At 46.1% G+C, this 125,802-nt stretch overlaps 40 non-coding genes and 7 pseudogenes across 40 annotated transcripts; all 47 read left to right on the top strand.

Moving 5' to 3' along the window:
• Nucleotides 1-361: 361 nt before the first annotated feature.
• LOC142734419 (U2 spliceosomal RNA) lies at nt 362-552 on the top strand. The gene has a single exon (XR_012880378.1). It is a non-coding gene; the product is annotated as a U2 spliceosomal RNA (small nuclear RNA).
• Nucleotides 553-1,896: 1,344 nt separating this feature from the next.
• LOC142734418 (U2 spliceosomal RNA) lies at nt 1,897-2,087 on the top strand. The gene has a single exon (XR_012880377.1). It is a non-coding gene; the product is annotated as a U2 spliceosomal RNA (small nuclear RNA).
• A 6,798-nt stretch (nt 2,088-8,885) lies between these two features.
• Nucleotides 8,886-9,065, top strand: LOC142734422 (U2 spliceosomal RNA; annotated as a pseudogene).
• A 1,346-nt stretch (nt 9,066-10,411) lies between these two features.
• On the top strand, nt 10,412-10,602 carry LOC142734417 (U2 spliceosomal RNA). Its single transcript, XR_012880376.1, has one exon. It is a non-coding gene; the product is annotated as a U2 spliceosomal RNA (small nuclear RNA).
• A 6,666-nt stretch (nt 10,603-17,268) lies between these two features.
• Nucleotides 17,269-17,449, top strand: LOC142734429 (U2 spliceosomal RNA; annotated as a pseudogene).
• A 1,336-nt stretch (nt 17,450-18,785) lies between these two features.
• LOC142734416 (U2 spliceosomal RNA) lies at nt 18,786-18,976 on the top strand. Its single transcript, XR_012880375.1, has one exon. It is a non-coding gene; the product is annotated as a U2 spliceosomal RNA (small nuclear RNA).
• Nucleotides 18,977-20,320: 1,344 nt separating this feature from the next.
• Nucleotides 20,321-20,511, top strand: LOC142734415 (U2 spliceosomal RNA). Its single transcript, XR_012880374.1, has one exon. It is a non-coding gene; the product is annotated as a U2 spliceosomal RNA (small nuclear RNA).
• A 1,346-nt stretch (nt 20,512-21,857) lies between these two features.
• LOC142734414 (U2 spliceosomal RNA) lies at nt 21,858-22,048 on the top strand. Its single transcript, XR_012880373.1, has one exon. It is a non-coding gene; the product is annotated as a U2 spliceosomal RNA (small nuclear RNA).
• Nucleotides 22,049-23,398: 1,350 nt separating this feature from the next.
• On the top strand, nt 23,399-23,589 carry LOC142734413 (U2 spliceosomal RNA). Its single transcript, XR_012880372.1, has one exon. It is a non-coding gene; the product is annotated as a U2 spliceosomal RNA (small nuclear RNA).
• A 1,340-nt stretch (nt 23,590-24,929) lies between these two features.
• LOC142734411 (U2 spliceosomal RNA) lies at nt 24,930-25,120 on the top strand. Its single transcript, XR_012880371.1, has one exon. It is a non-coding gene; the product is annotated as a U2 spliceosomal RNA (small nuclear RNA).
• A 1,348-nt stretch (nt 25,121-26,468) lies between these two features.
• On the top strand, nt 26,469-26,659 carry LOC142734410 (U2 spliceosomal RNA). Its single transcript, XR_012880370.1, has one exon. It is a non-coding gene; the product is annotated as a U2 spliceosomal RNA (small nuclear RNA).
• Nucleotides 26,660-28,003: 1,344 nt separating this feature from the next.
• On the top strand, nt 28,004-28,194 carry LOC142734409 (U2 spliceosomal RNA). Its single transcript, XR_012880369.1, has one exon. It is a non-coding gene; the product is annotated as a U2 spliceosomal RNA (small nuclear RNA).
• A 1,346-nt stretch (nt 28,195-29,540) lies between these two features.
• LOC142734407 (U2 spliceosomal RNA) lies at nt 29,541-29,731 on the top strand. The gene has a single exon (XR_012880367.1). It is a non-coding gene; the product is annotated as a U2 spliceosomal RNA (small nuclear RNA).
• Nucleotides 29,732-31,051: 1,320 nt separating this feature from the next.
• On the top strand, nt 31,052-31,242 carry LOC142734406 (U2 spliceosomal RNA). Its single transcript, XR_012880366.1, has one exon. It is a non-coding gene; the product is annotated as a U2 spliceosomal RNA (small nuclear RNA).
• A 1,324-nt stretch (nt 31,243-32,566) lies between these two features.
• On the top strand, nt 32,567-32,757 carry LOC142734405 (U2 spliceosomal RNA). Its single transcript, XR_012880365.1, has one exon. It is a non-coding gene; the product is annotated as a U2 spliceosomal RNA (small nuclear RNA).
• A 1,328-nt stretch (nt 32,758-34,085) lies between these two features.
• LOC142734404 (U2 spliceosomal RNA) lies at nt 34,086-34,276 on the top strand. Its single transcript, XR_012880364.1, has one exon. It is a non-coding gene; the product is annotated as a U2 spliceosomal RNA (small nuclear RNA).
• A 6,368-nt stretch (nt 34,277-40,644) lies between these two features.
• LOC142734433 (U2 spliceosomal RNA) lies at nt 40,645-40,861 on the top strand (annotated as a pseudogene).
• Nucleotides 40,862-47,541: 6,680 nt separating this feature from the next.
• Nucleotides 47,542-47,738, top strand: LOC142734430 (U2 spliceosomal RNA). The gene has a single exon (XR_012880384.1). It is a non-coding gene; the product is annotated as a U2 spliceosomal RNA (small nuclear RNA).
• A 1,344-nt stretch (nt 47,739-49,082) lies between these two features.
• Nucleotides 49,083-49,273, top strand: LOC142734403 (U2 spliceosomal RNA). The gene has a single exon (XR_012880363.1). It is a non-coding gene; the product is annotated as a U2 spliceosomal RNA (small nuclear RNA).
• Nucleotides 49,274-50,613: 1,340 nt separating this feature from the next.
• Nucleotides 50,614-50,804, top strand: LOC142734402 (U2 spliceosomal RNA). The gene has a single exon (XR_012880362.1). It is a non-coding gene; the product is annotated as a U2 spliceosomal RNA (small nuclear RNA).
• Nucleotides 50,805-52,150: 1,346 nt separating this feature from the next.
• LOC142734400 (U2 spliceosomal RNA) lies at nt 52,151-52,341 on the top strand. The gene has a single exon (XR_012880361.1). It is a non-coding gene; the product is annotated as a U2 spliceosomal RNA (small nuclear RNA).
• A 1,328-nt stretch (nt 52,342-53,669) lies between these two features.
• LOC142734399 (U2 spliceosomal RNA) lies at nt 53,670-53,860 on the top strand. Its single transcript, XR_012880360.1, has one exon. It is a non-coding gene; the product is annotated as a U2 spliceosomal RNA (small nuclear RNA).
• Nucleotides 53,861-55,198: 1,338 nt separating this feature from the next.
• On the top strand, nt 55,199-55,389 carry LOC142734398 (U2 spliceosomal RNA). The gene has a single exon (XR_012880359.1). It is a non-coding gene; the product is annotated as a U2 spliceosomal RNA (small nuclear RNA).
• Nucleotides 55,390-62,300: 6,911 nt separating this feature from the next.
• LOC142734427 (U2 spliceosomal RNA) lies at nt 62,301-62,492 on the top strand. Its single transcript, XR_012880383.1, has one exon. It is a non-coding gene; the product is annotated as a U2 spliceosomal RNA (small nuclear RNA).
• A 6,353-nt stretch (nt 62,493-68,845) lies between these two features.
• LOC142734428 (U2 spliceosomal RNA) lies at nt 68,846-69,053 on the top strand (annotated as a pseudogene).
• A 1,348-nt stretch (nt 69,054-70,401) lies between these two features.
• LOC142734397 (U2 spliceosomal RNA) lies at nt 70,402-70,592 on the top strand. Its single transcript, XR_012880358.1, has one exon. It is a non-coding gene; the product is annotated as a U2 spliceosomal RNA (small nuclear RNA).
• A 1,344-nt stretch (nt 70,593-71,936) lies between these two features.
• LOC142734395 (U2 spliceosomal RNA) lies at nt 71,937-72,127 on the top strand. Its single transcript, XR_012880356.1, has one exon. It is a non-coding gene; the product is annotated as a U2 spliceosomal RNA (small nuclear RNA).
• Nucleotides 72,128-73,469: 1,342 nt separating this feature from the next.
• Nucleotides 73,470-73,660, top strand: LOC142734394 (U2 spliceosomal RNA). Its single transcript, XR_012880355.1, has one exon. It is a non-coding gene; the product is annotated as a U2 spliceosomal RNA (small nuclear RNA).
• Nucleotides 73,661-75,008: 1,348 nt separating this feature from the next.
• LOC142734421 (U2 spliceosomal RNA) lies at nt 75,009-75,200 on the top strand. The gene has a single exon (XR_012880380.1). It is a non-coding gene; the product is annotated as a U2 spliceosomal RNA (small nuclear RNA).
• Nucleotides 75,201-76,543: 1,343 nt separating this feature from the next.
• LOC142734393 (U2 spliceosomal RNA) lies at nt 76,544-76,734 on the top strand. Its single transcript, XR_012880354.1, has one exon. It is a non-coding gene; the product is annotated as a U2 spliceosomal RNA (small nuclear RNA).
• Nucleotides 76,735-78,076: 1,342 nt separating this feature from the next.
• LOC142734392 (U2 spliceosomal RNA) lies at nt 78,077-78,267 on the top strand. The gene has a single exon (XR_012880353.1). It is a non-coding gene; the product is annotated as a U2 spliceosomal RNA (small nuclear RNA).
• A 6,897-nt stretch (nt 78,268-85,164) lies between these two features.
• On the top strand, nt 85,165-85,356 carry LOC142734425 (U2 spliceosomal RNA). The gene has a single exon (XR_012880381.1). It is a non-coding gene; the product is annotated as a U2 spliceosomal RNA (small nuclear RNA).
• Nucleotides 85,357-86,698: 1,342 nt separating this feature from the next.
• LOC142734391 (U2 spliceosomal RNA) lies at nt 86,699-86,889 on the top strand. The gene has a single exon (XR_012880352.1). It is a non-coding gene; the product is annotated as a U2 spliceosomal RNA (small nuclear RNA).
• Nucleotides 86,890-93,267: 6,378 nt separating this feature from the next.
• On the top strand, nt 93,268-93,470 carry LOC142734431 (U2 spliceosomal RNA; annotated as a pseudogene).
• A 1,338-nt stretch (nt 93,471-94,808) lies between these two features.
• Nucleotides 94,809-94,999, top strand: LOC142734388 (U2 spliceosomal RNA). Its single transcript, XR_012880351.1, has one exon. It is a non-coding gene; the product is annotated as a U2 spliceosomal RNA (small nuclear RNA).
• Nucleotides 95,000-96,337: 1,338 nt separating this feature from the next.
• LOC142734387 (U2 spliceosomal RNA) lies at nt 96,338-96,528 on the top strand. Its single transcript, XR_012880350.1, has one exon. It is a non-coding gene; the product is annotated as a U2 spliceosomal RNA (small nuclear RNA).
• A 1,334-nt stretch (nt 96,529-97,862) lies between these two features.
• Nucleotides 97,863-97,964, top strand: LOC142734435 (U2 spliceosomal RNA; annotated as a pseudogene).
• A 5,559-nt stretch (nt 97,965-103,523) lies between these two features.
• LOC142734424 (U2 spliceosomal RNA) lies at nt 103,524-103,700 on the top strand (annotated as a pseudogene).
• A 1,340-nt stretch (nt 103,701-105,040) lies between these two features.
• Nucleotides 105,041-105,231, top strand: LOC142734386 (U2 spliceosomal RNA). Its single transcript, XR_012880349.1, has one exon. It is a non-coding gene; the product is annotated as a U2 spliceosomal RNA (small nuclear RNA).
• A 6,888-nt stretch (nt 105,232-112,119) lies between these two features.
• On the top strand, nt 112,120-112,311 carry LOC142734426 (U2 spliceosomal RNA). Its single transcript, XR_012880382.1, has one exon. It is a non-coding gene; the product is annotated as a U2 spliceosomal RNA (small nuclear RNA).
• Nucleotides 112,312-113,649: 1,338 nt separating this feature from the next.
• On the top strand, nt 113,650-113,840 carry LOC142734385 (U2 spliceosomal RNA). The gene has a single exon (XR_012880348.1). It is a non-coding gene; the product is annotated as a U2 spliceosomal RNA (small nuclear RNA).
• Nucleotides 113,841-115,182: 1,342 nt separating this feature from the next.
• Nucleotides 115,183-115,373, top strand: LOC142734384 (U2 spliceosomal RNA). The gene has a single exon (XR_012880347.1). It is a non-coding gene; the product is annotated as a U2 spliceosomal RNA (small nuclear RNA).
• Nucleotides 115,374-116,709: 1,336 nt separating this feature from the next.
• On the top strand, nt 116,710-116,900 carry LOC142734432 (U2 spliceosomal RNA). The gene has a single exon (XR_012880385.1). It is a non-coding gene; the product is annotated as a U2 spliceosomal RNA (small nuclear RNA).
• Nucleotides 116,901-118,240: 1,340 nt separating this feature from the next.
• On the top strand, nt 118,241-118,431 carry LOC142734420 (U2 spliceosomal RNA). The gene has a single exon (XR_012880379.1). It is a non-coding gene; the product is annotated as a U2 spliceosomal RNA (small nuclear RNA).
• Nucleotides 118,432-119,731: 1,300 nt separating this feature from the next.
• Nucleotides 119,732-119,922, top strand: LOC142734408 (U2 spliceosomal RNA). Its single transcript, XR_012880368.1, has one exon. It is a non-coding gene; the product is annotated as a U2 spliceosomal RNA (small nuclear RNA).
• A 1,310-nt stretch (nt 119,923-121,232) lies between these two features.
• Nucleotides 121,233-121,423, top strand: LOC142734396 (U2 spliceosomal RNA). The gene has a single exon (XR_012880357.1). It is a non-coding gene; the product is annotated as a U2 spliceosomal RNA (small nuclear RNA).
• A 1,342-nt stretch (nt 121,424-122,765) lies between these two features.
• On the top strand, nt 122,766-122,956 carry LOC142734383 (U2 spliceosomal RNA). Its single transcript, XR_012880346.1, has one exon. It is a non-coding gene; the product is annotated as a U2 spliceosomal RNA (small nuclear RNA).
• The last annotated feature ends 2,846 nt before the right edge of the window (nt 122,957-125,802 follow it).

The following is a 125,802-nucleotide window of genomic DNA, read 5'->3' as shown; positions in this document are numbered from 1 at the left end:
CTGGACTGGACTGGATTACAGCTGATACAAGGTGTGAAGGAACAAGGGGTGGCTGTGGGCATGCACTTGCTGCCGCTGCCAGTGTTTATCTGCATGGCAGGAGGGCATTTGGGCGTTGCCAGGAAGGCGTTTTTATGTAGATTCCTCCTCTTTCAGCACTGCATTGTGGTGCAAGCAAAAGAAGCAAATCCTGTGTAGCTTCCTCTCCGGCCTTTATTCACCTCCCTCCCGCTTAGTAGCTGTAAATGTGTGTGAGCCTGCAGGGCCCCATGGAATTGCCTAGGAGTAGGCTGAATCAATCGCTGCAAGGGGTGAACAGCAGTATGGGACAGGCTCGGGCAAGGCAAGGGCCGCTCGGGTTATCGCTTCTCGGCCTTTTGGCTAAGATCAAGTGTAGTATCTGTTCTTATCAGTTTAATATCTGATACGTCCCCTATCTGGGGACCATATATTAAATGGATTTTTAGAACAGGGAGATGGAAATAGAGCTTGCTCTGTCCACTCCACGCATTGACCTGGTATTGCAGTATTTCCAGGACCGGTGCACCCTTCCCTTATGTGTTGACTAAAATCAGATTCCAAAAGTGCTATTTGTGTTTGCTATTGTTTTTGTCTTTCTGATGGGATCTCCCCTTTTAATCCCATTATTTCAACACCTGTTGGACAATGCATTTGTACAGTCATGTGTGATAATGAGCTCATTTATTAAATGCAATTAATTAATACATTGCCACCTCTTGTTGTGTGTGTGTGTGTGTGTGTGTGTGTGTGTGTGTGTGTGTGTGTGTGTGTGTGTGTGTGTGTGTGTGTGTGTGTCTTCTGTGTTTCTGTGTTTCCGGCATTTCACATTGGAACAGCTCATTCACCTTCCTTGTCTTCTCTCCGCCCTCCCTTTTAGGTAGGTTAAAGAGCTGCACCTGAGCCAGCCACTGATTGATTGATGCAGCACCACAGTCAAATAGTGGAGTGGAGTAGGGGGAACAGCAAACAGCCATTAAAGCAGCCCGCCCGCCACAATGGACCTACCTGTGTACACTAGATGGATGTGATGGAATGTACTGTCGTCCCTACATTTCCAAGAAGAAGTAAGAATTGCAGTTGCAACAAACCCTTGCTTGCCTACAAAGAGAGCAGCAATTTGGATTTGTTACTATGTTACCTGGAAGAATAACAAACTGTGCAAGGATGGAGGTTGTAGGAGCAAAGAGAAGTTGTCTGTAAAGTTGGTGGATGCCTATTTTCCATTTTGCAGTCCCTTGTCTCCCTCTTGTGGCCTCCTGGAGGCAAATAAATGTGCAAAAAAAAGACAGCCTGGCGGCCGGCTGTTGCAGTGTTGCCCTCTCAGGCAACACTGAGTGACTGACTGAGCCGCACCGTCTTATATAAAGTTCAGACGGAACTTTGCACGTGTCATAGTGGAGCCCTCAGGATTCCAGAGCCAGCTTTCTGACATCATAATGGGGCCTGCCTCAGAGATAGATAAAAGCCTGGGCCCAGGCAGTGTTGGTCAGTGCTGCTCAGCAGGCAGCACTGGACTGGACTGGACTGGATTACAGCTGATACAAGGTGTGAAGGAACAAGGGGTGGCTGTGGGCATGCACTTGCTGCCGCTGCCAGTGTTTATCTGCATGGCAGGAGGGCATTTGGGCGTTGCCAGGAAGGCGTTTTTATGTAGATTCCTCCTCTTTCAGCACTGCATTGTGGTGCAAGCAAAAGAAGCAAATCCTGTGTAGCTTCCTCTCCGGCCTTTATTCACCTCCCTCCCGCTTAGTAGCTGTAAATGTGTGTGAGCCTGCAGGGCCCCATGGAATTGCCTAGGAGTAGGCTGAATCAATCGCTGCAAGGGGTGAACAGCAGTATGGGACAGGCTCGGGCAAGGCAAGGGCCGCTCGGGTTATCGCTTCTCGGCCTTTTGGCTAAGATCAAGTGTAGTATCTGTTCTTATCAGTTTAATATCTGATACGTCCCCTATCTGGGGACCATATATTAAATGGATTTTTAGAACAGGGAGATGGAAATAGAGCTTGCTCTGTCCACTCCACGCATTGACCTGGTATTGCAGTATTTCCAGGACCGGTGCACCCTTCCCTTATGTGTTGACTAAAATCAGATTCCAAAAGTGCTATTTGTGTTTGCTATTGTTTTTGTCTTTCTGATGGGATCTCCCCTTTTAATCCCATTATTTCAACACCTGTTGGACAATGCATTTGTACAGTCATGTGTGATAATGAGCTCATTTATTAAATGCAATTAATTAATACATTGCCACCTCTTGTGTGTGTGTGTGTGTGTGTGTGTGTGTGTGTGTGTGTGTGTGTGTGTGTGTGTGTGTGTGTGTGTGTGTGTGTGTGTCTTCTGTGTTTCTGTGTTTCCGGCATTTCACATTGGAACAGCTCATTCACCTTCCTTGTCTTCTCTCCGCCCTCCCTTTTAGGTAGGTTAAAGAGCTGCACCTGAGCCAGCCACTGATTGATTGATGCAGCACCACAGTCAAATAGTGGAGTGGAGTAGGGGGAACAGCAAACAGCCATTAAAGCAGCCCGCCCGCCACAATGGACCTACCTGTGTACACTAGATGGATGTGATGGAATGTACTGTCGTCCCTACATTTCCAAGAAGAAGTAAGAATTGCAGTTGCAACAAACCCTTGCTTGCCTACAAAGAGAGCAGCAATTTGGATTTGTTACTATGTTACCTGGAAGAATAACAAACTGTGCAAGGATGGAGGTTGTAGGAGCAAAGAGAAGTTGTCTGTAAAGTTGGTGGATGCCTATTTTCCATTTTGCAGTCCCTTGTCTCCCTCTTGTGGCCTCCTGGAGGCAAATAAATGTGCAAAAAAAAGACAGCCTGGCGGCCGGCTGTTGCAGTGTTGCCCTCTCAGGCAACACTGAGTGACTGACTGAGCCGCACCGTCTTATATAAAGTTCAGACGGAACTTTGCACGTGTCATAGTGGAGCCCTCAGGATTCCAGAGCCAGCTTTCTGACATCATAATGGGGCCTGCCTCAGAGATAGATAAAAGCCTGGGCCCAGGCAGTGTTGGTCAGTGCTGCTCAGCAGGCAGCACTGGACTGGACTGGACTGGATTACAGCTGATACAAGGTGTGAAGGAACAAGGGGTGGCTGTGGGCATGCACTTGCTGCCGCTGCCAGTGTTTATCTGCATGGCAGGAGGGCATTTGGGCGTTGCCAGGAAGGCGTTTTTATGTAGATTCCTCCTCTTTCAGCACTGCATTGTGGTGCAAGCAAAAGAAGCAAATCCTGTGTAGCTTCCTCTCCGGCCTTTATTCACCTCCCTCCCGCTTAGTAGCTGTAAATGTGTGTGAGCCTGCAGGGCCCCATGGAATTGCCTAGGAGTAGGCTGAATCAATCGCTGCAAGGGGTGAACAGCAGTATGGGACAGGCTCGGGCAAGGCAAGGGCCGCTCGGGTTATCGCTTCTCGGCCTTTTGGCAAGATCAGGTGTAGTATTTCTGCATCTGGTTTTGTTGGGAGGTGTCCGGGGTACCCTGCTCCTTGGCCTTGGGGGATCGTCTCTTTTCACAGAGAGACTTCACCCCCTTGCTGCTATTTGGGGAGTGGGCTTAGCCCCCGGACAACGAGTTGCGATCGCGCCTTACCCAAGAGGTCAACCGGCCTTGAGGCGTTTTTCTAAGAGCGTTCCGAGGGCGTTTATCGGGCTTCGTAGGTGTCTGGGGTACCCTAATCCTTGGCCTTGGGGGAGGGTTCCACTTAATTGTGGAATCTGAGCCCTTGCTGCTATAAGGGACAGGCTTAGCCCCCAGGCACTGAAAATGCCATTTACATTTGGATTTGCATCCGGGGACACCCGGTTGCGCCAGTCCGTCCGCATCGAGGTGGAAGAAGGCCATCGCCAGCGGAAGAACCTTCGCTTCATTGTGGAGGTGATTCTGCTGGACTTCCTGGGGCTCAAGCGGGCGGACATCCTGTGTCTCAATGACCAGGAAAGCCGCGGTCGGTACACCATATCCTTTACGGCCGCGGCATGTTGCGACAACATGCACAAAAGATTGTCTGATGCGGACCAGAGTGAGGAGCGGCTAAATGGACTGAACTTTTTATTCCTCTACGGGGAGGAAGAAGTCCCGCTCGTGATGTGCATGTTCAGTCCATTTGTCTCAGAGTGTGACATTGAAACCTTCCTCAGTCGTTACTGCAGGGAGGTCCGCTTCTCACACAAAATCTTGAACACCCAGAGCTTCTGGAACGGCAAAAGGAAATATTGGGTGAAGTTCCGCCAGGATCCCAATGGCATTGGAGGCTTACATCACCCACCCCAGAACTTTGCCATTGGGAAGAATCGAGGATTCTTATTTTACCCCCAGATGCCAATAGCCTGCCGGAACTGCTTGAGATATGGCCACACCAGAGAACATTGTGACCGGCCCCATGTGGTGCAGTGTAACAGGTGTGGCCAGGTTGGACACGTGGCGGCAAAATGCAGTTCCGAGGTGTTGTGCAATCTGTGCGGCATGACTGGGCATGCTTTTAAAGATTGCCCCCGCAGAGCGAAATCTGGGCCACCCAGACCAGGGCCAGAGCGGCAGTTTGCAACATGTGCAGACGCCGCTGGTAATGCCCCAAAACGAGCATTGACGACTGAGGGGTCCAGGCCAAAGTCCTTCACAGCTCCATCGGGGGGCCCACCGATGTCAGCCTCGAGGGACGGCCATAGGGATTCCACCGGGTCCAGGCAGAGCAGGAGGAATTCTGACTCTGCTGGACATAAGTTGACCGGCACCTCTGCAAACAGGTCCTCTGCTCCGCCTGCAGTGGACCCTGTTGAGGCAGTGGTTAGCGACAGGCGTCGTGGCTCCGTAGGTTCTGCAGTAGGACCTGACGCCTGTCCCAAGAGTGTGGGCATGGAGCGGAGACACTCTGTGTCAGACGAGGGCTCCATTAAGAAAACCCTAAAATATGCTGGATTGGAGCCTCGTTTTGACCATTACCGGTCAACGGGGGGGTCGGAGCAAAGTTCCTCCACTGCGGTTGTGGAGGGGCTTGCGATGAAGGCTCCCCGTAAGCAGGCAAAGGTTGCCAAGAGTGATGGGACCTCACAGGCCCCTGTGCAGCTGCCCAGTAAGGACATCAGCGATATCTTCAGCCAGGGGCCAGAGATGGGTGAGAGCGACTTCGAGGAGATGGATAGGAGCCATTCTGCAAAGAGACAGCGAGAGGAAGAGGAGTCCGGAGTTCGGAGGAAAGCTGCCTATCGGAGTTCGGATGAGAGCAGTGTGGGGGTTGGAGCCGCCCACGTATCTGGCTCTGACCCTACCAACATCCAAGATTTATTGACCCCTCAAAAAGGGGGTCCAGACTCGCAGCTGATCTCCGAGTACGACTCTTCTGGTTCGGACTCTGACCTCAACTAAGACTATGTTGGTTCCTATCAAAGTCGCCTCACTAAATGTGAGGTCCCTAAAGAGCCCTGTCCGCAGGACTGCTTTATTTTCATTTTTAGAGACTGTGGACTTTGACCTTTGCCTGCTTCAAGAATGTGGAATCCCTAATGACTTGGAATATCAAGATTTAAAGATGGACTGGAAACTAGGCCCCTCAGTCTGGTCTGGTGGAAATGACTGTCGCTCTGCGGGGGTTGGATTGCTCTGCCGAGGTCGTTTTATCTCCATCCAAACAGTGACTGAAATCATGCCCGGCAGAGCTATTTTAATACATTTGCTTTTTAATGGAATTTTAATTCGTGTTTTAAACGTTTATGCCCCTCCTACCAAACAGGAGAGGGCAGAACTATTAGAGATTTTACCATTGTTTTGTGTTGGGTCTACCCCCCTGCTGGTGGGTGGTGATTTTAACTGTGTACGTGATGGAGAACACCGGCAGGGTGGGGATTTTAATCGAAAAATTGACCGTACTTCTTACCTGCTCAAGAATTTTATTGGTGATTTTAAATTGAAAGATTGCTGGAGGGAACTCTTGCCTGCGGACCCAGGCCCCACCTGGTCCAATGGAAGAGTGAGCTCCAGAATTGATTTTATTTTCACTTCTAATAGTTTTATTCCCAAAAAATGTTTGCTTTTAACAAATATTTTATCTGATCACAAGCTCCTTTCGGTGCACCTGGAGCTAGAGGGAGAGCAAAAAGCTTGTAGGGGTCCCTGGAGACTAAACACCACACTCCTGGAGGACCCCATCATTAAAGAGGAGTTTGTGCGGACCTACCAGTGTTGGCAGTCCCATAGAGCGCCCAGTCAGCCTATGCTACACTGGTGGGAGGGCATTAAACCCAAAATCAGAGCTTTTTTTATTCGAGCAGGTAAGAAGAAAGCAAAAGAGAAAAAACAATGGTTTTATGTTCTTAATAAACGTTTACATGTACTTTTTAAATTGAAGGAGATTGGTATGGATGTTGATGATGATATTTTAAATCTTAAAGCTGAAATAAAACATGCCATAGAAGAGAAAGGGAAACAAATAATTTTTAATTCACATGTAAAGTACCTCGAGGATGGCGAGAAGTGTTCCCGGTTCTTCTTCAAAAAGGTAATGGATAAACGAGATGTCATTTTAAACCTTGAAGGAGAAACCACTATGGTCGGCATTTTAAATTCTGCTTTTAATTTCTACCAATCTCTTTTTAACAAGAAAAATATTGATCCTTCCTTTTTAGAACATGTTCTTAATTCCCTTGATGCCAAGCTAGATATTTTAGACCAGGAAGTTTTATCCCGTAATATTACCTTGGAGGAACTTTTATTTGCTTTTAAAAGTTTTTCTAATGGGAAAGCTCCTGGGGAAGATGGTCTGCCCATCGAATTTTATCATGCTTTTTGGGAAATTTTAAAGAATGACATGTTTTTATTGTATAAGGAAGTTTTTATTACTGAAGAGCTGCCCCCTTCCTGGAGGAGGGGGATTGTGTCCTTAATTTTTAAAAAAGGTGAGAAGGACCAGTTAAAAAACTGGCGCCCTATTACTCTTTTAAACGTTGATTGTAAAATTTTAGCTAAACTAATAACAATCCGTTTTAAACCTTTTATTCATAAATTAATCCATCCAAACCAGGTATGTGGGGTACCTGGGAGGTCAATTACTGAGTCCCTGAATATTTTACGTGACATCATTTGGTATTTTAAAGAAAGGGGTCAAAGCCTTGCTATTTTATCCTTAGATTTCGAGAAGGCTTTTGACCGGGTCTCCCATGAATATCTTTTTATGGTTCTTAAAAAGATGGCTGTTCCTGAAATTATTTTAACACGTATTAAGCTTTTATATCGATCCTGTTTTAGCCAAATTTCTATCAACGGATTTTTAACTAAAGGTGTTCCTCTTTTATCAGGGGTGAAACAGGGGTGCCCGTTGTCTCCGCTCCTTTTTATTTGTGCCATTGAACCTCTGTTCACCCTAATAAGAGATGATAAAGTCATCAGAGGCGTGCCCATACCTGGAGGAAGGGGGAACCAGGTAAAAATCCTAGGCTATATGGATGACGCCACCATCCTATGCCCAGACGCCGCTTCTATGAGAAGGGCATTGAGGAACACCGGCTTTTTTTGTGAAGCCTCTGGTTTTAAATTAAACGTTGATAAATGTGACTGTTTTTATACTGGTGTATGGGATTCCTCTGTGACACCAGGAGTTAACATGCAGCAGGATCAGATAAAAATTTTAGGAATTGTTTTTAATCAAGAAAACGATGGGAGACCCAATTGGGATTCAGTAATTGCCAAAATGGAAAAAAAGGTTTTAATGTGGAATTTGAGAAATCTCACCATGGAGGGAAAAGTTTTAATAATTAAATCTGTTTTATTACCCATAATGCTTTATGTAGCTATGGTTTTCCCTCCAACAATTTTATATATTAAAAAAGTGACCAGGATCTGTTTTATGTTTTTATGGGGTTCCAAAATGGAAAAACTAAAACGTGATTTTATGTACAGATGTAAGGACAATGGCGGGAGAGATGTTCCTAACCTTTTTAACTTCTTTTACATTAAATACTTTTGCTTCTGTTTTAAAATGTATAATTCTGATGGTATTTTTAGCTACTTTTTAAAGTACGCTACGGGCATGATTTTTAAACGATGGTTTCGTGTCCCTTTGAATTCTCCTGTGCTTCTGTGTCCCCCAAAACAATATGCGGTGCTCGAAAAAACTGTCAGGCTCCTAGGTCTCCAAGAATTGGAGCCTGACATATTGGGGGACCAGAAAAAAGTGTCACTCTCCTGTAGGCGGCAGGAGGATACACTGGCAGTTTCAAATTTCTCACAGGCAAGGTCCAAGGTGGTGTGGCGGAACGTTTTCGGGAAATTTATGGCAAATGTGCACAAGGACCTTGCCTGGGCAATCGTTCACCAGTGCCTCCCTACCCGTGAATTCCAGCATAGGCGAGGACTGGTGGCGAGAGCCAAGTGCCCGAGAGACAGGTGTGGTGACGACGAGACGGTAATGCACCTGTTTTGGAACTGCCCATATGCACAGGAGGTTTGGAGGAAGGTAGGCCCATTGTTGAAATGGGCCTGCGGTCTTAAAGATCTTAAATTTGAATACGTGTTTTATGGTCTTTTTAACTGCCCAAGTTTTAAACAGCAAATGGTCTGTTGGATCATTTTAAACTGTTTTAAGAATGCCATCTGGAAGGTTAGGAACATTCTGCTTTTTAAACATGATTTTATTGATGTTAAAAATTGTGTCAAATATGCCCTAAGTGAAATGTACATTTATTATCTTAGGGACAAAAAGCAGCTAGGGGTAAAAGAAGCAACATCCATGTGGTGTTTGCAAATGTGGAATACCATAACATTGTAAATAAAAATGGTTTTATTCTTTTATGTCTTTTATGCCCTGTATAAATTTTATCCTGCTATTGTTCTGTACTTTTATTATAACATCTGTATTACTGGTCTTATTATTATTACTTTTGTATTCAAAAAATCTGTTCTTATCAGTTTAATATCTGATACGTCCCCTATCTGGGGACCATATATTAAATGGATTTTTAGAACAGGGAGATGGAAATAGAGCTTGCTCTGTCCACTCCACGCATTGACCTGGTATTGCAGTATTTCCAGGACCGGTGCACCCTTCCCTTATGTGTTGACTAAAATCAGATTCCAAAAGTGCTATTTGTGTTTGCTATTGTTTTTGTCTTTCTGATGGGATCTCCCCTTTTAATCCCATTATTTCAACACCTGTTGGACAATGCATTTGTACAGTCATGTGTGATAATGAGCTCATTTATTAAATGCAATTAATTAATACATTGCCACCTCTTGTTGTGTGTGTGTGTGTGTGTGTGTGTGTGTGTGTGTGTGTGTGTGTGTGTGTGTGTGTGTGTGTGTGTGTGTGTGTGTCTTCTGTGTTTCTGTGTTTCCGGCATTTCACATTGGAACAGCTCATTCACCTTCCTTGTCTTCTCTCCGCCCTCCCTTTTAGGTAGGTTAAAGAGCTGCACCTGAGCCAGCCACTGATTGATTGATGCAGCACCACAGTCAAATAGTGGAGTGGAGTAGGGGGAACAGCAAACAGCCATTAAAGCAGCCCGCCCGCCACAATGGACCTACCTGTGTACACTAGATGGATGTGATGGAATGTACTGTCGTCCCTACATTTCCAAGAAGAAGTAAGAATTGCAGTTGCAACAAACCCTTGCTTGCCTACAAAGAGAGCAGCAATTTGGATTTGTTACTATGTTACCTGGAAGAATAACAAACTGTGCAAGGATGGAGGTTGTAGGAGCAAAGAGAAGTTGTCTGTAAAGTTGGTGGATGCCTATTTTCCATTTTGCAGTCCCTTGTCTCCCTCTTGTGGCCTCCTGGAGGCAAATAAATGTGCAAAAAAAAGACAGCCTGGCGGCCGGCTGTTGCAGTGTTGCCCTCTCAGGCAACACTGAGTGACTGACTGAGCCGCACCGTCTTATATAAAGTTCAGACGGAACTTTGCACGTGTCATAGTGGAGCCCTCAGGATTCCAGAGCCAGCTTTCTGACATCATAATGGGGCCTGCCTCAGAGATAGATAAAAGCCTGGGCCCAGGCAGTGTTGGTCAGTGCTGCTCAGCAGGCAGCACTGGACTGGACTGGACTGGATTACAGCTGATACAAGGTGTGAAGGAACAAGGGGTGGCTGTGGGCATGCACTTGCTGCCGCTGCCAGTGTTTATCTGCATGGCAGGAGGGCATTTGGGCGTTGCCAGGAAGGCGTTTTTATGTAGATTCCTCCTCTTTCAGCACTGCATTGTGGTGCAAGCAAAAGAAGCAAATCCTGTGTAGCTTCCTCTCCGGCCTTTATTCACCTCCCTCCCGCTTAGTAGCTGTAAATGTGTGTGAGCCTGCAGGGCCCCATGGAATTGCCTAGGAGTAGGCTGAATCAATCGCTGCAAGGGGTGAACAGCAGTATGGGACAGGCTCGGGCAAGGCAAGGGCCGCTCGGGTTATCGCTTCTCGGCCTTTTGGCTAAGATCAAGTGTAGTATCTGTTCTTATCAGTTTAATATCTGATACGTCCCCTATCTGGGGACCATATATTAAATGGATTTTTAGAACAGGGAGATGGAAATAGAGCTTGCTCTGTCCACTCCACGCATTGACCTGGTATTGCAGTATTTCCAGGACCGGTGCACCCTTCCCTTATGTGTTGACTAAAATCAGATTCCAAAAGTGCTATTTGTGTTTGCTATTGTTTTTGTCTTTCTGATGGGATCTCCCCTTTTAATCCCATTATTTCAACACCTGTTGGACAATGCATTTGTACAGTCATGTGTGATAATGAGCTCATTTATTAAATGCAATTAATTAATACATTGCCACCTCTTGTTGTGTGTGTGTGTGTGTGTGTGTGTGTGTGTGTGTGTGTGTGTGTGTGTGTGTGTGTGTGTGTGTGTGTGTGTGTGTCTTCTGTGTTTCTGTGTTTCCGGCATTTCACATTGGAACAGCTCATTCACCTTCCTTGTCTTCTCTCCGCCCTCCCTTTTAGGTAGGTTAAAGAGCTGCACCTGAGCCAGCCACTGATTGATTGATGCAGCACCACAGTCAAATAGTGGAGTGGAGTAGGGGGAACAGCAAACAGCCATTAAAGCAGCCCGCCCGCCACAATGGACCTACCTGTGTACACTAGATGGATGTGATGGAATGTACTGTCGTCCCTACATTTCCAAGAAGAAGTAAGAATTGCAGTTGCAACAAACCCTTGCTTGCCTACAAAGAGAGCAGCAATTTGGATTTGTTACTATGTTACCTGGAAGAATAACAAACTGTGCAAGGATGGAGGTTGTAGGAGCAAAGAGAAGTTGTCTGTAAAGTTGGTGGATGCCTATTTTCCATTTTGCAGTCCCTTGTCTCCCTCTTGTGGCCTCCTGGAGGCAAATAAATGTGCAAAAAAAAGACAGCCTGGCGGCCGGCTGTTGCAGTGTTGCCCTCTCAGGCAACACTGAGTGACTGACTGAGCCGCACCGTCTTATATAAAGTTCAGACGGAACTTTGCACGTGTCATAGTGGAGCCCTCAGGATTCCAGAGCCAGCTTTCTGACATCATAATGGGGCCTGCCTCAGAGATAGATAAAAGCCTGGGCCCAGGCAGTGTTGGTCAGTGCTGCTCAGCAGGCAGCACTGGACTGGACTGGACTGGATTACAGCTGATACAAGGTGTGAAGGAACAAGGGGTGGCTGTGGGCATGCACTTGCTGCCGCTGCCAGTGTTTATCTGCATGGCAGGAGGGCATTTGGGCGTTGCCAGGAAGGCGTTTTTATGTAGATTCCTCCTCTTTCAGCACTGCATTGTGGTGCAAGCAAAAGAAGCAAATCCTGTGTAGCTTCCTCTCCGGCCTTTATTCACCTCCCTCCCGCTTAGTAGCTGTAAATGTGTGTGAGCCTGCAGGGCCCCATGGAATTGCCTAGGAGTAGGCTGAATCAATCGCTGCAAGGGGTGAACAGCAGTATGGGACAGGCTCGGGCAAGGCAAGGGCCGCTCGGGTTATCGCTTCTCGGCCTTCTGGCTGAGATCAAGTGTAGTTCTGATTACTTGTAGTCAGTGCTGCCTGGTCTTGGTTAGGAGGTGCTCAGGTACCCTCTCTCTCGGCCTCGGGGGATCGTCCAGGTTCGCCTGGACTTCACCCCCGTGCTGCTATTTGGGAGAGAGGCTTAGTCCTGAGCAACGAGTTGCGATCCACATATCCCCCGTGTAGGCTTCGGCCGAAAAGGGGAAAAGCTGCGTAGACGTTACGTCACCAACGGGTGGCGTAACTTTCCTTGAAAACCCCTCACCATGGACGAAAGTCCTGGTGAGATACCGGCGTATGCCCGGATAAAGAATACAATCCGTGTAATTGTATCAGAAGAGAAGGCGACGACCTGCGGCCTGAAGTTCTTGGTGGAGACCGTGCTTGTTGGCATTTTCAACATTCAGAAGCGGGAGATATTGGCGGTACAAGACTATCCTAGGAGAAGAACATACGACATAACTTTTGTACAGAATGGAGTGTTCCAAGATCTGCTGGCGGCATACATGGTAAAAAACGATCCGAGACTGGACGGTATTGAATTTTACGAACATGTGTTGGACATCACTAAGATGATTGTGATAAAAATGTACTGCCCGTTTGCTGATTTAAAAGATGTGATGTCCTTTTTATCCCCCTATTTCAAAAGTGTAAAATGTATTGGCAAAATAATGAACGAAGTTGGAGTTTGGACGTCAAAGTGGAGATTTTTAGTAACTTGTTATAGAGATGCCAATACAGCAGGGGGGATAATGTTGCCGCCAGCACGCTTTAAATTAGGTGATATGGCAGGAGATCTTTTTTATACAGGAATGCCTCCATTCTGTAGAAAATGTCAAAAGTACGGTCACACCAAAGAGTTCTGCGAAAGCACCTGTAGGAACTGTGGCAGCTCTGAGCACGAGGCCAAAACTTGCCCTCTGGGGAAAAGGTGTCGTTTTTGCAGCCGAGTTGGTCATCTATATGCTACTTGTCCCCACAGATCGGAACAACCCGAGGTCCGGCCGAGGCGTCCAGAGCAGCCAGCAGGCCAGATCGCCCCCGCACAAGGAGAGGAACCAAGAGGTGAAGAGGCAGATGACATGGACACCTCCAGCAGACCCCCCCAAACAGGTGACCCAAAGGAGCAAAGGCGGTTTAAGAGAAGAGCCAGTGATCAGCGGACGAAAAAGCCCCCTCAGGAAACGGAGGAGATGGGTAGTTCGGATGAAGCTGATCCGCCTGGGCCGCAGGAGGTGCTGGGTCAGCCTGTACCTGAGGCAGAGGACCCGGGCGGAGCGGCAGCAAGGACTAAAAGGCGTAGGGCGTACTCAGAGGTGGCAGCGGGGGTGCCGATGGGAGTACCTGCTAGAGCGAAAGCAGGGAAACCAGTTGACGCGCCCCCGGAAGCACCAGCTGAAGGTCTCCCCCCTTCTCGCCAGTTGGGGGAGACAAGCATAGCTGCCTCTGAGGTGACAGAAGTCCCGGAAACGGCCGCGAGTGCGTTTCCTGCCCCTATCGTAGGGGAGGAGGCTGCCATACAATATGCTCCAGAAACCTTGCCCGTGGAGTCCATCTGGGACCCATTTGCGATAAGTGCCTCAGGTATGGCGGGGGGTCAGCTGTCTGACATGAGTTCCTCTCCAATCTCCTCAAGTTATACAGTCGGTTTGAAGTCGGAGGGCGATGAGAGCTCGAGTGAGGTCTCTGGTAACGCCGAGGACTGCTGAGGCCACCTCGGGTAAGATTACATAAGACTGTCTCTTTTCCCTTTTCCTCATGGCAGAGTTAGGTGGCATTTCCTTAAATGTTAGGAGCGTGCATTCCAAGACGAGAAGAGCTGCCCTGTTTGATTATCTTTCTATTTTTTCCGCCACCGTTTTTTTCCTACAGGAATGCTGTATCCCACATCGCACGAACTACAACAAATATAAGGAAGACTGGAGACTCGGACCTTCAGTGTGGTCCGGGTCTAACGATTCCAGAGCCGCAGGTGTCGCCATTTTATTTAAAGGGAACGTTTTAATTGACAGTTTTAATGAAATTTTACCAGGTAGAATTTTATTGGTCAAAGCTTTTATAGACGGTATTAGATGGCAGTTTTTAAATTTTTATGGGTCCTCGGACAAGAATGAAAGAGCTAGAATGCTAGAGATTTTACCCCTTTTTTTAAACGATTCAGAGCCACTTGTTTTAGCGGGTGATTTTAATTGTATTTTAAAGGGGGAACGCCGGTTCTCTAACTCAGTAAGCAGGAATTATGACAAAACCTCCTCATTATTAAAAGATATAGTTACTGATTTTAAACTTACTGATGTTTTTAAGAAATGTAACAGCAATTTATCTGCAGAGGCCGGCGTCACCTGGAGCAATGTGAACTGTAGCTCCAGGATCGATTTTATATTCTGCTCTTATCAAGTACTGCCTTTTAAATGTGATCTTAATCCCAATGTTTTATCTGATCATAAATTATTGTATTTTAAAGTTAAAAATGATATTGGGAAAAATACTGTCAAAAAAGCCTGGAAAATGAACGTTTCCCTTTTAGATGATCCGCAAATTTTATCTGATTTTATTACCTTTTATAAGGGCTGCAGACGGGTAAGACATCCAAATATGTCCATAGTCTCATGGTGGGAGAAAATAAAAATAAAAATAAGAGACTTTTTCATAAAAATCGGAAGGAGAAAAGCAAAAGAAAAACAGGATTTTTTTGCTAATTTGAATACCCGGCTGCAGACCCAATACAAGTTCAGAGAACAGGGTATGCAGGTGGAGGAGGAGATTATGGAGATTAGGAAGGAGATCTCCCAGTGCCTGGAGCAGAGAGGTAAGGAAATTGTCTTTCGCTCAAAAATGAAACACCTCGAGGAAAATGAGACCTGCTCCAGGTACTTTTTTAAGAAAATTAACGATAAGCATACCCTGTTAGACAATGTTGATGGAGATACAAACACTGACAATATTTTAAAAAAGGTACACAGATTTTATGCGGATCTTTTTAATATAAAGCTTGTTAATGTTGATTTGATGAACGACTCATTGAAGGAGGTTGACGCTGTTTTAAATCCTGTCTCCAAAGATTTTTTATTACAGGATATTACGGAACAGGAGATTTTAGATACCATCAAGAGTTTTAAAACAGGTAAAGTCCCTGGCCCTGATGGTATACCCATAGAGTTTTATGTCACATTTTATGGAGTTTTAAAAGAGGATCTTTATTCCCTTTTTACTCAAGTTTTTAGAACAAAAGCCCTCCCGGGGTCCTGGAAGAAAGGTGAGGTGTCCCTGCTTTATAAAAAGGGGGACAAAACAGATATTAAAAACTGGAGGCCTATCACCTTACTAAACGCAGACTATAAAATAATGGCCAAGATTTGCGCGAATAGACTAAAGGCTGTTATAGAGAAAATCGTCCACTCCAACCAAGTCTGTGGGATACCTGGGAGGAGCATATGGGACAATTTAAACCTTTTAAAAGATGCTATTGGTGATACGAAGGAGAGAAAAGGCAGATTGGCGGTTTTATCCATAGATTTCGAGAAAGCCTTTGATAGAGTATCACATTTTTATCTTTTTAAGGTTTTAGAAAAGATGGGTATACCAGAAGGTTTTTTACAGTCTCTGAAGGCCTTTTATGAAAATTGTACGAGCAAGATTTTAGTAAAGGGTTTTAAGACACAGGACGTCCTTTTAAACTCCGGAGTGAAGCAGGGGTGTCCCTTGTCCCCACTACTTTTTATATGTGCGATCGAGCCTCTACTCTGCAGATTGAGGAATGACAGGCAGATATGTGGAGTCCCCCTGCCGGGCGGGGGGGGACTAGAGGCAAAAGTGGTGGGGTACATGGATGATGTCGCGGTCCTGTGCAGGGACGCCCCGTCACTGCAAAAAGCATTACAACAGATATACCAATTTTGCTGCTCCTCCGGTTTTAAAGTCAATTTTAATAAAAGTAATATTTTAAATATTGGCAATATGATTTTACAGGACATTCCAGTCCCTGTGTCGGAGTCTGTACAGATTTTAGGGGTCTCCTTCAATGAGTCAAACAATGGTTTTATCAGTTGGGACTTGGTGGCACAAAAAGTTAATAAGAAAATTTGTTTATGGAATCTTAGAAAACTGACAATGGAGGGAAAAATTTTAATCACAAAAATGGTGATTTTACCAATTTTATTATATCTAAGTATGGTTTTCCCTCCCCCTGATATTTTATTAAAAAAGATTACCAAGGCATGTTTTACATTTTTATGGAATTCTAGGATGGAGAAGCTCAGGAGAGAAAAAGTGATGTTACCAAAGCTAATGGGTGGTAAAGATTTTCCAAATATAAAAGCATTTCTTTTAATCCATTTTTTTACACTGTGTCTTAATACTGTTTTTAAGGAACACTACTGGTCTTATTTTATCCGTTTTAACACTGGCTATTTTATGAGGAGGTACGGATGGTTCTCTACGGTTTTAAGCTCGCCATATGCTTTTAACCTGCCAGACCAGTATAAGATTTTAGAAAAAATAGTGAACCTTTTTAACCTAAAAGACAAAAGAATAGAAGATGTAAAAAATAGTAAATATGTTTTAAAGGAAATAAAAGAAAATGTTTTAATAGCCCCCATTAGCAATTTTAATGAAAACAAATGCAAAATTATCTGGAGCATGGTTAATGCTAAATTCATTTTTAATTCACAGAAGGATCTGGCCTGGAGCTGCGCCCACGAGTGTCTTCCATGCCGGGCATTCCAGCATCGAAGGGGACTGACCAACTCGGCTGCGTGTCCAAGGGGAGGATGCCGCGATGACGAGACAGTCTTACATCTCTTTTGGCAATGTTATTTTTCACAACTAATATGGACAAAAATCCTCCCCTTGATGAAGAAGATAACCGGAATAAAAAGAATTACAAGTGAAGGCGTATTTTACGGATGTCTGGAGTGCCCAACAAGGACTCAGAAAATTATGGCATGGAAGATTACTAACTGCGTTAAAGCAGCTCTGTGGGCGGCCAGGAATATTCTTTTATTCAAACATGAAATTTTATCTGTGAATGATATTTTAGGAATTTGTTTTTATGAAATGCACAAGTATTATCTTTTAGACAAAAAATTCTCTCCTGTTTTAAGTAGAAAATGGTTTTTTAGCGAATGGAATTCTATAATATGATGCCACCAAGTGCCCTTTTATAAATTGTATGATTTTAATCTGACAATTTGTATTTATTTTTTAACCATTGTTGTAAAATGTGAATCCCTGTAAAAATGTTGAAAAATGTTAATTTATTGTAAAACCTGAAAAATTTTAAATAAACGGTTACCCCCAAAGTTGGGGTAGTCAACTTAAAAAAAATCTGTTCTTATCAGTTTAATATCTGATACGTCCCCTATCTGGGGACCATATATTAAATGGATTTTTAGAACAGGGAGATGGAAATAGAGCTTGCTCTGTCCACTCCACGCATTGACCTGGTATTGCAGTATTTCCAGGACCGGTGCACCCTTCCCTTATGTGTTGACTAAAATCAGATTCCAAAAGTGCTATTTGTGTTTGCTATTGTTTTTGTCTTTCTGATGGGATCTCCCCTTTTAATCCCATTATTTCAACACCTGTTGGACAATGCATTTGTACAGTCATGTGTGATAATGAGCTCATTTATTAAATGCAATTAATTAATACATTGCCACCTCTTGTTGTGTGTGTGTGTGTGTGTGTGTGTGTGTGTGTGTGTGTGTGTGTGTGTGTGTGTGTGTGTGTGTGTGTGTGTGTGTCTTCTGTGTTTCTGTGTTTCCGGCATTTCACATTGGAACAGCTCATTCACCTTCCTTGTCTTCTCTCCGCCCTCCCTTTTAGGTAGGTTAAAGAGCTGCACCTGAGCCAGCCACTGATTGATTGATGCAGCACCACAGTCAAATAGTGGAGTGGAGTAGGGGGAACAGCAAACAGCCATTAAAGCAGCCCGCCCGCCACAATGGACCTACCTGTGTACACTAGATGGATGTGATGGAATGTACTGTCGTCCCTACATTTCCAAGAAGAAGTAAGAATTGCAGTTGCAACAAACCCTTGCTTGCCTACAAAGAGAGCAGCAATTTGGATTTGTTACTATGTTACCTGGAAGAATAACAAACTGTGCAAGGATGGAGCAAAGAGAAGTTGTCTGTAAAGTTGGTGGATGCCTATTTTCCATTTTGCAGTCCCTTGTCTCCCTCTTGTGGCCTCCTGGAGGCAAATAAATGTGCAAAAAAAAGACAGCCTGGCGGCCGGCTGTTGCAGTGTTGCCCTCTCAGGCAACACTGAGTGACTGACTGAGCCGCACCGTCTTATATAAAGTTCAGACGGAACTTTGCACGTGTCATAGTGGAGCCCTCAGGATTCCAGAGCCAGCTTTCTGACATCATAATGGGGCCTGCCTCAGAGATAGATAAAAGCCTGGGCCCAGGCAGTGTTGGTCAGTGCTGCTCAGCAGGCAGCACTGGACTGGACTGGACTGGATTACAGCTGATACAAGGTGTGAAGGAACAAGGGGTGGCTGTGGGCATGCACTTGCTGCCGCTGCCAGTGTTTATCTGCATGGCAGGAGGGCATTTGGGCGTTGCCAGGAAGGCGTTTTTATGTAGATTCCTCCTCTTTCAGCACTGCATTGTGGTGCAAGCAAAAGAAGCAAATCCTGTGTAGCTTCCTCTCCGGCCTTTATTCACCTCCCTCCCGCTTAGTAGCTGTAAATGTGTGTGAGCCTGCAGGGCCCCATGGAATTGCCTAGGAGTAGGCTGAATCAATCGCTGCAAGGGGTGAACAGCAGTATGGGACAGGCTCGGGCAAGGCAAGGGCCGCTCGGGTTATCGCTTCTCGGCCTTTTGGCTAAGATCAAGTGTAGTATCTGTTCTTATCAGTTTAATATCTGATACGTCCCCTATCTGGGGACCATATATTAAATGGATTTTTAGAACAGGGAGATGGAAATAGAGCTTGCTCTGTCCACTCCACGCATTGACCTGGTATTGCAGTATTTCCAGGACCGGTGCACCCTTCCCTTATGTGTTGACTAAAATCAGATTCCAAAAGTGCTATTTGTGTTTGCTATTGTTTTTGTCTTTCTGATGGGATCTCCCCTTTTAATCCCATTATTTCAACACCTGTTGGACAATGCATTTGTACAGTCATGTGTGATAATGAGCTCATTTATTAAATGCAATTAATTAATACATTGCCACCTCTTGTTGTGTGTGTGTGTGTGTGTGTGTGTGTGTGTGTGTGTGTGTGTGTGTGTGTGTGTGTGTGTGTGTGTGTGTGTGTCTTCTGTGTTTCTGTGTTTCCGGCATTTCACATTGGAACAGCTCATTCACCTTCCTTGTCTTCTCTCCGCCCTCCCTTTTAGGTAGGTTAAAGAGCTGCACCTGAGCCAGCCACTGATTGATTGATGCAGCACCACAGTCAAATAGTGGAGTGGAGTAGGGGGAACAGCAAACAGCCATTAAAGCAGCCCGCCCGCCACAATGGACCTACCTGTGTACACTAGATGGATGTGATGGAATGTACTGTCGTCCCTACATTTCCAAGAAGAAGTAAGAATTGCAGTTGCAACAAACCCTTGCTTGCCTACAAAGAGAGCAGCAATTTGGATTTGTTACTATGTTACCTGGAAGAATAACAAACTGTGCAAGGATGGAGGTTGTAGGAGCAAAGAGAAGTTGTCTGTAAAGTTGGTGGATGCCTATTTTCCATTTTGCAGTCCCTTGTCTCCCTCTTGTGGCCTCCTGGAGGCAAATAAATGTGCAAAAAAAAGACAGCCTGGCGGCCGGCTGTTGCAGTGTTGCCCTCTCAGGCAACACTGAGTGACTGACTGAGCCGCACCGTCTTATATAAAGTTCAGACGGAACTTTGCACGTGTCATAGTGGAGCCCTCAGGATTCCAGAGCCAGCTTTCTGACATCATAATGGGGCCTGCCTCAGAGATAGATAAAAGCCTGGGCCCAGGCAGTGTTGGTCAGTGCTGCTCAGCAGGCAGCACTGGACTGGACTGGACTGGATTACAGCTGATACAAGGTGTGAAGGAACAAGGGGTGGCTGTGGGCATGCACTTGCTGCCGCTGCCAGTGTTTATCTGCATGGCAGGAGGGCATTTGGGCGTTGCCAGGAAGGCGTTTTTATGTAGATTCCTCCTCTTTCAGCACTGCATTGTGGTGCAAGCAAAAGAAGCAAATCCTGTGTAGCTTCCTCTCCGGCCTTTATTCACCTCCCTCCCGCTTAGTAGCTGTAAATGTGTGTGAGCCTGCAGGGCCCCATGGAATTGCCTAGGAGTAGGCTGAATCAATCGCTGCAAGGGGTGAACAGCAGTATGGGACAGGCTCGGGCAAGGCAAGGGCCGCTCGGGTTATCGCTTCTCGGCCTTTTGGCTAAGATCAAGTGTAGTATCTGTTCTTATCAGTTTAATATCTGATACGTCCCCTATCTGGGGACCATATATTAAATGGATTTTTAGAACAGGGAGATGGAAATAGAGCTTGCTCTGTCCACTCCACGCATTGACCTGGTATTGCAGTATTTCCAGGACCGGTGCACCCTTCCCTTATGTGTTGACTAAAATCAGATTCCAAAAGTGCTATTTGTGTTTGCTATTGTTTTTGTCTTTCTGATGGGATCTCCCCTTTTAATCCCATTATTTCAACACCTGTTGGACAATGCATTTGTACAGTCATGTGTGATAATGAGCTCATTTATTAAATGCAATTAATTAATACATTGCCACCTCTTGTTGTGTGTGTGTGTGTGTGTGTGTGTGTGTGTGTGTGTGTGTGTGTGTGTGTGTGTGTGTGTGTGTGTGTGTGTGTGTCTTCTGTGTTTCTGTGTTTCCGGCATTTCACATTGGAACAGCTCATTCACCTTCCTTGTCTTCTCTCCGCCCTCCCTTTTAGGTAGGTTAAAGAGCTGCACCTGAGCCAGCCACTGATTGATTGATGCAGCACCACAGTCAAATAGTGGAGTGGAGTAGGGGGAACAGCAAACAGCCATTAAAGCAGCCCGCCCGCCACAATGGACCTACCTGTGTACACTAGATGGATGTGATGGAATGTACTGTCGTCCCTACATTTCCAAGAAGAAGTAAGAATTGCAGTTGCAACAAACCCTTGCTTGCCTACAAAGAGAGCAGCAATTTGGATTTGTTACTATGTTACCTGGAAGAATAACAAACTGTGCAAGGATGGAGGTTGTAGGAGCAAAGAGAAGTTGTCTGTAAAGTTGGTGGATGCCTATTTTCCATTTTGCAGTCCCTTGTCTCCCTCTTGTGGCCTCCTGGAGGCAAATAAATGTGCAAAAAAAAGACAGCCTGGCGGCCGGCTGTTGCAGTGTTGCCCTCTCAGGCAACACTGAGTGACTGACTGAGCCGCACCGTCTTATATAAAGTTCAGACGGAACTTTGCACGTGTCATAGTGGAGCCCTCAGGATTCCAGAGCCAGCTTTCTGACATCATAATGGGGCCTGCCTCAGAGATAGATAAAAGCCTGGGCCCAGGCAGTGTTGGTCAGTGCTGCTCAGCAGGCAGCACTGGACTGGACTGGACTGGATTACAGCTGATACAAGGTGTGAAGGAACAAGGGGTGGCTGTGGGCATGCACTTGCTGCCGCTGCCAGTGTTTATCTGCATGGCAGGAGGGCATTTGGGCGTTGCCAGGAAGGCGTTTTTATGTAGATTCCTCCTCTTTCAGCACTGCATTGTGGTGCAAGCAAAAGAAGCAAATCCTGTGTAGCTTCCTCTCCGGCCTTTATTCACCTCCCTCCCGCTTAGTAGCTGTAAATGTGTGTGAGCCTGCAGGGCCCCATGGAATTGCCTAGGAGTAGGCTGAATCAATCGCTGCAAGGGGTGAACAGCAGTATGGGACAGGCTCGGGCAAGGCAAGGGCCGCTCGGGTTATCGCTTCTCGGCCTTTTGGCTAAGATCAAGTGTAGTATCTGTTCTTATCAGTTTAATATCTGATACGTCCCCTATCTGGGGACCATATATTAAATGGATTTTTAGAACAGGGAGATGGAAATAGAGCTTGCTCTGTCCACTCCACGCATTGACCTGGTATTGCAGTATTTCCAGGACCGGTGCACCCTTCCCTTATGTGTTGACTAAAATCAGATTCCAAAAGTGCTATTTGTGTTTGCTATTGTTTTTGTCTTTCTGATGGGATCTCCCCTTTTAATCCCATTATTTCAACACCTGTTGGACAATGCATTTGTACAGTCATGTGTGATAATGAGCTCATTTATTAAATGCAATTAATTAATACATTGCCACCTCTTGTTGTGTGTGTGTGTGTGTGTGTGTGTGTGTGTGTGTGTGTGTGTGTGTGTGTGTGTGTGTGTGTGTGTGTGTGTGTGTGTGTCTTCTGTGTTTCTGTGTTTCCGGCATTTCACATTGGAACAGCTCATTCACCTTCCTTGTCTTCTCTCCGCCCTCCCTTTTAGGTAGGTTAAAGAGCTGCACCTGAGCCAGCCACTGATTGATTGATGCAGCACCACAGTCAAATAGTGGAGTGGAGTAGGGGGAACAGCAAACAGCCATTAAAGCAGCCCGCCCGCCACAATGGACCTACCTGTGTACACTAGATGGATGTGATGGAATGTACTGTCGTCCCTACATTTCCAAGAAGAAGTAAGAATTGCAGTTGCAACAAACCCTTGCTTGCCTACAAAGAGAGCAGCAATTTGGATTTGTTACTATGTTACCTGGAAGAATAACAAACTGTGCAAGGATGGAGGTTGTAGGAGCAAAGAGAAGTTGTCTGTAAAGTTGGTGGATGCCTATTTTCCATTTTGCAGTCCCTTGTCTCCCTCTTGTGGCCTCCTGGAGGCAAATAAATGTGCAAAAAAAAGACAGCCTGGCGGCCGGCTGTTGCAGTGTTGCCCTCTCAGGCAACACTGAGTGACTGACTGAGCCGCACCGTCTTATATAAAGTTCAGACGGAACTTTGCACGTGTCATAGTGGAGCCCTCAGGATTCCAGAGCCAGCTTTCTGACATCATAATGGGGCCTGCCTCAGAGATAGATAAAAGCCTGGGCCCAGGCAGTGTTGGTCAGTGCTGCTCAGCAGGCAGCACTGGACTGGACTGGACTGGATTACAGCTGATACAAGGTGTGAAGGAACAAGGGGTGGCTGTGGGCATGCACTTGCTGCCGCTGCCAGTGTTTATCTGCATGGCAGGAGGGCATTTGGGCGTTGCCAGGAAGGCGTTTTTATGTAGATTCCTCCTCTTTCAGCACTGCATTGTGGTGCAAGCAAAAGAAGCAAATCCTGTGTAGCTTCCTCTCCGGCCTTTATTCACCTCCCTCCCGCTTAGTAGCTGTAAATGTGTGTGAGCCTGCAGGGCCCCATGGAATTGCCTAGGAGTAGGCTGAATCAATCGCTGCAAGGGGTGAACAGCAGTATGGGACAGGCTCGGGCAAGGCAAGGGCCGCTCGGGTTATCGCTTCTCGGCCTTTTGGCTAAGATCAAGTGTAGTATCTGTTCTTATCAGTTTAATATCTGATACGTCCCCTATCTGGGGACCATATATTAAATGGATTTTTAGAACAGGGAGATGGAAATAGAGCTTGCTCTGTCCACTCCACGCATTGACCTGGTATTGCAGTATTTCCAGGACCGGTGCACCCTTCCCTTATGTGTTGACTAAAATCAGATTCCAAAAGTGCTATTTGTGTTTGCTATTGTTTTTGTCTTTCTGATGGGATCTCCCCTTTTAATCCCATTATTTCAACACCTGTTGGACAATGCATTTGTACAGTCATGTGTGATAATGAGCTCATTTATTAAATGCAATTAATTAATACATTGCCACCTCTTGTTGTGTGTGTGTGTGTGTGTGTGTGTGTGTGTGTGTGTGTGTGTGTGTGTGTGTGTGTGTGTGTGTGTGTGTCTTCTGTGTTTCTGTGTTTCCGGCATTTCACATTGGAACAGCTCATTCACCTTCCTTGTCTTCTCTCCGCCCTCCCTTTTAGGTAGGTTAAAGAGCTGCACCTGAGCCAGCCACTGATTGATTGATGCAGCACCACAGTCAAATAGTGGAGTGGAGTAGGGGGAACAGCAAACAGCCATTAAAGCAGCCCGCCCGCCACAATGGACCTACCTGTGTACACTAGATGGATGTGATGGAATGTACTGTCGTCCCTACATTTCCAAGAAGAAGTAAGAATTGCAGTTGCAACAAACCCTTGCTTGCCTACAAAGAGAGCAGCAATTTGGATTTGTTACTATGTTACCTGGAAGAATAACAAACTGTGCAAGGATGGAGGTTGTAGGAGCAAAGAGAAGTTGTCTGTAAAGTTGGTGGATGCCTATTTTCCATTTTGCAGTCCCTTGTCTCCCTCTTGTGGCCTCCTGGAGGCAAATAAATGTGCAAAAAAAAGACAGCCTGGCGGCCGGCTGTTGCAGTGTTGCCCTCTCAGGCAACACTGAGTGACTGACTGAGCCGCACCGTCTTATATAAAGTTCAGACGGAACTTTGCACGTGTCATAGTGGAGCCCTCAGGATTCCAGAGCCAGCTTTCTGACATCATAATGGGGCCTGCCTCAGAGATAGATAAAAGCCTGGGCCCAGGCAGTGTTGGTCAGTGCTGCTCAGCAGGCAGCACTGGACTGGACTGGACTGGATTACAGCTGATACAAGGTGTGAAGGAACAAGGGGTGGCTGTGGGCATGCACTTGCTGCCGCTGCCAGTGTTTATCTGCATGGCAGGAGGGCATTTGGGCGTTGCCAGGAAGGCGTTTTTATGTAGATTCCTCCTCTTTCAGCACTGCATTGTGGTGCAAGCAAAAGAAGCAAATCCTGTGTAGCTTCCTCTCCGGCCTTTATTCACCTCCCTCCCGCTTAGTAGCTGTAAATGTGTGTGAGCCTGCAGGGCCCCATGGAATTGCCTAGGAGTAGGCTGAATCAATCGCTGCAAGGGGTGAACAGCAGTATGGGACAGGCTCGGGCAAGGCAAGGGCCGCTCGGGTTATCGCTTCTCGGCCTTTTGGCTAAGATCAAGTGTAGTATCTGTTCTTATCAGTTTAATATCTGATACGTCCCCTATCTGGGGACCATATATTAAATGGATTTTTAGAACAGGGAGATGGAAATAGAGCTTGCTCTGTCCACTCCACGCATTGACCTGGTATTGCAGTATTTCCAGGACCGGTGCACCCTTCCCTTATGTGTTGACTAAAATCAGATTCCAAAAGTGCTATTTGTGTTTGCTATTGTTTTTGTCTTTCTGATGGGATCTCCCCTTTTAATCCCATTATTTCAACACCTGTTGGACAATGCATTTGTACAGTCATGTGTGATAATGAGCTCATTTATTAAATGCAATTAATTAATACATTGCCACCTCTTGTTGTGTGTGTGTGTGTGTGTGTGTGTGTGTGTGTGTGTGTGTGTGTGTGTGTGTGTGTGTGTGTGTGTGTGTGTGTGTGTCTTCTGTGTTTCTGTGTTTCCGGCATTTCACATTGGAACAGCTCATTCACCTTCCTTGTCTTCTCTCCGCCCTCCCTTTTAGGTAGGTTAAAGAGCTGCACCTGAGCCAGCCACTGATTGATTGATGCAGCACCACAGTCAAATAGTGGAGTGGAGTAGGGGGAACAGCAAACAGCCATTAAAGCAGCCCGCCCGCCACAATGGACCTACCTGTGTACACTAGATGGATGTGATGGAATGTACTGTCGTCCCTACATTTCCAAGAAGAAGTAAGAATTGCAGTTGCAACAAACCCTTGCTTGCCTACAAAGAGAGCAGCAATTTGGATTTGTTACTATGTTACCTGGAAGAATAACAAACTGTGCAAGGATGGAGGTTGTAGGAGCAAAGAGAAGTTGTCTGTAAAGTTGGTGGATGCCTATTTTCCATTTTGCAGTCCCTTGTCTCCCTCTTGTGGCCTCCTGGAGGCAAATAAATGTGCAAAAAAAAGACAGCCTGGCGGCCGGCTGTTGCAGTGTTGCCCTCTCAGGCAACACTGAGTGACTGACTGAGCCGCACCGTCTTATATAAAGTTCAGACGGAACTTTGCACGTGTCATAGTGGAGCCCTCAGGATTCCAGAGCCAGCTTTCTGACATCATAATGGGGCCTGCCTCAGAGATAGATAAAAGCCTGGGCCCAGGCAGTGTTGGTCAGTGCTGCTCAGCAGGCAGCACTGGACTGGACTGGACTGGATTACAGCTGATACAAGGTGTGAAGGAACAAGGGGTGGCTGTGGGCATGCACTTGCTGCCGCTGCCAGTGTTTATCTGCATGGCAGGAGGGCATTTGGGCGTTGCCAGGAAGGCGTTTTTATGTAGATTCCTCCTCTTTCAGCACTGCATTGTGGTGCAAGCAAAAGAAGCAAATCCTGTGTAGCTTCCTCTCCGGCCTTTATTCACCTCCCTCCCGCTTAGTAGCTGTAAATGTGTGTGAGCCTGCAGGGCCCCATGGAATTGCCTAGGAGTAGGCTGAATCAATCGCTGCAAGGGGTGAACAGCAGTATGGGACAGGCTCGGGCAAGGCAAGGGCCGCTCGGGTTATCGCTTCTCGGCCTTTTGGCTAAGATCAAGTGTAGTATCTGTTCTTATCAGTTTAATATCTGATACGTCCCCTATCTGGGGACCATATATTAAATGGATTTTTAGAACAGGGAGATGGAAATAGAGCTTGCTCTGTCCACTCCACGCATTGACCTGGTATTGCAGTATTTCCAGGACCGGTGCACCCTTCCCTTATGTGTTGACTAAAATCAGATTCCAAAAGTGCTATTTGTGTTTGCTATTGTTTTTGTCTTTCTGATGGGATCTCCCCTTTTAATCCCATTATTTCAACACCTGTTGGACAATGCATTTGTACAGTCATGTGTGATAATGAGCTCATTTATTAAATGCAATTAATTAATACATTGCCACCTCTTGTTGTGTGTGTGTGTGTGTGTGTGTGTGTGTGTGTGTGTGTGTGTGTGTGTGTGTGTGTGTGTGTGTGTGTGTGTGTCTTCTGTGTTTCTGTGTTTCCGGCATTTCACATTGGAACAGCTCATTCACCTTCCTTGTCTTCTCTCCGCCCTCCCTTTTAGGTAGGTTAAAGAGCTGCACCTGAGCCAGCCACTGATTGATTGATGCAGCACCACAGTCAAATAGTGGAGTGGAGTAGGGGGAACAGCAAACAGCCATTAAAGCAGCCCGCCCGCCACAATGGACCTACCTGTGTACACTAGATGGATGTGATGGAATGTACTGTCGTCCCTACATTTCCAAGAAGAAGTAAGAATTGCAGTTGCAACAAACCCTTGCTTGCCTACAAAGAGAGCAGCAATTTGGATTTGTTACTATGTTACCTGGAAGAATAACAAACTGTGCAAGGATGGAGGTTGTAGGAGCAAAGAGAAGTTGTCTGTAAAGTTGGTGGATGCCTATTTTCCATTTTGCAGTCCCTTGTCTCCCTCTTGTGGCCTCCTGGAGGCAAATAAATGTGCAAAAAAAAGACAGCCTGGCGGCCGGCTGTTGCAGTGTTGCCCTCTCAGGCAACACTGAGTGACTGACTGAGCCGCACCGTCTTATATAAAGTTCAGACGGAACTTTGCACGTGTCATAGTGGAGCCCTCAGGATTCCAGAGCCAGCTTTCTGACATCATAATGGGGCCTGCCTCAGAGATAGATAAAAGCCTGGGCCCAGGCAGTGTTGGTCAGTGCTGCTCAGCAGGCAGCACTGGACTGGACTGGACTGGATTACAGCTGATACAAGGTGTGAAGGAACAAGGGGTGGCTGTGGGCATGCACTTGCTGCCGCTGCCAGTGTTTATCTGCATGGCAGGAGGGCATTTGGGCGTTGCCAGGAAGGCGTTTTTATGTAGATTCCTCCTCTTTCAGCACTGCATTGTGGTGCAAGCAAAAGAAGCAAATCCTGTGTAGCTTCCTCTCCGGCCTTTATTCACCTCCCTCCCGCTTAGTAGCTGTAAATGTGTGTGAGCCTGCAGGGCCCCATGGAATTGCCTAGGAGTAGGCTGAATCAATCGCTGCAAGGGGTGAACAGCAGTATGGGACAGGCTCGGGCAAGGCAAGGGCCGCTCGGGTTATCGCTTCTCGGCCTTTTGGCTAAGATCAAGTGTAGTATCTGTTCTTATCAGTTTAATATCTGATACGTCCCCTATCTGGGGACCATATATTAAATGGATTTTTAGAACAGGGAGATGGAAATAGAGCTTGCTCTGTCCACTCCACGCATTGACCTGGTATTGCAGTATTTCCAGGACCGGTGCACCCTTCCCTTATGTGTTGACTAAAATCAGATTCCAAAAGTGCTATTTGTGTTTGCTATTGTTTTTGTCTTTCTGATGGGATCTCCCCTTTTAATCCCATTATTTCAACACCTGTTGGACAATGCATTTGTACAGTCATGTGTGATAATGAGCTCATTTATTAAATGCAATTAATTAATACATTGCCACCTCTTGTTGTGTGTGTGTGTGTGTGTGTGTGTGTGTGTGTGTGTGTGTGTGTGTGTGTGTGTGTGTGTGTGTGTGTGTGTGTGTCTTCTGTGTTTCTGTGTTTCCGGCATTTCACATTGGAACAGCTCATTCACCTTCCTTGTCTTCTCTCCGCCCTCCCTTTTAGGTAGGTTAAAGAGCTGCACCTGAGCCAGCCACTGATTGATTGATGCAGCACCACAGTCAAATAGTGGAGTGGAGTAGGGGGAACAGCAAACAGCCATTAAAGCAGCCCGCCCGCCACAATGGACCTACCTGTGTACACTAGATGGATGTGATGGAATGTACTGTCGTCCCTACATTTCCAAGAAGAAGTAAGAATTGCAGTTGCAACAAACCCTTGCTTGCCTACAAAGAGAGCAGCAATTTGGATTTGTTACTATGTTACCTGGAAGAATAACAAACTGTGCAAGGATGGAGGTTGTAGGAGCAAAGAGAAGTTGTCTGTAAAGTTGGTGGATGCCTATTTTCCATTTTGCAGTCCCTTGTCTCCCTCTTGTGGCCTCCTGGAGGCAAATAAATGTGCAAAAAAAAGACAGCCTGGCGGCCGGCTGTTGCAGTGTTGCCCTCTCAGGCAACACTGAGTGACTGACTGAGCCGCACCGTCTTATATAAAGTTCAGACGGAACTTTGCACGTGTCATAGTGGAGCCCTCAGGATTCCAGAGCCAGCTTTCTGACATCATAATGGGGCCTGCCTCAGAGATAGATAAAAGCCTGGGCCCAGGCAGTGTTGGTCAGTGCTGCTCAGCAGGCAGCACTGGACTGGACTGGACTGGATTACAGCTGATACAAGGTGTGAAGGAACAAGGGGTGGCTGTGGGCATGCACTTGCTGCCGCTGCCAGTGTTTATCTGCATGGCAGGAGGGCATTTGGGCGTTGCCAGGAAGGCGTTTTTATGTAGATTCCTCCTCTTTCAGCACTGCATTGTGGTGCAAGCAAAAGAAGCAAATCCTGTGTAGCTTCCTCTCCGGCCTTTATTCACCTCCCTCCCGCTTAGTAGCTGTAAATGTGTGTGAGCCTGCAGGGCCCCATGGAATTGCCTAGGAGTAGGCTGAATCAATCGCTGCAAGGGGTGAACAGCAGTATGGGACAGGCTCGGGCAAGGCAAGGGCCGCTCGGGTTATCGCTTCTCGGCCTTTTGGCTAAGATCAAGTGTAGTATCTGTTCTTATCAGTTTAATATCTGATACGTCCCCTATCTGGGGACCATATATTAAATGGATTTTTAGAACAGGGAGATGGAAATAGAGCTTGCTCTGTCCACTCCACGCATTGACCTGGTATTGCAGTATTTCCAGGACCGGTGCACCCTTCCCTTATGTGTTGACTAAAATCAGATTCCAAAAGTGCTATTTGTGTTTGCTATTGTTTTTGTCTTTCTGATGGGATCTCCCCTTTTAATCCCATTATTTCAACACCTGTTGGACAATGCATTTGTACAGTCATGTGTGATAATGAGCTCATTTATTAAATGCAATTAATTAATACATTGCCACCTCTTGTTGTGTGTGTGTGTGTGTGTGTGTGTGTGTGTGTGTGTGTGTGTGTGTGTGTCTTCTGTGTTTCTGTGTTTCCGGCATTTCACATTGGAACAGCTCATTCACCTTCCTTGTCTTCTCTCCGCCCTCCCTTTTAGGTAGGTTAAAGAGCTGCACCTGAGCCAGCCACTGATTGATTGATGCAGCACCACAGTCAAATAGTGGAGTGGAGTAGGGGGAACAGCAAACAGCCATTAAAGCAGCCCGCCCGCCACAATGGACCTACCTGTGTACACTAGATGGATGTGATGGAATGTACTGTCGTCCCTACATTTCCAAGAAGAAGTAAGAATTGCAGTTGCAACAAACCCTTGCTTGCCTACAAAGAGAGCAGCAATTTGGATTTGTTACTATGTTACCTGGAAGAATAACAAACTGTGCAAGGATGGAGGTTGTAGGAGCAAAGAGAAGTTGTCTGTAAAGTTGGTGGATGCCTATTTTCCATTTTGCAGTCCCTTGTCTCCCTCTTGTGGCCTCCTGGAGGCAAATAAATGTGCAAAAAAAAGACAGCCTGGCGGCCGGCTGTTGCAGTGTTGCCCTCTCAGGCAACACTGAGTGACTGACTGAGCCGCACCGTCTTATATAAAGTTCAGACGGAACTTTGCACGTGTCATAGTGGAGCCCTCAGGATTCCAGAGCCAGCTTTCTGACATCATAATGGGGCCTGCCTCAGAGATAGATAAAAGCCTGGGCCCAGGCAGTGTTGGTCAGTGCTGCTCAGCAGGCAGCACTGGACTGGACTGGACTGGATTACAGCTGATACAAGGTGTGAAGGAACAAGGGGTGGCTGTGGGCATGCACTTGCTGCCGCTGCCAGTGTTTATCTGCATGGCAGGAGGGCATTTGGGCGTTGCCAGGAAGGCGTTTTTATGTAGATTCCTCCTCTTTCAGCACTGCATTGTGGTGCAAGCAAAAGAAGCAAATCCTGTGTAGCTTCCTCTCCGGCCTTTATTCACCTCCCTCCCGCTTAGTAGCTGTAAATGTGTGTGAGCCTGCAGGGCCCCATGGAATTGCCTAGGAGTAGGCTGAATCAATCGCTGCAAGGGGTGAACAGCAGTATGGGACAGGCTCGGGCAAGGCAAGGGCCGCTCGGGTTATCGCTTCTCGGCCTTTTGGCTAAGATCAAGTGTAGTATCTGTTCTTATCAGTTTAATATCTGATACGTCCCCTATCTGGGGACCATATATTAAATGGATTTTTAGAACAGGGAGATGGAAATAGAGCTTGCTCTGTCCACTCCACGCATTGACCTGGTATTGCAGTATTTCCAGGACCGGTGCACCCTTCCCTTATGTGTTGACTAAAATCAGATTCCAAAAGTGCTATTTGTGTTTGCTATTGTTTTTGTCTTTCTGATGGGATCTCCCCTTTTAATCCCATTATTTCAACACCTGTTGGACAATGCATTTGTACAGTCATGTGTGATAATGAGCTCATTTATTAAATGCAATTAATTAATACATTGCCACCTCTTGTTGTGTGTGTGTGTGTGTGTGTGTGTGTGTGTGTGTGTGTGTGTGTGTGTGTGTGTCTTCTGTGTTTCTGTGTTTCCGGCATTTCACATTGGAACAGCTCATTCACCTTCCTTGTCTTCTCTCCGCCCTCCCTTTTAGGTAGGTTAAAGAGCTGCACCTGAGCCAGCCACTGATTGATTGATGCAGCACCACAGTCAAATAGTGGAGTGGAGTAGGGGGAACAGCAAACAGCCATTAAAGCAGCCCGCCCGCCACAATGGACCTACCTGTGTACACTAGATGGATGTGATGGAATGTACTGTCGTCCCTACATTTCCAAGAAGAAGTAAGAATTGCAGTTGCAACAAACCCTTGCTTGCCTACAAAGAGAGCAGCAATTTGGATTTGTTACTATGTTACCTGGAAGAATAACAAACTGTGCAAGGATGGAGGTTGTAGGAGCAAAGAGAAGTTGTCTGTAAAGTTGGTGGATGCCTATTTTCCATTTTGCAGTCCCTTGTCTCCCTCTTGTGGCCTCCTGGAGGCAAATAAATGTGCAAAAAAAAGACAGCCTGGCGGCCGGCTGTTGCAGTGTTGCCCTCTCAGGCAACACTGAGTGACTGACTGAGCCGCACCGTCTTATATAAAGTTCAGACGGAACTTTGCACGTGTCATAGTGGAGCCCTCAGGATTCCAGAGCCAGCTTTCTGACATCATAATGGGGCCTGCCTCAGAGATAGATAAAAGCCTGGGCCCAGGCAGTGTTGGTCAGTGCTGCTCAGCAGGCAGCACTGGACTGGACTGGACTGGATTACAGCTGATACAAGGTGTGAAGGAACAAGGGGTGGCTGTGGGCATGCACTTGCTGCCGCTGCCAGTGTTTATCTGCATGGCAGGAGGGCATTTGGGCGTTGCCAGGAAGGCGTTTTTATGTAGATTCCTCCTCTTTCAGCACTGCATTGTGGTGCAAGCAAAAGAAGCAAATCCTGTGTAGCTTCCTCTCCGGCCTTTATTCACCTCCCTCCCGCTTAGTAGCTGTAAATGTGTGTGAGCCTGCAGGGCCCCATGGAATTGCCTAGGAGTAGGCTGAATCAATCGCTGCAAGGGGTGAACAGCAGTATGGGACAGGCTCGGGCAAGGCAAGGGCCGCTCGGGTTATCGCTTCTCGGCCTTTTGGCTAAGATCAAGTGTAGTATCTGTTCTTATCAGTTTAATATCTGATACGTCCCCTATCTGGGGACCATATATTAAATGGATTTTTAGAACAGGGAGATGGAAATAGAGCTTGCTCTGTCCACTCCACGCATTGACCTGGTATTGCAGTATTTCCAGGACCGGTGCACCCTTCCCTTATGTGTTGACTAAAATCAGATTCCAAAAGTGCTATTTGTGTTTGCTATTGTTTTTGTCTTTCTGATGGGATCTCCCCTTTTAATCCCATTATTTCAACACCTGTTGGACAATGCATTTGTACAGTCATGTGTGATAATGAGCTCATTTATTAAATGCAATTAATTAATACATTGCCACCTCTTGTTGTGTGTGTGTGTGTGTGTGTGTGTGTGTGTGTGTGTGTGTGTGTGTGTGTGTGTGTGTCTTCTGTGTTTCTGTGTTTCCGGCATTTCACATTGGAACAGCTCATTCACCTTCCTTGTCTTCTCTCCGCCCTCCCTTTTAGGTAGGTTAAAGAGCTGCACCTGAGCCAGCCACTGATTGATTGATGCAGCACCACAGTCAAATAGTGGAGTGGAGTAGGGGGAACAGCAAACAGCCATTAAAGCAGCCCGCCCGCCACAATGGACCTACCTGTGTACACTAGATGGATGTGATGGAATGTACTGTCGTCCCTACATTTCCAAGAAGAAGTAAGAATTGCAGTTGCAACAAACCCTTGCTTGCCTACAAAGAGAGCAGCAATTTGGATTTGTTACTATGTTACCTGGAAGAATAACAAACTGTGCAAGGATGGAGGTTGTAGGAGCAAAGAGAAGTTGTCTGTAAAGTTGGTGGATGCCTATTTTCCATTTTGCAGTCCCTTGTCTCCCTCTTGTGGCCTCCTGGAGGCAAATAAATGTGCAAAAAAAAGACAGCCTGGCGGCCGGCTGTTGCAGTGTTGCCCTCTCAGGCAACACTGAGTGACTGACTGAGCCGCACCGTCTTATATAAAGTTCAGACGGAACTTTGCACGTGTCATAGTGGAGCCCTCAGGATTCCAGAGCCAGCTTTCTGACATCATAATGGGGCCTGCCTCAGAGATAGATAAAAGCCTGGGCCCAGGCAGTGTTGGTCAGTGCTGCTCAGCAGGCAGCACTGGACTGGACTGGACTGGATTACAGCTGATACAAGGTGTGAAGGAACAAGGGGTGGCTGTGGGCATGCACTTGCTGCCGCTGCCAGTGTTTATCTGCATGGCAGGAGGGCATTTGGGCGTTGCCAGGAAGGCGTTTTTATGTAGATTCCTCCTCTTTCAGCACTGCATTGTGGTGCAAGCAAAAGAAGCAAATCCTGTGTAGCTTCCTCTCCGGCCTTTATTCACCTCCCTCCCGCTTAGTAGCTGTAAATGTGTGTGAGCCTGCAGGGCCCCATGGAATTGCCTAGGAGTAGGCTGAATCAATCGCTGCAAGGGGTGAACAGCAGTATGGGACAGGCTCGGGCAAGGCAAGGGCCGCTCGGGTTATCGCTTCTCGGCCTTTTGGCTAAGATCAAGTGTAGTATCTGTTCTTATCAGTTTAATATCTGATACGTCCCCTATCTGGGGACCATATATTAAATGGATTTTTAGAACAGGGAGATGGAAATAGAGCTTGCTCTGTCCACTCCACGCATTGACCTGGTATTGCAGTATTTCCAGGACCGGTGCACCCTTCCCTTATGTGTTGACTAAAATCAGATTCCAAAAGTGCTATTTGTGTTTGCTATTGTTTTTGTCTTTCTGATGGGATCTCCCCTTTTAATCCCATTATTTCAACACCTGTTGGACAATGCATTTGTACAGTCATGTGTGATAATGAGCTCATTTATTAAATGCAATTAATTAATACATTGCCACCTCTTGTTGTGTGTGTGTGTGTGTGTGTGTGTGTGTGTGTGTGTGTGTGTGTGTGTGTGTGTGTGTGTGTGTGTGTGTGTGTGTGTCTTCTGTGTTTCTGTGTTTCCGGCATTTCACATTGGAACAGCTCATTCACCTTCCTTGTCTTCTCTCCGCCCTCCCTTTTAGGTAGGTTAAAGAGCTGCACCTGAGCCAGCCACTGATTGATTGATGCAGCACCACAGTCAAATAGTGGAGTGGAGTAGGGGGAACAGCAAACAGCCATTAAAGCAGCCCGCCCGCCACAATGGACCTACCTGTGTACACTAGATGGATGTGATGGAATGTACTGTCGTCCCTACATTTCCAAGAAGAAGTAAGAATTGCAGTTGCAACAAACCCTTGCTTGCCTACAAAGAGAGCAGCAATTTGGATTTGTTACTATGTTACCTGGAAGAATAACAAACTGTGCAAGGATGGAGGTTGTAGGAGCAAAGAGAAGTTGTCTGTAAAGTTGGTGGATGCCTATTTTCCATTTTGCAGTCCCTTGTCTCCCTCTTGTGGCCTCCTGGAGGCAAATAAATGTGCAAAAAAAAGACAGCCTGGCGGCCGGCTGTTGCAGTGTTGCCCTCTCAGGCAACACTGAGTGACTGACTGAGCCGCACCGTCTTATATAAAGTTCAGACGGAACTTTGCACGTGTCATAGTGGAGCCCTCAGGATTCCAGAGCCAGCTTTCTGACATCATAATGGGGCCTGCCTCAGAGATAGATAAAAGCCTGGGCCCAGGCAGTGTTGGTCAGTGCTGCTCAGCAGGCAGCACTGGACTGGACTGGACTGGATTACAGCTGATACAAGGTGTGAAGGAACAAGGGGTGGCTGTGGGCATGCACTTGCTGCCGCTGCCAGTGTTTATCTGCATGGCAGGAGGGCATTTGGGCGTTGCCAGGAAGGCGTTTTTATGTAGATTCCTCCTCTTTCAGCACTGCATTGTGGTGCAAGCAAAAGAAGCAAATCCTGTGTAGCTTCCTCTCCGGCCTTTATTCACCTCCCTCCCGCTTAGTAGCTGTAAATGTGTGTGAGCCTGCAGGGCCCCATGGAATTGCCTAGGAGTAGGCTGAATCAATCGCTGCAAGGGGTGAACAGCAGTATGGGACAGGCTCGGGCAAGGCAAGGGCCGCTCGGGTTATCGCTTCTCGGCCTTTTGGCTACGACCAAGTGTAGTAGTCAGGGTGCGAGTCCTGGAGTGATCCAGCAGTTTCCTTTGCAGGAGCTGCTGTATAATTTTCTGTGGTTTTTACCGACAGTGTCTTATTGAAGAATGGCTGGGCTGAAGAATACCATCCGGATGGAAGTGGATCCCAAGGACCATCAGAAGAACAACCTCCGTTTTATGATTGAAAAGATCATTGAAGGTAAAGCTGGTGTGCAGAGAAATCTGATTTTTGCTGTTCAGGACTTCTGGAAAACAGGTGTGTACGACGTTACCTTCATAAATGAAGAAATTTGCATAAACGTCTATGAATGGCTGCGCAGTAACAAGGATGACCCCATGATGCAAGGTATAAAATGTACGCCGTTGTTCGGATTGAATGAAATTGTTATCACGGTGCATGTCTACAATCCCTACACCAAGATGGAGGTACTTGTAAATTTTCTCCTTAACTACTGCCAGTATGTTAGAGATGGAGTACCCCAGGTGAATTGCATGGGTATTTTCAACTGCAAATACAAGTTCAGAGTGAAGTTAAAGCAGGACCCTAATTACTTAGGAGGTTTTATGCACCCACCTGCGAGTTTCTCTGTGGCAGGCCAGAGGGGTTTCATAATGTACCCTGGGCAGCCAAAGTACTGCAGAAATTGTTTTCTTTTTGGTCATACACAGGATGTTTGCACTAAAGGAAGTTGCTGCAGGAACTGTAAGCAGGAGGGGCACACAGCTAATGAGTGTCCTACTCCACGTGCCTGTGATATCTGTGGTAAAACTGACCATTTATTTAGAGATTGCCCAAATGCAGCTGCACAGAAGGAGCAGAATCAGAAGAGGGCGGAGGAGGCTCAGCAAAGAGAAGTGGAGCGGCGGGAACACAGTGCAACGCAAAGGAGATCATTTGCAAGTGTGGTAAGAGGCCCAGCCAGTGAAGAGGTAAGGAGGGGTGATGAGACTACTACACAAACACCTGTGGTGAGTGCCCTGCCCCCGCTTTTACCTCCTTTGAGAAGTTTGGAGGAAGTGATTGAGGAGTTCACCAGCTCTGTTCATGCATCTGACCCATGTAACATAGAGGAATATCCATCTGAGTCAGAGACTATAAAGAGTCAAAGGGAGGGTGGTGGGGATAAAAGTTCTGAGGAAGACAGTCAAACCTTCTTGGTTCGCAGGGAAAAATCCTGTAAAAAAAGACGCACTGAGAAGAGTGAGAAGGAAGGTGTGGAAACAAGCAACCCTTTTCAGGTGCTGGAGATTGACCCTATGGACGCTGACACAGTATGCCCTGCAGTTTAGGGATAAGTGATGTGTTTCACTCACCTGTGGTCTTCACATTATGCAAGGAAGAGGAGACCTCTGGGAAGAGAAATTTGTGTTATTTTTAGTCCTATGTGCAAAAATGTATTCTGTTGTACTTTTATGTATTTTCTTTTTAGGTTGCTCTCCATGAGCTAGAAGTTTTAAGTTGAATATGGGCTTCAGGATAGTGTCTCAAAATGTCAGAGTCTTCAAGAGTAAAAATAGACGAGCTGCTATTCTAGAGTTCCTGGCACAGGAAAGTGCTTCTATTTTTTGTTTGCAGGAATGTGGTTTGTGTGAGTCAATTGGAAGTGATGAATGGGTGCATGGAAGTATGGTATGGTCAGGCAGTGTGTTAAATAAAAATGATGGGGTGGGAGTTTTGTTTAAAGGGAGGGAAGTATCTTTAGTTAGTTATACTGTTATAGAACAAGGTAGATGCATTTTAGTTATCTTTGAGTACAAAAATGTACAGTTATGTTTAATTAATATATATGCTCCAACAAATAAAGTAGAAAGAAATGTTTTATTTGAAAAAATTAAGTTTTTCATTCCAGGGAGAATGCCTGTAATTTTAGTTGGTGATCTAAATTGTGATCTCACTAAGTGTAATGTTGACATATCAGGGAAAACATTTTTGGATTTAGTTAGTGATTTTAATTTATCAGATATGCAAAAGTTATGTAAAATAGACCCGAATTTAAATACCTATCATGCTGATAGGGGGAGAATTCATAGTAGGTTGGATTATTGCTTTGTTTCGCAAAATGTTATTTCTTTAAGTTATAAACAGCATGGGGTTTTGTTTTCAGACCATGAGTGTGTAATATGTGAGGTGGATGTGGATGCAAAGGGTGTGTATGGGCGGGGTTTATGGAAATTAAATGTGAGTCTGTTGGAAAGTGAGGATGTGAGGCGGGAATATGCGAATCGGTATGCATGTTGGGTAAGGAAGAAAAGTGATTTTACTGATATCTGTAGGTGGTGGGATTGGGTTAAAATGAAGACAAGATCGTTTTTCAAAAATGTTGGGTATAAATTTGCTGCGATTAAGAGGGAAAAGTATGTGAGGTTGAATGCTCAGTTGAGTTTATTATATAAGTTAAGGGATGAAGGTTCTGATGTGAGTGAGGATATATTAGTTATCAAAAGAGAGATTAATGAATTTATGTTTGAGAGAGGTAAGAGTGTTATTTTTAGAGCAAAATTGGAGAGAATGGAATATGATGAGAAATGTACACGGTTTTTTTTCAAAAAAGTGTTTGGTAAAAAACAAAGTATGAATGTGTTGATTGGGGAGGATGGTAGTGAGGTGAGTGGTGATGATGTGAGTGAGGAAGTGGCAAAGTTCTATGAAGAGTTGTATGCAGAAAAATGGAGGGATGATACTTTGGAGAGTGAGGTGTTGAATGGGATGGATAAAAATTTGAGTGATGTTGAGAAAGAATGTGTTATGAAGGATGTGACTATGGATGAAGTATGGAAGGTAATAAATAGTATGGCTGTGAATAAGACACCAGGGGAAGATGGACTCCCTATAGAGTTCTATAGGTTAATGTGGGATGTGATTGGAAAAGATGTGATAGAATTGTGTAAATATATGTGGGTGAATGAAGAAATTACTGAAAGTATGCGTGCGGGTGTGATTGTGTTGATTCCGAAAAAGGGAGAGTTAAAGGAATTGAAAAATTGGCGCCCGATAACGTTACTCAATTGTGATTATAAGATTTACGCAAAAGTGATAGCCAATAGGATGCGTGATGTGATTGAGAGTGTGGTTGGGGATGAGCAATGTTGTGCGGTACCTGGGAGAAGAATACATGAGAATGTGTGTATGTTAAGAGATTGTTTGTGGGATTGTATGGAAAGGAAGAAGGATGTGCATCTGGTAAGTTTGGATTTTGAAAAAGCGTATGATAGGTTGTCTCATAAGTTTTTGTATAAGGTGTTGCTGAAAATGGGCTTTCCAGCTGAGTTTGTATGTAGAATTAGGAGTTTATATGGTGGGATATATAGTCGTGTGTTACTGAATGGGTGTGTGGGTAGGAGAGTGATTGTGTCTTCTGGTGTGCGTCAAGGATGTCCGTTGTCACCGGTTGCTTTCATTTGTGCGATTGAGCCATTATTGTGTTTGTTAAGGAAAGATAAGGTTGTGCGTGGTGTTCAGATTCCAGGGAGTGGGGGGAGAGAGTGGAAGGTAAGTGGCTATATGGATGATGTGTGCGTTCTATGCGATTCTGAATGTGCTATAAAACGTGTGAAACTGTTAGTGTCCTTTTTTTGTGGCGCGTCTGCTTTTCGTGTTAACTGGAGTAAGAGTGAATGTAAAAGTTTTGGGAGCAGTAAGGTGAGGGGGGATATAGGGGTGAACATTGTGGATGGACCAATTAAGGTGTTGGGGGTGAAATTTACAGAAAAATTAGATGGGAAAGAATGTTGGGATGATGTGAAGAAGAAAGTGGAAAGTAAATTATGTTTTTGGAGGATGAGAAGTTTATCTTTTACTGGGAAGATTTTGATCATTAAGAGTGTTGTTTTGCCAATATACTTGTATATTGCTTTTGTGTTTCCACCTAATTATATGTGTTTGAGGAGCTTAAATAGGATTTTGTTTGTTTTCTTGTGGGGATCAAAAATGGAGCGAGCAAGGAGGGAGGTGGTAATTAAATCTGTGAGGAATGGTGGATTGGGTTTTCCTAACTTAGAAGTATTCTTTGGGGTAAATATGTGTATTTTTCTTCTAAGAGTAGTTAGGGCAGACTTAAAATATTCTGTTATGTGTAAATATTTGTTTGGGACTTACCTGATTCGGATGAAGTGGTGTGCGAGAGATTTACGTAGTCCAGTTGCGTTTGTTGTGCCTGTATGGTATGTGTGGATGTATAAGTTTCTTGTGAAATATAAGTTGCATGGTGTGGATGTTAGGATGTTGCGCAATAAGAGTTTGGTGTACAGGATGATTGAGTGTGCGGAGACTGAGTGCGGTATAAATATGGTGAGAGGAAGAGATGTGGGGAAAGTATGGAAGAAAGTAAGAATGGATGGTTTGACAAATAAGCAGAGTGAATTGGTGTGGCAAAGTTTGCATGGAGTGTTACCAGTAAGAGAATTCCAGAGGAATCGTGGGCTAATCAGGAGTGATATGTGTCCAAGGTCTGATTGTAATGGAAGGGAGAGTGTTATTCATTTGTTCTGGAATTGTAAGTATGCAAGAGAAGTGATAAAGAGAATGGGACCGTTATGTAAGGAGTTGACTGGGGTGAGTTTGTTGTCTTTTGAAATGTTTATGTTTGGGTTGTGTGCGTGTAATGGAGAAAAAGAGAGAGTGTTGTGGTTGTTGCTTGCATGTATAAAAGAAGTATTATGGGATGTAAGGAATGTATATGTGTTTAAAAGGAAAGAACTGGCTGTTAGAGATAGTGTGAGAATGGCATTGGGAAAGCTGTATGTTTGTTTTTTGTGGGATAAAAAGAGAAAAGGGGAAATGGATGCAGAGGGGGTGTGGAAAGTTAAAAAATGGATTGATATTGTTGATTGTTCATCATGATTTCTTTTTTCTGTAATGTTTTATGCAATGATGTTGCTGTTTTTGTTGTTGACCTTTGGAAAAATATATTTAGAATGTTTTCTGGATGATGATGGGACAGTTTTTTCGTGAAATTGTCATAGAACGGATATGGTTGTGGTTGATCGTATTCATTCCCATCTGAGGGAAAGCAAAACAAAAAAAAAAAAAAAAAAAAAAAAAAAAAAAAAAAAAAAATCTGTTCTTATCAGTTTAATATCTGATACGTCCCCTATCTGGGGACCATATATTAAATGGATTTTTAGAACAGGGAGATGGAAATAGAGCTTGCTCTGTCCACTCCACGCATTGACCTGGTATTGCAGTATTTCCAGGACCGGTGCACCCTTCCCTTATGTGTTGACTAAAATCAGATTCCAAAAGTGCTATTTGTGTTTGCTATTGTTTTTGTCTTTCTGATGGGATCTCCCCTTTTAATCCCATTATTTCAACACCTGTTGGACAATGCATTTGTACAGTCATGTGTGATAATGAGCTCATTTATTAAATGCAATTAATTAATACATTGCCACCTCTTGTTGTGTGTGTGTGTGTGTGTGTGTGTGTGTGTGTGTGTGTGTGTGTGTGTGTGTGTGTGTGTGTGTGTGTGTGTGTGTGTGTCTTCTGTGTTTCTGTGTTTCCGGCATTTCACATTGGAACAGCTCATTCACCTTCCTTGTCTTCTCTCCGCCCTCCCTTTTAGGTAGGTTAAAGAGCTGCACCTGAGCCAGCCACTGATTGATTGATGCAGCACCACAGTCAAATAGTGGAGTGGAGTAGGGGGAACAGCAAACAGCCATTAAAGCAGCCCGCCCGCCACAATGGACCTACCTGTGTACACTAGATGGATGTGATGGAATGTACTGTCGTCCCTACATTTCCAAGAAGAAGTAAGAATTGCAGTTGCAACAAACCCTTGCTTGCCTACAAAGAGAGCAGCAATTTGGATTTGTTACTATGTTACCTGGAAGAATAACAAACTGTGCAAGGATGGAGGTTGTAGGAGCAAAGAGAAGTTGTCTGTAAAGTTGGTGGATGCCTATTTTCCATTTTGCAGTCCCTTGTCTCCCTCTTGTGGCCTCCTGGAGGCAAATAAATGTGCAAAAAAAAGACAGCCTGGCGGCCGGCTGTTGCAGTGTTGCCCTCTCAGGCAACACTGAGTGACTGACTGAGCCGCACCGTCTTATATAAAGTTCAGACGGAACTTTGCACGTGTCATAGTGGAGCCCTCAGGATTCCAGAGCCAGCTTTCTGACATCATAATGGGGCCTGCCTCAGAGATAGATAAAAGCCTGGGCCCAGGCAGTGTTGGTCAGTGCTGCTCAGCAGGCAGCACTGGACTGGACTGGACTGGATTACAGCTGATACAAGGTGTGAAGGAACAAGGGGTGGCTGTGGGCATGCACTTGCTGCCGCTGCCAGTGTTTATCTGCATGGCAGGAGGGCATTTGGGCGTTGCCAGGAAGGCGTTTTTATGTAGATTCCTCCTCTTTCAGCACTGCATTGTGGTGCAAGCAAAAGAAGCAAATCCTGTGTAGCTTCCTCTCCGGCCTTTATTCACCTCCCTCCCGCTTAGTAGCTGTAAATGTGTGTGAGCCTGCAGGGCCCCATGGAATTGCCTAGGAGTAGGCTGAATCAATCGCTGCAAGGGGTGAACAGCAGTATGGGACAGGCTCGGGCAAGGCAAGGGCCGCTCGGGTTATCGCTTCTCGGCCTTTTGGCTAAGACCAAGTGTATTTATACAGGAGGTTTTTAGTCAGAAGGTGCTCAGGTACCCTCTCTCTCGGCCTCGGGGGATCGTCCAGGTTCGCCTGGACTTCACCCCCGTGCTGCTATTTGGGAGAGAGGCTTAGTCCTGAGCAACGAGTTGCGATCCCCCCCCAGCCCTTTGGTGTGTCTCCTTAAAGCCAAAGGGCGCAGCGCAAGCTGTGCGGTACCGACCTGGCCACGCAAATGGCAGGCGGACCTGATGCGGTGCCGGTATACGCCCGGTTGAGGAATACTGCAAGATTTATCTTGGCAGAGGGTGGAGGCGGTCCTCGTGGTCTCAAGTTCCTTGTCCACGATATTTTGGAAAAGCGGTTGGCGGTCCACAAGAACGAGATTTTGGCGATCCAGGACTACCCAAGGCGTGGAGTGTACGACGTGACCTTTATGGGAGAAGGAATCCTCCGTGATGCCATGGGAAAAGCTGAGAGGCAACAAGGTGAACTCATGGCCTTGGGAGTCCAGGTAATTGAACACGCTTTTGAAGTAACCAAACTCGTAGTGATTAAAATGTATTCCCCATACGTGAAAGATCAGGAAGTGGCGGCGTTTCTTGCTGCATACTTTAAGAACGTTAAGCTGCTGGGGAGAGTTATGAACGAGTGCGGTGTGTGGACCGTCAAATGGAAATTTATCGTTACGCTAATAAAGGACCCCTCCACCCAAGAAACGAAGCTACCACCTGCTCGTTTTAAACTTGGGAATGTGAATGGCGACCTCTATTTCTCAGGAATGCCAAACTTCTGCAGGGCCTGCGGTACCTATGGACATACCAGTTTTAACTGCGATGTCACCTGCAGGAACTGTGGAAGTAAACAACACACAATGAGGGAATGTACAGAAGAGAAAAAATGCAATTTTTGTCAAAAAACTGGTCATCTTTATTATGCTTGTCCACATAGGTACCGAGGCGAAGAAGATGAGCAACCCGAGGTGCCCCCACGTGCTCCACCAGCAGAGCAGTCCCGTCCTCAAGGAGGAGAGCAAGCTGTTGCGGCGAAAGAGCAGAGAGGTACCTGGGCTTCAAGGGTACGGCCAGCCGAAGCCAAAACAGGTGCCTCTCAGCCAGCGACCTCAGGGGATAAAAATGAGCCCAGCGCGAAGGAAAAACGGCAGGCCAAGAGGAAGGCAGAAAAGGAGCAGGCCATCGATGAACCTGTGGCATCCCAGACGGCTGGTTGCTCAGGCGGTGCCGGGCCTGCTCCTAATCCTGGGTCTCTAGAGACCGACTCGGAAGGAGAAGACTGGGTACAGGTGGGTCCCCGTAAAAAGGGGAAGCAAGAACGTGCCAGTAGGAGGGAGACAGGGGAGGAGCAGATGGATACGTCCGTGCGGAAAGATGTGGCTCCTCCTGGGACCCCCTCCTCGCCTGCACTGGTGAGGAGGACGGGCACTGCTCCCTCCGTATTATCGGACACCCCGCCATGCGCACAACCTCCCCCTCTAGACCGGCCTTCACGGGCCCAGGGGGGAGAGGCGGGGCCCTTGGGGGACCCACCAGACATGGACCCAGTCGGTCAACCGAGAGAGACCCAGGTGAGGCTGTGCGAGTCTGGGCTCCCCGTGTACGAGGTGAGTGTTGCTGGCTCAGCTCTCAGCGACAGTAGTTCTTCTCCTGCCTCGTCCCTCTTTTCAGTTGAGTCGGATGAGGGCGGGGCCATGAGTTCAAGTGAGGTTTCGGGTATTGCTGGTGGAGGAGCAATCTGATTTTAAGTACGCCTATTATTTATTATTTTAAAATCAGAATTTTGCTTTTACTCTCCACGATGTCTGAGCTCATGGGAATCTCCCTCAACGTGAGGGGCGCCAAGTCAAAAGTGAGAAGGGTTGCTCTCTTCAATTTTTTATCTTGCCTGGCAGCCTCTGTATTTTTCCTGCAGGAGTGCGGCATTCCCCATACAATGAGATATGAAAATTACAAAAAGGATTGGAAGTATGGTCCATCCGTCTGGTCTGGATCCAACGAGTCCAGATCAGCAGGGGTCGCCATTCTTTTTAAGGGAAACGTTTTAATTGATTTTATTCAAGAAATCTTACCAGGACGTATTTTAATGGTTAAAGCTTTTATTGATGGTGTAAAGTGGCAGTTTTTAAATTTTTACGGATCACCAGAAAAGAACGAAAGAGCGAGGATGCTGGAGATTTTACCGCTTTTTATCAACACATCTGAGCCTTTTATCCTCGCAGGTGATTTTAATTGTATCCTGAGAGGAGAACGCCGGCTTACCAACAGTACAAGTAGGAACTATGACAAGACCTCTGGACTGCTCAAGGATATCGTGACTGATTTTAAATTAAAAGACATATACAAAGAATGTAACAGGAGCAGTCCAGAGGAAGCCGGCGTTACCTGGAGCAACGCCACCTGTAGCTCCAGGATTGATTTTATCTTTTGTTCTGAAAATTTACTGCCTTTTAATTGTGAAGTTTTAACCAATGTGTTTTCAGATCACAGGCTTTTATCTTTTAAAGTAAAGCATGATCTTAATAATATTGTATGTAAAAAGTCCTGGAAGATGAATGTTTCCCTTTTAGACGATCCACAGGTTTTAGCAGATTTTATTGAATTTTACCAAGAAAGCAGGCGGGTAAGAGATACACGTACTCCCATCAGTGCATGGTGGGAGAAAATGAAAAAGAAAATTAAAGATTTTTTTATTAAGAAAAGCGTGGCGAAAGCCAAAGAGAAATACGCTTTTTTTAAAATTCTCAATACCCGTCTGCAGACCCTGTACAAAATGCAAGATCATGACATAGACGTTAAAGATGACATCACCAATTTGAAAAAGGAGATAGCCCAGTGCCTGGAGCAGAAAGGTAAAGAGATTATATTCCGTTCAAAAATACAACATGTGGAGGAGAACGAGACCTGCTCCAGGTACTTTTTTAAGAAAATAAATAACAAAAAGGCAATTATCAAAAATATAGAAGGGGTGTCAGATGTACAGGGTCTTTTAAGTAAAGTTCATGAGTTTTACACTGACCTTTTTAATGTTAAGACTGTGGATCATAATTTTATGCGTGACTCACTGAAGGAGATTACTACTGTTTTAGACCCTGTCTCCCAGAATTTTTTATTACAGGAGCTGACGGAGCAGGAGGTTTTAGAAACTGTCAAAAGTTTTAAAACAGGGAAAGTTCCCGGACCGGACGGTATACCCAGTGAGTTTTATGTAAAATTTTATGACATTTTAAAAGAGGATCTTTTTAACCTTTTTTCTGATGTTTTTAATTCCAAGATGCTGCCTAAGTCCTGGCGGAAGGGTGAGGTCTCCCTGCTGTATAAGACGGGTGACATCGCAGTTTTAAAGAATTGGAGACCAATAACCCTTCTAAATAGCGACTATAAAATTATGGCTAAAATATGTGCAAATAGATTAAAAGCCATAATACCCCACATTATACACTCTGACCAGGTGTGTGGGGTGCCAGGCCGCAGCATCTGGGATAATTTAAACCTAATAAAAGACGTGATTGAGGACACGAGGTCTAGAAAAGTTAAATTAGCCATTTTATCTATAGACTTTGAGAAGGCGTTCGACCGTGTCTCTCATTTTTATCTTTTTAAGGTTTTAGAACGTATGGGTATACCAGAAGGTTTTTTATTATCTATTAAAGCCTTTTACAGAGAATGCACCAGCAAAATTTTAGTGAATGGTTTTAAGACACAGGACATATTTTTAAACTCTGGGGTGAAGCAGGGGTGTCCCTTGTCCCCACTGCTTTTTATATGTGCATTGGAGCCTCTGTTATGCGCAATTCGCCGCGATAAGTGTATCCGTGGAGTCCCCCTGCCCGGGGGAGGCGGCGTAGAGGCCAAAGCAGTGGGGTACATGGATGATGTGGCGGTTTTATGTAGGGACGCCCTGTCGCTTCAGAGAACCCTTAGGCAAATCGAGTTTTATTGCTGTGCTTCCGGTTTTAAGGTAAACTTCAGCAAGAGTAATATTTTAAACATAGGAAGCATGGCTCTCAGAGATATACCGGTTCCTGTGTCTGATAATATTAAAATTTTAGGTGTCTCCTTCAGTGAGTACGACAATGGTTTTATCAGTTGGGACATGGTGGCGCAGAAGGTAAATCAAAAAATATGCATGTGGAACATGAGGAAGCTTACCATGGAGGGAAAAATTTTAATAATTAAAATGATAATTTTACCTTTGCTTTTATACTTAAGCATGGTTTTCCCTCCTCCCACGGTTTTATTAAGAAAAATTACTAAAGCTTGTTTTACCTTCTTTTGGAGTTCCAGAATGGAGAAACTTAAACGTGAGACGGTAATGAAAATCAAACCAAAGGGTGGCAAAGACTTTCCAGATTTTAATAGGTTTCTTTTAATCAAGTACTTTTGTTTCTGTCTTAATTCTCTTTTTAAACAACATCATTGGTCTTATTTTCTACGTTTTAATACTGGGTTTTTTATGCGAAGGATGGGGTGGTTTGAAATTGTTTTAACCTCACCTTATGCTTTTAATCTACCAGCAAATTACGTGATTTTAGAGAAAATAGTGGCCTTGTTTAATTTTAAAGGGAAAAATTTTAATGACATGATAAACAGTAAGAAACTTATAAAAGACATAAGAGGAAATGAAGTCGTCACTAATATTGAAAATTTTAATAATGAACGCTGTGCTTTTATCTTCAAAATGGTTAATGTGTTTTATCTTTTTAATACACAGATGGACCTGGCCTGGAGCTGCGTTCATCAATGTCTTCCATGCCGGGCATTCCAATTCAGGAGAGGATTCACGAGGTCTGCTATCTGTCCGAGGGAAGGCTGCCAGGCTGAGGAGACCGTGCGTCATATTTTTTGGAGTTGCGATTTTACTAAACATATTTGGATAAAGATATTCCCTCTAATGAAGAAGATGGCAGACCTAAAGGACTTGAGTTACGAAATGATTTTATATGGACTCTTTGGATGCCCAACCGCGAACCAAAAGACTATTGCATGGAAGACGATGAACTGCGTAAAAGAAGCTCTGTGGAAGGCCAGGAACATCCTGATTTTTAAGCACGATGTTTTATCTGTTGACGATGTTTTAGGTCTTTGTTTTAGCGAGATGTACATTTATTATTTATTAGATAAAAAAAGAAATGCCACCCTTTCAAATAAATGGTTTGTAAAAGAATGGAACTCCAATATATAAGAATTTGCCACCATGTCCCCTTTTATGTGTTTTTATGTAAATTGATTTTATTACTGTAATTCATTGTAAAAAAGCTGTAATTTATTGTAAATGTTTTTGAATTTTAAGTAATAAATCATTGACACCCCCGCGAGGGGGTAGCCAACTGAAAAAAAAAATCTGTTCTTATCAGTTTAATATCTGATACGTCCCCTATCTGGGGACCATATATTAAATGGATTTTTAGAACAGGGAGATGGAAATAGAGCTTGCTCTGTCCACTCCACGCATTGACCTGGTATTGCAGTATTTCCAGGACCGGTGCACCCTTCCCTTATGTGTTGACTAAAATCAGATTCCAAAAGTGCTATTTGTGTTTGCTATTGTTTTTGTCTTTCTGATGGGATCTCCCCTTTTAATCCCATTATTTCAACACCTGTTGGACAATGCATTTGTACAGTCATGTGTGATAATGAGCTCATTTATTAAATGCAATTAATTAATACATTGCCACCTCTTGTTGTGTGTGTGTGTGTGTGTGTGTGTGTGTGTGTGTGTGTGTGTGTGTGTGTGTGTGTGTGTGTGTGTGTGTGTGTCTTCTGTGTTTCTGTGTTTCCGGCATTTCACATTGGAACAGCTCATTCACCTTCCTTGTCTTCTCTCCGCCCTCCCTTTTAGGTAGGTTAAAGAGCTGCACCTGAGCCAGCCACTGATTGATTGATGCAGCACCACAGTCAAATAGTGGAGTGGAGTAGGGGGAACAGCAAACAGCCATTAAAGCAGCCCGCCCGCCACAATGGACCTACCTGTGTACACTAGATGGATGTGATGGAATGTACTGTCGTCCCTACATTTCCAAGAAGAAGTAAGAATTGCAGTTGCAACAAACCCTTGCTTGCCTACAAAGAGAGCAGCAATTTGGATTTGTTACTATGTTACCTGGAAGAATAACAAACTGTGCAAGGATGGAGGTTGTAGGAGCAAAGAGAAGTTGTCTGTAAAGTTGGTGGATGCCTATTTTCCATTTTGCAGTCCCTTGTCTCCCTCTTGTGGCCTCCTGGAGGCAAATAAATGTGCAAAAAAAAGACAGCCTGGCGGCCGGCTGTTGCAGTGTTGCCCTCTCAGGCAACACTGAGTGACTGACTGAGCCGCACCGTCTTATATAAAGTTCAGACGGAACTTTGCACGTGTCATAGTGGAGCCCTCAGGATTCCAGAGCCAGCTTTCTGACATCATAATGGGGCCTGCCTCAGAGATAGATAAAAGCCTGGGCCCAGGCAGTGTTGGTCAGTGCTGCTCAGCAGGCAGCACTGGACTGGACTGGACTGGATTACAGCTGATACAAGGTGTGAAGGAACAAGGGGTGGCTGTGGGCATGCACTTGCTGCCGCTGCCAGTGTTTATCTGCATGGCAGGAGGGCATTTGGGCGTTGCCAGGAAGGCGTTTTTATGTAGATTCCTCCTCTTTCAGCACTGCATTGTGGTGCAAGCAAAAGAAGCAAATCCTGTGTAGCTTCCTCTCCGGCCTTTATTCACCTCCCTCCCGCTTAGTAGCTGTAAATGTGTGTGAGCCTGCAGGGCCCCATGGAATTGCCTAGGAGTAGGCTGAATCAATCGCTGCAAGGGGTGAACAGCAGTATGGGACAGGCTCGGGCAAGGCAAGGGCCGCTCGGGTTATCGCTTCTCGGCCTTTTGGCTAAGATCAAGTGTAGTATCTGTTCTTATCAGTTTAATATCTGATACGTCCCCTATCTGGGGACCATATATTAAATGGATTTTTAGAACAGGGAGATGGAAATAGAGCTTGCTCTGTCCACTCCACGCATTGACCTGGTATTGCAGTATTTCCAGGACCGGTGCACCCTTCCCTTATGTGTTGACTAAAATCAGATTCCAAAAGTGCTATTTGTGTTTGCTATTGTTTTTGTCTTTCTGATGGGATCTCCCCTTTTAATCCCATTATTTCAACACCTGTTGGACAATGCATTTGTACAGTCATGTGTGATAATGAGCTCATTTATTAAATGCAATTAATTAATACATTGCCACCTCTTGTTGTGTGTGTGTGTGTGTGTGTGTGTGTGTGTGTGTGTGTGTGTGTGTGTGTGTGTGTGTGTGTGTGTGTGTCTTCTGTGTTTCTGTGTTTCCGGCATTTCACATTGGAACAGCTCATTCACCTTCCTTGTCTTCTCTCCGCCCTCCCTTTTAGGTAGGTTAAAGAGCTGCACCTGAGCCAGCCACTGATTGATTGATGCAGCACCACAGTCAAATAGTGGAGTGGAGTAGGGGGAACAGCAAACAGCCATTAAAGCAGCCCGCCCGCCACAATGGACCTACCTGTGTACACTAGATGGATGTGATGGAATGTACTGTCGTCCCTACATTTCCAAGAAGAAGTAAGAATTGCAGTTGCAACAAACCCTTGCTTGCCTACAAAGAGAGCAGCAATTTGGATTTGTTACTATGTTACCTGGAAGAATAACAAACTGTGCAAGGATGGAGGTTGTAGGAGCAAAGAGAAGTTGTCTGTAAAGTTGGTGGATGCCTATTTTCCATTTTGCAGTCCCTTGTCTCCCTCTTGTGGCCTCCTGGAGGCAAATAAATGTGCAAAAAAAAGACAGCCTGGCGGCCGGCTGTTGCAGTGTTGCCCTCTCAGGCAACACTGAGTGACTGACTGAGCCGCACCGTCTTATATAAAGTTCAGACGGAACTTTGCACGTGTCATAGTGGAGCCCTCAGGATTCCAGAGCCAGCTTTCTGACATCATAATGGGGCCTGCCTCAGAGATAGATAAAAGCCTGGGCCCAGGCAGTGTTGGTCAGTGCTGCTCAGCAGGCAGCACTGGACTGGACTGGACTGGATTACAGCTGATACAAGGTGTGAAGGAACAAGGGGTGGCTGTGGGCATGCACTTGCTGCCGCTGCCAGTGTTTATCTGCATGGCAGGAGGGCATTTGGGCGTTGCCAGGAAGGCGTTTTTATGTAGATTCCTCCTCTTTCAGCACTGCATTGTGGTGCAAGCAAAAGAAGCAAATCCTGTGTAGCTTCCTCTCCGGCCTTTATTCACCTCCCTCCCGCTTAGTAGCTGTAAATGTGTGTGAGCCTGCAGGGCCCCATGGAATTGCCTAGGAGTAGGCTGAATCAATCGCTGCAAGGGGTGAACAGCAGTATGGGACAGGCTCGGGCAAGGCAAGGGCCGCTCGGGTTATCGCTTCTCGGCCTTTTGGCTAAGATCAAGTGTAGTATCTGTTCTTATCAGTTTAATATCTGATACGTCCCCTATCTGGGGACCATATATTAAATGGATTTTTAGAACAGGGAGATGGAAATAGAGCTTGCTCTGTCCACTCCACGCATTGACCTGGTATTGCAGTATTTCCAGGACCGGTGCACCCTTCCCTTATGTGTTGACTAAAATCAGATTCCAAAAGTGCTATTTGTGTTTGCTATTGTTTTTGTCTTTCTGATGGGATCTCCCCTTTTAATCCCATTATTTCAACACCTGTTGGACAATGCATTTGTACAGTCATGTGTGATAATGAGCTCATTTATTAAATGCAATTAATTAATACATTGCCACCTCTTGTTGTGTGTGTGTGTGTGTGTGTGTGTGTGTGTGTGTGTGTGTGTGTGTGTGTGTGTGTGTGTGTGTGTGTGTGTGTGTCTTCTGTGTTTCTGTGTTTCCGGCATTTCACATTGGAACAGCTCATTCACCTTCCTTGTCTTCTCTCCGCCCTCCCTTTTAGGTAGGTTAAAGAGCTGCACCTGAGCCAGCCACTGATTGATTGATGCAGCACCACAGTCAAATAGTGGAGTGGAGTAGGGGGAACAGCAAACAGCCATTAAAGCAGCCCGCCCGCCACAATGGACCTACCTGTGTACACTAGATGGATGTGATGGAATGTACTGTCGTCCCTACATTTCCAAGAAGAAGTAAGAATTGCAGTTGCAACAAACCCTTGCTTGCCTACAAAGAGAGCAGCAATTTGGATTTGTTACTATGTTACCTGGAAGAATAACAAACTGTGCAAGGATGGAGGTTGTAGGAGCAAAGAGAAGTTGTCTGTAAAGTTGGTGGATGCCTATTTTCCATTTTGCAGTCCCTTGTCTCCCTCTTGTGGCCTCCTGGAGGCAAATAAATGTGCAAAAAAAAGACAGCCTGGCGGCCGGCTGTTGCAGTGTTGCCCTCTCAGGCAACACTGAGTGACTGACTGAGCCGCACCGTCTTATATAAAGTTCAGACGGAACTTTGCACGTGTCATAGTGGAGCCCTCAGGATTCCAGAGCCAGCTTTCTGACATCATAATGGGGCCTGCCTCAGAGATAGATAAAAGCCTGGGCCCAGGCAGTGTTGGTCAGTGCTGCTCAGCAGGCAGCACTGGACTGGACTGGACTGGATTACAGCTGATACAAGGTGTGAAGGAACAAGGGGTGGCTGTGGGCATGCACTTGCTGCCGCTGCCAGTGTTTATCTGCATGGCAGGAGGGCATTTGGGCGTTGCCAGGAAGGCGTTTTTATGTAGATTCCTCCTCTTTCAGCACTGCATTGTGGTGCAAGCAAAAGAAGCAAATCCTGTGTAGCTTCCTCTCCGGCCTTTATTCACCTCCCTCCCGCTTAGTAGCTGTAAATGTGTGTGAGCCTGCAGGGCCCCATGGAATTGCCTAGGAGTAGGCTGAATCAATCGCTGCAAGGGGTGAACAGCAGTATGGGACAGGCTCGGGCAAGGCAAGGGCCGCTCGGGTTATCGCTTCTCGGCCTTTTGGCTAAGATCAAGTGTAGTATCTGTTCTTATCAGTTTAATATCTGATACGTCCCCTATCTGGGGACCATATATTAAATGGATTTTTAGAACAGGGAGATGGAAATAGAGCTTGCTCTGTCCACTCCACGCATTGACCTGGTATTGCAGTATTTCCAGGACCGGTGCACCCTTCCCTTATGTGTTGACTAAAATCAGATTCCAAAAGTGCTATTTGTGTTTGCTATTGTTTTTGTCTTTCTGATGGGATCTCCCCTTTTAATCCCATTATTTCAACACCTGTTGGACAATGCATTTGTACAGTCATGTGTGATAATGAGCTCATTTATTAAATGCAATTAATTAATACATTGCCACCTCTTGTTGTGTGTGTGTGTGTGTGTGTGTGTGTGTGTGTGTGTGTGTGTGTGTGTGTGTGTGTGTCTTCTGTGTTTCTGTGTTTCCGGCATTTCACATTGGAACAGCTCATTCACCTTCCTTGTCTTCTCTCCGCCCTCCCTTTTAGGTAGGTTAAAGAGCTGCACCTGAGCCAGCCACTGATTGATTGATGCAGCACCACAGTCAAATAGTGGAGTGGAGTAGGGGGAACAGCAAACAGCCATTAAAGCAGCCCGCCCGCCACAATGGACCTACCTGTGTACACTAGATGGATGTGATGGAATGTACTGTCGTCCCTACATTTCCAAGAAGAAGTAAGAATTGCAGTTGCAACAAACCCTTGCTTGCCTACAAAGAGAGCAGCAATTTGGATTTGTTACTATGTTACCTGGAAGAATAACAAACTGTGCAAGGATGGAGGTTGTAGGAGCAAAGAGAAGTTGTCTGTAAAGTTGGTGGATGCCTATTTTCCATTTTGCAGTCCCTTGTCTCCCTCTTGTGGCCTCCTGGAGGCAAATAAATGTGCAAAAAAAAGACAGCCTGGCGGCCGGCTGTTGCAGTGTTGCCCTCTCAGGCAACACTGAGTGACTGACTGAGCCGCACCGTCTTATATAAAGTTCAGACGGAACTTTGCACGTGTCATAGTGGAGCCCTCAGGATTCCAGAGCCAGCTTTCTGACATCATAATGGGGCCTGCCTCAGAGATAGATAAAAGCCTGGGCCCAGGCAGTGTTGGTCAGTGCTGCTCAGCAGGCAGCACTGGACTGGACTGGACTGGATTACAGCTGATACAAGGTGTGAAGGAACAAGGGGTGGCTGTGGGCATGCACTTGCTGCCGCTGCCAGTGTTTATCTGCATGGCAGGAGGGCATTTGGGCGTTGCCAGGAAGGCGTTTTTATGTAGATTCCTCCTCTTTCAGCACTGCATTGTGGTGCAAGCAAAAGAAGCAAATCCTGTGTAGCTTCCTCTCCGGCCTTTATTCACCTCCCTCCCGCTTAGTAGCTGTAAATGTGTGTGAGCCTGCAGGGCCCCATGGAATTGCCTAGGAGTAGGCTGAATCAATCGCTGCAAGGGGTGAACAGCAGTATGGGACAGGCTCGGGCAAGGCAAGGGCCGCTCGGGTTATCGCTTCTCGGCCTTTTGGCTAAGATCAAGTGTAGTATCTGTTCTTATCAGTTTAATATCTGATACGTCCCCTATCTGGGGACCATATATTAAATGGATTTTTAGAACAGGGAGATGGAAATAGAGCTTGCTCTGTCCACTCCACGCATTGACCTGGTATTGCAGTATTTCCAGGACCGGTGCACCCTTCCCTTATGTGTTGACTAAAATCAGACCAAAAGTGCTATTTGTGTTTGCTATTGTTTTTGTCTTTCTGATGGGATCTCCCCTTTTAATCCCATTATTTCAACACCTGTTGGACAATGCATTTGTACAGTCATGTGTGATAATGAGCTCATTTATTAAATGCAATTAATTAATACATTGCCACCTCTTGTTGTGTGTGTGTGTGTGTGTGTGTGTGTGTGTGTGTGTGTGTGTGTGTGTGTGTGTGTGTGTGTGTGTGTGTCTTCTGTGTTTCTGTGTTTCCGGCATTTCACATTGGAACAGCTCATTCACCTTCCTTGTCTTCTCTCCGCCCTCCCTTTTAGGTAGGTTAAAGAGCTGCACCTGAGCCAGCCACTGATTGATTGATGCAGCACCACAGTCAAATAGTGGAGTGGAGTAGGGGGAACAGCAAACAGCCATTAAAGCAGCCCGCCCGCCACAATGGACCTACCTGTGTACACTAGATGGATGTGATGGAATGTACTGTCGTCCCTACATTTCCAAGAAGAAGTAAGAATTGCAGTTGCAACAAACCCTTGCTTGCCTACAAAGAGAGCAGCAATTTGGATTTGTTACTATGTTACCTGGAAGAATAACAAACTGTGCAAGGATGGAGGTTGTAGGAGCAAAGAGAAGTTGTCTGTAAAGTTGGTGGATGCCTATTTTCCATTTTGCAGTCCCTTGTCTCCCTCTTGTGGCCTCCTGGAGGCAAATAAATGTGCAAAAAAAAGACAGCCTGGCGGCCGGCTGTTGCAGTGTTGCCCTCTCAGGCAACACTGAGTGACTGACTGAGCCGCACCGTCTTATATAAAGTTCAGACGGAACTTTGCACGTGTCATAGTGGAGCCCTCAGGATTCCAGAGCCAGCTTTCTGACATCATAATGGGGCCTGCCTCAGAGATAGATAAAAGCCTGGGCCCAGGCAGTGTTGGTCAGTGCTGCTCAGCAGGCAGCACTGGACTGGACTGGACTGGATTACAGCTGATACAAGGTGTGAAGGAACAAGGGGTGGCTGTGGGCATGCACTTGCTGCCGCTGCCAGTGTTTATCTGCATGGCAGGAGGGCATTTGGGCGTTGCCAGGAAGGCGTTTTTATGTAGATTCCTCCTCTTTCAGCACTGCATTGTGGTGCAAGCAAAAGAAGCAAATCCTGTGTAGCTTCCTCTCCGGCCTTTATTCACCTCCCTCCCGCTTAGTAGCTGTAAATGTGTGTGAGCCTGCAGGGCCCCATGGAATTGCCTAGGAGTAGGCTGAATCAATCGCTGCAAGGGGTGAACAGCAGTATGGGACAGGCTCGGGCAAGGCAAGGGCCGCTCGGGTTATCGCTTCTCGGCCTTTTGGCTAAGATCAAGTGTAGTATCTGTTCTTATCAGTTTAATATCTGATACGTCCCCTATCTGGGGACCATATATTAAATGGATTTTTAGAACAGGGAGATGGAAATAGAGCTTGCTCTGTCCACTCCACGCATTGACCTGGTATTGCAGTATTTCCAGGACCGGTGCACCCTTCCCTTATGTGTTGACTAAAATCAGATTCCAAAAGTGCTATTTGTGTTTGCTATTGTTTTTGTCTTTCTGATGGGATCTCCCCTTTTAATCCCATTATTTCAACACCTGTTGGACAATGCATTTGTACAGTCATGTGTGATAATGAGCTCATTTATTAAATGCAATTAATTAATACATTGCCACCTCTTGTGTGTGTGTGTGTGTGTGTGTGTGTGTGTGTGTGTGTGTGTGTGTGTGTGTGTGTGTGTGTGTGTGTGTGTGTGTGTGTGTGTGTGTGTCTTCTGTGTTTCTGTGTTTCCGGCATTTCACATTGGAACAGCTCATTCACCTTCCTTGTCTTCTCTCCGCCCTCCCTTTTAGGTAGGTTAAAGAGCTGCACCTGAGCCAGCCACTGATTGATTGATGCAGCACCACAGTCAAATAGTGGAGTGGAGTAGGGGGAACAGCAAACAGCCATTAAAGCAGCCCGCCCGCCACAATGGACCTACCTGTGTACACTAGATGGATGTGATGGAATGTACTGTCGTCCCTACATTTCCAAGAAGAAGTAAGAATTGCAGTTGCAACAAACCCTTGCTTGCCTACAAAGAGAGCAGCAATTTGGATTTGTTACTATGTTACCTGGAAGAATAACAAACTGTGCAAGGATGGAGGTTGTAGGAGCAAAGAGAAGTTGTCTGTAAAGTTGGTGGATGCCTATTTTCCATTTTGCAGTCCCTTGTCTCCCTCTTGTGGCCTCCTGGAGGCAAATAAATGTGCAAAAAAAAGACAGCCTGGCGGCCGGCTGTTGCAGTGTTGCCCTCTCAGGCAACACTGAGTGACTGACTGAGCCGCACCGTCTTATATAAAGTTCAGACGGAACTTTGCACGTGTCATAGTGGAGCCCTCAGGATTCCAGAGCCAGCTTTCTGACATCATAATGGGGCCTGCCTCAGAGATAGATAAAAGCCTGGGCCCAGGCAGTGTTGGTCAGTGCTGCTCAGCAGGCAGCACTGGACTGGACTGGACTGGATTACAGCTGATACAAGGTGTGAAGGAACAAGGGGTGGCTGTGGGCATGCACTTGCTGCCGCTGCCAGTGTTTATCTGCATGGCAGGAGGGCATTTGGGCGTTGCCAGGAAGGCGTTTTTATGTAGATTCCTCCTCTTTCAGCACTGCATTGTGGTGCAAGCAAAAGAAGCAAATCCTGTGTAGCTTCCTCTCCGGCCTTTATTCACCTCCCTCCCGCTTAGTAGCTGTAAATGTGTGTGAGCCTGCAGGGCCCCATGGAATTGCCTAGGAGTAGGCTGAATCAATCGCTGCAAGGGGTGAACAGCAGTATGGGACAGGCTCGGGCAAGGCAAGGGCCGCTCGGGTTATCGCTTCTCGGCCTTTTGGCAAGATCAGGTGTAGTATTTCTGCATCTGGTTTTGTTGGGAGGTGTCCGGGGTACCCTGCTCCTTGGCCTTGGGGGATCGTCTCTTTTCACAGAGAGACTTCACCCCCTTGCTGCTATTTGGGGAGTGGGCTTAGCCCCCGGACAACGAGTTGCGATCGCGCCTTACCCAAGAGGTCAACCGGCCTTGAGGCGTTTTTCTAAGAGCGTTCCGAGGGCGTTTATCGGGCTTCGTAGGTGTCTGGGGTACCCTAATCCTTGGCCTTGGGGGAGGGTTCCACTTAATTGTGGAATCTGAGCCCTTGCTGCTATAAGGGACAGGCTTAGCCCCCAGGCACTGAAAATGCCATATACATTTGGATTTGCATCCGGGGACACCCGGTTGCGCCAGTCCGTCCGCATCGAGGTGGAAGAAGGCCATCGCCAGCGGAAGAACCTTCGCTTCATTGTGGAGGTGATTCTGCTGGACTTCCTGGGGCTCAAGCGGGCGGACATCCTGTGTCTCAACGACCAGGAAAGCCGCGGTCGGTACACCGTATCCTTTACGGCCGCGGCATGTTGCGACAACATGCACAAAAGATTGTCTGATGCGGACCAGAGTGAGGAGCGGCTAAATGGACTGAACTTTTTATTCCTCTACGGGGAGGAAGAAGTCCCGCTCGTGATGTGCATGTTCAGTCCATTTGTCTCAGAGTGTGACATTGAAACCTTCCTCAGTCGTTACTGCAGGGAGGTCCGCTTCTCACATAAAATCTTGAACACCCAGAGCTTCTGGAATGGCAAAAGGAAATATTGGGTGAAGTTCCGCCAGGATCCCAATGGCATTGGAGGCTTACATCACCCACCCCAGAACTTTGCCATTGGGAAGAATCGAGGATTCCTATTTTACCCCCAGATGCCAATAGCCTGCCGGAACTGCTTGAGATATGGCCACACCAGAGAACATTGTGACCGGCCCCATGTGGTGCAGTGTAACAGGTGTGGCCAGGTTGGACACGTAGCGGCAAAATGCAGTTCCGAGGTGTTGTGCAATCTGTGCGGCATGACTGGGCATGCTTTTAAAGATTGCCCCCGCAGAGCGAAATCTGGGCCACCCAGACCAGGGCCAGAGCGGCAGTTTGCAACATGTGCAGACGCCGCTGGTAATGCCCCAAAACGAGCATTGACGACTGAGGGGTCCAGGCCAAAGTCCTTCACAGCTCCATCGGGGGGCCCACCGATGTCAGCCTCGAGGGACGGCCATAGGGATTCCACCGGGTCCAGGCAGAGCAGGAGGAATTCTGACTCTGCTGGACATAAGTTGACCGGCACCTCTGCAAACAGGTCCTCTGCTCCGCCTGCAGTGGACCCTGTTGAGGCAGTGGTTAGCGACAGGCGTCGTGGCTCCGTAGGTTCTGCAGTAGGACCTGACGCCTGTCCCAAGAGTGTGGGCATGGAGCGGAGACACTCTGTGTCAGACGAGGGCTCCATTAAGAAAACCCTAAAATATGCTGGATTGGAGCCTCGTTTTGACCATTTCCGGTCAACGGGGGGGTCGGAGCAAAGTTCCTCCACTGCGGTTGTGGAGGGGCTTGCGATGAAGGCTCCCCGTAAGCAGGCAAAGGTTGCCAAGAGTGATGGGACCTCACAGGCCCCTGTGCAGCTGCCCAGGAAGGACATCAGCGATATCTTCAGCCAGGGGCCAGAGATGGGTGAGAGCGACTTCGAGGAGATGGATAGGAGCCATTCTGCAAAGAGACAGCGAGAGGAAGAGGAGTCCGGAGTTCGGAGGAAAGCTGCCTATCGGAGTTCGGATGAGAGCAGTGTGGGGGTTGGAGCCGCCCACGTATCTGGCTCTGACCCTACCAACATCCAAGATTTATTGACCCCTCAAAAAGGGGGTCCAGACTCGCAGCTGATCTCCGAGTACGACTCTTCTGGTTCGGACCCTGACCTCAACTAAGACTATGTTGGTTCCTATCAAAGTCGCCTCACTAAATGTGAGGTCCCTAAAGAGCCCTGTCCGCAGGACTGCTTTATTTTCATTTTTAGAGACTGTGGACTTTGACCTTTGCCTGCTTCAAGAATGTGGAATCCCTAATGACTTGGAATATCAAGATTTAAAGATGGACTGGAAACTAGGCCCCTCAGTCTGGTCTGGTGGAAATGACTGTCGCTCTGCGGGGGTTGGATTGCTCTGCCGAGGTCGTTTTATCTCCATCCAAACAGTGACTGAAATCATGCCCGGCAGAGCTATTTTAATACATTTGCTTTTTAATGGAATTTTAATTCGTGTTTTAAACGTTTATGCCCCTCCTACCAAACAGGAGAGGGCAGAACTATTAGAGATTTTACCATTGTTTTGTGTTGGGTCTACCCCCCTGCTGGTGGGTGGTGATTTTAACTGTGTGCGAGATGGAGAACACCGGCAGGGTGGGGATTTTAATCGAAAAATTGACCGTACTTCTTACCTGCTCAAGAATTTTATTGGTGATTTTAAATTGAAAGATTGCTGGAGGGAACTCTTGCCTGCGGACCCAGGCCCCACCTGGTCCAATGGAAGAGTGAGCTCCAGAATTGATTTTATTTTCACTTCTAATAGTTTTATTCCCAAAAAATGTTTGCTTTTAACAAATATTTTATCTGATCACAAGCTCCTTTCAGTGCACCTGGAGCTAGAGGGAGAGCAAAAAGCTTGTAGGGGTCCCTGGAGACTAAACACCACACTCCTGGAGGACCCCATCATTAAAGAGGAGTTTGTGCGGACCTACCAGTGTTGGCAGTCCCATAGAGCGCCCAGTCAGCCTATGCTACACTGGTGGGAGGGCATTAAACCCAAAATCAGAGCTTTTTTTATTCGAGCAGGTAAGAAGAAAGCAAAAGAGAAAAAACAATGGTTTTATGTTCTTAATAAACGTTTACATGTACTTTTTAAATTGAAGGAGATTGGTATGGATGTTGATGATGATATCTTAAATCTTAAAGCTGAAATAAAATATGCCATAGAAGAGAAAGGGAAACAAATAATTTTTAATTCACATGTAAAGCACCTCGAGGATGGCGAGAAGTGTTCCCGGTTCTTCTTCAAAAAGGTAATGGATAAACGAGATGTCATTTTAAACCTTGAAGGAGAAACCACTATGGTCGGCATTTTAAATTCTGCTTTTAATTTCTACCAATCTCTTTTTAACAAGAAAAATATTGATCCTTCCTTTTTAGAACATGTTCTTAATTCCCTTGATGCCAAGCTAGATATTTTAGACCAGGAAGTTTTATCCCGTAATATTACCTTGGAGGAACTTTTATTTGCTTTTAAAAGTTTTTCTAATGGGAAAGCTCCTGGGGAAGATGGTCTGCCCATCGAATTTTATCATGCTTTTTGGGAAATTTTAAAGAATGACATGTTTTTATTGTATAAGGAAGTTTTTATTACTGAAGAGCTGCCCCCTTCCTGGAGGAGGGGGATTGTGTCCTTAATTTTTAAAAAAGGTGAGAGGGACCAGTTAAAAAACTGGCGCCCTATTACTCTTTTAAACGTTGATTGTAAAATTTTAGCTAAACTAATAACAATCCGTTTTAAACCTTTTATTCATAAATTAATCCATCCAAACCAGGTATGTGGGGTACCTGGGAGGTCAATTACTGAGTCCCTGAATATTTTACGTGACATCATTTGGTATTTTAAAGAAAGGGGTCAAAGCCTTGCTATTTTATCCTTAGATTTCGAGAAGGCTTTTGACCGGGTCTCCCATGAATATCTTTTTATGGTTCTTAAAAAGATGGCTGTTCCTGAAATTATTTTAACACGTATTAAGCTTTTATATCGATCCTGTTTTAGCCAAATTTCTATCAACGGATTTTTAACTAAAGGTGTTCCTCTTTTATCAGGGGTGAAACAGGGGTGCCCGTTGTCTCCGCTCCTTTTTATTTGTGCCATAGAACCTCTGTTCACCCTAATAAGAGATGATAAAGTCATCAGAGGCGTGCCCATACCTGGAGGAAAGGGGAACCAGGTAAAAATCCTAGGCTATATGGATGACGCCACCGTCCTATGCCCAGACGCCGCTTCTATGAGACGGGCATTGAGGAACACCGGCTTTTTTTGTGAAGCCTCTGGTTTTAAATTAAACGTTGATAAGTGTGACTGTTTTTATACTGGTGTATGGGATTCCTCTGTGACACCAGGAGTTAACATGCAGCAGGATCAGATAAAAATTTTAGGAATTGTTTTTAATCAAGAAAACGATGGGAGACCCAATTGGGATTCAGTAATTGCCAAAATGGAAAAAAAGGTTTTAATGTGGAATTTGAGAAATCTCACCATGGAGGGAAAAGTTTTAATAATTAAATCTGTTTTATTACCCATAATGCTTTATGTAGCTATGGTTTTCCCTCCAACAATTTTATATATTAAAAAAGTGACCAGGATCTGTTTTATGTTTTTATGGGGTTCCAAAATGGAAAAACTAAAACGTGATTTTATGTACAGATGTAAGGACAATGGCGGGAGAGATGTTCCTAACCTTTTTAACTTCTTTTACATTAAATACTTTTGCTTCTGTTTTAAAATGTATAATTCTGATGGTATTTTTAGCTACTTTTTAAAGTACGCTACGGGCATGATTTTTAAACGATGGTTTCGTGTCCCTTTGAATTCTCCTGTGCTTCTGTGTCCCCCAAAACAATATGCGGTGCTCGAAAAAACTGTCAGGCTCCTAGGTCTCCAAGAATTGGAGCCTGACATATTGGGGGACCAGAAAAAAGTGTCACTCTCCTGTAGGCGGCAGGAGGATACACTGGCAGTTTCAAATTTCTCACAGGCAAGGTCCAAGGTGGTGTGGCGGAACGTTTTCGGGAAATTTATGGCAAATGTGCACAAGGACCTTGCCTGGGCAATCGTTCACCAGTGCCTCCCTACTCGTGAATTCCAGCATAGGCGAGGACTGGTGGCGAGAGCCAAGTGCCCGAGAGACAGGTGTGGTGACGACGAGACGATAATGCACCTGTTTTGGAACTGCCCATATGCACAGGAGGTTTGGAGGAAGGTAGGCCCATTGCTGAAATGGGCCTGCGGTCTTAAAGATCTTAAATTTGAATACGTGTTTTATGGTCTTTTTAACTGCCCAAGTTTTAAACAGCAAATGGTCTGTTGGATCATTTTAAACTGTTTTAAGAATGCCATTTGGAAGGTTAGGAACATTCTGCTTTTTAAACATGATTTTATTGACGTTAAAAATTGTGTGAAATATGCCCTAAGTGAAATGTATATTTATTATCTTAGGGACAAAAAGCAGCTAGGGGTAAAAGAAGCAACATCCATGTGGTGTTTGCAAATGTGGAATACCATAACATTGTAAATAAAAATGGTTTTATTCTTTTATGTCTTTTATGCCCTGTATAAATTTTATCCTGCTATTGTTCTGTACTTTTATTATAACATCTGTATTAATGGTCTTATTATTATTACTTTTGTATTCATTTAAATGTATGAATATTCATGTATTATGCTGTTGATTTTATCTTGTGGTTTCAATTTTAAAAAAAAAGTCTGTAAAATATATTATTTTTGCCAATAAAAAACTTTGTTGAAACCTTATCTGTTCTTATCAGTTTAATATCTGATACGTCCCCTATCTGGGGACCATATATTAAATGGATTTTTAGAACAGGGAGATGGAAATAGAGCTTGCTCTGTCCACTCCACGCATTGACCTGGTATTGCAGTATTTCCAGGACCGGTGCACCCTTCCCTTATGTGTTGACTAAAATCAGATTCCAAAAGTGCTATTTGTGTTTGCTATTGTTTTTGTCTTTCTGATGGGATCTCCCCTTTTAATCCCATTATTTCAACACCTGTTGGACAATGCATTTGTACAGTCATGTGTGATAATGAGCTCATTTATTAAATGCAATTAATTAATACATTGCCACCTCTTGTTGTGTGTGTGTGTGTGTGTGTGTGTGTGTGTGTGTGTGTGTGTGTGTGTGTGTGTGTGTGTGTGTGTGTGTGTGTCTTCTGTGTTTCTGTGTTTCCGGCATTTCACATTGGAACAGCTCATTCACCTTCCTTGTCTTCTCTCCGCCCTCCCTTTTAGGTAGGTTAAAGAGCTGCACCTGAGCCAGCCACTGATTGATTGATGCAGCACCACAGTCAAATAGTGGAGTGGAGTAGGGGGAACAGCAAACAGCCATTAAAGCAGCCCGCCCGCCACAATGGACCTACCTGTGTACACTAGATGGATGTGATGGAATGTACTGTCGTCCCTACATTTCCAAGAAGAAGTAAGAATTGCAGTTGCAACAAACCCTTGCTTGCCTACAAAGAGAGCAGCAATTTGGATTTGTTACTATGTTACCTGGAAGAATAACAAACTGTGCAAGGATGGAGGTTGTAGGAGCAAAGAGAAGTTGTCTGTAAAGTTGGTGGATGCCTATTTTCCATTTTGCAGTCCCTTGTCTCCCTCTTGTGGCCTCCTGGAGGCAAATAAATGTGCAAAAAAAAGACAGCCTGGCGGCCGGCTGTTGCAGTGTTGCCCTCTCAGGCAACACTGAGTGACTGACTGAGCCGCACCGTCTTATATAAAGTTCAGACGGAACTTTGCACGTGTCATAGTGGAGCCCTCAGGATTCCAGAGCCAGCTTTCTGACATCATAATGGGGCCTGCCTCAGAGATAGATAAAAGCCTGGGCCCAGGCAGTGTTGGTCAGTGCTGCTCAGCAGGCAGCACTGGACTGGACTGGACTGGATTACAGCTGATACAAGGTGTGAAGGAACAAGGGGTGGCTGTGGGCATGCACTTGCTGCCGCTGCCAGTGTTTATCTGCATGGCAGGAGGGCATTTGGGCGTTGCCAGGAAGGCGTTTTTATGTAGATTCCTCCTCTTTCAGCACTGCATTGTGGTGCAAGCAAAAGAAGCAAATCCTGTGTAGCTTCCTCTCCGGCCTTTATTCACCTCCCTCCCGCTTAGTAGCTGTAAATGTGTGTGAGCCTGCAGGGCCCCATGGAATTGCCTAGGAGTAGGCTGAATCAATCGCTGCAAGGGGTGAACAGCAGTATGGGACAGGCTCGGGCAAGGCAAGGGCCGCTCGGGTTATCGCTTCTCGGCCTTTTGGCTCAGATCAGGTTTATTGCCTGGTCTGGGCCGGGGGTTCGGTCTTTCGTGGAGTCCTATCCGACGTTCTTGGGAGCGATCATCGTGCCGTTGGGCATTCCATTTCAAGATGGCAGCTGTGCGTAACACTATCCGTTTCGTGGTGAATGAGCAGAGGAGAGACGAAGTTGATACTGGACATATCATTGAGAACATCCTTCTGGACCTGGCTGGAGTTAAGTTGGTAGAGGTATTCTGTATCCAAGCTTTCAGCAATATTGCTACATATGATGTATCCTTTTTTGAGGCCGCCTACTGTTTAAACGTTTTTCAGTTGCTAAAGGAAAAACACATGCATGAGGCATTAACATCCATTGAAGTGCAACCTCTTTTTTCTACAGTGGAGAAATGTATAACAATTCATATGTATAACCCATTTTTGGATAGAAGGCTGGTCAGGGCTTTTTTAGCTCATTACTGTACCCATGTTAGAGGAGGTGTGGAGCAGAAGAACCTATGGGGAGTCTTTAATGGTGATATCAAGTACTGGGTCAGGCTGAAACCTGACTCCAGCTGTATTGGAGGAGTGATGAATCCTCCTGCTAACTTTTCCATTGGTGGGAATAAGGGATATCTGTACTACCAAGATATGCCATGCTTTTGTAGATCATGTTTTTCCTACGGGCATACCAAAGATGCATGCAAAGGCAAAGTTTGCAGAAATTGCAAAGAAACAGGACATGAGGCTAGTGCATGTATTTTCCCATCCAGGTGTGATATTTGTGGTTTGCCTGGTCATACCTGTAGGAAATGTCCAAAGGTGTTTCCTTTCTTAGGACAAGAGAGAAGAACATGGGGCAGACAGGTGAGAACAACAAGTTCCCTTGCTGCCTCTTCTGAGGTAATTTCAGAGCCAGCTGGCAGTGTTTCTGTGGCTGCTTCTCAGGACCCTGGGAAAGCTGGATTAGGAGAGGTTCTAACCTCACATACTAGCAGCATGGAGTTGGGTGTGGTCCCTCCTGCAGAGCAAAGTGTTGATGAAACACCTGGGGTTATGCCTATGGAAGGTGAAGACACAGCGCCACCTATTGGGTGTGCTTCCCCTGATGATGGTGCAAGTATGCAAATTTTGTCTTTTTCTAGCCCAGAATCAAAAATGGAAGACTCAGCTAAAGTGGAGTGGTCAATATCGGAGGAGGACGAGAAGGAGGCCAGGATGCCTAGTGCCACTAGTGCTGAAATTTTTCATAAAGTGGTCTCAAAAAGGGGGAAGTCTGGAAAGGCGGTGAAGAGACTGAAGATAGGCTTATTGGAAGATTCTGCTCATGCAAATCCCTTCTCATTGCTGGACAGTGACTCTAGTTCTAGCCCTAAGTCATCTGAGGTGGCCTCAGAAGTACCCAGCTCTCCTGGGGAAGGTTTCCTCAGTGAAGTCAATGTGGCAAATCTGGAAAGAGCTATGTATTTCCCTGGGACGTGATATGTTCTGGTTATCTCATGGCTTTCCTTTGCACTAACCATACTATGCCCGCATGTCTTTGAGATTAAAGATTGTCTCTCAAAATGTACGGGTGTTCTCCTCTGCTCACAAGCGTGCTGCAGTCCTGGACTTTTTGGCCTCTAAGGGCAGTGACATTGTTTGCGTACAAGAATGTGGTTTGTCAAAAATGCCAAGGAAAGAAGAATGGAAGTTTGGGGAAGCAATCTGGTCTTTTTCTTCCACAAATAGGAATGATGGAATTGGTATTCTCTTTAAAAATAATGAGTTTGTCATCAAACAGACTCAAATTATACAGGAAGGAAGATGTGTCTGCGTGTTACTAGCCTATAAGGGGTGGCAGTTTAGGCTAATTAATATCTATGGCCATGCTGTGAAAACTGATAGGTTGGCACTTTTTGATAGTTTAAAATTTTTTCTACATGGTAAAGTTCCTGTTATTATTGTTGGTGATATTAACTGCATCCTGGAGAAGCAGGCCCGAGCTGGATCCACAGAGTCTAATGTGGACGCTACCGGAAGTTTGTGGAATAAAATTTTGCAGGACTTTGCTTTGCAGGACGCTGTCACCAGGAAACCAGGTCCATTTACTTACCATGCCGATGACGGAAGAACGGATTCTCGTCTGGACTTTTTCTTTTTTTCTACTTCAGCAATGAAATGTGTAGATTATGCGCAGGAGAGAGTGTGGTTTTCAGATCACGAGTGTTTGTTGGGGGTTTTTGTTATAAATAATTTATTTTATGGTAGAGGGGTATGGAAGATGAATGTCAGTTTTCTGAGTGATGAAAGGGTAAAAACTAGTTTTGGGAAAAAATATGGGTTTTGGGTTAGGAAGAAAAGTTCTTTCTCTAATGTGTGTGAATGGTGGGTATGGGTGAAAAAAAAGATTGGTGGGTTTTTTAGACAGATAGGGTATAGAAGAGCGAGAAGGAAAAGATTGCAATATTCACGCTTTAATATGCGGATGACGTTCCTTCAACAATGTAAAAATTTGGGTATGGATGTAAGACACGATTTGGAAAAAACAAAAAAAGATATTAAGGAGTGGTTCCGAGAGAAAGGGAAAGAAATAATATTTAGGTCTAAGGTGGAGGTTAGAGATAATCACGAGAAGTGCACTAGATTTTTCTTTAAAAAAATGTGTGGTGGGAAAAGTGGAATGAATGTATTATTGGATAAGGATGATAAAGAGGTGTTTGGTAAGGATGTGATTGATGTGGTGTCTGATTTTTATAAACAACTGTATGATGTGAAGAAGTGTGATCTGGGTGATGATGATGAGTTTTTGGATATTGTGTGTAATTTTGTTCCTGAAAGTGAATGTTTGCCTTTGCTTGGTGAGATTATGGATGGTGAAGTAAAGGATGTGGTGGGAAGTATGGCTAAAAATAAGTCTCCAGGGATCGATGGAATACCAGCTGATTTCTATGGGAAATATTGGGATATAATTGGGAAGGATGTTATTGATGTTATGAGAGTGTTGTTTTCTGGGACGAATATGTGTGATGTGATGAAGAAGGGTATGGTAGTTCTGTTGCATAAAAAAGGAGATAAGAGACGGTTAGAAAACTGGCGACCAATTACTTTGTTGAATACGGATTATAAAATTTTTGCTAAGCTGATTGCGAATCGTATGAGAGACGTGATTGGGTGTGTGATTGATGAGGATCAGGTATGTGCGGTACCGAAAAGGAAATTGCATGAGAATGTGGCGTTGGTGCGGGACATGCTTGAGGATTGTAAGGGTCGGAATAAGAAGGTGATTGTGTGTGCGTTAGATTTTGAGAAAGCGTTTGATCGTGTGGCGCATGTGTTTTTGTTTAAAGTGTTAGAGAGAATGGGTTTTCCGGTTCAGTTTGTGAGTTTGTTGAAGAATTTATATGCGAATGCAAAGAGTTGTGTGCAGGTGAATGGTTTTTTTTCAGAATCATTTAGTATTATGTCTGGTGTGCGACAGGGTTGTCCGTTGTCTCCCATCCTATTTATTTGTGCGATTGAACCATTGTTGCAAATGATTAGAAATGATAAGGTTGTGAAAGGTTTGGTGGTGCCCGGGTGTGATGGAAAGCGTGTGAAAGCTTTGGGATATATGGATGATATTTGTGTATTGTGCGATTCAGTGTATGATATGTCCAGAGTGAAGTTGATTGTAAATATGTTTTGTATTGCGTCTGCTTTTAAAATAAATTGGGGTAAGAGCAAATTTAAAATATTTTTCAGTAATGAGCGAGTGAGTGATTCTGATATGGAACAGGTGAATGGTGTGAAAATTTTGGGTATTGTGTTTGATGATGAGCTGAAAGGGAAAGAAAGTTGGGATGAGTTAGGTGGTAGGATTGTGCGAAAGTTGGAAATGTGGAGAATGAGGGATCTTTCTTTTTCGGGGAAGGTTTTAATAGTCAAAAGTATTATTCTACCTATGATTTTATATGTTGCTCTGGTTTTTCCTCCTGCTGTTGCTATGTTAAAAAAAGTGAATAGAGTTTTGTTCCTTTTTTTATGGGGGAGCGGGATTGAGAAGGCAAGGAGAGAAATTCTAATGAAAAGCAGACGTAATGGAGGCCTTGATTTCCCAAATTTGGAGATTTTCATTGGAATTAATTGTGTACGTTTTTTTGTAGAGCTTTTATTTAAGGAATCCAAGGCTTCCAGAATGTCTAAGTACCTAGCTGGAACGGTGATTCAGCGTCTAAGGTGGGAAAAACGAAATTTATGTAAACCAATTGCTTTTCAGTGCTCAGGGTGGTATTTGTATGTAGAAAAATTTATCAAAAAGTTCCAGCTAGAGGATGTAAGAATGGAGAGATTTTTGAGAGAAAAGAATGTTGTGAGAAGTATGTGTATGAATAATGTGATGTGTTCTGTAAATGGTTTGAATTCGATGGAGTCTAAGTCTGTGTGGAAGAAGATTGTTACGTATGATGTGTCAAATAAGCAGAAAGATTTGTTATGGATGTCGGTACATGGAGTGTTGCCTGTAAGGAGTGTGCAGAAAAGAAGAGGTTTGGTTGCATCTGAAAGGTGTCCGAGAGAAGGTTGTGGGGATGATGAGGATGTGAGTCATGTGTTTTGGTCGTGTAAGCATGCAAAGGATGTTTGGAAAAAGTTGAGTGGGTTGTGTGAAGAATTGACTGGTTTGAAGAGTTTGACGTATGAAATTGTCTTGTTTGGTTTGTGTAGTTTGGGTAGTGAAAAGGATAGAGTGTTGTGGATTTTTCTGACTTGCGTGAAAGAGGTATTGTGGAATACGAGGAATTTGAATGTGTATAAAAGAGAAGTATTTGAGATGGAGGATGTGGTTAGTATGGTATTGGCTAAATTGTATTTTTATTATAAATGGGATCTAGAAAGAGGTATGGATGCGGAAGGGATATGGCGAATGTTAAAATGGAGGTATTTAGTTTGAGGAATTTTGTTTGATTTATCTTGTATTTGATGGAAAAATAAAATAATGAACCAGAGTGATGAGATTTTTTGAAAAATAGAGAGGTGGTTTGAACAACTACAGTTCTCGGTTTTATTCAAAAAAACCTGAATGGTTTAATAAAAAAAAAAAAAAAAAAAATCTGTTCTTATCAGTTTAATATCTGATACGTCCCCTATCTGGGGACCATATATTAAATGGATTTTTAGAACAGGGAGATGGAAATAGAGCTTGCTCTGTCCACTCCACGCATTGACCTGGTATTGCAGTATTTCCAGGACCGGTGCACCCTTCCCTTATGTGTTGACTAAAATCAGATTCCAAAAGTGCTATTTGTGTTTGCTATTGTTTTTGTCTTTCTGATGGGATCTCCCCTTTTAATCCCATTATTTCAACACCTGTTGGACAATGCATTTGTACAGTCATGTGTGATAATGAGCTCATTTATTAAATGCAATTAATTAATACATTGCCACCTCTTGTTGTGTGTGTGTGTGTGTGTGTGTGTGTGTGTGTGTGTGTGTGTGTGTGTGTGTGTGTGTGTGTGTGTGTGTGTGTGTGTCTTCTGTGTTTCTGTGTTTCCGGCATTTCACATTGGAACAGCTCATTCACCTTCCTTGTCTTCTCTCCGCCCTCCCTTTTAGGTAGGTTAAAGAGCTGCACCTGAGCCAGCCACTGATTGATTGATGCAGCACCACAGTCAAATAGTGGAGTGGAGTAGGGGGAACAGCAAACAGCCATTAAAGCAGCCCGCCCGCCACAATGGACCTACCTGTGTACACTAGATGGATGTGATGGAATGTACTGTCGTCCCTACATTTCCAAGAAGAAGTAAGAATTGCAGTTGCAACAAACCCTTGCTTGCCTACAAAGAGAGCAGCAATTTGGATTTGTTACTATGTTACCTGGAAGAATAACAAACTGTGCAAGGATGGAGGTTGTAGGAGCAAAGAGAAGTTGTCTGTAAAGTTGGTGGATGCCTATTTTCCATTTTGCAGTCCCTTGTCTCCCTCTTGTGGCCTCCTGGAGGCAAATAAATGTGCAAAAAAAAGACAGCCTGGCGGCCGGCTGTTGCAGTGTTGCCCTCTCAGGCAACACTGAGTGACTGACTGAGCCGCACCGTCTTATATAAAGTTCAGACGGAACTTTGCACGTGTCATAGTGGAGCCCTCAGGATTCCAGAGCCAGCTTTCTGACATCATAATGGGGCCTGCCTCAGAGATAGATAAAAGCCTGGGCCCAGGCAGTGTTGGTCAGTGCTGCTCAGCAGGCAGCACTGGACTGGACTGGACTGGATTACAGCTGATACAAGGTGTGAAGGAACAAGGGGTGGCTGTGGGCATGCACTTGCTGCCGCTGCCAGTGTTTATCTGCATGGCAGGAGGGCATTTGGGCGTTGCCAGGAAGGCGTTTTTATGTAGATTCCTCCTCTTTCAGCACTGCATTGTGGTGCAAGCAAAAGAAGCAAATCCTGTGTAGCTTCCTCTCCGGCCTTTATTCACCTCCCTCCCGCTTAGTAGCTGTAAATGTGTGTGAGCCTGCAGGGCCCCATGGAATTGCCTAGGAGTAGGCTGAATCAATCGCTGCAAGGGGTGAACAGCAGTATGGGACAGGCTCGGGCAAGGCAAGGGCCGCTCGGGTTATCGCTTCTCGGCCTTTTGGCTAAGATCAAGTGTAGTATCTGTTCTTATCAGTTTAATATCTGATACGTCCCCTATCTGGGGACCATATATTAAATGGATTTTTAGAACAGGGAGATGGAAATAGAGCTTGCTCTGTCCACTCCACGCATTGACCTGGTATTGCAGTATTTCCAGGACCGGTGCACCCTTCCCTTATGTGTTGACTAAAATCAGATTCCAAAAGTGCTATTTGTGTTTGCTATTGTTTTTGTCTTTCTGATGGGATCTCCCCTTTTAATCCCATTATTTCAACACCTGTTGGACAATGCATTTGTACAGTCATGTGTGATAATGAGCTCATTTATTAAATGCAATTAATTAATACATTGCCACCTCTTGTTGTGTGTGTGTGTGTGTGTGTGTGTGTGTGTGTGTGTGTGTGTGTGTGTGTGTGTGTGTGTGTGTGTGTGTGTGTCTTCTGTGTTTCTGTGTTTCCGGCATTTCACATTGGAACAGCTCATTCACCTTCCTTGTCTTCTCTCCGCCCTCCCTTTTAGGTAGGTTAAAGAGCTGCACCTGAGCCAGCCACTGATTGATTGATGCAGCACCACAGTCAAATAGTGGAGTGGAGTAGGGGGAACAGCAAACAGCCATTAAAGCAGCCCGCCCGCCACAATGGACCTACCTGTGTACACTAGATGGATGTGATGGAATGTACTGTCGTCCCTACATTTCCAAGAAGAAGTAAGAATTGCAGTTGCAACAAACCCTTGCTTGCCTACAAAGAGAGCAGCAATTTGGATTTGTTACTATGTTACCTGGAAGAATAACAAACTGTGCAAGGATGGAGGTTGTAGGAGCAAAGAGAAGTTGTCTGTAAAGTTGGTGGATGCCTATTTTCCATTTTGCAGTCCCTTGTCTCCCTCTTGTGGCCTCCTGGAGGCAAATAAATGTGCAAAAAAAAGACAGCCTGGCGGCCGGCTGTTGCAGTGTTGCCCTCTCAGGCAACACTGAGTGACTGACTGAGCCGCACCGTCTTATATAAAGTTCAGACGGAACTTTGCACGTGTCATAGTGGAGCCCTCAGGATTCCAGAGCCAGCTTTCTGACATCATAATGGGGCCTGCCTCAGAGATAGATAAAAGCCTGGGCCCAGGCAGTGTTGGTCAGTGCTGCTCAGCAGGCAGCACTGGACTGGACTGGACTGGATTACAGCTGATACAAGGTGTGAAGGAACAAGGGGTGGCTGTGGGCATGCACTTGCTGCCGCTGCCAGTGTTTATCTGCATGGCAGGAGGGCATTTGGGCGTTGCCAGGAAGGCGTTTTTATGTAGATTCCTCCTCTTTCAGCACTGCATTGTGGTGCAAGCAAAAGAAGCAAATCCTGTGTAGCTTCCTCTCCGGCCTTTATTCACCTCCCTCCCGCTTAGTAGCTGTAAATGTGTGTGAGCCTGCAGGGCCCCATGGAATTGCCTAGGAGTAGGCTGAATCAATCGCTGCAAGGGGTGAACAGCAGTATGGGACAGGCTCGGGCAAGGCAAGGGCCGCTCGGGTTATCGCTTCTCGGCCTTTTGGCTAAGATCAAGTGTAGTATCTGTTCTTATCAGTTTAATATCTGATACGTCCCCTATCTGGGGACCATATATTAAATGGATTTTTAGAACAGGGAGATGGAAATAGAGCTTGCTCTGTCCACTCCACGCATTGACCTGGTATTGCAGTATTTCCAGGACCGGTGCACCCTTCCCTTATGTGTTGACTAAAATCAGATTCCAAAAGTGCTATTTGTGTTTGCTATTGTTTTTGTCTTTCTGATGGGATCTCCCCTTTTAATCCCATTATTTCAACACCTGTTGGACAATGCATTTGTACAGTCATGTGTGATAATGAGCTCATTTATTAAATGCAATTAATTAATACATTGCCACCTCTTGTTGTGTGTGTGTGTGTGTGTGTGTGTGTGTGTGTGTGTGTGTGTGTGTGTGTGTGTGTGTGTGTGTGTGTGTGTCTTCTGTGTTTCTGTGTTTCCGGCATTTCACATTGGAACAGCTCATTCACCTTCCTTGTCTTCTCTCCGCCCTCCCTTTTAGGTAGGTTAAAGAGCTGCACCTGAGCCAGCCACTGATTGATTGATGCAGCACCACAGTCAAATAGTGGAGTGGAGTAGGGGGAACAGCAAACAGCCATTAAAGCAGCCCGCCCGCCACAATGGACCTACCTGTGTACACTAGATGGATGTGATGGAATGTACTGTCGTCCCTACATTTCCAAGAAGAAGTAAGAATTGCAGTTGCAACAAACCCTTGCTTGCCTACAAAGAGAGCAGCAATTTGGATTTGTTACTATGTTACCTGGAAGAATAACAAACTGTGCAAGGATGGAGGTTGTAGGAGCAAAGAGAAGTTGTCTGTAAAGTTGGTGGATGCCTATTTTCCATTTTGCAGTCCCTTGTCTCCCTCTTGTGGCCTCCTGGAGGCAAATAAATGTGCAAAAAAAAGACAGCCTGGCGGCCGGCTGTTGCAGTGTTGCCCTCTCAGGCAACACTGAGTGACTGACTGAGCCGCACCGTCTTATATAAAGTTCAGACGGAACTTTGCACGTGTCATAGTGGAGCCCTCAGGATTCCAGAGCCAGCTTTCTGACATCATAATGGGGCCTGCCTCAGAGATAGATAAAAGCCTGGGCCCAGGCAGTGTTGGTCAGTGCTGCTCAGCAGGCAGCACTGGACTGGACTGGACTGGATTACAGCTGATACAAGGTGTGAAGGAACAAGGGGTGGCTGTGGGCATGCACTTGCTGCCGCTGCCAGTGTTTATCTGCATGGCAGGAGGGCATTTGGGCGTTGCCAGGAAGGCGTTTTTATGTAGATTCCTCCTCTTTCAGCACTGCATTGTGGTGCAAGCAAAAGAAGCAAATCCTGTGTAGCTTCCTCTCCGGCCTTTATTCACCTCCCTCCCGCTTAGTAGCTGTAAATGTGTGTGAGCCTGCAGGGCCCCATGGAATTGCCTAGGAGTAGGCTGAATCAATCGCTGCAAGGGGTGAACAGCAGTATGGGACAGGCTCGGGCAAGGCAAGGGCCGCTCGGGTTATCGCTTCTCGGCCTTTTGGCTAAGATCAAGTGTAGTATCTGTTCTTATCAGTTTAATATCTGATACGTCCCCTATCTGGGGACCATATATTAAATGGATTTTTAGAACAGGGAGATGGAAATAGAGCTTGCTCTGTCCACTCCACGCATTGACCTGGTATTGCAGTATTTCCAGGACCGGTGCACCCTTCCCTTATGTGTTGACTAAAATCAGATTCCAAAAGTGCTATTTGTGTTTGCTATTGTTTTTGTCTTTCTGATGGGATCTCCCCTTTTAATCCCATTATTTCAACACCTGTTGGACAATGCATTTGTACAGTCATGTGTGATAATGAGCTCATTTATTAAATGCAATTAATTAATACATTGCCACCTCTTGTTGTGTGTGTGTGTGTGTGTGTGTGTGTGTGTGTGTGTGTGTGTGTGTGTGTGTGTGTGTGTGTGTGTGTGTGTGTGTGTCTTCTGTGTTTCTGTGTTTCCGGCATTTCACATTGGAACAGCTCATTCACCTTCCTTGTCTTCTCTCCGCCCTCCCTTTTAGGTAGGTTAAAGAGCTGCACCTGAGCCAGCCACTGATTGATTGATGCAGCACCACAGTCAAATAGTGGAGTGGAGTAGGGGGAACAGCAAACAGCCATTAAAGCAGCCCGCCCGCCACAATGGACCTACCTGTGTACACTAGATGGATGTGATGGAATGTACTGTCGTCCCTACATTTCCAAGAAGAAGTAAGAATTGCAGTTGCAACAAACCCTTGCTTGCCTACAAAGAGAGCAGCAATTTGGATTTGTTACTATGTTACCTGGAAGAATAACAAACTGTGCAAGGATGGAGGTTGTAGGAGCAAAGAGAAGTTGTCTGTAAAGTTGGTGGATGCCTATTTTCCATTTTGCAGTCCCTTGTCTCCCTCTTGTGGCCTCCTGGAGGCAAATAAATGTGCAAAAAAAAGACAGCCTGGCGGCCGGCTGTTGCAGTGTTGCCCTCTCAGGCAACACTGAGTGACTGACTGAGCCGCACCGTCTTATATAAAGTTCAGACGGAACTTTGCACGTGTCATAGTGGAGCCCTCAGGATTCCAGAGCCAGCTTTCTGACATCATAATGGGGCCTGCCTCAGAGATAGATAAAAGCCTGGGCCCAGGCAGTGTTGGTCAGTGCTGCTCAGCAGGCAGCACTGGACTGGACTGGACTGGATTACAGCTGATACAAGGTGTGAAGGAACAAGGGGTGGCTGTGGGCATGCACTTGCTGCCGCTGCCAGTGTTTATCTGCATGGCAGGAGGGCATTTGGGCGTTGCCAGGAAGGCGTTTTTATGTAGATTCCTCCTCTTTCAGCACTGCATTGTGGTGCAAGCAAAAGAAGCAAATCCTGTGTAGCTTCCTCTCCGGCCTTTATTCACCTCCCTCCCGCTTAGTAGCTGTAAATGTGTGTGAGCCTGCAGGGCCCCATGGAATTGCCTAGGAGTAGGCTGAATCAATCGCTGCAAGGGGTGAACAGCAGTATGGGACAGGCTCGGGCAAGGCAAGGGCCGCTCGGGTTATCGCTTCTCGGCCTTTTGGCTAAGATCAAGTGTAGTATCTGTTCTTATCAGTTTAATATCTGATACGTCCCCTATCTTGGGGACCATATATTAAATGGATTTTTAGAACAGGGAGATGGAAATAGAGCTTGCTCTGTCCACTCCACGCATTGACCTGGTATTGCAGTATTTCCAGGACCGGTGCACCCTTCCCTTATGTGTTGACTAAAATCAGATTCCAAAAGTGCTATTTGTGTTTGCTATTGTTTTTGTCTTTCTGATGGGATCTCCCCTTTTAATCCCATTATTTCAACACCTGTTGGACAATGCATTTGTACAGTCATGTGTGATAATGAGCTCATTTATTAAATGCAATTAATTAATACATTGCCACCTCTTGTGTGTGTGTGTGTGTGTGTGTGTGTGTGTGTGTGTGTGTGTGTGTGTGTGTGTGTGTGTGTGTGTGTGTGTGTGTCTTCTGTGTTTCTGTGTTTCCGGCATTTCACATTGGAACAGCTCATTCACCTTCCTTGTCTTCTCTCCGCCCTCCCTTTTAGGTAGGTTAAAGAGCTGCACCTGAGCCAGCCACTGATTGATTGATGCAGCACCACAGTCAAATAGTGGAGTGGAGTAGGGGGAACAGCAAACAGCCATTAAAGCAGCCCGCCCGCCACAATGGACCTACCTGTGTACACTAGATGGATGTGATGGAATGTACTGTCGTCCCTACATTTCCAAGAAGAAGTAAGAATTGCAGTTGCAACAAACCCTTGCTTGCCTACAAAGAGAGCAGCAATTTGGATTTGTTACTATGTTACCTGGAAGAATAACAAACTGTGCAAGGATGGAGGTTGTAGGAGCAAAGAGAAGTTGTCTGTAAAGTTGGTGGATGCCTATTTTCCATTTTGCAGTCCCTTGTCTCCCTCTTGTGGCCTCCTGGAGGCAAATAAATGTGCAAAAAAAAGACAGCCTGGCGGCCGGCTGTTGCAGTGTTGCCCTCTCAGGCAACACTGAGTGACTGACTGAGCCGCACCGTCTTATATAAAGTTCAGACGGAACTTTGCACGTGTCATAGTGGAGCCCTCAGGATTCCAGAGCCAGCTTTCTGACATCATAATGGGGCCTGCCTCAGAGATAGATAAAAGCCTGGGCCCAGGCAGTGTTGGTCAGTGCTGCTCAGCAGGCAGCACTGGACTGGACTGGACTGGATTACAGCTGATACAAGGTGTGAAGGAACAAGGGGTGGCTGTGGGCATGCACTTGCTGCCGCTGCCAGTGTTTATCTGCATGGCAGGAGGGCATTTGGGCGTTGCCAGGAAGGCGTTTTTATGTAGATTCCTCCTCTTTCAGCACTGCATTGTGGTGCAAGCAAAAGAAGCAAATCCTGTGTAGCTTCCTCTCCGGCCTTTATTCACCTCCCTCCCGCTTAGTAGCTGTAAATGTGTGTGAGCCTGCAGGGCCCCATGGAATTGCCTAGGAGTAGGCTGAATCAATCGCTGCAAGGGGTGAACAGCAGTATGGGACAGGCTCGGGCAAGGCAAGGGCCGCTCGGGTTATCGCTTCTCGGCCTTTTGGCTAAGATCAAGTGTAGTATCTGTTCTTATCAGTTTAATATCTGATACGTCCCCTATCTGGGGACCATATATTAAATGGATTTTTAGAACAGGGAGATGGAAATAGAGCTTGCTCTGTCCACTCCACGCATTGACCTGGTATTGCAGTATTTCCAGGACCGGTGCACCCTTCCCTTATGTGTTGACTAAAATCAGATTCCAAAAGTGCTATTTGTGTTTGCTATTGTTTTTGTCTTTCTGATGGGATCTCCCCTTTTAATCCCATTATTTCAACACCTGTTGGACAATGCATTTGTACAGTCATGTGTGATAATGAGCTCATTTATTAAATGCAATTAATTAATACATTGCCACCTCTTGTTGTGTGTGTGTGTGTGTGTGTGTGTGTGTGTGTGTGTGTGTGTGTGTGTGTGTGTGTGTGTGTGTGTGTGTGTCTTCTGTGTTTCTGTGTTTCCGGCATTTCACATTGGAACAGCTCATTCACCTTCCTTGTCTTCTCTCCGCCCTCCCTTTTAGGTAGGTTAAAGAGCTGCACCTGAGCCAGCCACTGATTGATTGATGCAGCACCACAGTCAAATAGTGGAGTGGAGTAGGGGGAACAGCAAACAGCCATTAAAGCAGCCCGCCCGCCACAATGGACCTACCTGTGTACACTAGATGGATGTGATGGAATGTACTGTCGTCCCTACATTTCCAAGAAGAAGTAAGAATTGCAGTTGCAACAAACCCTTGCTTGCCTACAAAGAGAGCAGCAATTTGGATTTGTTACTATGTTACCTGGAAGAATAACAAACTGTGCAAGGATGGAGGTTGTAGGAGCAAAGAGAAGTTGTCTGTAAAGTTGGTGGATGCCTATTTTCCATTTTGCAGTCCCTTGTCTCCCTCTTGTGGCCTCCTGGAGGCAAATAAATGTGCAAAAAAAAGACAGCCTGGCGGCCGGCTGTTGCAGTGTTGCCCTCTCAGGCAACACTGAGTGACTGACTGAGCCGCACCGTCTTATATAAAGTTCAGACGGAACTTTGCACGTGTCATAGTGGAGCCCTCAGGATTCCAGAGCCAGCTTTCTGACATCATAATGGGGCCTGCCTCAGAGATAGATAAAAGCCTGGGCCCAGGCAGTGTTGGTCAGTGCTGCTCAGCAGGCAGCACTGGACTGGACTGGACTGGATTACAGCTGATACAAGGTGTGAAGGAACAAGGGGTGGCTGTGGGCATGCACTTGCTGCCGCTGCCAGTGTTTATCTGCATGGCAGGAGGGCATTTGGGCGTTGCCAGGAAGGCGTTTTTATGTAGATTCCTCCTCTTTCAGCACTGCATTGTGGTGCAAGCAAAAGAAGCAAATCCTGTGTAGCTTCCTCTCCGGCCTTTATTCACCTCCCTCCCGCTTAGTAGCTGTAAATGTGTGTGAGCCTGCAGGGCCCCATGGAATTGCCTAGGAGTAGGCTGAATCAATCGCTGCAAGGGGTGAACAGCAGTATGGGACAGGCTCGGGCAAGGCAAGGGCCGCTCGGGTTATCGCTTCTCGGCCTTTTGGCTAAGATCAAGTGTAGTATCTGTTCTTATCAGTTTAATATCTGATACGTCCCCTATCTGGGGACCATATATTAAATGGATTTTTAGAACAGGGAGATGGAAATAGAGCTTGCTCTGTCCACTCCACGCATTGACCTGGTATTGCAGTATTTCCAGGACCGGTGCACCCTTCCCTTATGTGTTGACTAAAATCAGATTCCAAAAGTGCTATTTGTGTTTGCTATTGTTTTTGTCTTTCTGATGGGATCTCCCCTTTTAATCCCATTATTTCAACACCTGTTGGACAATGCATTTGTACAGTCATGTGTGATAATGAGCTCATTTATTAAATGCAATTAATTAATACATTGCCACCTCTTGTTGTGTGTGTGTGTGTGTGTGTGTGTGTGTGTGTGTGTGTGTGTGTGTGTGTGTGTGTGTGTGTGTGTGTGTGTGTCTTCTGTGTTTCTGTGTTTCCGGCATTTCACATTGGAACAGCTCATTCACCTTCCTTGTCTTCTCTCCGCCCTCCCTTTTAGGTAGGTTAAAGAGCTGCACCTGAGCCAGCCACTGATTGATTGATGCAGCACCACAGTCAAATAGTGGAGTGGAGTAGGGGGAACAGCAAACAGCCATTAAAGCAGCCCGCCCGCCACAATGGACCTACCTGTGTACACTAGATGGATGTGATGGAATGTACTGTCGTCCCTACATTTCCAAGAAGAAGTAAGAATTGCAGTTGCAACAAACCCTTGCTTGCCTACAAAGAGAGCAGCAATTTGGATTTGTTACTATGTTACCTGGAAGAATAACAAACTGTGCAAGGATGGAGGTTGTAGGAGCAAAGAGAAGTTGTCTGTAAAGTTGGTGGATGCCTATTTTCCATTTTGCAGTCCCTTGTCTCCCTCTTGTGGCCTCCTGGAGGCAAATAAATGTGCAAAAAAAAGACAGCCTGGCGGCCGGCTGTTGCAGTGTTGCCCTCTCAGGCAACACTGAGTGACTGACTGAGCCGCACCGTCTTATATAAAGTTCAGACGGAACTTTGCACGTGTCATAGTGGAGCCCTCAGGATTCCAGAGCCAGCTTTCTGACATCATAATGGGGCCTGCCTCAGAGATAGATAAAAGCCTGGGCCCAGGCAGTGTTGGTCAGTGCTGCTCAGCAGGCAGCACTGGACTGGACTGGACTGGATTACAGCTGATACAAGGTGTGAAGGAACAAGGGGTGGCTGTGGGCATGCACTTGCTGCCGCTGCCAGTGTTTATCTGCATGGCAGGAGGGCATTTGGGCGTTGCCAGGAAGGCGTTTTTATGTAGATTCCTCCTCTTTCAGCACTGCATTGTGGTGCAAGCAAAAGAAGCAAATCCTGTGTAGCTTCCTCTCCGGCCTTTATTCACCTCCCTCCCGCTTAGTAGCTGTAAATGTGTGTGAGCCTGCAGGGCCCCATGGAATTGCCTAGGAGTAGGCTGAATCAATCGCTGCAAGGGGTGAACAGCAGTATGGGACAGGCTCGGGCAAGGCAAGGGCCGCTCGGGTTATCGCTTCTCGGCCTTTTGGCAAGATCAGGTGTAGTATTTCTGCATCTGGTTTTGTTGGGAGGTGTCCAGGGTACCCTGCTCCTTGGCCTTGGGGGATCGTCTCTTTTCACAGAGAGACTTCACCCCCTTGCTGCTATTTGGGGAGTGGGCTTAGCCCCCGGACAACGAGTTGCGATCGCGCCTTACCCAAGAGGTCAACCGGCCTTGAGGCGTTTTTCTAAGAGCGTTCCGAGGGCGTTTATCGGGCTTCGTAGGTGTCTGGGGTACCCTAATCCTTGGCCTTGGGGGAGGGTTCCACTTAATTGTGGAATCTGAGCCCTTGCTGCTATAAGGGACAGGCTTAGCCCCCAGGCACTGAAAATGCCATATACATTTGGATTTGCATCCGGGGACACCCGGTTGCGCCAGTCCGTCCGCATCGAGGTGGAAGAAGGCCATCGCCAGCGGAAGAACCTTCGCTTCATTGTGGAGGTGATTCTGCTGGACTTCCTGGGGCTCAAGCGGGCGGACATCCTGTGTCTCAACGACCAGGAAAGCCGCGGTCGGTACACCGTATCCTTTACGGCCGCGGCATGTTGCGACAACATGCACAAAAGATTGTCTGATGCGGACCAGAGTGAGGAGCGGCTAAATGGACTGAACTTTTTATTCCTCTACGGGGAGGAAGAAGTCCCGCTCGTGATGTGCATGTTCAGTCCATTTGTCTCAGAGTGTGACATTGAAACCTTCCTCAGTCGTTACTGCAGGGAGGTCCGCTTCTCACATAAAATCTTGAACACCCAGAGCTTCTGGAATGGCAAAAGAAAATATTGGGTGAAGTTCCGCCAGGATCCCAATGGCATTGGAGGCTTACATCACCCACCCCAGAACTTTGCCATTGGGAAGAATCGAGGATTCCTATTTTACCCCCAGATGCCAATAGCCTGCCGGAACTGCTTGAGATATGGCCACACCAGAGAACATTGTGACCGGCCCCATGTGGTGCAGTGTAACAGGTGTGGCCAGGTTGGACACGTAGCGGCAAAATGCAGTTCCGAGGTGTTGTGCAATCTGTGCGGCATGACTGGGCATGCTTTTAAAGATTGCCCCCGCAGAGCGAAATCTGGGCCACCCAGACCAGGGCCAGAGCGGCAGTTTGCAACATGTGCAGACGCCGCTGGTAATGCCCCAAAACGAGCATTGACGACTGAGGGGTCCAGGCCAAAGTCCTTCACAGCTCCATCGGGGGGCCCACCGATGTCAGCCTCGAGGGACGGCCATAGGGATTCCACCGGGTCCAGGCAGAGCAGGAGGAATTCTGACTCTGCTGGACATAAGTTGACCGGCACCTCTGCAAACAGGTCCTCTGCTCCGCCTGCAGTGGACCCTGTTGAGGCAGTGGTTAGCGACAGGCGTCGTGGCTCCGTAGGTTCTGCAGTAGGACCTGACGCCTGTCCCAAGAGTGTGGGCATGGAGCGGAGACACTCTGTGTCAGACGAGGGCTCCATTAAGAAAACCCTAAAATATGCTGGATTGGAGCCTCGTTTTGACCATTTCCGGTCAACGGGGGGGTCGGAGCAAAGTTCCTCCACTGCGGTTGTGGAGGGGCTTGCGATGAAGGCTCCCCGTAAGCAGGCAAAGGTTGCCAAGAGCGATGGGACCTCACAGGCCCCTGTGCAGCTGCCCAGGAAGGACATCAGCGATATCTTCAGCCAGGGGCCAGAGATGGGTGAGAGCGACTTCGAGGAGATGGATAGGAGCCATTCTGCAAAGAGACAGCGAGAGGAAGAGGAGTCCGGAGTTCGGAGGAAAGCTGCCTATCGGAGTTCGGATGAGAGCAGTGTGGGGGTTGGAGCCGCCCACGTATCTGGCTCTGACCCTACCAACATCCAAGATTTATTGACCCCTCAAAAAGGGGGTCCAGACTCGCAGCTGATCTCCGAGTACGACTCTTCTGGTTCGGACCCTGACCTCAACTAAGACTATGTTGGTTCCTATCAAAGTCGCCTCACTAAATGTGAGGTCCCTAAAGAGCCCTGTCCGCAGGACTGCTTTATTTTCATTTTTAGAGACTGTGGACTTTGACCTTTGCCTGCTTCAAGAATGTGGAATCCCTAATGACTTGGAATATCAAGATTTAAAGATGGACTGGAAACTAGGCCCCTCAGTCTGGTCTGGTGGAAATGACTGTCGCTCTGCGGGGGTTGGATTGCTCTGCCGAGGTCGTTTTATCTCCATCCAAACAGTGACTGAAATCATGCCCGGCAGAGCTATTTTAATACATTTGCTTTTTAATGGAACTTTAATTCGTGTTTTAAACGTTTATGCCCCTCCTACCAAACAGGAGAGGGCAGAACTATTAGAGATTTTACCATTGTTTTGTGTTGGGTCTACCCCCCTGCTGGTGGGTGGTGATTTTAACTGTGTGCGAGATGGAGAACACCGCCAGGGTGGGGATTTTAATCGAAAAATTGACCGTACTTCTTACCTGCTCAAGAATTTTATTGGTGATTTTAAATTGAAAGATTGCTGGAGGGAACTCTTGCCTGCGGACCCAGGCCCCACCTGGTCCAATGGAAGAGTGAGCTCCAGAATTGATTTTATTTTCACTTCTAATAGTTTTATTCCCAAAAAATGTTTGCTTTTAACAAATATTTTATCTGATCACAAGCTCCTTTCAGTGCACCTGGAGCTAGAGGGAGAGCAAAAAGCTTGTAGGGGTCCCTGGAGACTAAACACCACACTCCTGGAGGACCCCATCATTAAAGAGGAGTTTGTGCGGACCTACCAGTGTTGGCAGTCCCATAGAGCGCCCAGTCAGCCTATGCTACACTGGTGGGAGGGCATTAAACCCAAAATCAGAGCTTTTTTTATTCGAGCAGGTAAGAAGAAAGCAAAAGAGAAAAAACAATGGTTTTATGTTCTTAATAAACGTTTACATGTACTTTTTAAATTGAAGGAGATTGGTATGGATGTTGATGATGATATCTTAAATCTTAAAGCTGAAATAAAATATGCCATAGAAGAGAAAGGGAAACAAATAATTTTTAATTCACATGTAAAGCACCTCGAGGATGGCGAGAAGTGTTCCCGGTTCTTCTTCAAAAAGGTAATGGATAAACGAGATGTCATTTTAAACCTTGAAGGAGAAACCACTATGGTCGGCATTTTAAATTCTGCTTTTAATTTCTACCAATCTCTTTTTAACAAGAAAAATATTGATCCTTCCTTTTTAGAACATGTTCTTAATTCCCTTGATGCCAAGCTAGATATTTTAGACCAGGAAGTTTTATCCCGTAATATTACCTTGGAGGAACTTTTATTTGCTTTTAAAAGTTTTTCTAATGGGAAAGCTCCTGGGGAAGATGGTCTGCCCATCGAATTTTATCATGCTTTTTGGGAAATTTTAAAGAATGACATGTTTTTATTGTATAAGGAAGTTTTTATTACTGAAGAGCTGCCCCCTTCCTGGAGGAGGGGGATTGTGTCCTTAATTTTTAAAAAAGGTGAGAGGGACCAGTTAAAAAACTGGCGCCCTATTACTCTTTTAAACGTTGATTGTAAAATTTTAGCTAAACTAATAACAATCCGTTTTAAACCTTTTATTCATAAATTAATCCATCCAAACCAGGTATGTGGGGTACCTGGGAGGTCAATTACTGAGTCCCTGAATATTTTACGTGACATCATTTGGTATTTTAAAGAAAGGGGTCAAAGCCTTGCTATTTTATCCTTAGATTTCGAGAAGGCTTTTGACCGGGTCTCCCATGAATATCTTTTTATGGTTCTTAAAAAGATGGCTGTTCCTGAAATTATTTTAACACGTATTAAGCTTTTATATCGATCCTGTTTTAGCCAAATTTCTATCAACGGATTTTTAACTAAAGGTGTTCCTCTTTTATCAGGGGTGAAACAGGGGTGCCCGTTGTCTCCGCTCCTTTTTATTTGTGCCATAGAACCTCTGTTCACCCTAATAAGAGATGATAAAGTCATCAGAGGCGTGCCCATACCTGGAGGAAGGGGGAACCAGGTAAAAATCCTAGGCTATATGGATGACGCCACCGTCCTATGCCCAGACGCCGCTTCTATGAGACGGGCATTGAGGAACACCGGCTTTTTTTGTGAAGCCTCTGGTTTTAAATTAAACGTTGATAAGTGTGACTGTTTTTATACTGGTGTATGGGATTCCTCTGTGACACCAGGAGTTAACATGCAGCAGGATCAGATAAAAATTTTAGGAATTGTTTTTAATCAAGAAAACGATGGGAGACCCAATTGGGATTCAGTAATTGCCAAAATGGAAAAAAAGGTTTTAATGTGGAATTTGAGAAATCTCACCATGGAGGGAAAAGTTTTAATAATTAAATCTGTTTTATTACCCATAATGCTTTATGTAGCTATGGTTTTCCCTCCAACAATTTTATATATTAAAAAAGTGACCAGGATCTGTTTTATGTTTTTATGGGGTTCCAAAATGGAAAAACTAAAACGTGATTTTATGTACAGATGTAAGGACAATGGCGGGAGAGATGTTCCTAACCTTTTTAACTTCTTTTACATTAAATACTTTTGCTTCTGTTTTAAAATGTATAATTCTGATGGTATTTTTAGCTACTTTTTAAAGTACGCTACGGGCATGATTTTTAAACGATGGTTTCGTGTCCCTTTGAATTCTCCTGTGCTTCTGTGTCCCCCAAAACAATATGCGGTGCTCGAAAAAACTGTCAGGCTCCTAGGTCTCCAAGAATTGGAGCCTGACATATTGGGGGACCAGAAAAAAGTGTCACTCTCCTGTAGGCGGCAGGAGGATACACTGGCAGTTTCAAATTTCTCACAGGCAAGGTCCAAGGTGGTGTGGCGGAACGTTTTCGGGAAATTTATGGCAAATGTGCACAAGGACCTTGCCTGGGCAATCGTTCACCAGTGCCTCCCTACTCGTGAATTCCAGCATAGGCGAGGACTGGTGGCGAGAGCCAAGTGCCCGAGAGACAGGTGTGGTGACGACGAGACGATAATGCACCTGTTTTGGAACTGCCCATATGCACAGGAGGTTTGGAGGAAGGTAGGCCCATTGCTGAAATGGGCCTGCGGTCTTAAAGATCTTAAATTTGAATACGTGTTTTATGGTCTTTTTAACTGCCCAAGTTTTAAACAGCAAATGGTCTGTTGGATCATTTTAAACTGTTTTAAGAATGCCATTTGGAAGGTTAGGAACATTCTGCTTTTTAAACATGATTTTATTGACGTTAAAAATTGTGTGAAATATGCCCTAAGTGAAATGTATATTTATTATCTTAGGGACAAAAAGCAGCTAGGGGTAAAAGAAGCAACATCCATGTGGTGTTTGCAAATGTGGAATACCATAACATTGTAAATAAAAATGGTTTTATTCTTTTATGTCTTTTATGCCCTGTATAAATTTTATCCTGCTATTGTTCTGTACTTTTATTATAACATCTGTATTAATGGTCTTATTATTATTACTTTTGTATTCATTTAAATGTATGAATATTCATGTATTATGCTGTTGATTTTATCTTGTGGTTTCAATTTTAAAAAAAAGTCTGTAAAATATATTATTTTTGCCAATAAAAAACTTAGTTGAAACCTTATCTGTTCTTATCAGTTTAATATCTGATACGTCCCCTATCTGGGGACCATATATTAAATGGATTTTTAGAACAGGGAGATGGAAATAGAGCTTGCTCTGTCCACTCCACGCATTGACCTGGTATTGCAGTATTTCCAGGACCGGTGCACCCTTCCCTTATGTGTTGACTAAAATCAGATTCCAAAAGTGCTATTTGTGTTTGCTATTGTTTTTGTCTTTCTGATGGGATCTCCCCTTTTAATCCCATTATTTCAACACCTGTTGGACAATGCATTTGTACAGTCATGTGTGATAATGAGCTCATTTATTAAATGCAATTAATTAATACATTGCCACCTCTTGTTGTGTGTGTGTGTGTGTGTGTGTGTGTGTGTGTGTGTGTGTGTGTGTGTGTGTGTGTGTGTGTGTGTGTGTGTCTTCTGTGTTTCTGTGTTTCCGGCATTTCACATTGGAACAGCTCATTCACCTTCCTTGTCTTCTCTCCGCCCTCCCTTTTAGGTAGGTTAAAGAGCTGCACCTGAGCCAGCCACTGATTGATTGATGCAGCACCACAGTCAAATAGTGGAGTGGAGTAGGGGGAACAGCAAACAGCCATTAAAGCAGCCCGCCCGCCACAATGGACCTACCTGTGTACACTAGATGGATGTGATGGAATGTACTGTCGTCCCTACATTTCCAAGAAGAAGTAAGAATTGCAGTTGCAACAAACCCTTGCTTGCCTACAAAGAGAGCAGCAATTTGGATTTGTTACTATGTTACCTGGAAGAATAACAAACTGTGCAAGGATGGAGGTTGTAGGAGCAAAGAGAAGTTGTCTGTAAAGTTGGTGGATGCCTATTTTCCATTTTGCAGTCCCTTGTCTCCCTCTTGTGGCCTCCTGGAGGCAAATAAATGTGCAAAAAAAAGACAGCCTGGCGGCCGGCTGTTGCAGTGTTGCCCTCTCAGGCAACACTGAGTGACTGACTGAGCCGCACCGTCTTATATAAAGTTCAGACGGAACTTTGCACGTGTCATAGTGGAGCCCTCAGGATTCCAGAGCCAGCTTTCTGACATCATAATGGGGCCTGCCTCAGAGATAGATAAAAGCCTGGGCCCAGGCAGTGTTGGTCAGTGCTGCTCAGCAGGCAGCACTGGACTGGACTGGACTGGATTACAGCTGATACAAGGTGTGAAGGAACAAGGGGTGGCTGTGGGCATGCACTTGCTGCCGCTGCCAGTGTTTATCTGCATGGCAGGAGGGCATTTGGGCGTTGCCAGGAAGGCGTTTTTATGTAGATTCCTCCTCTTTCAGCACTGCATTGTGGTGCAAGCAAAAGAAGCAAATCCTGTGTAGCTTCCTCTCCGGCCTTTATTCACCTCCCTCCCGCTTAGTAGCTGTAAATGTGTGTGAGCCTGCAGGGCCCCATGGAATTGCCTAGGAGTAGGCTGAATCAATCGCTGCAAGGGGTGAACAGCAGTATGGGACAGGCTCGGGCAAGGCAAGGGCCGCTCGGGTTATCGCTTCTCGGCCTTTTGGCTAAGATCAAGTGTAGTATCTGTTCTTATCAGTTTAATATCTGATACGTCCCCTATCTGGGGACCATATATTAAATGGATTTTTAGAACAGGGAGATGGAAATAGAGCTTGCTCTGTCCACTCCACGCATTGACCTGGTATTGCAGTATTTCCAGGACCGGTGCACCCTTCCCTTATGTGTTGACTAAAATCAGATTCCAAAAGTGCTATTTGTGTTTGCTATTGTTTTTGTCTTTCTGATGGGATCTCCCCTTTTAATCCCATTATTTCAACACCTGTTGGACAATGCATTTGTACAGTCATGTGTGATAATGAGCTCATTTATTAAATGCAATTAATTAATACATTGCCACCTCTTGTTGTGTGTGTGTGTGTGTGTGTGTGTGTGTGTGTGTGTGTGTGTGTGTGTGTGTGTGTGTGTGTGTGTGTGTGTGTCTTCTGTGTTTCTGTGTTTCCGGCATTTCACATTGGAACAGCTCATTCACCTTCCTTGTCTTCTCTCCGCCCTCCCTTTTAGGTAGGTTAAAGAGCTGCACCTGAGCCAGCCACTGATTGATTGATGCAGCACCACAGTCAAATAGTGGAGTGGAGTAGGGGGAACAGCAAACAGCCATTAAAGCAGCCCGCCCGCCACAATGGACCTACCTGTGTACACTAGATGGATGTGATGGAATGTACTGTCGTCCCTACATTTCCAAGAAGAAGTAAGAATTGCAGTTGCAACAAACCCTTGCTTGCCTACAAAGAGAGCAGCAATTTGGATTTGTTACTATGTTACCTGGAAGAATAACAAACTGTGCAAGGATGGAGGTTGTAGGAGCAAAGAGAAGTTGTCTGTAAAGTTGGTGGATGCCTATTTTCCATTTTGCAGTCCCTTGTCTCCCTCTTGTGGCCTCCTGGAGGCAAATAAATGTGCAAAAAAAAGACAGCCTGGCGGCCGGCTGTTGCAGTGTTGCCCTCTCAGGCAACACTGAGTGACTGACTGAGCCGCACCGTCTTATATAAAGTTCAGACGGAACTTTGCACGTGTCATAGTGGAGCCCTCAGGATTCCAGAGCCAGCTTTCTGACATCATAATGGGGCCTGCCTCAGAGATAGATAAAAGCCTGGGCCCAGGCAGTGTTGGTCAGTGCTGCTCAGCAGGCAGCACTGGACTGGACTGGACTGGATTACAGCTGATACAAGGTGTGAAGGAACAAGGGGTGGCTGTGGGCATGCACTTGCTGCCGCTGCCAGTGTTTATCTGCATGGCAGGAGGGCATTTGGGCGTTGCCAGGAAGGCGTTTTTATGTAGATTCCTCCTCTTTCAGCACTGCATTGTGGTGCAAGCAAAAGAAGCAAATCCTGTGTAGCTTCCTCTCCGGCCTTTATTCACCTCCCTCCCGCTTAGTAGCTGTAAATGTGTGTGAGCCTGCAGGGCCCCATGGAATTGCCTAGGAGTAGGCTGAATCAATCGCTGCAAGGGGTGAACAGCAGTATGGGACAGGCTCGGGCAAGGCAAGGGCCGCTCGGGTTATCGCTTCTCGGCCTTTTGGCTCAGATCAGGTTTATTGCCTGGTCTGGGCCGGGGGTTCGGCCTTTCGTGGAGTCCTTTCCGACGTTTTTTGGGAGCGATCACCGTGCCGTTGGGCATTCCAGATCAAGATGGCAGCTGTGCGTAACACTATCCGTTTCGTGGTGAATGAGCAGAGGAGAGACGAAGTTGATACTGGACATATCATTGAGAACATCCTTCTGGACCTGGCTGGAGTTAAGTTGGTAGAGGTATTCTGTATCCAAGCTTTCAGCAATATTTCTACATATGATGTATCTTTTTTTGAGGCCGCCTACTGTTTAAATGTGTTTCAGTTGCTCAAGGAAAAACACATGCATGAGGCTTTGACATCCATTGAAGTGCAACCTCTTTTTTCTGCAGTGGAAAAATGCATAACAATCCATATGTATAACCCATTTTTGGATAGAAGGCTGGTCAGGGCTTTTTTAGCTCATTACTGTACCCATGTTAGAGGAGGTGTGGAGCAGAAGAATCTATGGGGAGTCTTTAATGGTGATATCAAGTACTGGGTCAGGCTGAAACCTGACTCCAGCTGTATTGGAGGAGTGATGAATCCTCCTGCTAATTTTTCTATTGGTGGTAATAAGGGATATCTTTATTACCAAGATATGCCATGCTTTTGTAGATCATGTTTTGCCTACGGGCATACCAAAGATGCATGTAAAGGCAAAGTTTGCAGAAATTGCAAGGAAACAGGACATGAGGCTAGTGCGTGTATTTCCCCATCCAGGTGTGATATTTGTGGTTTGCCTGGTCATACATGTAGAAAATGTCCAAAGGTGTTTCCCTTTTTAGGGCAAGAGAGAAGAACATGGGGCAGACAGGTGAGAACAACAAGTTCCCTTGCTACCACTTCTGATGTAATTCCAGAGCCAGCTGGCAGTGTTTCTGTGGCTGCTTCTCAGGACCCTGGGAAAGCTGGATTAGGAGAGGTTCTAACTTCACATATTAACAGCATGGAGTTGGGTGTGGTCCCTCCTGCAGAGCCGATTGTTGAGGAAACGCCTGTTGTTATGCCTATGGAAGGTGAAGACACAGCGCCACCTATTGGATGTGCTTCCCCTGGAAATGGTGCAAGTATGCAAATTTTGTCCTTTTCTAGCCCAGAGTCAAAAATGGACGACTCAGCTAAAGTGGAGTGGTCAATATCGGAGGAGGATGAGAAGGAGGCCAGGATGCCTAGTGCCACTAGTGCGGAAATCTTCCATAAAGTGGTCTCAAAAAGGGGCAAGTCTGGAAAGGCAGTGAAAAGACTGAAGATAGGTTTATTGGAAGATTCTGCCCATTCAAACCCTTTTTCATTGCTGGACAGTGACTCTAGTTCTAGCCCTAAGTCATCTGAGGTGGCCTCAGAAGTACCCAGCTCTCCTGGGGAAGGTTTCCTCAGTGAAGTTAATGTGGCAAATCTGGAAAGAGCGATGTATTTCCCTGGGACGTGATATGTTCTGGTTATTTCATGGCTTTACATTGCACTAACCATACTATGCCCGCATGTCTTTGAGATTAAAGATTGTCTCTCAAAATGTACGGGTGTTCTCCTCTGCTCACAAGCGTGCTGCAGTCCTGGACTTTTTGGCCTCTAAGGGCAGTGATATTGTTTGCGTACAAGAATGTGGTTTGTCAAAAATGCCTAGTAAAGAAGAATGGAAGTTTGGGGAAGCAATTTGGTCTTTTTCTTCCACAAATAGGAATGATGGAATTGGTATCCTCTTTAAAAATAATGAGTTTGTCATCAAACAGACTCAAATTATTCAGGAAGGAAGATGTGTCTGCGTGTTACTATCCTATAAGGGGTGGCAGTTTAGGCTAATTAATATCTATGGCCATGCTGTGAAAACTGATAGGTTGGCACTTTTTGATACTTTAAAATTTTTTCTACATGGTAAAGTTCCTGTAATTATTGTTGGTGACATTAACTGTATCCTGGAGAAGCAGGCCCGAGCTGGATCCACAGAGTCTAATGTGGACGCTACCGGAGTTTTGTGGAATAAAATTTTGCAGGACTTTGCTTTGCAGGACGCTGTCACCAGGAAACCAGGTCCATTTACCTATCATGCCGATGACGGAAGAACGGATTCTCGTCTGGACTTTTTCTTTTTTTCTACTTCAGCAATGAAATGTGTCGATTATGCGCAGGAGAGAGTGTGGTTTTCAGATCACGAGTGTTTGTTGGGGGTTTTTGTTATAAATAATTTCTTTTATGGTAGAGGGGTATGGAAGATGAATGTTAGTTTTCTGAGTGATGAAAGGGTAAAAACTAGGTTTGGGAAAAAATATGGGTTTTGGGTTAGGAAGAAAAGTTCTTTCTCTAATGTGTGTGAATGGTGGGTATGGGTGAAAAAAAAGATTGGTGGGTTTTTTAGACAGATAGGGTATAGAAGAGCAAGAAGGAAAAGATTAGAATATTCACGCTTTAATATGCGGATGACGTTCCTTCAACAATGTAAAAATTTGGGTATGGATGTAAGACACGATTTGGAAAAAACAAAAAAAGATATTAAGGAGTGGTTCCGAGAGAAAGGGAAAGAAATAATATTTAGGTCTAAGGTGGAGGTTAGAGAAAATCACGAGAAATGCACTAGATTTTTCTTTAAAAAAATGTGTGGTGGAAAAAGTGGAATGAATGTGTTATTGGATAAGGATGATAAAGAGGTGTTTGGTAAGGATGTGATTGATGTGGTGTCTGATTTTTATAAACAACTGTATGATGTGAAGAAGTGTGATTTGGGTGATGATGATGAGTTTTTGGATATTGTGTGTAATTTTGTTCCTGAAAGTGAATGTTTGCCTTTGCTTGGTGAGATTATGGATGGTGAAGTAAAGGATGTGGTGGGAAATATGGCTAAAAATAAGTCTCCAGGGATCGATGGAATACCAGCTGATTTCTATGGGAAATATTGGGATATAATTGGGAAGGATGTTATTGATGTTATGAGAGTGTTGTTTTCTGGGACGAATATGTGTGATGTGATGAAGAAGGGTATGGTAGTTCTGTTGCATAAAAAAGGAGATAAGAGACGGTTAGAAAACTGGCGACCAATTACTTTGTTGAATACGGATTATAAAATTTTTGCCAAGCTGATTGCGAATCGTATGAGAGATGTGATTGGGTGTGTAATTGATGAGGATCAGGTATGTGCGGTACCGAAAAGGAAATTGCATGAGAATGTGGCGTTGGTGCGGGACATGCTTGAGGATTGTAAGGCTCGGAATAAGAAGGTGATTGTGTGTGCGTTAGATTTTGAGAAAGCGTTTGATCGTGTGGCGCATGTGTTTTTGTTTAAAGTGTTAGAGAGAATGGGTTTTCCGGTTCAGTTTGTGAGTTTGTTGAAAAATTTATATGCGAATGCAAAGAGTTGTGTGCAGGTGAATGGGTTTTTTTCAGAATCATTTAGTATTATGTCTGGTGTGCGACAGGGTTGTCCGTTGTCTCCCATCCTATTTATTTGTGCGATTGAACCATTGTTGCAAATGATTAGAAATGATAAGGTTGTGAAAGGTTTGGTGGTGCCAGGGTGTGATGGAAAGCGTGTGAAAGCTTTGGGATATATGGATGATATTTGTGTATTGTGTGATTCAGTGTATGATATGTCCAGAGTGAAGTTGATTGTAAATATGTTTTGTATTGCGTCTGCTTTTAAAATAAATTGGGGTAAGAGCAAATTTAAAATTTTTTTCAGCAATGAGCGGGTGAGTGATTCTGATATGGAACAGGTGAATGGTGTGAAAATTTTGGGTATTGTGTTTGATGATGAGCTGAAAGGGAAAGAAAGTTGGGATCAGTTGGGTGGTAGGATTGTGCGAAAGTTGGAAATGTGGAGAATGAGGGATCTTTCTTTTTCGGGGAAGGTTTTAATAGTCAAAAGCATTATTCTTCCTATGATTTTATATGTTGCTCTGGTTTTTCCTCCTGCTGTTGCTATGTTAAAAAAAGTGAATAGAGTTTTGTTCCTTTTTTTATGGGGGAGCGGGATTGAGAAGGCAAGGAGAGAAATTCTAATGAAAAGTAGACGTAATGGAGGCCTTGATTTCCCAAATTTGGAGATTTTCATTGGAATTAATTGTGTACGTTTTTTTGTAGAGCTTTTATTTAAGGAATCCAAGGCTTCCAGAATGTCTAAGTATCTAGCTGGAACGGTGATTCAGCGTCTAAGGTGGGAAAAACGTAATTTATGTAAACCAATTGCTTTTCAGTGCACAGGGTGGTATTTGTATGTTGAAAAATTTATTAAAAAGTTCCAGCTAGAGGATGTAAGAATGGAGAGATTTTTGAGTGAAAAGAATGTTGTGAGAAGTATGTGTATGAATAATGTGATGTGTTCTGTAAATGGTTTGAATTCGATGGAGTCTAGGTCTGTGTGGAAGAAGATTGTTACGTATGATGTGTCAAATAAGCAGAAAGATTTGTTATGGATGTCGGTACATGGAGTGTTGCCTGTAAGGAGTGTTCAGAAAAGAAGAGGTTTGGTTGCTTCTGAAAGGTGTCCGAGAGAAGGTTGTGGGGATGATGAGGATGTGAGTCATGTGTTTTGGTCGTGTAAGCATGCAAAGGATGTTTGGAAAAAGTTGAGTGGGTTGTGTGAAGAATTGACTGGTTTGAAGGTTTTGACGTATGAAATTGTCTTGTTTGGTTTGTGTAGTTTGGGTAGCGAAAAGGATAGAGTGTTGTGGATTTTCTTGACTTGTGTGAAAGAGGTATTGTGGAATACACGGAATTTGAATGTGTATAAAAGAGACGTTTTTGAGATTGAGGATGTGGTTAGTATGGTATTGGCTAAGTTGTATTTTTATTATAAATGGGATCTAGAAAAAGGTATGGATGCGGAAGGGATATGGCGAATGTTAAAATGGAGGTATTTAGTTTGAGGAATTTTGTTTGACTTATCTTGTATTTGATGGAAAAATAAAATAATGAACCAGAGTGATGAGATTTTTTGAAAAATAGAGAGGTGGTTTGAACAACTACAGTTCTCGGTTTTATTCAAAAAACCTGAATGGTTTAATAAAAAAAAAAAAAAAAAAAAAAAAAAAAAAAAAAAAAAAATCTGTTCTTATCAGTTTAATATCTGATACGTCCCCTATCTGGGGACCATATATTAAATGGATTTTTAGAACAGGGAGATGGAAATAGAGCTTGCTCTGTCCACTCCACGCATTGACCTGGTATTGCAGTATTTCCAGGACCGGTGCACCCTTCCCTTATGTGTTGACTAAAATCAGATTCCAAAAGTGCTATTTGTGTTTGCTATTGTTTTTGTCTTTCTGATGGGATCTCCCCTTTTAATCCCATTATTTCAACACCTGTTGGACAATGCATTTGTACAGTCATGTGTGATAATGAGCTCATTTATTAAATGCAATTAATTAATACATTGCCACCTCTTGTTGTGTGTGTGTGTGTGTGTGTGTGTGTGTGTGTGTGTGTGTGTGTGTGTGTGTGTGTGTGTGTGTGTGTGTGTCTTCTGTGTTTCTGTGTTTCCGGCATTTCACATTGGAACAGCTCATTCACCTTCCTTGTCTTCTCTCCGCCCTCCCTTTTAGGTAGGTTAAAGAGCTGCACCTGAGCCAGCCACTGATTGATTGATGCAGCACCACAGTCAAATAGTGGAGTGGAGTAGGGGGAACAGCAAACAGCCATTAAAGCAGCCCGCCCGCCACAATGGACCTACCTGTGTACACTAGATGGATGTGATGGAATGTACTGTCGTCCCTACATTTCCAAGAAGAAGTAAGAATTGCAGTTGCAACAAACCCTTGCTTGCCTACAAAGAGAGCAGCAATTTGGATTTGTTACTATGTTACCTGGAAGAATAACAAACTGTGCAAGGATGGAGGTTGTAGGAGCAAAGAGAAGTTGTCTGTAAAGTTGGTGGATGCCTATTTTCCATTTTGCAGTCCCTTGTCTCCCTCTTGTGGCCTCCTGGAGGCAAATAAATGTGCAAAAAAAAGACAGCCTGGCGGCCGGCTGTTGCAGTGTTGCCCTCTCAGGCAACACTGAGTGACTGACTGAGCCGCACCGTCTTATATAAAGTTCAGACGGAACTTTGCACGTGTCATAGTGGAGCCCTCAGGATTCCAGAGCCAGCTTTCTGACATCATAATGGGGCCTGCCTCAGAGATAAAAGCCTGGGCCCAGGCAGTGTTGGTCAGTGCTGCTCAGCAGGCAGCACTGGACTGGACTGGACTGGATTACAGCTGATACAAGGTGTGAAGGAACAAGGGGTGGCTGTGGGCATGCACTTGCTGCCGCTGCCAGTGTTTATCTGCATGGCAGGAGGGCATTTGGGCGTTGCCAGGAAGGCGTTTTTATGTAGATTCCTCCTCTTTCAGCACTGCATTGTGGTGCAAGCAAAAGAAGCAAATCCTGTGTAGCTTCCTCTCCGGCCTTTATTCACCTCCCTCCCGCTTAGTAGCTGTAAATGTGTGTGAGCCTGCAGGGCCCCATGGAATTGCCTAGGAGTAGGCTGAATCAATCGCTGCAAGGGGTGAACAGCAGTATGGGACAGGCTCGGGCAAGGCAAGGGCCGCTCGGGTTATCGCTTCTCGGCCTTTTGGCTAAGATCAAGTGTAGTATCTGTTCTTATCAGTTTAATATCTGATACGTCCCCTATCTGGGGACCATATATTAAATGGATTTTTAGAACAGGGAGATGGAAATAGAGCTTGCTCTGTCCACTCCACGCATTGACCTGGTATTGCAGTATTTCCAGGACCGGTGCACCCTTCCCTTATGTGTTGACTAAAATCAGATTCCAAAAGTGCTATTTGTGTTTGCTATTGTTTTTGTCTTTCTGATGGGATCTCCCCTTTTAATCCCATTATTTCAACACCTGTTGGACAATGCATTTGTACAGTCATGTGTGATAATGAGCTCATTTATTAAATGCAATTAATTAATACATTGCCACCTCTTGTTGTGTGTGTGTGTGTGTGTGTGTGTGTGTGTGTGTGTGTGTGTGTGTGTGTGTGTGTGTGTGTGTGTGTGTGTCTTCTGTGTTTCTGTGTTTCCGGCATTTCACATTGGAACAGCTCATTCACCTTCCTTGTCTTCTCTCCGCCCTCCCTTTTAGGTAGGTTAAAGAGCTGCACCTGAGCCAGCCACTGATTGATTGATGCAGCACCACAGTCAAATAGTGGAGTGGAGTAGGGGGAACAGCAAACAGCCATTAAAGCAGCCCGCCCGCCACAATGGACCTACCTGTGTACACTAGATGGATGTGATGGAATGTACTGTCGTCCCTACATTTCCAAGAAGAAGTAAGAATTGCAGTTGCAACAAACCCTTGCTTGCCTACAAAGAGAGCAGCAATTTGGATTTGTTACTATGTTACCTGGAAGAATAACAAACTGTGCAAGGATGGAGGTTGTAGGAGCAAAGAGAAGTTGTCTGTAAAGTTGGTGGATGCCTATTTTCCATTTTGCAGTCCCTTGTCTCCCTCTTGTGGCCTCCTGGAGGCAAATAAATGTGCAAAAAAAAGACAGCCTGGCGGCCGGCTGTTGCAGTGTTGCCCTCTCAGGCAACACTGAGTGACTGACTGAGCCGCACCGTCTTATATAAAGTTCAGACGGAACTTTGCACGTGTCATAGTGGAGCCCTCAGGATTCCAGAGCCAGCTTTCTGACATCATAATGGGGCCTGCCTCAGAGATAAAAGCCTGGGCCCAGGCAGTGTTGGTCAGTGCTGCTCAGCAGGCAGCACTGGACTGGACTGGACTGGATTACAGCTGATACAAGGTGTGAAGGAACAAGGGGTGGCTGTGGGCATGCACTTGCTGCCGCTGCCAGTGTTTATCTGCATGGCAGGAGGGCATTTGGGCGTTGCCAGGAAGGCGTTTTTATGTAGATTCCTCCTCTTTCAGCACTGCATTGTGGTGCAAGCAAAAGAAGCAAATCCTGTGTAGCTTCCTCTCCGGCCTTTATTCACCTCCCTCCCGCTTAGTAGCTGTAAATGTGTGTGAGCCTGCAGGGCCCCATGGAATTGCCTAGGAGTAGGCTGAATCAATCGCTGCAAGGGGTGAACAGCAGTATGGGACAGGCTCGGGCAAGGCAAGGGCCGCTCGGGTTATCGCTTCTCGGCCTTTTGGCTAAGATCAAGTGTAGTATCTGTTCTTATCAGTTTAATATCTGATACGTCCCCTATCTGGGGACCATATATTAAATGGATTTTTAGAACAGGGAGATGGAAATAGAGCTTGCTCTGTCCACTCCACGCATTGACCTGGTATTGCAGTATTTCCAGGACCGGTGCACCCTTCCCTTATGTGTTGACTAAAATCAGATTCCAAAAGTGCTATTTGTGTTTGCTATTGTTTTTGTCTTTCTGATGGGATCTCCCCTTTTAATCCCATTATTTCAACACCTGTTGGACAATGCATTTGTACAGTCATGTGTGATAATGAGCTCATTTATTAAATGCAATTAATTAATACATTGCCACCTCTTGTTGTGTGTGTGTGTGTGTGTGTGTGTGTGTGTGTGTGTGTGTGTGTGTGTGTGTGTGTGTGTGTGTGTGTCTTCTGTGTTTCTGTGTTTCCGGCATTTCACATTGGAACAGCTCATTCACCTTCCTTGTCTTCTCTCCGCCCTCCCTTTTAGGTAGGTTAAAGAGCTGCACCTGAGCCAGCCACTGATTGATTGATGCAGCACCACAGTCAAATAGTGGAGTGGAGTAGGGGGAACAGCAAACAGCCATTAAAGCAGCCCGCCCGCCACAATGGACCTACCTGTGTACACTAGATGGATGTGATGGAATGTACTGTCGTCCCTACATTTCCAAGAAGAAGTAAGAATTGCAGTTGCAACAAACCCTTGCTTGCCTACAAAGAGAGCAGCAATTTGGATTTGTTACTATGTTACCTGGAAGAATAACAAACTGTGCAAGGATGGAGGTTGTAGGAGCAAAGAGAAGTTGTCTGTAAAGTTGGTGGATGCCTATTTTCCATTTTGCAGTCCCTTGTCTCCCTCTTGTGGCCTCCTGGAGGCAAATAAATGTGCAAAAAAAAGACAGCCTGGCGGCCGGCTGTTGCAGTGTTGCCCTCTCAGGCAACACTGAGTGACTGACTGAGCCGCACCGTCTTATATAAAGTTCAGACGGAACTTTGCACGTGTCATAGTGGAGCCCTCAGGATTCCAGAGCCAGCTTTCTGACATCATAATGGGGCCTGCCTCAGAGATAAAAGCCTGGGCCCAGGCAGTGTTGGTCAGTGCTGCTCAGCAGGCAGCACTGGACTGGACTGGACTGGATTACAGCTGATACAAGGTGTGAAGGAACAAGGGGTGGCTGTGGGCATGCACTTGCTGCCGCTGCCAGTGTTTATCTGCATGGCAGGAGGGCATTTGGGCGTTGCCAGGAAGGCGTTTTTATGTAGATTCCTCCTCTTTCAGCACTGCATTGTGGTGCAAGCAAAAGAAGCAAATCCTGTGTAGCTTCCTCTCCGGCCTTTATTCACCTCCCTCCCGCTTAGTAGCTGTAAATGTGTGTGAGCCTGCAGGGCCCCATGGAATTGCCTAGGAGTAGGCTGAATCAATCGCTGCAAGGGGTGAACAGCAGTATGGGACAGGCTCGGGCAAGGCAAGGGCCGCTCGGGTTATCGCTTCTCGGCCTTTTGGCTAAGATCAAGTGTAGTATCTGTTCTTATCAGTCCTTGTAAGGATAGATAGCTCGGAGAACCACTGGGGGCTATAAACACTAGCTTAGCGATCCAAGAGCGTTCCAGACGAAGCCGGCGACGAACTGCGGAGAAGAACCAGCGAAGACGACGATCCAGAAGGGAGAAGCCGCCATCGGGGAAGAAGCTCCGGGAGATCGCTGCCGGGAAGAAGAAGGAGAACTGCGACAGAGACCTTCGGAGAAGAGCCGCTGCTGAAGGGGATCTTTGAAGAAGCTCGGCCGCAGAAGAAGCTCGACGAGGAACCGCTGCGGAAGAAATTTCGTGGAAGAACCTCGGCCAGCAAGGAGAAGATTTGCATAGCTCCGCCCCCTTCGGGAAAGAGCTATCGAAGATCCTCCCCAAGCGACAGGAACAGCTGGAAGAAGCCATGGCCTCAACCAGCAACCCTGCCACCCAGAAGAAGAAGGCTGATGGACCAGGTGAGCCGGCCCAGGCCAGGACATCTCCTCCTGAAGCCTCCTCAAGCCAACAGGCCACCAGGAAGCCGAACCAGGCTGCTCCAACCCTGGAGCCCTGGATGAAGCAGACGGTGGCCCTGAAGCTGAAGGAGGTGGACGGGAGAGTGCCGGACATGACGGAAGAAGTGTTCTGCCAGAAGATGCTCCTGGACCAGGGCTTCGCTAAGCCGGAGACCATCAGCATCCAGGCCTTCATGACCGGGATGTTCTTCGTGACCTTCGCTTCGATCAACATCTGCAGAAGGTACTGGGAGATGGTGAAAGCGGCGAGGCCTGAATCCCCTTTCTCTCGCTTTGTGGGCAACTGCCCTGTCCAAAGAGAGGAAAGGCGGGTGACGGTCTCAATGCGGAACCCACACACCCCCGGCAAAGACATCACCACGCTCCTGAAGCGGTTCTGCACAGTGGTGAGGGAACCCACCCACATCCTGAACGGACTCGGCTTCTGGACTGGCAAGTGGTCGGTAATCGTCCGACTGAACAAGGATTCCAGCGCGGAAGACGGCCTCCAACACCTGCCCCAGTCATTCTCGCTGGGCAACTCCTACGGCCTCATCTACTACCCGGACATGCCGCAGATCTGCAGGAGATGCAGCAAGAAGGGTCATTCGGTGAAGGACTGCAAGGAGGACGCCTGCAAGAACTGCCGGGTAACAGGACACGAGACCAAAGACTGCCCGAAACGGACAATGTGCAACCTCTGCGGACAAGCAGCCCACTCCTACAAGGACTGCCCGAAGAGGGATCGATCCTGGGCAACTGTAGCGGCGAAAGCTCCGGCCAGAGGGAACCCCGCCCCAGCCAGAGCTCCAGCGGCGCAGAAGACCGGGAATAAGAAGGATGGTAAGAAGACGACAGTCCCTCCCCCCCGTCTCCCGGCCCCCCCTCGCCCTACCCTTCCCACCCTCCCTCGCCCGGCCCTCCCCACCCCCCCGTCCCCAACCCCTGTCACCCCCACTGAGGCTCTCACCTTCTCCTACCCACCCATCTCAGTGGTCCTGTCACCTGCACCTCTCCCAACCCAGCCTCCCTTCTCCCCAGCTCCAGCAGCACTAACATCTTCCCCTCCAGCTGCTGGAGTCCTCTCCCTGGAGGATTTTCCCCCTCTTGTCTCCTCAGGTGCCATCCAGAGGAAGAGAAAGGTGAGGGACAGCCCAGCTGCTGAGTCCTCAAAGCGACAAGTCGTGGAAATCTGCGAAGATTCCCTTGCGCAGCAGGAGGAAATGGAGCAGATGGTGGAGGAACTCGTGTCTGAACCTGAGGTCATCGACTTCACAACAGACATCCAGGTGGCTACAATCCTGGAACAGTTTTTGTCAGAGGGCCTGCTGGATCTTTCGGACCCGCCAGGAGAGGAGGATCCGCCCGACCGGACTGGTAACTAAGGTGTATCGTTTGCACTAACCTTCTTTATTCTCCCCCATGGCTGCTAAACTTAACATCTTTAGCCTCAATGTGAGGAGTGTTAGAGATAGGACTAGATGTCAGATGGTGCTAACTTTTCTTTCCAAGCAGTCGAGTGATGTATTTATGCTGCAGGAATGTACTCTCCCCTCTTCCAGGTCATACCATCATCTGGCCAGGCAGTGGACCCATGGCCCGTCCTACTGGTCTGGTGGGGGCGACTGTAAGTCTGCAGGGGTTGCCATCCTGATCAGGGGAAGCGTATTTACTGTTGACTCTGTCCAGGAGCTCGCCTGCGGCCGCTTGTTGGTCGTAGACGGTTCCTGGGCAGGAGAGCCGATTAGGCTCATCAACGTGTACGCTCCCCCTATGAAGGCTGAGCGCCTGGAACTATTCCAGACCCTGCGGACCCAGCTCGCCACCACTAGGGCAGTGGTGATGGCCGGGGACTTCAACTGCCCCATCGAAGAGGATGGACGAAGTTCCGGCACTTCAATCAAACTGGATGTCAGTTCCAAACTGCTTATCGAGATGGTAACCGAAGCATCCTTGCAGGACGTTGTGGGCTCCATGGGGATTGGCTCTGTGAACTATTCATGGAGCCGACCCGATGGCTCACTTCGTTCTCGGATTGACTTTGTGTTCACCTCCCGGGCAGTCAAGCAGCATGGGCACTCCATGGTCCCCTGCTTCTTCTCTGACCACAGGGCCATTCTCTTCCAGGGTGCCATCGGCCACGGTTTTCCTCCCGGCCCTGGCTCCTGGAAGCTGAATTGTGCCCTGCTGGAAAGAGAGGAGGTACTGGCGGAACTTAGAGACGCCTATATTGTTTGGAGGAATGATAAAGTTTTCTTTGACAAAACCTGTGACTGGTGGGAATATGTTAAAGTTGAATTTCGTTGTTTCTTTCAGGCAAAAAGTCGTCAACAGGCGTGTGAGAGGAAGAGAGACTTCAGAGAGATGCAGCGTCAGCTGCGATCCCTGCAAGACCTCCTTCAATGCGGCTGGGACGTCAGGAAGGAGCTGGAGGAAGCCAAAAAGGGCCTGAAAAGGCACTTTGAGGAGGAATCCAAGCGAATTGTCTTTCGTTCCAAGGTGGAGAACCTGGAGAAGGGTGAGAAATGTAACTCGTTCTTTTTCAGGAAACTCCATGCCGGCCACACGCCCCTGAAGGAACTTCGAGATGAGACCGGAAACATGCATTCTGGGAAGAAGGAGGTGATGGGAGTCGTCACAGACTACTACCGAAGCCTCTACTCCCGGAAAACCACTGACCCCGAAGCCGCCGATAAATTCCTGTCAGGTATCACTAATCATCTTGATCCTGCAGGTACGGAGGCTATGGATGTACCCCTGACGGTGGAGGAACTGCTCTCTGCCGCTAAATCCTTCAGACCCGGCAGGACCCCGGGCAGTGATGGTCTCCCAGCAGAGCTCTATGTAGCGCTGGGGGACTTGATCAGTCCGGACCTGCTGGAGCTCTATGAGGAGATGGTGGTGGAGGGTAGAATGCCACCGTCCTTGAGAGAAGGCATGATCACGATCTTGTATAAGCGGAAGGGGGAGAGATGTGACCTGAAAAACTGGCGTCCCATCTCTCTCCTGAACGTGGACTACAAGATCCTCGCTAAAGTATTGGCCAACAGACTGAAGGTTGTCATCGGACAGATCATCGGATCGGACCAAACCTGCGGCATTCCTGGCCGTAGGGTGGCCGACAGTCTTGCCCTGGTGAGGGACACGGTGCATTACATGCAAAGCCGCCGTACACACGCGGCCCTGGTCAGTCTGGATCAGGAGAAGGCTTTTGACCGGGTCTCTCACGAATTCATGGGTAAGGCTCTGCGTAGGCTGCGGCTTGGCAGGTTGTTCTGTTTGTATGTTAACCTGATGTATTGCGACATTTACAGCTCGGTGCTGGTGAACGGCTGGAAGACTGACCCCTTTCCTGTATCGTCGGGGGTTAGACAAGGCTGTCCTCTTTCACCTCTCCTTTTTGTTTGTGTTATAGAGCTCTTCGCAGAGGCTATCCGGCAGAATGGAGAGATCAGAGGGATCACCGCACCAGGTCCAGGACACTTCGAGGTCAAATGCTCGCTGTACATGGACGACGTGACCGTCTTCTGCGCTGACCAGAGTTCGGTGACTGCACTCGTCCAGACCTGTGAGGAGTTCGGACGCGCTTCAGGGGCAAAAGTCAACTGCGGGAAGTCGGAAGCCATGCTCTTCGGAAAGTGGTACCTGCCTTCTCCTGCCTCCTTCCCGTTTACTATCAAGCCGGACTTCATCAAAATTCTGGGAGTCTGGTTCGGTAAGGAAGGTGCAGCCCTAAAGTCGTGGGAAGAACGCTTGGCCAAAGTCAACCAAAGGATCGGACTGTGGAGCCTCAGACAACTCACTATTGAGGGCAAAGCAATGGTCCTGCGTAACGAAGTCTTGCCTGTGCTACAATACACTGCACAGGCATGGCCCCCTCTTGCCACCGTCTCGAGGGCCATTACCAGGACTGTGTTTCGCTTCATCTGGGGCTCGAAAATGGACAGAGTAAAGCGGACTGTTATGTACAAGGAGCCCCGCAAAGGTGGGAAGGGTATACCCGACATTCCCACTCTGCTGCGGATCGCTTTTGTATGTGACTGTGTTCGTAGGACTCTGAGGACAGCAAACGGCTCTGCGGGCAAGGCCATGTCCCGCTACTTCCTCCTTCCCCTCTGGCGAGGTTTTGGCTGGGACAAGTGGGACAGCTCCTTCCCTTACAACTGGCACGCTCCCTGGTTCTACGGAGATGTCGTCCGGTTCGTGAGGGAGCATCAACTGGAGGGTCTTAAGCCCGACTTGTGGAAACCTAAGACGATCCACAAGCACATCAGAGCAAAGGACTCACTGGAGTCTGTTCCAGGGCTTCATGCCGACACGTTGGAGACTGTTTGGACTAACGTGTCATCTGGCAGGTTGACCAACGGGCACAAGGACATTTCATGGATGGCCATCCAGGGAGGACTGCCTCTTAGGTCATTCATGCATGCCCGCAACCTGTGCAAGACCCGGTACTGCCCCAGGTGCCCCTTCACGGAGGAAACATCTTTGCACATTTTCTGGCAGTGCCCCTTTGCACAGGGTCTGTTGAAAGCCTTGGAACATGAACTCAAGGACTCAGTACCCAGGAACAGACTGTCGTACCGCTCGGTACTTTATGGACTATTTCCTGGGAATACCACGGATGGAGCAATCCAGGAAGCCTGGCGCCTTATGAACTGCTTTAAGGACGCTATATGGTTTGCCAGGAACCGTCTGATTTTGCGGAGAGAGAGTGTGTCCGTCCAGGACTGCCGCAGGCTGATCCACAGCCTGCTCAGAGACTATTCCACCTGGGACAGCCCGGACGTCGATGAGGAAGAGGACTGATACTCCCCTTCCCCCCACTCTCCCTTCTTGTGTGTTGTCTTTCAATAAAGCTTCGGGCCTGTGATTTCCCCCTTCCCTATCCCCTCCTACCCACTCCCCTATCCCATCACTTGTCTGTAATGCTTTGTTGTTTGGCTTTAGTGAATGCAAGAATGTTAGTGTAGCATGTGGTGTAATGTATAGCATAGGCTAGCCTGTACTGTGTATTATACTGTCATGTTATGTTTGACGACTGTTATTATTTATTATTTGCTGCTTCATGGCTTGCGCTGCGTCGCAGTAATGTTTGTATGATGACGATTGATTGTCAATAAAGCATTTTTCAATCAAAAAAAATCTGTTCTTATCAGTTTAATATCTGATACGTCCCCTATCTGGGGACCATATATTAAATGGATTTTTAGAACAGGGAGATGGAAATAGAGCTTGCTCTGTCCACTCCACGCATTGACCTGGTATTGCAGTATTTCCAGGACCGGTGCACCCTTCCCTTATGTGTTGACTAAAATCAGATTCCAAAAGTGCTATTTGTGTTTGCTATTGTTTTTGTCTTTCTGATGGGATCTCCCCTTTTAATCCCATTATTTCAACACCTGTTGGACAATGCATTTGTACAGTCATGTGTGATAATGAGCTCATTTATTAAATGCAATTAATTAATACATTGCCACCTCTTGTTGTGTGTGTGTGTGTGTGTGTGTGTGTGTGTGTGTGTGTGTGTGTGTGTGTGTGTGTGTGTGTGTGTGTGTGTGTCTTCTGTGTTTCTGTGTTTCCGGCATTTCACATTGGAACAGCTCATTCACCTTCCTTGTCTTCTCTCCGCCCTCCCTTTTAGGTAGGTTAAAGAGCTGCACCTGAGCCAGCCACTGATTGATTGATGCAGCACCACAGTCAAATAGTGGAGTGGAGTAGGGGGAACAGCAAACAGCCATTAAAGCAGCCCGCCCGCCACAATGGACCTACCTGTGTACACTAGATGGATGTGATGGAATGTACTGTCGTCCCTACATTTCCAAGAAGAAGTAAGAATTGCAGTTGCAACAAACCCTTGCTTGCCTACAAAGAGAGCAGCAATTTGGATTTGTTACTATGTTACCTGGAAGAATAACAAACTGTGCAAGGATGGAGGTTGTAGGAGCAAAGAGAAGTTGTCTGTAAAGTTGGTGGATGCCTATTTTCCATTTTGCAGTCCCTTGTCTCCCTCTTGTGGCCTCCTGGAGGCAAATAAATGTGCAAAAAAAAGACAGCCTGGCGGCCGGCTGTTGCAGTGTTGCCCTCTCAGGCAACACTGAGTGACTGACTGAGCCGCACCGTCTTATATAAAGTTCAGACGGAACTTTGCACGTGTCATAGTGGAGCCCTCAGGATTCCAGAGCCAGCTTTCTGACATCATAATGGGGCCTGCCTCAGAGATAAAAGCCTGGGCCCAGGCAGTGTTGGTCAGTGCTGCTCAGCAGGCAGCACTGGACTGGACTGGACTGGATTACAGCTGATACAAGGTGTGAAGGAACAAGGGGTGGCTGTGGGCATGCACTTGCTGCCGCTGCCAGTGTTTATCTGCATGGCAGGAGGGCATTTGGGCGTTGCCAGGAAGGCGTTTTTATGTAGATTCCTCCTCTTTCAGCACTGCATTGTGGTGCAAGCAAAAGAAGCAAATCCTGTGTAGCTTCCTCTCCGGCCTTTATTCACCTCCCTCCCGCTTAGTAGCTGTAAATGTGTGTGAGCCTGCAGGGCCCCATGGAATTGCCTAGGAGTAGGCTGAATCAATCGCTGCAAGGGGTGAACAGCAGTATGGGACAGGCTCGGGCAAGGCAAGGGCCGCTCGGGTTATCGCTTCTCGGCCTTTTGGCTAAGATCAAGTGTAGTATCTGTTCTTATCAGTTTAATATCTGATACGTCCCCTATCTGGGGACCATATATTAAATGGATTTTTAGAACAGGGAGATGGAAATAGAGCTTGCTCTGTCCACTCCACGCATTGACCTGGTATTGCAGTATTTCCAGGACCGGTGCACCCTTCCCTTATGTGTTGACTAAAATCAGATTCCAAAAGTGCTATTTGTGTTTGCTATTGTTTTTGTCTTTCTGATGGGATCTCCCCTTTTAATCCCATTATTTCAACACCTGTTGGACAATGCATTTGTACAGTCATGTGTGATAATGAGCTCATTTATTAAATGCAATTAATTAATACATTGCCACCTCTTGTTGTGTGTGTGTGTGTGTGTGTGTGTGTGTGTGTGTGTGTGTGTGTGTGTGTGTGTGTGTGTGTGTGTGTCTTCTGTGTTTCTGTGTTTCCGGCATTTCACATTGGAACAGCTCATTCACCTTCCTTGTCTTCTCTCCGCCCTCCCTTTTAGGTAGGTTAAAGAGCTGCACCTGAGCCAGCCACTGATTGATTGATGCAGCACCACAGTCAAATAGTGGAGTGGAGTAGGGGGAACAGCAAACAGCCATTAAAGCAGCCCGCCCGCCACAATGGACCTACCTGTGTACACTAGATGGATGTGATGGAATGTACTGTCGTCCCTACATTTCCAAGAAGAAGTAAGAATTGCAGTTGCAACAAACCCTTGCTTGCCTACAAAGAGAGCAGCAATTTGGATTTGTTACTATGTTACCTGGAAGAATAACAAACTGTGCAAGGATGGAGGTTGTAGGAGCAAAGAGAAGTTGTCTGTAAAGTTGGTGGATGCCTATTTTCCATTTTGCAGTCCCTTGTCTCCCTCTTGTGGCCTCCTGGAGGCAAATAAATGTGCAAAAAAAAGACAGCCTGGCGGCCGGCTGTTGCAGTGTTGCCCTCTCAGGCAACACTGAGTGACTGACTGAGCCGCACCGTCTTATATAAAGTTCAGACGGAACTTTGCACGTGTCATAGTGGAGCCCTCAGGATTCCAGAGCCAGCTTTCTGACATCATAATGGGGCCTGCCTCAGAGATAAAAGCCTGGGCCCAGGCAGTGTTGGTCAGTGCTGCTCAGCAGGCAGCACTGGACTGGACTGGACTGGATTACAGCTGATACAAGGTGTGAAGGAACAAGGGGTGGCTGTGGGCATGCACTTGCTGCCGCTGCCAGTGTTTATCTGCATGGCAGGAGGGCATTTGGGCGTTGCCAGGAAGGCGTTTTTATGTAGATTCCTCCTCTTTCAGCACTGCATTGTGGTGCAAGCAAAAGAAGCAAATCCTGTGTAGCTTCCTCTCCGGCCTTTATTCACCTCCCTCCCGCTTAGTAGCTGTAAATGTGTGTGAGCCTGCAGGGCCCCATGGAATTGCCTAGGAGTAGGCTGAATCAATCGCTGCAAGGGGTGAACAGCAGTATGGGACAGGCTCGGGCAAGGCAAGGGCCGCTCGGGTTATCGCTTCTCGGCCTTTTGGCAAGATCAGGTGTAGTATTTCTGCATCTGGTTTTGTTGGGAGGTGTCCGGGGTACCCTGCTCCTTGGCCTTGGGGGATCGTCTCTTTTCACAGAGAGACTTCACCCCCTTGCTGCTATTTGGGGAGTGGGCTTAGCCCCCGGACAACGAGTTGCGATCGCGCCTTACCCAAGAGGTCAACCGGCCTTGAGGCGTTTTTCTAAGAGCGTTCCGAGGGCGTTTATCGGGCTTCGTAGGTGTCTGGGGTACCCTAATCCTTGGCCTTGGGGGAGGGTTCCACTTAATTGTGGAATCTGAGCCCTTGCTGCTATAAGGGACAGGCTTAGCCCCCAGGCACTGAAAATGCCATATACATTTGGATTTGCATCCGGGGACACCCGGTTGCGCCAGTCCGTCCGCATCGAGGTGGAAGAAGGCCATCGCCAGCGGAAGAACCTTCGCTTCATTGTGGAGGTGATTCTGCTGGACTTCCTGGGGCTCAAGCGGGCGGACATCCTGTGTCTCAACGACCAGGAAAGCCGCGGTCGGTACACCGTATCCTTTACGGCCGCGGCATGTTGCGACAACATGCACAAAAGATTGTCTGATGCGGACCAGAGTGAGGAGCGGCTAAATGGACTGAACTTTTTATTCCTCTACGGGGAGGAAGAAGTCCCGCTCGTGATGTGCATGTTCAGTCCATTTGTCTCAGAGTGTGACATTGAAACCTTCCTCAGTCGTTACTGCAGGGAGGTCCGCTTCTCACATAAAATCTTGAACACCCAGAGCTTCTGGAATGGCAAAAGAAAATATTGGGTGAAGTTCCGCCAGGATCCCAATGGCATTGGAGGCTTACATCACCCACCCCAGAACTTTGCCATTGGGAAGAATCGAGGATTCCTATTTTACCCCCAGATGCCAATAGCCTGCCGGAACTGCTTGAGATATGGCCACACCAGAGAACATTGTGACCGGCCCCATGTGGTGCAGTGTAACAGGTGTGGCCAGGTTGGACACGTAGCGGCAAAATGCAGTTCCGAGGTGTTGTGCAATCTGTGCGGCATGACTGGGCATGCTTTTAAAGATTGCCCCCGCAGAGCGAAATCTGGGCCACCCAGACCAGGGCCAGAGCGGCAGTTTGCAACATGTGCAGACGCCGCTGGTAATGCCCCAAAACGAGCATTGACGACTGAGGGGTCCAGGCCAAAGTCCTTCACAGCTCCATCGGGGGGCCCACCGATGTCAGCCTCGAGGGACGGCCATAGGGATTCCACCGGGTCCAGGCAGAGCAGGAGGAATTCTGACTCTGCTGGACATAAGTTGACCGGCACCTCTGCAAACAGGTCCTCTGCTCCGCCTGCAGTGGACCCTGTTGAGGCAGTGGTTAGCGACAGGCGTCGTGGCTCCGTAGGTTCTGCAGTAGGACCTGACGCCTGTCCCAAGAGTGTGGGCATGGAGCGGAGACACTCTGTGTCAGACGAGGGCTCCATTAAGAAAACCCTAAAATATGCTGGATTGGAGCCTCGTTTTGACCATTTCCGGTCAACGGGGGGGTCGGAGCAAAGTTCCTCCACTGCGGTTGTGGAGGGGCTTGCGATGAAGGCTCCCCGTAAGCAGGCAAAGGTTGCCAAGAGCGATGGGACCTCACAGGCCCCTGTGCAGCTGCCCAGGAAGGACATCAGCGATATCTTCAGCCAGGGGCCAGAGATGGGTGAGAGCGACTTCGAGGAGATGGATAGGAGCCATTCTGCAAAGAGACAGCGAGAGGAAGAGGAGTCCGGAGTTCGGAGGAAAGCTGCCTATCGGAGTTCGGATGAGAGCAGTGTGGGGGTTGGAGCCGCCCACGTATCTGGCTCTGACCCTACCAACATCCAAGATTTATTGACCCCTCAAAAAGGGGGTCCAGACTCGCAGCTGATCTCCGAGTACGACTCTTCTGGTTCGGACCCTGACCTCAACTAAGACTATGTTGGTTCCTATCAAAGTCGCCTCACTAAATGTGAGGTCCCTAAAGAGCCCTGTCCGCAGGACTGCTTTATTTTCATTTTTAGAGACTGTGGACTTTGACCTTTGCCTGCTTCAAGAATGTGGAATCCCTAATGACTTGGAATATCAAGATTTAAAGATGGACTGGAAACTAGGCCCCTCAGTCTGGTCTGGTGGAAATGACTGTCGCTCTGCGGGGGTTGGATTGCTCTGCCGAGGTCGTTTTATCTCCATCCAAACAGTGACTGAAATCATGCCCGGCAGAGCTATTTTAATACATTTGCTTTTTAATGGAACTTTAATTCGTGTTTTAAACGTTTATGCCCCTCCTACCAAACAGGAGAGGGCAGAACTATTAGAGATTTTACCATTGTTTTGTGTTGGGTCTACCCCCCTGCTGGTGGGTGGTGATTTTAACTGTGTGCGAGATGGAGAACACCGCCAGGGTGGGGATTTTAATCGAAAAATTGACCGTACTTCTTACCTGCTCAAGAATTTTATTGGTGATTTTAAATTGAAAGATTGCTGGAGGGAACTCTTGCCTGCGGACCCAGGCCCCACCTGGTCCAATGGAAGAGTGAGCTCCAGAATTGATTTTATTTTCACTTCTAATAGTTTTATTCCCAAAAAATGTTTGCTTTTAACAAATATTTTATCTGATCACAAGCTCCTTTCAGTGCACCTGGAGCTAGAGGGAGAGCAAAAAGCTTGTAGGGGTCCCTGGAGACTAAACACCACACTCCTGGAGGACCCCATCATTAAAGAGGAGTTTGTGCGGACCTACCAGTGTTGGCAGTCCCATAGAGCGCCCAGTCAGCCTATGCTACACTGGTGGGAGGGCATTAAACCCAAAATCAGAGCTTTTTTTATTCGAGCAGGTAAGAAGAAAGCAAAAGAGAAAAAACAATGGTTTTATGTTCTTAATAAACGTTTACATGTACTTTTTAAATTGAAGGAGATTGGTATGGATGTTGATGATGATATCTTAAATCTTAAAGCTGAAATAAAATATGCCATAGAAGAGAAAGGGAAACAAATAATTTTTAATTCACATGTAAAGCACCTCGAGGATGGCGAGAAGTGTTCCCGGTTCTTCTTCAAAAAGGTAATGGATAAACGAGATGTCATTTTAAACCTTGAAGGAGAAACCACTATGGTCGGCATTTTAAATTCTGCTTTTAATTTCTACCAATCTCTTTTTAACAAGAAAAATATTGATCCTTCCTTTTTAGAACATGTTCTTAATTCCCTTGATGCCAAGCTAGATATTTTAGACCAGGAAGTTTTATCCCGTAATATTACCTTGGAGGAACTTTTATTTGCTTTTAAAAGTTTTTCTAATGGGAAAGCTCCTGGGGAAGATGGTCTGCCCATCGAATTTTATCATGCTTTTTGGGAAATTTTAAAGAATGACATGTTTTTATTGTATAAGGAAGTTTTTATTACTGAAGAGCTGCCCCCTTCCTGGAGGAGGGGGATTGTGTCCTTAATTTTTAAAAAAGGTGAGAGGGACCAGTTAAAAAACTGGCGCCCTATTACTCTTTTAAACGTTGATTGTAAAATTTTAGCTAAACTAATAACAATCCGTTTTAAACCTTTTATTCATAAATTAATCCATCCAAACCAGGTATGTGGGGTACCTGGGAGGTCAATTACTGAGTCCCTGAATATTTTACGTGACATCATTTGGTATTTTAAAGAAAGGGGTCAAAGCCTTGCTATTTTATCCTTAGATTTCGAGAAGGCTTTTGACCGGGTCTCCCATGAATATCTTTTTATGGTTCTTAAAAAGATGGCTGTTCCTGAAATTATTTTAACACGTATTAAGCTTTTATATCGATCCTGTTTTAGCCAAATTTCTATCAACGGATTTTTAACTAAAGGTGTTCCTCTTTTATCAGGGGTGAAACAGGGGTGCCCGTTGTCTCCGCTCCTTTTTATTTGTGCCATAGAACCTCTGTTCACCCTAATAAGAGATGATAAAGTCATCAGAGGCGTGCCCATACCTGGAGGAAGGGGGAACCAGGTAAAAATCCTAGGCTATATGGATGACGCCACCGTCCTATGCCCAGACGCCGCTTCTATGAGACGGGCATTGAGGAACACCGGTTTTTTTTTGTGAAGCCTCTGGTTTTAAATTAAACGTTGATAAGTGTGACTGTTTTTATACTGGTGTATGGGATTCCTCTGTGACACCAGGAGTTAACATGCAGCAGGATCAGATAAAAATTTTAGGAATTGTTTTTAATCAAGAAAACGATGGGAGACCCAATTGGGATTCAGTAATTGCCAAAATGGAAAAAAAGGTTTTAATGTGGAATTTGAGAAATCTCACCATGGAGGGAAAAGTTTTAATAATTAAATCTGTTTTATTACCCATAATGCTTTATGTAGCTATGGTTTTCCCTCCAACAATTTTATATATTAAAAAAGTGACCAGGATCTGTTTTATGTTTTTATGGGGTTCCAAAATGGAAAAACTAAAACGTGATTTTATGTACAGATGTAAGGACAATGGCGGGAGAGATGTTCCTAACCTTTTTAACTTCTTTTACATTAAATACTTTTGCTTCTGTTTTAAAATGTATAATTCTGATGGTATTTTTAGCTACTTTTTAAAGTACGCTACGGGCATGATTTTTAAACGATGGTTTCGTGTCCCTTTGAATTCTCCTGTGCTTCTGTGTCCCCCAAAACAATATGCGGTGCTCGAAAAAACTGTCAGGCTCCTAGGTCTCCAAGAATTGGAGCCTGACATATTGGGGGACCAGAAAAAAGTGTCACTCTCCTGTAGGCGGCAGGAGGATACACTGGCAGTTTCAAATTTCTCACAGGCAAGGTCCAAGGTGGTGTGGCGGAACGTTTTCGGGAAATTTATGGCAAATGTGCACAAGGACCTTGCCTGGGCAATCGTTCACCAGTGCCTCCCTACTCGTGAATTCCAGCATAGGCGAGGACTGGTGGCGAGAGCCAAGTGCCCGAGAGACAGGTGTGGTGACGACGAGACGATAATGCACCTGTTTTGGAACTGCCCATATGCACAGGAGGTTTGGAGGAAGGTAGGCCCATTGCTGAAATGGGCCTGCGGTCTTAAAGATCTTAAATTTGAATACGTGTTTTATGGTCTTTTTAACTGCCCAAGTTTTAAACAGCAAATGGTCTGTTGGATCATTTTAAACTGTTTTAAGAATGCCATTTGGAAGGTTAGGAACATTCTGCTTTTTAAACATGATTTTATTGACGTTAAAAATTGTGTGAAATATGCCCTAAGTGAAATGTATATTTATTATCTTAGGGACAAAAAGCAGCTAGGGGTAAAAGAAGCAACATCCATGTGGTGTTTGCAAATGTGGAATACCATAACATTGTAAATAAAAATGGTTTTATTCTTTTATGTCTTTTATGCCCTGTATAAATTTTATCCTGCTATTGTTCTGTACTTTTATTATAACATCTGTATTAATGGTCTTATTATTATTACTTTTGTATTCATTTAAATGTATGAATATTCATGTATTATGCTGTTGATTTTATCTTGTGGTTTCAATTTTAAAAAAAAGTCTGTAAAATATATTATTTTTGCCAATAAAAAACTTTGTTGAAACCTTATCTGTTCTTATCAGTTTAATATCTGATACGTCCCCTATCTGGGGACCATATATTAAATGGATTTTTAGAACAGGGAGATGGAAATAGAGCTTGCTCTGTCCACTCCACGCATTGACCTGGTATTGCAGTATTTCCAGGACCGGTGCACCCTTCCCTTATGTGTTGACTAAAATCAGATTCCAAAAGTGCTATTTGTGTTTGCTATTGTTTTTGTCTTTCTGATGGGATCTCCCCTTTTAATCCCATTATTTCAACACCTGTTGGACAATGCATTTGTACAGTCATGTGTGATAATGAGCTCATTTATTAAATGCAATTAATTAATACATTGCCACCTCTTGTTGTGTGTGTGTGTGTGTGTGTGTGTGTGTGTGTGTGTGTGTGTGTGTGTGTGTGTGTGTGTGTGTGTGTGTGTCTTCTGTGTTTCTGTGTTTCCGGCATTTCACATTGGAACAGCTCATTCACCTTCCTTGTCTTCTCTCCGCCCTCCCTTTTAGGTAGGTTAAAGAGCTGCACCTGAGCCAGCCACTGATTGATTGATGCAGCACCACAGTCAAATAGTGGAGTGGAGTAGGGGGAACAGCAAACAGCCATTAAAGCAGCCCGCCCGCCACAATGGACCTACCTGTGTACACTAGATGGATGTGATGGAATGTACTGTCGTCCCTACATTTCCAAGAAGAAGTAAGAATTGCAGTTGCAACAAACCCTTGCTTGCCTACAAAGAGAGCAGCAATTTGGATTTGTTACTATGTTACCTGGAAGAATAACAAACTGTGCAAGGATGGAGGTTGTAGGAGCAAAGAGAAGTTGTCTGTAAAGTTGGTGGATGCCTATTTTCCATTTTGCAGTCCCTTGTCTCCCTCTTGTGGCCTCCTGGAGGCAAATAAATGTGCAAAAAAAAGACAGCCTGGCGGCCGGCTGTTGCAGTGTTGCCCTCTCAGGCAACACTGAGTGACTGACTGAGCCGCACCGTCTTATATAAAGTTCAGACGGAACTTTGCACGTGTCATAGTGGAGCCCTCAGGATTCCAGAGCCAGCTTTCTGACATCATAATGGGGCCTGCCTCAGAGATAAAAGCCTGGGCCCAGGCAGTGTTGGTCAGTGCTGCTCAGCAGGCAGCACTGGACTGGACTGGACTGGATTACAGCTGATACAAGGTGTGAAGGAACAAGGGGTGGCTGTGGGCATGCACTTGCTGCCGCTGCCAGTGTTTATCTGCATGGCAGGAGGGCATTTGGGCGTTGCCAGGAAGGCGTTTTTATGTAGATTCCTCCTCTTTCAGCACTGCATTGTGGTGCAAGCAAAAGAAGCAAATCCTGTGTAGCTTCCTCTCCGGCCTTTATTCACCTCCCTCCCGCTTAGTAGCTGTAAATGTGTGTGAGCCTGCAGGGCCCCATGGAATTGCCTAGGAGTAGGCTGAATCAATCGCTGCAAGGGGTGAACAGCAGTATGGGACAGGCTCGGGCAAGGCAAGGGCCGCTCGGGTTATCGCTTCTCGGCCTTTTGGCTAAGATCAAGTGTAGTATCTGTTCTTATCAGTTTAATATCTGATACGTCCCCTATCTGGGGACCATATATTAAATGGATTTTTAGAACAGGGAGATGGAAATAGAGCTTGCTCTGTCCACTCCACGCATTGACCTGGTATTGCAGTATTTCCAGGACCGGTGCACCCTTCCCTTATGTGTTGACTAAAATCAGATTCCAAAAGTGCTATTTGTGTTTGCTATTGTTTTTGTCTTTCTGATGGGATCTCCCCTTTTAATCCCATTATTTCAACACCTGTTGGACAATGCATTTGTACAGTCATGTGTGATAATGAGCTCATTTATTAAATGCAATTAATTAATACATTGCCACCTCTTGTTGTGTGTGTGTGTGTGTGTGTGTGTGTGTGTGTGTGTGTGTGTGTGTGTGTGTGTGTGTGTGTGTGTGTGTGTGTGTCTTCTGTGTTTCTGTGTTTCCGGCATTTCACATTGGAACAGCTCATTCACCTTCCTTGTCTTCTCTCCGCCCTCCCTTTTAGGTAGGTTAAAGAGCTGCACCTGAGCCAGCCACTGATTGATTGATGCAGCACCACAGTCAAATAGTGGAGTGGAGTAGGGGGAACAGCAAACAGCCATTAAAGCAGCCCGCCCGCCACAATGGACCTACCTGTGTACACTAGATGGATGTGATGGAATGTACTGTCGTCCCTACATTTCCAAGAAGAAGTAAGAATTGCAGTTGCAACAAACCCTTGCTTGCCTACAAAGAGAGCAGCAATTTGGATTTGTTACTATGTTACCTGGAAGAATAACAAACTGTGCAAGGATGGAGGTTGTAGGAGCAAAGAGAAGTTGTCTGTAAAGTTGGTGGATGCCTATTTTCCATTTTGCAGTCCCTTGTCTCCCTCTTGTGGCCTCCTGGAGGCAAATAAATGTGCAAAAAAAAGACAGCCTGGCGGCCGGCTGTTGCAGTGTTGCCCTCTCAGGCAACACTGAGTGACTGACTGAGCCGCACCGTCTTATATAAAGTTCAGACGGAACTTTGCACGTGTCATAGTGGAGCCCTCAGGATTCCAGAGCCAGCTTTCTGACATCATAATGGGGCCTGCCTCAGAGATAAAAGCCTGGGCCCAGGCAGTGTTGGTCAGTGCTGCTCAGCAGGCAGCACTGGACTGGACTGGACTGGATTACAGCTGATACAAGGTGTGAAGGAACAAGGGGTGGCTGTGGGCATGCACTTGCTGCCGCTGCCAGTGTTTATCTGCATGGCAGGAGGGCATTTGGGCGTTGCCAGGAAGGCGTTTTTATGTAGATTCCTCCTCTTTCAGCACTGCATTGTGGTGCAAGCAAAAGAAGCAAATCCTGTGTAGCTTCCTCTCCGGCCTTTATTCACCTCCCTCCCGCTTAGTAGCTGTAAATGTGTGTGAGCCTGCAGGGCCCCATGGAATTGCCTAGGAGTAGGCTGAATCAATCGCTGCAAGGGGTGAACAGCAGTATGGGACAGGCTCGGGCAAGGCAAGGGCCGCTCGGGTTATCGCTTCTCGGCCTTTTGGCTAAGATCAAGTGTAGTATCTGTTCTTATCAGTTTAATATCTGATACGTCCCCTATCTGGGGACCATATATTAAATGGATTTTTAGAACAGGGAGATGGAAATAGAGCTTGCTCTGTCCACTCCACGCATTGACCTGGTATTGCAGTATTTCCAGGACCGGTGCACCCTTCCCTTATGTGTTGACTAAAATCAGATTCCAAAAGTGCTATTTGTGTTTGCTATTGTTTTTGTCTTTCTGATGGGATCTCCCCTTTTAATCCCATTATTTCAACACCTGTTGGACAATGCATTTGTACAGTCATGTGTGATAATGAGCTCATTTATTAAATGCAATTAATTAATACATTGCCACCTCTTGTTGTGTGTGTGTGTGTGTGTGTGTGTGTGTGTGTGTGTGTGTGTGTGTGTGTGTGTGTGTGTGTGTGTGTGTCTTCTGTGTTTCTGTGTTTCCGGCATTTCACATTGGAACAGCTCATTCACCTTCCTTGTCTTCTCTCCGCCCTCCCTTTTAGGTAGGTTAAAGAGCTGCACCTGAGCCAGCCACTGATTGATTGATGCAGCACCACAGTCAAATAGTGGAGTGGAGTAGGGGGAACAGCAAACAGCCATTAAAGCAGCCCGCCCGCCACAATGGACCTACCTGTGTACACTAGATGGATGTGATGGAATGTACTGTCGTCCCTACATTTCCAAGAAGAAGTAAGAATTGCAGTTGCAACAAACCCTTGCTTGCCTACAAAGAGAGCAGCAATTTGGATTTGTTACTATGTTACCTGGAAGAATAACAAACTGTGCAAGGATGGAGGTTGTAGGAGCAAAGAGAAGTTGTCTGTAAAGTTGGTGGATGCCTATTTTCCATTTTGCAGTCCCTTGTCTCCCTCTTGTGGCCTCCTGGAGGCAAATAAATGTGCAAAAAAAAGACAGCCTGGCGGCCGGCTGTTGCAGTGTTGCCCTCTCAGGCAACACTGAGTGACTGACTGAGCCGCACCGTCTTATATAAAGTTCAGACGGAACTTTGCACGTGTCATAGTGGAGCCCTCAGGATTCCAGAGCCAGCTTTCTGACATCATAATGGGGCCTGCCTCAGAGATAAAAGCCTGGGCCCAGGCAGTGTTGGTCAGTGCTGCTCAGCAGGCAGCACTGGACTGGACTGGACTGGATTACAGCTGATACAAGGTGTGAAGGAACAAGGGGTGGCTGTGGGCATGCACTTGCTGCCGCTGCCAGTGTTTATCTGCATGGCAGGAGGGCATTTGGGCGTTGCCAGGAAGGCGTTTTTATGTAGATTCCTCCTCTTTCAGCACTGCATTGTGGTGCAAGCAAAAGAAGCAAATCCTGTGTAGCTTCCTCTCCGGCCTTTATTCACCTCCCTCCCGCTTAGTAGCTGTAAATGTGTGTGAGCCTGCAGGGCCCCATGGAATTGCCTAGGAGTAGGCTGAATCAATCGCTGCAAGGGGTGAACAGCAGTATGGGACAGGCTCGGGCAAGGCAAGGGCCGCTCGGGTTATCGCTTCTCGGCCTTTTGGCTAAGATCAAGTGTAGTATCTGTTCTTATCAGTTTAATATCTGATACGTCCCCTATCTGGGGACCATATATTAAATGGATTTTTAGAACAGGGAGATGGAAATAGAGCTTGCTCTGTCCACTCCACGCATTGACCTGGTATTGCAGTATTTCCAGGACCGGTGCACCCTTCCCTTATGTGTTGACTAAAATCAGATTCCAAAAGTGCTATTTGTGTTTGCTATTGTTTTTGTCTTTCTGATGGGATCTCCCCTTTTAATCCCATTATTTCAACACCTGTTGGACAATGCATTTGTACAGTCATGTGTGATAATGAGCTCATTTATTAAATGCAATTAATTAATACATTGCCACCTCTTGTTGTGTGTGTGTGTGTGTGTGTGTGTGTGTGTGTGTGTGTGTGTGTGTGTGTGTGTGTGTGTGTGTGTGTGTGTGTCTTCTGTGTTTCTGTGTTTCCGGCATTTCACATTGGAACAGCTCATTCACCTTCCTTGTCTTCTCTCCGCCCTCCCTTTTAGGTAGGTTAAAGAGCTGCACCTGAGCCAGCCACTGATTGATTGATGCAGCACCACAGTCAAATAGTGGAGTGGAGTAGGGGGAACAGCAAACAGCCATTAAAGCAGCCCGCCCGCCACAATGGACCTACCTGTGTACACTAGATGGATGTGATGGAATGTACTGTCGTCCCTACATTTCCAAGAAGAAGTAAGAATTGCAGTTGCAACAAACCCTTGCTTGCCTACAAAGAGAGCAGCAATTTGGATTTGTTACTATGTTACCTGGAAGAATAACAAACTGTGCAAGGATGGAGGTTGTAGGAGCAAAGAGAAGTTGTCTGTAAAGTTGGTGGATGCCTATTTTCCATTTTGCAGTCCCTTGTCTCCCTCTTGTGGCCTCCTGGAGGCAAATAAATGTGCAAAAAAAAGACAGCCTGGCGGCCGGCTGTTGCAGTGTTGCCCTCTCAGGCAACACTGAGTGACTGACTGAGCCGCACCGTCTTATATAAAGTTCAGACGGAACTTTGCACGTGTCATAGTGGAGCCCTCAGGATTCCAGAGCCAGCTTTCTGACATCATAATGGGGCCTGCCTCAGAGATAAAAGCCTGGGCCCAGGCAGTGTTGGTCAGTGCTGCTCAGCAGGCAGCACTGGACTGGACTGGACTGGATTACAGCTGATACAAGGTGTGAAGGAACAAGGGGTGGCTGTGGGCATGCACTTGCTGCCGCTGCCAGTGTTTATCTGCATGGCAGGAGGGCATTTGGGCGTTGCCAGGAAGGCGTTTTTATGTAGATTCCTCCTCTTTCAGCACTGCATTGTGGTGCAAGCAAAAGAAGCAAATCCTGTGTAGCTTCCTCTCCGGCCTTTATTCACCTCCCTCCCGCTTAGTAGCTGTAAATGTGTGTGAGCCTGCAGGGCCCCATGGAATTGCCTAGGAGTAGGCTGAATCAATCGCTGCAAGGGGTGAACAGCAGTATGGGACAGGCTCGGGCAAGGCAAGGGCCGCTCGGGTTATCGCTTCTCGGCCTTTTGGCTAAGATCAAGTGTAGTATCTGTTCTTATCAGTTTAATATCTGATACGTCCCCTATCTGGGGACCATATATTAAATGGATTTTTAGAACAGGGAGATGGAAATAGAGCTTGCTCTGTCCACTCCACGCATTGACCTGGTATTGCAGTATTTCCAGGACCGGTGCACCCTTCCCTTATGTGTTGACTAAAATCAGATTCCAAAAGTGCTATTTGTGTTTGCTATTGTTTTTGTCTTTCTGATGGGATCTCCCCTTTTAATCCCATTATTTCAACACCTGTTGGACAATGCATTTGTACAGTCATGTGTGATAATGAGCTCATTTATTAAATGCAATTAATTAATACATTGCCACCTCTTGTTGTGTGTGTGTGTGTGTGTGTGTGTGTGTGTGTGTCTTCTGTGTTTCTGTGTTTCCGGCATTTCACATTGGAACAGCTCATTCACCTTCCTTGTCTTCTCTCCGCCCTCCCTTTTAGGTAGGTTAAAGAGCTGCACCTGAGCCAGCCACTGATTGATTGATGCAGCACCACAGTCAAATAGTGGAGTGGAGTAGGGGGAACAGCAAACAGCCATTAAAGCAGCCCGCCCGCCACAATGGACCTACCTGTGTACACTAGATGGATGTGATGGAATGTACTGTCGTCCCTACATTTCCAAGAAGAAGTAAGAATTGCAGTTGCAACAAACCCTTGCTTGCCTACAAAGAGAGCAGCAATTTGGATTTGTTACTATGTTACCTGGAAGAATAACAAACTGTGCAAGGATGGAGGTTGTAGGAGCAAAGAGAAGTTGTCTGTAAAGTTGGTGGATGCCTATTTTCCATTTTGCAGTCCCTTGTCTCCCTCTTGTGGCCTCCTGGAGGCAAATAAATGTGCAAAAAAAAGACAGCCTGGCGGCCGGCTGTTGCAGTGTTGCCCTCTCAGGCAACACTGAGTGACTGACTGAGCCGCACCGTCTTATATAAAGTTCAGACGGAACTTTGCACGTGTCATAGTGGAGCCCTCAGGATTCCAGAGCCAGCTTTCTGACATCATAATGGGGCCTGCCTCAGAGATAAAAGCCTGGGCCCAGGCAGTGTTGGTCAGTGCTGCTCAGCAGGCAGCACTGGACTGGACTGGACTGGATTACAGCTGATACAAGGTGTGAAGGAACAAGGGGTGGCTGTGGGCATGCACTTGCTGCCGCTGCCAGTGTTTATCTGCATGGCAGGAGGGCATTTGGGCGTTGCCAGGAAGGCGTTTTTATGTAGATTCCTCCTCTTTCAGCACTGCATTGTGGTGCAAGCAAAAGAAGCAAATCCTGTGTAGCTTCCTCTCCGGCCTTTATTCACCTCCCTCCCGCTTAGTAGCTGTAAATGTGTGTGAGCCTGCAGGGCCCCATGGAATTGCCTAGGAGTAGGCTGAATCAATCGCTGCAAGGGGTGAACAGCAGTATGGGACAGGCTCGGGCAAGGCAAGGGCCGCTCGGGTTATCGCTTCTCGGCCTTTTGGCTAAGATCAAGTGTAGTATCTGTTCTTATCAGTTTAATATCTGATACGTCCCCTATCTGGGGACCATATATTAAATGGATTTTTAGAACAGGGAGATGGAAATAGAGCTTGCTCTGTCCACTCCACGCATTGACCTGGTATTGCAGTATTTCCAGGACCGGTGCACCCTTCCCTTATGTGTTGACTAAAATCAGATTCCAAAAGTGCTATTTGTGTTTGCTATTGTTTTTGTCTTTCTGATGGGATCTCCCCTTTTAATCCCATTATTTCAACACCTGTTGGACAATGCATTTGTACAGTCATGTGTGATAATGAGCTCATTTATTAAATGCAATTAATTAATACATTGCCACCTCTTGTTGTGTGTGTGTGTGTGTGTGTGTGTGTGTGTGTGTGTGTGTGTGTCTTCTGTGTTTCTGTGTTTCCGGCATTTCACATTGGAACAGCTCATTCACCTTCCTTGTCTTCTCTCCGCCCTCCCTTTTAGGTAGGTTAAAGAGCTGCACCTGAGCCAGCCACTGATTGATTGATGCAGCACCACAGTCAAATAGTGGAGTGGAGTAGGGGGAACAGCAAACAGCCATTAAAGCAGCCCGCCCGCCACAATGGACCTACCTGTGTACACTAGATGGATGTGATGGAATGTACTGTCGTCCCTACATTTCCAAGAAGAAGTAAGAATTGCAGTTGCAACAAACCCTTGCTTGCCTACAAAGAGAGCAGCAATTTGGATTTGTTACTATGTTACCTGGAAGAATAACAAACTGTGCAAGGATGGAGGTTGTAGGAGCAAAGAGAAGTTGTCTGTAAAGTTGGTGGATGCCTATTTTCCATTTTGCAGTCCCTTGTCTCCCTCTTGTGGCCTCCTGGAGGCAAATAAATGTGCAAAAAAAAGACAGCCTGGCGGCCGGCTGTTGCAGTGTTGCCCTCTCAGGCAACACTGAGTGACTGACTGAGCCGCACCGTCTTATATAAAGTTCAGACGGAACTTTGCACGTGTCATAGTGGAGCCCTCAGGATTCCAGAGCCAGCTTTCTGACATCATAATGGGGCCTGCCTCAGAGATAAAAGCCTGGGCCCAGGCAGTGTTGGTCAGTGCTGCTCAGCAGGCAGCACTGGACTGGACTGGACTGGATTACAGCTGATACAAGGTGTGAAGGAACAAGGGGTGGCTGTGGGCATGCACTTGCTGCCGCTGCCAGTGTTTATCTGCATGGCAGGAGGGCATTTGGGCGTTGCCAGGAAGGCGTTTTTATGTAGATTCCTCCTCTTTCAGCACTGCATTGTGGTGCAAGCAAAAGAAGCAAATCCTGTGTAGCTTCCTCTCCGGCCTTTATTCACCTCCCTCCCGCTTAGTAGCTGTAAATGTGTGTGAGCCTGCAGGGCCCCATGGAATTGCCTAGGAGTAGGCTGAATCAATCGCTGCAAGGGGTGAACAGCAGTATGGGACAGGCTCGGGCAAGGCAAGGGCCGCTCGGGTTATCGCTTCTCGGCCTTTTGGCTAAGATCAAGTGTAGTATCTGTTCTTATCAGTTTAATATCTGATACGTCCCCTATCTGGGGACCATATATTAAATGGATTTTTAGAACAGGGAGATGGAAATAGAGCTTGCTCTGTCCACTCCACGCATTGACCTGGTATTGCAGTATTTCCAGGACCGGTGCACCCTTCCCTTATGTGTTGACTAAAATCAGATTCCAAAAGTGCTATTTGTGTTTGCTATTGTTTTTGTCTTTCTGATGGGATCTCCCCTTTTAATCCCATTATTTCAACACCTGTTGGACAATGCATTTGTACAGTCATGTGTGATAATGAGCTCATTTATTAAATGCAATTAATTAATACATTGCCACCTCTTGTTGTGTGTGTGTGTGTGTGTGTGTGTGTGTGTGTGTGTGTGTGTGTGTGTGTGTGTGTGTGTGTGTGTGTGTGTGTGTCTTCTGTGTTTCTGTGTTTCCGGCATTTCACATTGGAACAGCTCATTCACCTTCCTTGTCTTCTCTCCGCCCTCCCTTTTAGGTAGGTTAAAGAGCTGCACCTGAGCCAGCCACTGATTGATTGATGCAGCACCACAGTCAAATAGTGGAGTGGAGTAGGGGGAACAGCAAACAGCCATTAAAGCAGCCCGCCCGCCACAATGGACCTACCTGTGTACACTAGATGGATGTGATGGAATGTACTGTCGTCCCTACATTTCCAAGAAGAAGTAAGAATTGCAGTTGCAACAAACCCTTGCTTGCCTACAAAGAGAGCAGCAATTTGGATTTGTTACTATGTTACCTGGAAGAATAACAAACTGTGCAAGGATGGAGGTTGTAGGAGCAAAGAGAAGTTGTCTGTAAAGTTGGTGGATGCCTATTTTCCATTTTGCAGTCCCTTGTCTCCCTCTTGTGGCCTCCTGGAGGCAAATAAATGTGCAAAAAAAAGACAGCCTGGCGGCCGGCTGTTGCAGTGTTGCCCTCTCAGGCAACACTGAGTGACTGACTGAGCCGCACCGTCTTATATAAAGTTCAGACGGAACTTTGCACGTGTCATAGTGGAGCCCTCAGGATTCCAGAGCCAGCTTTCTGACATCATAATGGGGCCTGCCTCAGAGATAAAAGCCTGGGCCCAGGCAGTGTTGGTCAGTGCTGCTCAGCAGGCAGCACTGGACTGGACTGGACTGGATTACAGCTGATACAAGGTGTGAAGGAACAAGGGGTGGCTGTGGGCATGCACTTGCTGCCGCTGCCAGTGTTTATCTGCATGGCAGGAGGGCATTTGGGCGTTGCCAGGAAGGCGTTTTTATGTAGATTCCTCCTCTTTCAGCACTGCATTGTGGTGCAAGCAAAAGAAGCAAATCCTGTGTAGCTTCCTCTCCGGCCTTTATTCACCTCCCTCCCGCTTAGTAGCTGTAAATGTGTGTGAGCCTGCAGGGCCCCATGGAATTGCCTAGGAGTAGGCTGAATCAATCGCTGCAAGGGGTGAACAGCAGTATGGGACAGGCTCGGGCAAGGCAAGGGCCGCTCGGGTTATCGCTTCTCGGCCTTTTGGCTAAGATCAAGTGTAGTATCTGTTCTTATCAGTTTAATATCTGATACGTCCCCTATCTGGGGACCATATATTAAATGGATTTTTAGAACAGGGAGATGGAAATAGAGCTTGCTCTGTCCACTCCACGCATTGACCTGGTATTGCAGTATTTCCAGGACCGGTGCACCCTTCCCTTATGTGTTGACTAAAATCAGATTCCAAAAGTGCTATTTGTGTTTGCTATTGTTTTTGTCTTTCTGATGGGATCTCCCCTTTTAATCCCATTATTTCAACACCTGTTGGACAATGCATTTGTACAGTCATGTGTGATAATGAGCTCATTTATTAAATGCAATTAATTAATACATTGCCACCTCTTGTTGTGTGTGTGTGTGTGTGTGTGTGTGTGTGTGTGTGTGTGTGTGTGTGTGTGTGTGTGTGTGTGTGTGTGTGTGTCTTCTGTGTTTCTGTGTTTCCGGCATTTCACATTGGAACAGCTCATTCACCTTCCTTGTCTTCTCTCCGCCCTCCCTTTTAGGTAGGTTAAAGAGCTGCACCTGAGCCAGCCACTGATTGATTGATGCAGCACCACAGTCAAATAGTGGAGTGGAGTAGGGGGAACAGCAAACAGCCATTAAAGCAGCCCGCCCGCCACAATGGACCTACCTGTGTACACTAGATGGATGTGATGGAATGTACTGTCGTCCCTACATTTCCAAGAAGAAGTAAGAATTGCAGTTGCAACAAACCCTTGCTTGCCTACAAAGAGAGCAGCAATTTGGATTTGTTACTATGTTACCTGGAAGAATAACAAACTGTGCAAGGATGGAGGTTGTAGGAGCAAAGAGAAGTTGTCTGTAAAGTTGGTGGATGCCTATTTTCCATTTTGCAGTCCCTTGTCTCCCTCTTGTGGCCTCCTGGAGGCAAATAAATGTGCAAAAAAAAGACAGCCTGGCGGCCGGCTGTTGCAGTGTTGCCCTCTCAGGCAACACTGAGTGACTGACTGAGCCGCACCGTCTTATATAAAGTTCAGACGGAACTTTGCACGTGTCATAGTGGAGCCCTCAGGATTCCAGAGCCAGCTTTCTGACATCATAATGGGGCCTGCCTCAGAGATAAAAGCCTGGGCCCAGGCAGTGTTGGTCAGTGCTGCTCAGCAGGCAGCACTGGACTGGACTGGACTGGATTACAGCTGATACAAGGTGTGAAGGAACAAGGGGTGGCTGTGGGCATGCACTTGCTGCCGCTGCCAGTGTTTATCTGCATGGCAGGAGGGCATTTGGGCGTTGCCAGGAAGGCGTTTTTATGTAGATTCCTCCTCTTTCAGCACTGCATTGTGGTGCAAGCAAAAGAAGCAAATCCTGTGTAGCTTCCTCTCCGGCCTTTATTCACCTCCCTCCCGCTTAGTAGCTGTAAATGTGTGTGAGCCTGCAGGGCCCCATGGAATTGCCTAGGAGTAGGCTGAATCAATCGCTGCAAGGGGTGAACAGCAGTATGGGACAGGCTCGGGCAAGGCAAGGGCCGCTCGGGTTATCGCTTCTCGGCCTTTTGGCTCAGATCAGGTTCATTGCCTGGTCTGGGCCGGGGGGTTCGGCCTTTTCGTGGAGTCCTATCCGACGTTTTTGGGAGCGATCACCGTGCCGTTGGGCATTCCTTTTCAAGATGGCAGCTGTGCGTAACACTATCCGTTTTGTGGTGAATGAGCAGAGGAGAGAAGAAGTTGATACTGGACATATCATTGAGAACATCCTTCTGGACCTGGCTGGAGTTAAGTTGGTAGAGGTATTCTGTATCCAAGCTTTCAGCAATATTGCTACATATGATGTATCCTTTTTTGAGGCCGCCTACTGTCTAAATGTTTTTCAGTTGCTCAAGGAGAAACACATGCATGAGGCTTTAAAATCTATTGAAGTGCAACCTCTTTTTTCAGCAGTGGAGAAATGTATTACCATCCACATGTATAACCCATTTCTGGATAGAAGGCTGGTCAGGGCCTTCTTAGCTCACTACTGTACCCATGTTAGAGGAGGTGTGGAGCAGAAGAACCTATGGGGAGTTTTCAATGGTGATATTAAGTACTGGGTCAGGCTGAAACCTGACTCCAGCTGTATTGGAGGAGTGATGAATCCTCCTGCAAATTTTTCAATTGGTGGTAATAAGGGATATCTTTATTACCAAGATATGCCATGTTTTTGCAGATCATGTTTTTCCTACGGGCATACCAAAGATGCATGTAAAGGCAAAGTATGCAGGAATTGCAAAGAAACAGGACATGAGGCTAGTGCATGTATTTCCCCATCCAGGTGTGACATTTGTGGTTTGCCGGGTCATACTTGTAGGAAATGTCCAAAGGTGTTTCCCTTTTTAGGGCAAGAGAGAAGAACATGGGGCAGACAGGTGAGAACAACAAGTTCCCTTGCTGCCACTTCTGATGCAATTTCAGAGCCAGCTGGCAGTGTTTCTGTGCCTGCTTCTCAGGACCCTGGGAAAGCTGGATTAGGAGAGGTTCTAACCTCACATACTAACAGCATGGAGTTGGGTGTGGTCCCTCCTGCAGAGCAAAGTGTTGATGAAACACCTGGGGTTATGCCTATGGAAGGTGAAGACACAGCGCCACCTATTGGGTGTGCTTCCCCTGATGATGGTGCAAGTATGCAAATTTTGTCTTTTTCTAGCCCAGAGTCAAAAATGGAAGACTCAGCTAAAGTGGAGTGGTCAATATCGGAGGAGGACGAGAAGGAGGCCAGGATGCCTAGTGCCACTAGTGCTGAAATTTTTCATAAAGTGGTCTCAAAAAGGGGGAAGTCTGGAAAGGCGGTGAAGAGACTGAAGATAGGCTTATTGGAAGATTCTGCTCATGCAAATCCCTTCTCATTGCTGGACAGTGACTCTAGTTCTAGCCCTAAGTCATCTGAGGTGGCCTCAGAAGTACCCAGCTCTCCTGGGGAAGGTTTCCTCAGTGAAGTCAATGTGGCAAATCTGGAAAGAGCTATGTATTTCCCTGGGACGTGATATGTTCTGGTTATCTCATGGCTTTC

The sequence above is a fragment of the Rhinoderma darwinii genome, unplaced genomic scaffold, assembly GCF_050947455.1.
Source record: "Rhinoderma darwinii isolate aRhiDar2 unplaced genomic scaffold, aRhiDar2.hap1 Scaffold_978, whole genome shotgun sequence".
NCBI lineage: Eukaryota > Metazoa > Chordata > Amphibia > Anura > Rhinodermatidae > Rhinoderma > Rhinoderma darwinii.
The sequence above is the reverse complement of the archived record's forward strand: the minus strand, read 5'-3'. Positions and strand labels throughout refer to the sequence as shown.